At 39.1% G+C, this 144,179-nt stretch overlaps 4 protein-coding genes across 7 annotated transcripts; 1 reads left to right on the forward strand and 3 right to left on the reverse strand.

Moving 5' to 3' along the window:
• The first annotated feature begins 14,249 nt into the window (after positions 1 to 14,249).
• Positions 14,250 to 47,441, forward strand: HMGA1 (high mobility group AT-hook 1). Its single transcript, XM_088154180.1, has 5 exons — positions 14,250 to 14,639; positions 32,187 to 32,295; positions 34,791 to 34,874; positions 41,781 to 41,834; positions 46,094 to 47,441. Exons 2-5 carry the CDS (start codon positions 32,194 to 32,196, stop codon positions 46,148 to 46,150), a joined length of 297 nt encoding a protein of 98 aa, XP_088010306.1. The 5' UTR covers positions 14,250 to 14,639; positions 32,187 to 32,193; the 3' UTR covers positions 46,151 to 47,441.
• SMIM29 (small integral membrane protein 29) lies at positions 40,944 to 72,572 on the reverse strand. 3 transcript variants are annotated; one of them, XM_025174415.2, is made up of 6 exons: positions 66,442 to 72,572; positions 66,166 to 66,254; positions 58,183 to 58,355; positions 56,529 to 56,554; positions 53,777 to 53,882; positions 40,944 to 41,859 (listed from the first exon to the last, which is right to left on the reverse strand). In XM_025174415.2, the coding sequence occupies exons 3-6, from the start codon at positions 58,291 to 58,293 to the stop codon at positions 41,794 to 41,796; spliced, it is 309 nt and encodes a 102-aa protein (XP_025030183.1). In that variant the 5' UTR covers positions 58,294 to 58,355; positions 66,166 to 66,254; positions 66,442 to 72,572; the 3' UTR covers positions 40,944 to 41,793. The 3 variants fall into 3 exon arrangements, with proteins under 3 accessions (XP_025030183.1, XP_088010305.1, XP_007440317.1); XM_007440255.4 differs by lacking the exon at positions 40,944 to 41,859 and adding an exon at positions 49,852 to 51,927 and having other exon boundaries at positions 66,442 to 72,559; XM_088154179.1 differs by lacking the exon at positions 66,442 to 72,572 and having other exon boundaries at positions 66,166 to 66,376.
• Positions 72,573 to 85,070: 12,498 nt separating this feature from the next.
• NUDT3 (nudix hydrolase 3) lies at positions 85,071 to 121,409 on the reverse strand. Its single transcript, XM_007440258.4, has 5 exons — positions 120,801 to 121,409; positions 99,175 to 99,285; positions 95,349 to 95,393; positions 94,902 to 94,986; positions 85,071 to 87,906 (listed from the first exon to the last, which is right to left on the reverse strand). Exons 1-5 carry the CDS (start codon positions 120,897 to 120,899, stop codon positions 87,734 to 87,736), a joined length of 513 nt encoding a protein of 170 aa, XP_007440320.1. The 5' UTR covers positions 120,900 to 121,409; the 3' UTR covers positions 85,071 to 87,733.
• Positions 121,410 to 136,531: 15,122 nt separating this feature from the next.
• Positions 136,532 to 143,008, reverse strand: RPS10 (ribosomal protein S10). 2 transcript variants are annotated; one of them, XM_088154285.1, is made up of 7 exons: positions 142,943 to 143,008; positions 141,818 to 141,967; positions 141,198 to 141,290; positions 140,283 to 140,454; positions 138,008 to 138,085; positions 137,399 to 137,454; positions 136,532 to 136,628 (listed from the first exon to the last, which is right to left on the reverse strand). In XM_088154285.1, exons 2-7 carry the CDS (start codon positions 141,965 to 141,967, stop codon positions 136,587 to 136,589), a joined length of 591 nt encoding a protein of 196 aa, XP_088010411.1. In that variant the 5' UTR covers positions 142,943 to 143,008; the 3' UTR covers positions 136,532 to 136,586. The 2 variants fall into 2 exon arrangements, with proteins under 2 accessions (XP_088010411.1, XP_007426689.1); XM_007426627.3 differs by lacking the exon at positions 141,198 to 141,290.
• Between the last annotated feature and the right edge of the window lie 1,171 nt (positions 143,009 to 144,179).

Below are 144,179 nucleotides of genomic sequence, written 5' to 3' on the forward strand. Positions count from 1 at the left end.
AGAGTTTAAATAATAGAAAAGTAATTAAAATGGCTTTATAGCAGTAACTTTAAACTACAAAAAATTTAAGAAGCATAAAAATATTGTTTTGGTTGGGTTTAATTTCTAGTAACTAACCATAACTCTTAACTATATTTGCTGACTGCTGTTATTTATTTTTACTATTCCTATACTATATATTCAAGGGCTATATCAAACTTATAAGATAAAACAAACACTAGACTGTTCTGAGGATGCTTAAAACTTAGAGCAGATGGGCAATGGGCTGCAAGTAGCCTCAGGAAGGCCTTGGGGCAATCCATCTCCCATGAAGCCTTCTGGCATTTGGGTATACAGTTTGGGAAAAGCTATTATCTTATCATATTTACAAGAGCTTAAGGGAGTTACATTTTGGACTTTTCCCAATTATTGGGGCAGAGAGGCTGTTCCAGTTCCTTCACTTTAAGATCTTGACTCTGTTGATTTTGGAGCCTTCATATATGTGTGAAATGGAAACAACTCTACAATTACTGAAGCAAGCTTTCTCCAGTTTATTGGCCTTCAGATACATTTGACTACAATTTCCATTATGTCCAGCCATCCACCAATTGAAACTCCAAGCCAGTATATTTCAAGTTTGGAGGATTCTAACTTAAGGACAGTGATATGACAAATTATACTTCATAACTCATCACTTCCCAACAATTATTATAGATGGAAGAACACACATACTGAATTCATGACTTTTCTTGTCCCACCTAAAAAATTCTGTTATAGAATAAAAGGTTCCATTCCTAGCTCTCCATTTCAAGAGTGGGAAATTTACTAGTATAGAACTACATGGCCTTATGTCTTTTTCCATTCCAAAGAAAATGTCATCACATTTCATATCCATGACTTTTTTTTTCTTACAGTTTGGTTTTAGCCAATCTTCCAGTAGGATAAGCTAGCTTTTCCACAGCTCCCAAATTTTGTGTAGGCACACTGTATCATTTCAAGCTATTCTTTACAAATGAAATATTTGATATAACGATGAAATGGTGCCAACAAGACGATGAAGCAAGGAGGTGGGAGCAAAAGTGAGATTGTATAAAGCATTTTATCCTAATCCAGCAGATATTCATAAGGAGCTGTTACATCCTTAAAATTTACTGAATTGCTACAATGGAGATGAGGCAGTTGCGAGCAGGTATTATTTTGGTGCACCATATTAAGACAGGTGGCAAGTAAATAAAAATCAGAGGAGAATTGGATGAGTTGCATGATATTTTAGAACCAAACAATGATCTCAATTTAAACACATTCATGGTTCTGATACAATTAACCTACTGTTTAATAAATATCTAAAACGCCTGATTGAAGGTTTTTTGGTTGGTTTTTTTTGGGGTAAAGATTGAGTGAGAAGGTGCTTTATCAATTGTCAAAGACTTGCCACGCTAAAAGAAGGGCATAATGATCAGATTGATCCAAAAAACATGCCAAAACATGAAAGCAGAGAATGACAACACCTGATAATCAATGAGTGTTAAACAGTGCCTATCCCAATAACACCTTCAGAAACATGATGTTCTTCTTTCCCAGGAGAAATTCCTACCAGGGAGCACACAGGTGTTAAATGGCAAAGCAGAGCTCCTGAGTAAACAAGCATCTGTGCCAGCGGCACTTGATCTCCACAGGATCCGCATGAGACTGGGGATTTATCCAGCATGTTTGTGCATGAGAGAGTGGCAAGGAAACAAAAGAGATAAACATGTTTTAAGGCGTGGCTTGCTCTTTTTTCAAAAAAGATTTTCTGTACAAATTACCATTGCCCTAATAATGGAAAACAGGCCCAGCCAGTCAATGCCTTTTTATTTTTATCCCTTCTCACAATCTCCATGCCTCACTGAAATCAATTGATTGCCTTCTAACCTACAGGGATATGACAGAATTATTGGTACTCAGCTGTGCTTGACAGAAGATCTACTAAAGCTGCTGAACAGCAATTTTATGTGGTTATAGGGCAAGTCTGCAAACCAGTAAACTCAACAGGACAATCTTATTCTAAGTCCAGCATGAACTACATTTGCAATGAATGCAGCATAATGATGAAAGCCAAATATTATATAAAGATACAACTATTGACTCTTTCATGCCCATCTCACTGTATAATACAGTGGACATGATTGATAGGAGTTTTATGCTCCATGGCCATAAGGCTATCCGCTTACTTGCTATTCAAGCATCAAGACTGAGTAAAGTCCATAGGGAAGTAGTTGTGTGAATGGTTTTTGATGAATATGATAATGTCAGGCCAACCAGAAAAACCAGAAAGGCTCTTTTATTAAAAAAAAAAAAAATAAAGAACTATCCTTATATATGGCTATTTTTGCCTATTGCAACTTTTGAGCAACTATTATAACTTTTGAGCTATATGAATTCATAAGGAAAAAATACCATTCCACATGAGTCATACCAAATTCTTGCACCAAATAATTAAAGATTATTCTGTCTTCTCCTGAGAGAGAACTCCTAAGAGCAACTCAGTACCATTGCTACCCTGCTATATAGTTGTTAGGACTTGTTCTAATCAGTGAAGAAAACTGGCTGATTATCTCAGTTTGAAACAAAGTGAAAATCACAATGAAAATGTAATAAATTATTTGATGTGGGTCCTTTCTCTTGTACAGTAAGACTATGTTTATACCGTACTGGCATGCTTCATAGATGACAAAAATGTGCTCTGCAGTGAGATGGGTGGTGACAAATTTGAAATATACAATAAAATAAAATAAATTCATGTTTTGGTACACATATTTTCAAAGTTTGCTGAGATAACCAACATAACTTACTTCACAGTCTTAATAACGTACAAAACTCCTGAAATAAAACTTTAATCATAACTAAAATAGCTGACAAAGAGGTGCTATTATCATCATGAGCAATAGTTTGAGATTCTCCAATTCTGCATTTTACAGGCTTCAATTCTCAGATGTCATAGAGGAAGACTAAAAGGATCTACACCACCTAATGAAAGAATGTCCTGTGGATATACAGGATTAAATTTACATACATACCTGTTTGACCAGGCATTTTTTATCTGTTACCCAAAATACACAAACCAAACAATTTTGGAGATTGTATTGTTTCTGAAACAGTAACACTACAATTGAGTTATCTGGTTCTATGGATTTTATTACTGGACAAATGCCCCAACGCTCCTAGTTATATATTGAATATCACTGTTCTCCAAGAAAATAGCAATAAAACAGTAGTCACTCAAAAAACTCCTTATTAGCTGTTATGGATATGAAAACCTATATACAAGTAACTGCCACAAGGCACATTGCATTATATTAGGAATACATGCTGCTGCTCCACCACAGACTATCTAGTCAGCAGGTTCTACTACTTTGTAATCATTGTGTTGTTCCAGGTTTCACACAACAGCACAAGAGTAGTCAAACAATCCAAGATAAAAATCATCACAGGCAATATCATAGTTAAGTTCCAGTCTAGTTTTCAAGTCAGAAAGACCCAATATCAGCAGCAAAGCACCTTCAGATCCTATCAAACTGTGGAATTTCTTTTTAAAAACTGTACTAAGTTTGGAATTCTGGAATAAAATCAATCTATCATAAACATTGTTTTAGTGTTTACTCTCAGCCAGAGACTTAATACTGGAAGCTTCTGTTAGCCATACAAATACAACTGATGCTGATCATAATTAACTGCAGAAATGGGCTACTAGGTGTCTGGAGTAGCCTTAATCCGCAAGTAGACCTACACTCCCAAAGTGCTCTTCCAAGCTGTCTGGCACAGCGCTTTTTTGCTTCTCAAATGTTTTGCTCTTGATGCAGAGCTTGGAGGCCCTGTCTCTCTATCAGAATCAGAATCCAGATTTGAATTGTCAGAAGAGGTAGAGGACGGCTCCACTAAAAACTCAGTATTAGGCTCTAACATTTTGGAACAAACTTGCCAGGTCCTTTATCTAGCTCCTATTTTTTCCCTTGCCCTTCTCAACCCAAGTTTAAAACAGCCCACTTAACAGGTTTACTGTCTGGAAACTATCGTGGGTTTCTCCTCCCTATTAAACCAGATGCTTTCCTGAGTTCAAGAACTGGTTTTCCCAACAATCTCACTGGTCTTCTAACTACTGGTGCCAACAAAACTTGGTACCGTGTATCTCCACCCTGTTCTGAAGCCCTATGAAAATTGATTTAAGGGAAATTCAATAAAAATACGAGAATGGCCACCTCTTAGTTATGAACAGAAAACAGATTTATTATTAATATTATTCAAACTGCTTTACAGAAATCCAATTCTTAGAACAGAAAAAAATTGTTTCAGTTCCCTTCAAGTTCTATTACACTGGAGTAGGAGTATCATTAAACCCTTTTGGGAAAACATCTCTTCTTTACACCAGGGTTTTGGGCTGAGGTTCTGGCAATCATGCATGTGCAGCTACAAAGTGAGCATCTAAGTACAATCAACTGTTCTGGGCAACTGTTCTGGGCAGAAGCTGAACGGATGTATGTGTTGCAGTCACTTGACTATACTTAGGCGTCCCTTATGTAGTTGCATGTGCAACATCCTGGTTAGGAGGTTAAAAGGTTAATTTGTTGAAGGAATAAGGGGAAATAAGACCTTGGAGAGTGAACAGTGTAATTAGGAGGAAGTAGATCAGAGGAAGAGATGGGCTGTTATGGCTATAAGGGGCAGAACAGAAAGGGGACAAAAAAGAGTGGGGGAATCCAGAGCAGGGAGCCTGAAGAAGAGAAAAGGTATAAAGTGAAGAGATGGCATGGTATGGGCACAAGACAAGAAGGAGACCACAAGCAAGCAGCAAAGGAACAGCCAGACAAGCAAACAGGAGCCCTGGCAAAGAAGTGAGAAAAAACAGGGGGAAATGGATCACATCCATTGTCTGCAACCAAGTCCTTCAGTGTATCCATATCTGTTCAGACTTATCAGAGGCTCATGACCAAAGAGTGTAAATCAAGCATTTCTCAAACTGCTACACCTATATAAGAAAATTTTAAAAATATATCAATATGTTCCAATCAGCGCCCAGAAATAGTTTTTGCAGGCTATAAACAGAATAACTACTTGTTGTCACCTAAAAATCCACCTAAAGCTACTCAAATGTGATCTTACCAGAAATCCACTTATCAAGTATCTACAGTCTGCCTTGAACATACCATTTCTCATTCACAAGGCATGCATATTACTCATATATTAGCTTGCAGACACCACCAAAACTAAAACAGATATTTACCAGCAACAAAGATTATACCACAGTGATACAAAGAAACCAACCCTTGTAGCTGATCCAGACCCCAAATCATTCCCCTTATTTATGCTAATAAAAATATAAAATAACTACTCAAATATTAAGAACTTGCAGATCTGTTTATATTCCAACATGATACATATAGTGTCTACATGGGACAAACAAGCCACAGTCTATAGAAAAGAACACAAATGTGACATTTCAGAAGTGACAATATCCAAAAATCAGTGAGGTTCCCTTCCTGTCCTCTCCATGGGTTTATATATTCCTCAATCATGATAACCCTGCATATTTCTGATGAAGAGGATTCTAGTCCACAAATGCTTGTCAGAATACTCTTTGTTTATAGCACAGAGAGTGGGTTTCCAGAACAATGAGTAAAACATTAACTTTGGTCAAAATGTTTTTCACTCTCATTGATCTCCTTTACACAATTTGCACAGCATGGATTAAAATAGCAGTTGCTATGTAAGGCTTAACTTCTTTTCATTTTGACTTCCCAATGTATCCACACTGAGGTTTTGTTGAAAGACAAGCTTCTGTTTATTTATATCTCCAAGGCCAATATCCATCTCTGATGCCAACAGAAGCACTTGGCAAAAGTCTGCATGCCTTCTGGCCAGTATCTTTTTTCTTCTTACCCTCTCACCTCTCACACTACTTTTGCCTTCTATCTTATATACAGCTACATTGCAAGCCCTCTGGCATAACAGCTGTTGATTTGAATCACGATTTTATTTTACCTTGCACAGAAGGACTCTAAGAGATAACAGGGTGCTACTGTATTGTTAGCAATGAACAGAATAAGTTACTAATTGCCACACCTATGAACATCTGGACAGTACATTGGGATAAGCCCAACAGCTTTGCATTGTTTCCAAGAACTAGTTATCAGTAACACTCCAGGGAACCTTATGAGTCTTTTCTAGTCAGCACTACATGCAGAAAGAAACTCAAAGCTGATTAGTGGGTTTTTCCTTTGTTACCTAATAGGGTGTCTAATGAGTTTCCCAACAGAGAAAAAATTTAAAAATGAATAAACCTTGTCTGTGAAGAAAACATAAAGACCTACCTGTACCTATTCTATAACATCTTTTTTTAATGTAAGCTTTCTCTCAAATATATTAAGTCTGAAGGAAATCCTCGGCCCTCTATAATAATGATAACCCTGTTGTTTAAGGCTCTTAAGGGGGAAAAAAGATCTGAATAGTGAATTCAATTGCTTTTCTTATACAAGAATCATCTAAACCACCCAGAGTCATTTTTTAACAAGATGGGCGGTGACAAATTTCATATATAAATAAATAAATATAAATATAAAATAAATAAACAGGACAAAGGGAGAGCCCTACCTATGCATGCAGAAGGTTCCACCTTCAATCTGTGTTATCTGGCTCTACCCAAGTAAATGGATCAGGTAGTAGATGACACAAAATATCTCTGTTAGTGGGTTTGCAGATAAATACAGCAGCCTTTGCTGGGTAAGATGGATAAATAGTCTGACCTGGTATGAGGTCATGAAAAAACACTTATGAAAACAGTATTTGGACAAGCAGTTCTGAACTTGTGTATCAGGTAATGATAGAAGACTTTGGTCTTCATATTAGCACTGTGATGTCTTAGGTGATGACTGAAAAGATCCAAGTTCAGTCATGCTCAACTAAGAAGCTCACCGGCTTACTTAGAGTTACTCACTATCTCTTTAACCATTTCATAGGATTGTTGTGAGGATACAGTTAGAAGGGGAAATAACTGTTTACATCAATCCTAGTTGTTTATAGGAAAAATAGAATTATAATTCTGATGAAAAATTTTCCATATTTCTTTTTCCATAGGATGACTATATGTAATAATGTTTCCAAAGTTAGCCAGTAAATTGTATTTGACTACCAATGTTCCCCAGTCTTTGTTTCTTCAAAGTGCAATTCCCCATTCTGAACTAGAAGAGGAGCTAAAGCAAGTCTCCAACTATCTGGAGCTAGTGGGCACATTTGAGATTGTGATGTAGTCTCATAAGTCAATGATGGTGAACCTATGAACCTGTGACATGCCACAACGTTTTGGGCGACATGCCAGTATTCCCCAACCCCTGACAACAACTATTCTCCCTGTTTGAATTACCAAAGAAACTGAATTTCATACTCATATTTCATTTTTGTAATTATTTGGCATTTCTTTATATAATACATAGCACCACAATGATTGGACAGTGTATTTTTTAAATAAATGAATACAGTATATAAAGAATTGTTTCTCTTTTGTTTGGGGGGGGGGTGACACACCAAAAGAGTCAAGTTAGGCATTTTCCAAATTTTTGACACACCGAGCCCAAAAGGTTCGCCATCACTGCTCATAAGTCCTATCACATAATAGCTACCAAGGAATAGAGAGGGGAATACCCATTTACAAAATAGTTTTGGTAGCAGACCAGTCATAAAACATCCATTTCACAGAAAAGCAATCTTCTAAAACTAAAAAACAGTTGTCTTGCCCAAGACAAACGTGAAGTCAGAACTCCCAAATATAAATCAATATATCTAAACCAACTGTTTGTCTCCAGTATGAATCTATTTCACAGAAAGGCAAAAAATAAATCATTTGAATTTAAGAATACATAACAGCTGAAGTCAGTGTTCCAAATACTAACAATTTCTATCAATTAAACCAATTCTGTCACACTTAGAATTCATCTTCACTCCCTCCTTGCCCCAGTACCAAAATGGCCTGCTTACTATTTGTGGAGGATGTGTCCCCACAATGGATCCTCCATCTTAGTGCCACTGAAGCAGGCTGAAGATCAAAGTGCTCTGAAAGGAAATCAGTATTTTTTGTGGGAAAATGCAACTAGCTCTCCAATGCAAACATTCTGATTCACATGGAGGAGGAACCTGAGGGAAGCTGATGACTTGTGATATACGCTATCATCTACCAGCAATCCTCCTCAGGACTCTACATAACAGAAATGGGACAAACTTTGTGCAGAAGAATTAATGAAGGCAAGTCTGACATCAGGACTCAAAACAAGGACAAAATATTAGAGTATTTCAACCTCCCAGAACACTGTACGGCAGACCTCAAAGTGACTGTTTTGGAAAAACAGCACCATTAAGTGCAAAATTGTTGAACTCATCTCAGAAGTGGGTTTTTAACACATTACAGGTAGTCCTTGTTTAATGTCCACTTGTTCAGCGACCATTCAAAGTTATGACAGCATGGAACGAGGGGTACTTATGACGAGTCCTCATAGTTGCAGCTGTTGCAGCATCCCCGCGGTCATGTGATCACAATTTGGGCACTTGGCAACTGGCTCACAATCATGACGTCACAGTGTCCCAAAGTCATGTGATCACTATTTGCAACCTTCACCACTGGCTTCCAACAAGCAAAGTAAATGGGGAAGCTGGAAGGAGGTCTCAAATGGCAATCACATGACTGCGCGACACTGCAACTGCGCAGGATTCACCTAACAATGGCAACTGGGATTGCTGGAACTACCGTTGTAAGTCAGCACAGTCACCTTACACAGCGCCTTACAATTGTGTTGCTTAGCAACAGAATTTCCAGTCCCAAATAGCGTTGGTGAGGACTATCTATACAATTGTTAACTAGCAAGGTACTTGTAATTTGCCTCCCTACGTAGCCTGCATCTGCATAACTAACAAATCTTTCCCTTCTTCCCCCACCTCACTCCAATTTAAATCCTCTATCAGTCTAGCCACGCTATGCATCTGATGAAATGAGTTGCAGCTCACAAAAGCTTATGCCTTTTAATAAAATGGGTTAGACAGAAAAGATGCTACCAGAGTCGTCCTGATTTTTTTTCCTATCTTTCCTTTTCCTTTTGAACTCGGTACTTGTATCAGGAGTGCTAAGTTGACAGAGAGAACCCTGGGTTACTACTTCTCAGCCCACAAGAACCAGTCACTGGGCAGAAGTAACCTTAGATAGCAGATAGCAACTTTATTGGGTTTCCTGCAGAGGCCTGGGAAAAGAACAGCTGTTGGGGATTAGAAAGCAACACACTTTGCACCCGTCTCAGGAACAGAGAAAAGGACATCATAGCCTTTCATTATATGCCGGGTGCCACCCTCCATAAAGGGACACAGTTAGGACTAAAACTAAATTTGATTTGATTATCACCATATACTTGATAAATACTCTTTTCTGTCAGATTAAAATTTGGTGACAATTTGTATTGTAATTTATATGCTAAATCAACATTTGTATGTTAAACTACAAATACATACAACATCATTAAGGTCAGCAAAACTTCAACATTGCTAATACCGGCAGGACAAACTACTGTATATAAACAGAGAGCAAACCCCGCTCCCCACTCCTTTACCCTAGCACTGAAGATGTTACCTAGCTGGGTATGAAATGTTTGCAAGAAAACAACCAAGCTCAGAGAACCCCAAGGACTCCACAGTTCAACCTGAGCTACATATATTCTCTTCTATTAGTACATTGCTAAGTGCTGCCATTATAAAAAGGGACATAAGAAAAATATGTTGTAAACAGAAATTATAAACAAAACTCCCCAAACTTTAACCATATTATTTGAAAGTCTCCCTTGGTCCTCTGTTGAAAAAAGACTATATATATTAAAACACATTGCTGCACATCAGGCATACATTTCTCATTGCAGTGTTATATAATAATTATTTCCATCAACTCCAAGGCCTGAAAATTCTACAATTTGTAATATTTTGATAGTGTCCAAATACTGGGGATGTAACTGAGCTTGTGACTTTAATATCCAACAACTGATGGAGTTGTACTAAGCCTGTTGATTTCAACCCCAAATGCAACATGATAGGATAAGGCAATATTCAACCCTTACTGAAATTTCTCTGAGGCACCCAGGATGCACAAAAATATATCTTTTTGTATTAATCTGATTTTGTTCTAGTAATCAAATTAATTTACATATAGAAATTATTTTTATATTGTTTATTGTAACCCTCTTTGGCTTTACCAGTACAGGACATTAAAGCTCATTATTCCAAAAGTCATGTAATCAAAGGCAAATTCATCCTTGGTGGCAACTTTCAGGACATTTTACCCATCAATTCTTCCATTTTTTTTTTAAATGCTGAAGCAGGAAACACAGAATAATCATATAATAGTTGATAAATAGAGTCCTGAGCCCTCTGAATGGAAGCACCCTGTAAAGTAGGCAAAAACAGGGTCAGGAAAACACACAGACCTTTTTCCACCCAACCCCTTTTTACCTGAAGTGGGCATAAGAGGCCTCTGTGTTGCTTCTGTAATAAATAGCACCTATCTGTGTCGGTTTCTGCTCTCCCTTCATATTCCATGTCTGTGTATCTGTACTTGTACACTGGGACACACGGGGGCTGGTTGGAGCTGCATATTCTGCCTTAGGACATGTGATCAGCAGGGAGAGAAGTTTAGAATATATCAGTCAGCAGCATGCCGAGCCGCTGTCCAACTCCTTTTCCCATGGGAACGCATTAGGGGATTTTTCTTCATTATTTTTTTTTTCAGCAGTACCCAGAAAGATCCAGCCCATTTTGAAACTCAGTCTTTCTTTCACCACCTTCTCTGACCATACCACATGTGATTCCAATGTGTTTAGGGTTCAGAAAGTAACCTTGCTCAATGATAGACGAAGATGGACAGGGCCCCAAGCCTCTTCACATAATCTTTTCTTAAAAGTCCATTGGGTTAACAGTATAAAAATATAATTTGCTTACAAAAGCCCTTCTGCACAACATAGGGTAGAGCTCTGTGTATAAATTACTGGTCATATAGAACTGACTTTTCTCCAGCTGCTAACACTTTAAAAGAATCAAAATAATGCCTTAAATACTTTCGCAGTGTTACTTTTCCATGGAAACAAGTGCCTCTATAACTACCAGGATGCTAAAAAAATAAAAGATAAAGAAGGAGAGGTGGGATCATAAAATCACTCAAACGTATAGGTGGATTCCATTAAAATACTCCAGTTCTAGAATGGGTTACAGACTTCTTGTGGAGACAATTGGTTTGTGAGAATTCCACTATTTTTTTCAGATGCCTGCTTTTTGTATTGTTTGTATACTATTGTTTTAGTTCAGTACTTTATACCACCCAGAGATGTGATGGAATACCTATAAATGTAAAGATGTGATGGGGGCCTATAAATTTAATAAAGAAACAAATAATCAAATAAATGAATATTTGATGTGTTCAAACCATGAAAGATACATGCTTAAATATACTTACTTACATGTTAGACATATTAAACTAGATGAAGATTGTTCAGGACTACACATCTATAGACTTGTGACTTAAAAACAGTAACTTAGTCCACATTTACTCAAAAGCAATCCTATTAATATCAGTCATTTTAATAAAGAAGGTAGACTTTGCAGATATACTCTTATATCTGCAAAGTCTACCTTCTTTATTAAATAGAATAACTACTATTTTAATACTGGAGGATTTGTTTTCAATTACACATTTATACCATCAGGCTGCATGCATTAAATCACAAGCCAGTTCGTCATGTTTACTCAAAATTAATTCCACTGGGTTAAATGGAATTCACTTCCTACTATGCTTGAGATTAGAATTGGAAGGGGAAAATGCCAGTCCTTCTTTAAGGCACATACAGACACACATACACACCCTATATATTTCATATATATATATCTCCTCCAAAATGAATCTCTAAAGGTTTTTTTTTCCTCCAAAAATAGGAAAGATTAGCTTCAATCACCACTTTCTTATTTTGCATTTATAGGGGTGTTTGACTCTATTTGATTCAAATCTTCCATCCTGTATACTTTATTCTGCCAATAAATTCAGTTTAGACATTTATCCTAAAGAAAATTCTATCATAATAGAAAAAGAGGAAAAAGTAAAGAAGTACAGTTGTTCCTCAATGAAGCTTACTTTTATTGGTATGTATGGAGTCCCTGAAAGCCTTTGATGGGGCTTCAGGTTAGTCCAAAGGGTTCAGTTGACCTGTACATCTGAATATTACAGAATACGAAAGTAATGAAATATATATGGAGTGATAATCCTGTTAACTATCATTTAAAACCTAAGTACTCAGGCCCATGCACATTTCTGGAGTATTTAGCATTCAAAAGCTAAGTGTAGCCTCTAGCATGAAAACAAAACATGTATGTACTCCTAATAAAATGGTTGCCTTTTATTTGTAAGAAAACCAAGGGAAAAAATCTGATTTAAATTCCCAGTTCTTGTCCTCTCTTTAGCGGATCAAGAAAGTTCTTGCTTTCCTTTTTTCCCCGATATCTTCATAAAACCTGAAGGGTTAGGGTGGCCCCTATACTTGTGAATTACCTTCACTGTATTTAATGCAGTTTCCAGTATATAACGTTTGTCTGCAGGTATAAATTATGAAAACACATATGTCATCAAGGGTTTCATTTATGATCATGTAAAGGAGCAATAAGAATATAATTCTTTCTCCCGTGTGTCGGTATTCTTAAATTGACCTACACTCTCTTCAAGTCCTGTATGTATGAAGAAGGCAGGCTTGATAAAACATAAGCTTTATTTTTATTGGAAAAATGGAATATAAAACCTTGATAAAGGAACCCCCAAGGAAAGCATGATCCAGGCAAAATTAAGGGTTCTTATTGCCCATTTCATAATGACAAAGAAGCATGCACTTTATACAATACTACAGAGCAGGGGCTGGTGGGCGCACTTGGAATTTTCCAAGCCTGTGGTAGTGCTCTCTCAAAATGGCTGACATCAGGGCCAGTCCATTACAAAACATTCATTCAACAAACAGTAGCCTTATTGCTCCCCACTACACTCCCTACCAACACCCTGGGGTGCAGTTAGCCATCCATCATTTTATCTTCTAAGAAAGCTTATAAAGGTCTAAAGTTATTCCTGGAAATAAAACGTCAGAATAGTGTTTTGCTCTACAGTGGGCCAGCTTCTCATTAAAAAAAAAAATATTAAAACCAAAACCAAAAAAAAAAATTATTAACAGCACAGCAGGCACCAAAGGAGGTGTTCGTAGGCATCAGAGTTTAATCATGCTATTTCCTTGCAGATGTATCACACAAGGGGTGATCTCTTCACAAGGATAGGTTTTAGGTACTTTACAAGTCAAAATAGGTTCAGACATGTGTGGTAAGCAGGATAGAGATCTTTATTAAACTGAGTAACTGCTTACAGCACCTCTTATGCCTGAGAATGATGGCACCAGGTGGAGACTTAGGACCCAGAAATGTGAAAATCAAATGCAGGAAGTATTTTTAAAGCCAGTAAACTGAAAGGTAAGACTCTTGGAAGTCTGTAATTTTCTTCTCTGGGAGCCTGCAGTGAACACACTCTTCGGATCTACAGAGAGTACTGTAGTTACTGCCTCTCAATTTCTTATTTAAAAGAAAAGATGCATCAGAAGCCCGGGGGGGGGGGAGATTATAGTTATCTCAACATCCCCAAATAAACGTGGAGTTACCCCATGTTATATATTTCCATGGTCAATAATCCCAGGCCAGATTTACAAAGAAGGGACCCAGGACTTTTGATCCCTAAATAAACCTTTACACACCAATAGCCAATAATATACATACATCGTGTGGCAGTCTCAGCTAGATTTGGGCCGACCCCAAATTATACTCCAAAAACTAACACTAATCAGCTTCAGCCCTATTAGGGTCATGAGCTTCTCAAATCAGGAAACTTAGGTCCCCCCCCCCACCTTCCTTAAACGAAGAAACAAAGCAAGCCGGGAGTGATCCTGTTTTTTAAAGTTTTGCAAAGAGCTCCCTCCCATTTCTTCCCCATCTTTTGGCGCGAGGAGAGACAGCAGCGGCGGTAGCGCTCCTGCCGTTGTTTTCCTTTTGTTCTTCGCAGTTCGGCGCAGCCGCCGCTTTTTTTTTCCGCGAGCCCTCAAGCAGCCTTTTAAAATCACCCTTGCTGCTTTCTTTTATATTTCCTCCACCCACAGGTGATGATGCAGACGCTGAATGGCTCCGCCTCCTTCCCCTTTACCCTCCCTCCCCCTCTTTCTCTCTTCCACTGGAAGGGCTAAGCTCCCCTTAGCCAGTCAGCCTGCCCTTATTTAATTTGGAGTGTGATTTTGCTATTTTTAGCTTCTGGATTCTCTCCAGTAAGATTTAGAGGAGGCTTTTTTTCTCCTACTTTTTTAATTCTGCAAATGATTTTGACCCAGCTTCCTTCCTCTTGGAACATTTTTTTAAATTTATATAAATAAGAGGGGGCCTGTGTGCTTGTACGCTCTTTCTCTCTCTTTTTTTCCACTGCAAGTCTCTCTGCCTTCTGCTTCAGATCTGCAATTGCAACCATCAGCAACCAGAAGGGGGGATTATTTTCATTTCACCACAACACACAAGGAAAAACGTATACAGATTCGCGAATAAGAGTAATTGTAAGTTTGTGATTTCTAAAAAAAAAAGTTTGCGTTAATTTTATTTAACGTTTGCAGAATTTAGAAACAGATTTTGCAAAGTCATTTTCAGTTTGCAAAAAAATATATCTGTGCTCGGAATTTACAATAGGAAGCAAGTAAGGCATGCGGAATAAAATACTCTCCTGCCTTTTATTCTCAGCGTGCACGCAAGTAGAGAAGGGTTGTGTGTGCTGGGGGGGGTGTCTTGGCAAAGCTCACTGGACTGGGAAAGGCAGAGTGGCCTTGTAATTTGTAGCTAGGGTAGGTAGGATTTTTCTCAAGCACTTCGCCTTTAATGTTAAATTCTAATGCACTTGATCCGGGTTTTCTTCAGGGTGGGAAAATTGATGGACATATTTTTACAGCAGGTCACGGGTCCAGTGGTTAGAATTCCTCTTCATGCCTCCCTTTTTTCTTTTTCTTTTTTTTTAACGCCGGAAGAGAGGAGGTAGAGGTTAGAATTGCTCTGCTTATTGCAACTTGCTCCTATCTGCGATACTCCAATAACGTTGGGGCTCCGGCGGCTGGTGTTTCGGGTTTCCCTGCCCCCCTTCTCTTTCTCTTACAAATACATGCACGCCGGGGCTGTGTTCATTTTCAAATCGCGCGACATTACTTTCGTCCGCTTATTAATTTTTTTCAGTATGTTTCTTCCAATAGACATGCAGATCTGGAAAAAAATTTTTGTGTGTGTGCAAATAGCAGGTGCATTGGGCTTTCTAGAAACACCCCCTTCCGCTCTTTTAAAGGGGAAGATGCCAGAGCTTTCGTTTTCTTTTAAAGAAAATTGGTATAATCTGAGCTATAGCTTTTCAGGTGTTGAAAGATTGGTAGGTTTGACTAGTATTTCAGTTGGACGGATTTACTTTATTCATGTATTTATTTGCAAGCATTGTAAAACCTATGAATAGTTTTTGGCTTACATTTCTTGAGCAATGGCTTTGGCTCTTTTGGGGGGTCCCACACTCGTGCCCAAAATACGTGTGTCTGATTTCAGTAAGCTGCTGCTACTGATTTTGAACGTTTTTGTTTCTTCATTGAAAGCTCTGATTAGGCAGCTCCAGCACCAAGTCTTGATTTAGTGAGTTGCTCGATTTGCAAATACTAGAAAACTTAAATCAAAAATACATTCAGACATGAAAGTAGTGCGCCTAGCCAGCTCATTACTGGTGCTTGGCTAACTGATGTTGATAAAATTGGACTTAACAGTTGGGGAAATGTCTTGGAGAAGATACCTCAATGTTGTTATTAACTGATGGTTGGAAGAGAAGGTTTGGGTATTTCCTCTTTCCATTGATCAAGGGGGTTGACTTAAGTGGAAAAAGAGGAGATGGGAGACTATGTAACTTTCCCCATCAATATTCTGTTACATAAAGCTTCTTGCTAACTTCAAAAAAAGTCATTTACCACTTCTTCCTCTTGACAAAGAGGATCATACTTCCTCCCTGAAATCAAGGCCTTATGGGACTGAACATTTGTGCCCTGCAGGACAGAGCTCTTCAAAAGTCTCCCATTCTGTTAACCTTCCTGTGTGGCCTTCCGGCCTTCCTTATCGCTTCCTTTTATTATGTACCCTTCAAGTGGGGCTGGCTGCCTTTAATAGCCCATCTTCTAGGGCTTCAAAAGAATCCCCCTGGAATGCTCCATTAAGGGATCTCCAAAGCCAGCCCTATTTTCAAAGAGGCCCTTCAAGTTCTTGATTTGGTGTTTGTGTGTTTTCCCCAGCATATTATAAGGAAACCCGCCCCTTTGCCCAGAAGGTACCCCAGCTCCTGGGAGGACACTGTAATGCTTGGATTTAGGCCAGCCATCTTGGATTAAGCAACCTGTTGTCTTTCAAAATTTAATTTGTTATTAATCAGATAAAAGCAAACAGTTGTGGCGCAAACAGACTATTAGCACATCCAGGGGTGTGGGAACCTGGAAGAAGAGTTGGCAGATTTCTGTATTTGGGGGGAAAAAACCCAGAGGAGTGCTGTTTCTAAGGGTGACAGGTTGTGACTGCTGGCATTCAACTTCATTTTGAGGAATGGATGATCTCTTTGGCCCTCATAGCTGCCTAGAATAAATGGGTGGTGATGAGGGGAGGGGTGCTGCGTAATCATTTCTTCAGCCAGTACTCTTAAAAACATTTTCCTTTTTCCCACACAGAGAAATGTATCCACAGATTCTCATTCATTCCTGCACTCACTATTTTAGGATGTGGAAACAGGATGGTTTACTTTCCTGCATTCAGTACTGACTTTAAAACTGGAGATTGATTTTCACTGTTGTAGCATAGTGTTGGTTTTCTTGGTTTCTCCATGTTGGGGTAATACTTATTATTTCCAAAATCTGAATCAATTGTTTGTCTATATTGGTGAGGAAGGCAGGTGGGGATGATTCTTGCTCTTCGCTGCCTTCTCCATCAGTGGTAGCTAGTACCTGCAAAGGATGTAAGTTGCCCTTAAGTGTTTATAGCCTTGGCAAAACTCATCATCTCCAGGAATCCTGAGATTTGAGGAGGGAGAAGGGGAGAGAATAATACATTAGTTCATACATTATGACCATAATGTTTGTTTTAGCATGTCACAAATCATAAACCATTATTTATGGCTTAACATGTGTAAATCAAATAAATCAGATGACTTGATGAACAGATCTAGCTTGTTCAACAAATCCTGTTTAAAACAAGTCATGGCTTGGTGTACTGTATGAACATAGTCATTGAATAAGACAAATGACCTAACAGTTCATGGAAAATGGCAAATTCCTAAGAGAAATAGAAGACAACCTTGTAATAATGGTCTGTGTAAAATACAAAGGTTTGATTGATTGTTTTCCATGTGATTCTAATGATAACTCTTAGAAGATACCCTTCCCAAATTGGGAACTGTTATTGTAAATCTAAGAATTATTCTCTATTAGATATGCAACAGCTCTTGTTCATCCAACTGGCCTTCTGTGGATCCTTGCATTGGTCAAAGTGCTATAATAACAAAGTTACATAGTCTCTTTGTAGTCTAGAAGTTTTAGTCCAATTTTAGATGCATCACTGCTTAAATTGAATTAATGCCTAAAAAGAGCCTAGATTTATATACTGCTAGAGGAAGATCATATGCTAGCAGTAGATTGACTAAGACATGCTAAGCAGCATATACAGCTTTGCTGGGGAACTAAAGCTTGCTTGAAGACTACTGTAGTAGAACTTTAAACTACATTCCTCGCTGTCAGTATTTTGTATCAGCTTGTTTATAATTGATAATATTACTGGATAAGATTTGTATTTCTTCCTCAAGTACACATGCAATACACAAATCTATATACAAATACATAGCTTATAAAAATAGTAGCTGTTTTGTTATCTACTCTCTGTGAATATAATTTCAGAAGACAAGAAGGAGCAGAATGTGTGTCACTTCAGGACCTATAGAACCTTCTCCCTTTTTTCAGCCAGAAACTTTGATTTTAACAGACAGTTGAAGGGGATAGAGTATCTGTGATATCCAGATGTGTTAAATCCAAATTTATATCATCTACTGGAAATGATGTAAATTTATATTAATCATGCAGACTACTTTGAATGTTAAAGACTTGTCTGTTATTTGGAGGGATGCAATCTGGTATGTTGCGCTGAAAGTCCAGTAAAATGGGATCCATTAAATCATGGTTTCACTGTAATCTAACAGACTTTCAGATATAATACCAAGGGTTCAAATTAATATTATTTTTGCTGCAAATAGGTTTTTATTCAATTTATTTGTCTTGAGATTTGCTTATATATGTCCCCTTGTTATTGTTTAGAACCTGGTATAGTTGCACTTCTGATATTATTATAAAGCATAATCCTTAAAAGTAGAAGAGCTACAGGCCAAAATATTTCTGAATTTATATGATATAAGTAGGGTTATAATGCATACACTGTATCCACTTGACCATAAATGTACTATGATTTTCTCATTCAGAACAAGCAGAATCTTCAATCCATATGTCAATCTTCGTATTAGACTGCAATTTCTGTCATTCCTGGGCAAGCTGTCTGAAATTAAAATTGTACTCCAACACATCTGGACAGCACCAGATTGGGGAAACCTTGTTTATACTCATAACTCCAAAAAGAGATTCACAACATAATAAAGTTATCATCTGTTATCTTCTCAGGTAGCTTCACCATTGAATTGCTTTTGTGTCCTGTTTCTGAGATTCCATCATTTCTGTTATTTTAAGTTCTTTTCCTGTTCCCCTCTCCAAATCTGTTTTTCAGAACACATATAGCATATATAGGAGATACTATTTCTACACGTTCCAGTTTTAAGCAATCACTCCTTCTAGACATCAAGAGGATCCAAAAGTAGAAATATATTCCTACCAGTAGATGATGAATTACAAGTTTGTTTATTTACTAGATTTATAAGGCTGCCTGACTCAATGTGATTGTGATGACACCAATAGTTTTTCCTTTTACCATCTGTATTTTTGTTCTGATGGAAATTTGAATTAAAAGCTTGGAGTGATAAAAATATTGCCTCAATATGGATTTCAGTTTTTCTTAATACCTTGGTGAAGATGGTTGCTTTTACACCTTCAGTCAGTTTTCATGTTCACGAGGGTTTTTCAGTGTTCAGGAAACCAGTACCAGCTCTATGAAGTTAACGGCCTTCTGCACTTTTCTCAGTCTATCCTGGCAGGTTTTTAGAAGGGAAAAGTATATTTCTTGAACATGTGTTGATCCTGTATTGATTCTGTTGATATATCCTGACATTCTCCTGACATATCCTGTGTGTCGGTACACTAATATACTTTCTAGTTCGTGGGATGAAGGCAAGAGTATGTTAATTTGCAAGGTAGTTTCTAAAATTGAGATCTCTGCTTGCATGAAATAGCATTTTTCCCTCTTTCTTACTCTTGAGGAGTAAGACTGGCTTTGCCCAAAGCCCTGTTCTCAGCAGGGAATGCTACATATGATTAGTGAGAATGGAAAAAATAGGTAAAGTTGGGGTAAAGTTATGTAACATTCTGAACGAAATGCAATCTAGTGGAATAAATTATTCTGCTAGATGGTATGAATGAATGGGTAGGAGTGAGATGAGAGAGTTCAGAAAAAATGATTAGGCCATTCAGAGACTCAAGGATAATTGATAACAGTGATTGTATAGTCAGTATCTGCTTAGAAAAAGGTCTGTTTTGAATTTGTGATTTAAGTTTATTCATACATATGGCAAAGGAATATAAATCTAAAAGTATGACTGGTTTGATTGTTTATAATGAAAGATTGAGTAAAGTATACAAACGGCTGACCTTCTGAATGATGGGCAGACTATTTCTTGATAGTGTCAAAGAATCATGGGGGGAAATGGATATGGAAGAAAAAGGAAAAAAGTGAAAGAAACAACTGAACATAGAATGACTGCTGGGATGAAACTGAAGTGAGGGTATGTTGGAAAGAGTATTAGAGAGGTATATATGGGAATGAAAGTGATATATCAAAGATTGGAGTTGAAATTATATATCTTAGCATCCAAGAAAACACTAATGAAATGGAAATAATACATGCTGTGAGAATCTTAGACTAATAAGACTGCAAGAATAGCTGGTGTCACTAAAGAAACATTAAAATATGGATGTGGTTAGGCAGCGTTTAACGTGTGTGAAGCCTGCACCTGTGCCTAATATCTGGAAGAATGCCATTATTGTTCCCCACAGAAAAGGAAAGGTAGCAAAAGTGAATGCCAAAATTACAGGAGGATTAGGGTGTTCAGTGGGCCTGGGAACAGGTTTGACAGAATTCTGATTCAAAGAAGTGGGAAGTGTAGTATAGTTTTAGGCTGGGCAAGGGATATGCAGCCCAGCTTTTTATTCTTCAGTATGTTATTGAAAAAGAAAAAAAATGTATATGTCTGTTTGCTTGGAGAAAGCTTATGATAAAGTAAATTGGCTTGAATTATGGGATATTTTGCAAGAGTGTATTGAAAGTTGGTTGTTGAATGCAGTGAGCATTTATACAGTTGAAGTAAAGTCTGTGTGAGAATAAATAAAATGCTTAATCAGAGTTTCAGCATTATGCAGGGGGTATAAGACGTGTGATGTCTCTTAGTTGTTTAATATGTATATGCATACACATAGAAGGAATGTTTGTGGTGATGTTAAAAGATATGTTGGTTGAGCATGTGAATTTTGTATACTTTTGTACATAGAAAATGCTTTGTTGGCTGAGAAACTGAATGATTTGTAACAAGTGCTAAATTGTACAATGCAATGAGTTTTGATTTGAAAATTAATATTTCAAAAATAAAAGTAGTTTTTTTACAGAGAAAATGGGATAAATGATTGTAAGTTACATGACAAAAAAAAAAGCAAATGGATGTGTACCTTATTGAAGATGGGGAAATGGAGAAATTTTAAAACATGCAAATAGAAAGGTAATGGGTTGCATATGATCTATGGTGAGGAATGAATGTTTGCCAAAAGAAGCAAAAATAGCTGTGTATAAGAGCATGCTTCTGCCCATTTAGTAATATGGAAGTGAGAGCTGGATATATCAAGAGGAACATAAAAATCATTTGAATGCAGTGGGAACAGGATACGTAAGTATGTGGCTAAACCAAAAAGAGATAGGGTCAAGAATGAATGAGTGATGAATGACTGTGGATTGAATGCAAAAGTGAGTGACCAGTATGAAAAAAATACATTGAAGTGGTTTGGACATGCAGAGAGTGAATGAGGATCGAATTACAAAACAAATATATGAAGAACGAACAAATGGCTTGAGAGGAAGGGGAAGACCAAGAAAGTCATGGTTGGAGGGAGCTGATGAAATCTGAAGAACAAAAGGCAATATATGAATCAGTGTATGGGACATGCAAGGGTGGTTTTCAAGGATAGGAAAAAATGTTGAGTATAGTGAATAATGTTAGTGTAACATAGTTTTAGCTGTGCTTTTTTTCCATTTCATTTTAGTTTAATTTCTTCAGCTTACTCTTTCTTGCTTTTTTTGCACAATTTTACCCACCCCAAAAGGGAATAGTGTGATATGTACTTATGTGAAGGTGTATCTTATGTGATGGCTTCAGAGTGTGGTTTGTGATGCTGGCTTTTTAACCTTAGGTGAGTAGATCTATTTATCTGTATCGTATACATGGAACTTATAGGCTGCATGTACCTATCTAAGCACCCCTTTGCAATCCCAAATTGAACGGGACCATTTTTTCCCCCTTTTTCCTCCCCCCCCCCCCATTTTGAGAGATTTAAGGAATGAAACACTTATTTTTATTTTATCTTATTTATTTTTATTAATCAAAAGTACACACCACCCATCTCAGTGTATAAATGACTCTAGGGGGCTCACAAATAAAAAACAATAAAAATTGTACAAAAATATACAAAGTTAAAAGATGGAGAGAGTGTCCTCAAGCCACCAACTACCCGCAGTGCTGTGAACCCCTGTTGGATCCCCATGCTAGTCGGCAGAGCCAGGTCAACACTATTCCTGAAGGTCAGAAGAGTGGAGGCCAATCTTATCCCAGGGGGCGCAGGCAGAAAAGGCTCTACTCCTAGATTTCACCAATCTAAATTGTTTAGCTGATGGGGTCCATAACATGCCCTTCCTACCAGATGGGTGGGGTGGGCCAAACTGGGACAAGATGGTTCCTCAGGTAACGTGGGCCCATGCTATGAAGAGCTTTAAATGTGATAGCCAACACCATGAATTGGACCCAAAAACAAACTGGCACCCAATGCAGCTCATGCAGCAGAGGTGTTACATGCGCAACCTAGAGGTGCCCATAACTGCTCGTGCAGCAGCATTTTACACCAGCTGCAGCTTCCGGATACTTTTCAAGGGTAGCCCCATGTATATCACATTGCAATATTCCATATGGGAGATGACCAGGGCATGAGTAAAATAAAGAGAAGGGCTTCCCAATCCAGGAAAGGGCGCAACTGGTGCACGACATGGAGTTGAACAAAGGCCCTCCTAGCCACGACTGCCACCTGCTCCTTGAGTCCAGGAGGAACTCCAGATTATGCACCAGGTCCGTCTTATCCCATCCAGAACCAAAGATGGTAAGACCTAGATACAGAAGAACCCCGAACCCACATCCACTCATTCTTACCAGGGGTCAGTTGAAGCCTGTTGTTCCCCATCCAGACCCCCACAGCCTCCAGGCACCACAAAAGAACATCCACAGCATCACTAAAGTCACCTGGGACAGACATGTATAATTGAGTATCATCCTCATACTGATGATACCTCATCCTGTGGTGATGGGTGATCTCACCCAGCAGCTTCACGTAGATGTTAAAAAGGCGCCGGGAGAGCACTGAGCCCTGCAGCACCCCACAAAGCAGGGGCCATGGGCTGGACCTCTTGCTCCCTATCAACACTGATTGGGACCGGCCTTGGAGGAAGGAGATGAACCAGCACAAAACTCTGCCACCCACCCCCAACTTCTGCAGCCAACCCAAAAGGATACCATGGTCGATGGTATTGAAAGCCACTGAGAGGTCAAGAAGAGACAGGATGGATGCACTATCCCCATCCCACTCCCGCCAGAGATCATCTAACAGCACGACCAATAACATTTCTGTCCCATATCCAGACCTGAAACCCAACTGGAAGGGGTCCAGATAATCCGTTTCATCCAGGATCCTCTGGAGCTGTAGCGCCGCCACCTTTTCTACCACCTTCTCCAAAAATGGGAGGTGAGAGACCGGATGAAAATTGTCCAGAATGGTGGAGTCCAGCGACAGCTTCTTGAGAGGGCAAACCAGTGCCTCTTTAAAAGGAGCTGGAAACACCCCCTCCCTCAAGGGTGAATTAACCATTGCTCAAATCCACCCACATGTCACCTCCTGGGTGGCCTTGACCAACCAGACCTGAGAACTCTGTCCACTTCCTCGTACCCAACAGGATCAGACCATTCTGATATCTGGGCAAGTCTGCTCCACAGGCATCTCCAAAGGACCTGCACCACACTTGGCCTTCAACTTGGAATGAATCCACTAGACGTTCAACAAATTCTGCTACACGGCCCTGAAGGCAAACCTCCAAGCCCCCCTTGCCCAGGAGGGTCCAGGTAACCTTAAACAGGGCTGCCAGGTGGCACTCTGCAGAAACAATAAGAGCAGAGAAATAATGGCATTTCACTGCTCTTATCATCACAAGGTAGGCCTTAATAGCGCTCTAACTTGTGTCCAATCAGATTTGTCCCTCATCTTTCTCCAGCAGTGCTCTAAATGTCTCGTGATCCTTTCAATTCCCTCAACTCCTCTGTAAACCATGGAGAGTGACAGGAATGATGGGCCAAGAGGGATCGCACAGGCACGATCCTATTTAAGGCCTCAGCTGCCTTCCTATTCCAGGCAGCGGCCAGTGCCTCAGCAGGACTGTGCAGTAGAACCTCAGGGACAACCCCTAGTTCCCTTTGGAACCCCACCGGGTCTATCAGTCGCTGTGGCAGACCAATCTAATAGCTCCTGCCTCCCTGCAGAGGGGGCAGCATAAGAGAATCTCAAAGTCATCAGGGTGTGATCTGACCATGACAAAGGGGACAAGGATAGCTCCCCCATCAGATCACATTACCACTGCTCCGACAAGAATAAGAAAACCATATGTGACCACTGTTTCAAGTCGGGCCATAAATGACCTGGGATAGGCCCATGGCCACCATGGCGGCCATGAACTCCGGAGCTGCTTTCGAGGCCGGCCCAAGGAACGGCAAGTCAAAGTTCCCCAAGACCATAAGCCTGGAGAACTCCAAAGCCAACCCCAAGATGGCCTCCAGAAGCTCAGGCAGGGAGGTTGCTATGCAGCAGGGAGGCTGGTACAGTAGCAACAATCCCAACTGGATCCCGCAAGCCTGTCTTCAAAAACAGGGTCTCACAAACAGCAACTTGGAGAGCAGTGCCCCTGAAGACAAACAGATTTTTGGGTGACAACTGCTACACCCCCTCCCCGGCCCTGGAGCCTCAGCTGGTGCCATACCCAAAACTCAGTTGGGCACAATTCAGAAAGGGGGACCCCCCCCCCTTCCGGCCCCAGCCAGGTCTTGATAATACATGCCAGGTCAGCCTGCTCATCCCTGATAAGGTCACAAATAAGGGGAGCTTTATTATTAACCGACCTGGCATTAATCAGCAGCAGCCAAAGGTCCAGGCCTCTAGATCCGCTGCCCAGGACCTGGGCCTGAGTACGGAGGGCCAGAACATGACAACAGCACAAGACACCAGGAACATCTTCCCCGGAACAGCTTGCCCTCTGTCTCCCATCAAAACATCCTATGCCCGTCACCACCTGAATGACAGGTCATGACAGAGAGTTCTGACAAAATGTGGTCCACTGGAGAAGGAAATGGCAACCCACTCCAGTATCCTTGCCAAGAAAACCCCATGGACAATGTTAAAAGGCTAAAAGATATGACGCCGGAAGATGAGCCCCTCAGGTCGGAAGGTGTCCAATATGCTACTGGGGAAGAGCGGAGGGCAATTCCAAGTAGCTCCAGAAAGAGTGAAGCGGCTGAGCCAAAGCCAAAAGGACGTTCAGCTGTGGATGTGTCTGGAAGCGAAAAGAAGGTCCGATGCTGTAAAGAACAATATTGTATAGGTACCTAGAATGTAAGATCTATGAACCAAGGCAAGCTGGATGTGGTCAAACATGAGATGACAAGATTGAACATCGACATCTTGGGAATCAGCGAACGGAAATGGACGGGAATGGGTGAATTTAATTCGGGTGACCATTATATCTACTACTGTGGGCAAGAAACCCTTAGAAGAAATGGAGTTGCACTCATAGTCAATAAGAGAGTGGGAAAGGCAGTAATGGGGTACAACCTCAAAAACGACAGAATGATCTCAGTGCGTATCCAAGGCAAACCATTCAAGATCACAGTCATCCAAGTCTATGCCCCAACCACTGATGCTGAAGAAGCTGAAGTTGACCGCTTCTATGAAGACCTACAACACCTTCTAGAACTAGCACCAAAAAAAGATGTCCTTTTCATCATAGGGGATTGGAATGCTAAAGTAGGAAGTCAAGGAGTAATCGGAATAACAGGCAAGTTTGGCCTTGGAGTACAAAATGAAGCAGGGCAAAGGCTAATAGAGTTCTGTCAAGAGAACAAGCTAGTCATAGCAAACATGCTTTTCCAACAACACAAGAGACGACTCTACACATGGACATCACCAGATGGTCAATACCGAAACCAGATTGATTATATACTTTGCAGCCAAAGATGGAGAAGCTCTATACAGACATCAAAAACAAGACCAGGAGCTGACTGTGGCTCAGATCATGAGCTTCTTACTGCAAAATTTAGGCTTAAATTGAAGAATGTAGGGAAAACCACTAGACCACTCAGGTATGACTTAGATCATATTCCTTGTGAGTACACAGTGAAGGTGATGAATAGATTTAGAGGATTAGGTTTGGTAGACAGAGTGCCTGAAGAACTATGGACAGAGGTCCGTAACATTGTACAGGAGGCAGCAACTAAAACCATCCCAAAGAAAAAGAAATGCAAGAAAGCAAAATGGCTGTCTGATGAGGCTTTACAAATAGCTGTGGAAAGAAGGAATGCGAAAAGCAAGGGTGAAAGGGAAAGATATAAGCAACCGAATGCAGATTTCCAGAGAATAGCAAGGAGAGATAAGAAGGCCGTCTTAAATGAACAATGCCAAGAAATGGAGGAAAACAATAGAATGGGGAAGACTAGAGATCTGTACAAGAAAATTGGAGATATGAAAGGAATGTTTAGTGCAAAGATGGGCATGATAAAGGACAAAAAAGGCAGGGACCTAACAGAAGCAGAAGAGATTAAGAAGAGGTGGCAAGAATACACAGAAGAACTATACAAGAAAGATCTTAATGTCCCTGATGTCCACGCTGGTGTGATCACTGACCTTGAGCCAGACATCCTAGAGAGTGAAGTCAAGTGGGCCTTAGGAAGCATTGCTAACAACAAAGCTAGTGGAGATGACAGTATTCCAGCTGAGTTATTTAAAATACTAAAAGACGATGCTGTTAAAGTGCTGCACTCAATATGCCAGCAAGTTTGGAAAACGCAACAGTGGCCACGGGATTGGAAAAGGTCAGTTTATGTTCCAATTCCAAAGAAGGGCAATGCCAAAGAATGCTCAAACTGTCGCACAATTGCACTCATTTCACATGCTAGCAAGGTTATGCTCAAAATCCTACAAGCTAGGCTTCAGCAGTACATGAACCGAGAACTACCAGATATACAAGCTGGGTTTCAAAGAGGCAGAGGAACTAGAGATCAAATCGCCAACATTCGCTGGATCATGGAGAAAGTACGAGAGTTCCAGAAAAATATCTACTGCTTCATTGACTATGCAAAAGCCTTTGATTGTGTGGATCACAACAAACTCTGGCAAATTCTTAAAGAGATGGGGGTACCAGACCACCTTACCTGTCTCCTGAGAAATCTGTATGCGGGCCAAGAAGCAACAGTTAGAACCGTTCATGGAACAACCGATTGGTTCAAAATAGGGAAAGGTGTACAACAAGGCTGTATACTGTCACCCTGTTTATTTAACCTATATGCAGAGTACATCATGAGAAATGCCAGGCTGGAAGAATCACAAGCCGGAATTAAGATTACAGGGAGAATCATCAACAGCCTCAGATATGCAGACGATACCACCCTAATGGCAGAAAGTGAAGAAGAACTCAAGAGCCTCTTGATGAGGGTGAAAGAGGAGAGTGCAAAAGCTGGCTTGAAACTCAACATTAAAAAAACTAAGATCATGGCATCTGGACCCATCAATTCCTGGCAAATAGAAGGGGTAGAAATGGAAGCAGTAACAGACTTCATTTATTTGGGCTCCGAGATCACCGCAGACGGAGACTGCAGCCATGAAATTAAAAGACGCTTGCTCCTTGGGAGGAAAGCTATAGCAAGCCTAGATAGCATATTAAAAAGCAGAGACATCACCTTGCCGATAAAGATCTGCATAATGAAAGCTGTGGTTTTCCCCATAGTAATGTATGGCTGTGAGAGCTGGACCATAAAGAAGGCTGAGCGCCGAAGAATTGATGCCTTTGAACTGTGGTGCTGGAGAAGACTCTTGAGAGTCCCCTAGACTGCTAGGGGGTCAAACCAGTCAATCTTAAAGGAAATCAACCCCGATTGCTCATTGGAAGGATCGATAATGAAGCTCAAGCTCAGATACTTTGGTCACCTAATGCGAAGAGAGATCTCTTTGGAGAAGACCCTGATGCTGGGAAAGATTGAAGGCAAAAGGAGAAGAGGACGGCAGAGGATGAGATGGTTAGATAGCATCACTGAAGCAATGAGCATGAAACTGAGCAAACTCAGGGAGGCAGTGAAGGACAGGAAGGCCTGGTGCAATATGGTTCATGGGGTCATGAAGAGTCGGACACGACTTAACGACTAAACAACAACAACAGCAAAGCTCCCTCAGAGTATTCATTGCTACCCAGCTCCAGTCTCTCCACTCCTCTAACTAGGGATTGCTCCATCTGCTCCTGCCCATCAAACATCCCCCTACCAACCCAGGGGTGTTTCTTTTTTAACCCTACTAAACCCCCAAAATATGGGTTTGAAAATTCTGGCTGTGCACTTTCCAGTGATACAACAGCATTACTGACCATGCCTCATGTAGCACCAAGCCTGTGCAGAAAGAGCAAGGTTGATACCAGGACTGAAAAAGATTGGCCACCTTCAATCCTCACTGAAACCTGTGACATAGGGACCGTATTTTCATAGCAGTTCCTGAAAGGCTACTTATAGTGCAATCTTTAATGAGTTTATTCCAAAGTAAATCACACTAAATTCAGTAGGTTTTACTCTGTAGTAAGCACGATCATATTTAAATATTTAGATTTCTCAAGACTATTTATAGGTGTCCGTCTGTTTTAAAAATGCAGATTTTTTTAAACTTATGAGTCACTTCCATAATTGAGCATGAGTCAATATATATATTTGTAAAAAAAAAAAAAAACTAGTAGGTCTCTGTGTTCAAAGTTCATAAATCTGTCTGGGGTATATCTTTATTTTTAAACATTGTTCCTAGAAATATCTACATCCTGCTGGCAGCTGATTCCAAGTCCAAAAATCTCATTTGGTCATCTTATAAAAGCTTTCATAATTTTGTTTTCTTGGTTTATTTTGTTTGGTTAGAAAAATGGACTTTTGTCAGCTTAAGCTGTGAAGAAAAATTATTTAGATAATATTGTAGTCTAAAGGAACTTGGAGCCTTTTAACTGCATGCTTTGCAATTAGGAATAAATATATAAATTAGCTTTTGCTACTGGCAATATTTGTGAATAATACAGTAAAGCTTTACCAAGTGTTCTGAATATCTTAAAAATGCCTCATCCTGTGAACTGTATTGTTAAGATCTTTCCTTATGGGAAGTTTCAAGATGTCCATCTCATGCTGTCAGTGCTACAGACTAAGCTTCTAATGCTGTACTTAAGAGCAAGGGAAGGCACATTTTTGGATCTCTGGCCACATTTGGTAATTAAGAGCATATTGTGGGAATGCTCAGAAAATGTCTGTCATGGGATAGGGAGGGCAGCTCGTACACAAAACAATGGCATGGTGGAACTAGCTGGTCACAAAACACCCAATGCCAGAAGGACAACTGGTGAAGTTGCTCCCCACTAACCCCCATAATACACTCTCTACCACCCCAGCTTATTGTTTCATGGCAGGTAAGATACACAGCCACTCACCTTTTTATTTTTAAGAATAAATATATAAACTATATGGGGCCCCCAAAACATTATTGGAGTTAAAGAGGAGGAGGTGCTTTATAGCATCCCTATTTCTCATTTATTTATTTATTTATTTTTATTTAAAGCGGTCTAAGCAAACAAAGGCAGGAGGACAGCCTGGCAGACACCAAGGAACATGTTTGCAAGCACAAGGATGCAAACAAGACTCTAGTTTAATGTGAGGAGGAAAAGCTCTGGTATCCAAAGGCATTAGGACATTGACTTGGTTTTTTATATTGCTCCATTAGACATTCAAGTAGAGAGAGAGAGATTGATTGATTGATTTTCATTCTTTGGGATAGTTCAGTATTGCTTTTGGGGCTGACCTCTGCCTCCTCTGGAGCCTCAATAAATCTCTAGATTATCGTATATAAACAGCCCTGGCTCTTTTTAGTCAAAATCCTTTGTGGGTTTTCTGATAAGATGCTGTCAGTTCCTGCCAACAGCTAGGAGAGAGAATCTGCATGCCAGCATCTTGGCGAACCTCTCTGTATTTGGAATGAACATAAAAGCTGAGGACTTCTCTTTTCTGTTCAGGGGCCAACAGAGAATCTATGTTTGGATGATATGCTGTAGTTACCCAAAGGCTCCTACGTTTAGTGAAATGGTTTGGTCAAACCTGTGGTCAATGTGAGTCTTTTAGAACTGGGGACAAGGTAGTGCCCTGCATTTCAAACTGATGCATTGGTATTTATTGTGGGGGAGTTGCTGCCTAGTGACTCCCCCTGGTCCTAGGGGTCACCATGGAAACAGCTCAGCAGGTAGCCTATCCTTTTGTGGCCCTGTTTCTGATGGATTCTGACAGTTGTCAAGATGCAGACATACAGATGCAGGAAGAAGTAGCTTATTGCTGTGTGAGGTTGGGAGAGTAGCTAAGGGCAGAACAACACAAAAATACACGAGGCATGTTGACACTCTCATTTTCATTTTAAAGCAGAGATTTTGTTCAAAGTAGCGCTATGTGAGTAAGTAAGGTTTAACGGCCCTCCCATTCCCATGTGGCATTTCAAATATTCCTCTTGTAGGACAGAGCTTGTATCATTCTTGTCCCACCCAGAAAAAGGTGCTGTTGTCATAGTGATAGCAGCACAATTGATATGAGTTTGGCCTTCAAGAGAAGAAGATATCTAGGCCCTTTTTTCTCAGCTTGATGGGCCATTCTAGATGGGGAATTGGGATGTAAAGACCTAAGCCCATTTGATGGCTTTAAATTGGGAATGATTGGCTTAGACCTAATTTAAATAGGATGTCTTAGTCACTGTAATACCCTGTTGATTGTCCTTAGTAACTTTTGTAGATTTCTATTTAATTTTTGTCTTACAGAAGACCTTACACTTTCTAAAATATATTTACTACATTCAGTTTGGCTTTAAATGAACTTGCCCTATGTTCCCTATTTTTCAAATTCTTTGTGGGATAACTAGCTTCCTAAATTCTTATTCTTGCACAATCTGGATCTTTGGATTGGACATGTAAGGGAGACTGGGCTGGCTGCCCCTCTTTTTTACCCCCCCCCCCATGCCTTCTATCAGAAATCATTTTACAATTTATCTGCACTAGTTTGTGTGGGAGAAAAAAATCTTCCTTATTGCTTAGCATGAATATACAGGTGATTGGTCATCTATGCAGCTACATGTGGGGATCTGAATTCATCCCTATAAAGCTGTAGTGTTATAGGATAGGATACTGTGCTTGTAATGACTGGGTAAAGGTCATTAAACATGAGTGCTTCTAGTAGGATTAAATAAAGTTTCCTTTGTATATTTCTACAATTGAAGCATAGATGAAGTATGCAAGAAACAAAATGTTAGGATATTAATTTCTCTTTATTGTAATTTTATCACTGGCAGTGCTATGACAATTGTAAGGCTTAGTTGAATAATTTCTTAGAAAATTATTCAAAAGGATCTTCAGTGAAAGAAAATCCTTTTGAATAATTACACCTTAAACTACAAGGGCTTACTAAAAAAACAAAAGATGCCTGAAAATACAGTCCTCTTTTCCACAGCAGGGAATGCCTTTTGCTATGAAGAATGCACAGGTTGCTGCAGGCTTCATTTAAAACAAACCATGTTCTTTTTCATTCAGAACTTTGGTTATTCTTCTATAGTTCAATGATAAAATAATCAATTCATGGAATAAAGCTAATGACTAATCACATATTTAATCAGGTGGCAATTGTAAAAAAAATATTCTAAGAGCTGGATCATAATCTGTTGGCACCACATTAAATGTGAAATGAGTCTGATTAACTTTTATGAAGTGCTGATATTCTTAGCCCAGTAAAACATGTAGCCTTTAATAAAAATCGGAAGTGTCTAGTCTCATGCTTGGCAGGATGACAGAGTAGTGCAGCCAACTCTTCTAATAATGGTCATTCATGATATTCGTGTTAGCCTGTATGTTGTACTTTGTGAAGCAGACAGACACACACACACAAATTTAGAACAGGGGGCCCTTTGGATGCTTTTGGAGTGTGCTGATCTGAATAGATCCATTTTTCAAAGCACTCAGCTTTTCCTACTCAGGCAAATAGAGGGCCATTTCCTCTTTGCTTGGGTAAGAGCACCTCTTGAAAGCATAGACTCTGTGGGCCTTTCTTTCCCTGTCTAGGCAGGGAGAGGACAGAGCCAGTTAGAGGTGCTTTACATTGTTCACGCCCTTTCATAAGATTTGATAATCTAGTGGCCAGAATAAAAACTACTTTCAGTCTTCTGAAATCTGCATATATTGGCATTATGAGAGAAAAAAAATCAACAGAATCATTTTTATTTCTGTCCTTTTAAAAGAAGGAAGATGAGTGAATCCAGTGCAAAATCAAGCCAACCTCTGTCTGCTAAACAAGACAAAGATGTCTCAGAGAAGAGAGGACGAGGTCGGCCCAGGAAGCAACCTCAGGTTTGTACAATATTCAACTTCCCTTGTGTTACTAGGGGAAGCTTTTGCAAGCTATGCTATGAATCTTGCCTCTGACTGGTTATTGCTTAAAGCAACTGAGTCATAGTAAAAGAGAAATACAAAGGAATATTACTGTGGTGCAACCAAAGTTATTGATGATACACAATTTAAAGATCAGTAGGACTAACTTTATATACTTAATGAAGGCAACTCCTCTGGGAATCAGGGCATCTTGCTTTATGACACTAGCAGTAATTGGGATGGTCTAACTCCTTTTGAAGCAAATTCTGAATCTCTGGCCATTTTCATACTTCTCAAGTATCAGAATATTTTCCTTTCTGAAGTATCTAGAAAGTACCTTAGCCACAAAAAAAAGTGTAGGTTTTCTTCAATTAATGCACTATCCTGGTACACTAGGAGAGCAGTTCACTTCAATACTGCCTTAGAGTCGCTTATTTTGATCCCAGAAAGAATGGAATTTCCTCCTAGAGATTATTTCAGCTTAAAGTGATGAATGTTTGAGAACCCTTTAGAACTGTCTGCAACTCTGCAGTATTATCACCTATAATGTGATCAGAGCTTCATTTAAGTCCTATTAATACGTAGAGATTCTAAAGCACCTAATACATTGTACTATGTCATGTTTCCACTGAACACACTGAGCAAACATTGACTGTCTTTCTAAAGGGTTCACATATTTTCTCTAACTACTATAGATCTTCAAAAAGCTTTGAATCACATTGTCACTTGTAATATGATCCAAGAAAAAATTTTGATAGCTGAACTTCACAATTCTTGGATCTTCCCTCTCTGCTTTGTCCCTCTTCATTTTTCCTTTACAGTGAAACCTCATTTCAGTGAAGTAATTGTAGGAAGGGCATACCTGTTTTTGAAGCGAGTATGTTGAATTGGAAAGTAGGGCATCATGGAAATATATGTGATTTGTGTGATATCATCACACAGATGACATCATTTGCATCACTTGCCATTTGTAATGACATCATTTAAAAAATCGTGCAAGAGTCCATTGCACTGTGCTTTATTAAAACGAGGCTTCTCTGTCCTACAATATTTTTATTATTGACATGTTTAAATGCCTGTAAGCAACTAAGAAACAGTATTCCACACAGCCTGTCCTGCAAGCATATTGGCCATGATCCTTTCTGCTACTTCAAAGTGTATTTCATTTTTTTTAATAAGATGAGTGGTGACAGATTTGATAGATAAATAAATAAAATAAATACAAATTTCTCTTTAGTGATACAGGGCTCACTAAATAAGGGAGGAAATGTAGCTGCGTATTTGCAGTAACATTCTCACTACAGCATATTTGAAAAACTGGTTTTCAGTAGATTCTCCAAATGCACACACTATTAAGAGTTGGTTCAGTTAATGCTTCTTCTGTCTGCATGTGTAACTTAAAAGCATATAACCTGAGTAAATATAGGGCTGGATTCTAGAAATATATTTTTCCAAGATACTTAAATATAGCTTTGACTTTGGATGACAGCTCCATGTTATCTTTTTTATGTTATCAGAAGGAAACATATATGCCATTTTTTCAGATTTTTTCCATCTAAACTGGAATGAGCATTGTTTGAGAAGTCAGGGAACCACAAGTCAGTCTCCCAATCTTCTGGAGAGTCACATGAAGCTCTCTAGTGACAGTAGTGTCATTGAGCACACCCTAGTTAATTTGAGGGAGCTGTTTCTAGCTTTTGAGGGAGTTAAGAGTAAAACTAAGACTGGGAAACCTCTTGTGCAAATTGCTTTCATTCCCATCCTTAAAGCCACCAACCCCAATGAAAAATGGATTAAACTTGCACAAGAAAAATGTCATTTTGCTGCTTGATTTTTGTTGTATTGGACCAAAGTGTTAAGGGGCTGCAAATGGAAGGCTGGGCTGTGGGTTTCTGGTCACTGATCAAAGTCTTGGGAGCCCTGATTCTATCTGTATTTATATTGCTACTCTTGGTTCTACATGAAAAAGATCAAAATCAGGCTAGTCTGTCTTTCTGCCGATCTGAAGCATCAACTGCCACCTCCTCCTCTTCCATCTGCCTGAAGTAGTACAGTGAGATAATCTTTCTGGAGAAAGAAAGACTGCTGGTATTTGATCATTGGCTATTCTACAGCTATAAGTGGAATGTTACAGGAAATTACAAACAGTAGCTATATAATACTTGAAGAGTGTCCACTGTATGATAAAATGAGTATAGGAAGAATTGTGTACGCTGTATCACATAAAACACGCCATGGTGGTACATGTTTGACACTATACTTTAATCACTATAGACTGTACTATGAACCTCCACCACAAATTAATGTGTCTGGATATCAGGTTTCTAAATTGGCTGTATTGGTTGCAGTTTGGTGGGATTCTTTTATTTCTTTTATTGTGTCTTCTGGATACATAGCAAAATGCCCTGAGAGGATGTGTAAGCATTAGCTACATTTATTTCTCTGTCAGTCATTATAATATTCTTTGTTTGTAGCAAGAACCCAGTGAAGCACCAATACCCAAGAGACCACGTGGTAGACCAAAGGGGAGCAAAAACAAGGCCACTTCAAAGGGAAGGGTAGGTATTCTGAATGCTGGATAATGAATTGGAAATCATCTTCAATCATGTGTACTCTTTCCTGTTATTTTTATGCACATATACCTACACTTCAACTGACAGTGACTGTTAAAGACTGATCTGGAGAATTGCTTGAACAGAAATAGTTATCCCACAGAAGAATGAACCAGCCATAGGGAAGATCAGTGGCATTCTCCATACATTAAATGTATTGTAACAATCTCTTAATGCCCTTACTAGAACCAACTAGCAATAGTGAAGAGATCAGTATGGGGGAATGACCTTGGGAAACAGGGGGAAGAGCTGCAGCCAGGGCAATGGTTGGATAAGAGGCAACTTAGCTTGCAGAATGAATGTGGCAGTGGCAAATGTCTCAGAAGGGACCCTCCCTAGTTTCTTGGGCTGTAAAGGTGATGAGGGAGAAATGTACTTTCAGACTTCCAAGACTGATGTCAGCCTTGCAAGGTAGTCCAGACAAGAAGCACACTCAGAAGTATTAGCTCTACTTTATTGTAAGGTTACATTAACAGAATCTTGCAAATCTGAAAGTACATTTCTCCCCCGTCACCTTTATAGCCCAAAAAACTAGAGAGTGTTCCTTCTGAGCTGTTTGCCACTCTCACATTCATTCTGCCTATTAAGCTGCTTTTTATCCGACTGTTGTCTTGGCTGTGGTTCTTTCCCTTGTCTCCCAAGATCATTCCCATATACCATTACAAGAGGTGAGCTATGGTTTTAGAAAGGTTAGGCATTTTCTCTTATTTTTTCTTAAACGTACTATTGTGGCTTCCAAATTTTTCTGTTTTTATTTTTCTTTTAAATATAACATTTTCCAATTCCATATCTGTTTGTGCATATGAATCTGGTGTTTTTGAAGTTTCTGGGATGAAACTAGATAGTACAAGAAGAATATAAGAATTCTAGGTCTGTTTTTTCCATATGGTAATAATATGGGAGCTAAAGTACCATGGTCTTTCCCCCTAACTTTTGGAAAGCATTTGAAAGGTAGAATTTGTAGATATGGGAGGGAAGGAGCACCCTTCTATTGATCACCAAGTTCTCCCTTATATATGTTCCCTGCCTCAGTGCTATGTCAGTAGAAGTATACTAACAAAATCAACAAACAAAATCATTGTTTATTCGCTATGCTGTGTTGGGCAATTTATACCTTAAATGTTGTGTCCAGTTCTGGGCACTGCAGTTTAGGAAAGGTATTGACAAACAGGATATCCAGAAAAGACTGACCAAGATGATAAGAGGCCTTATGAAAAAAAATACATGAGGAAGAATTGGATGTATTGGGTATGTTTAGCTTGGATAAGAGAAGACTGTGGGGGACATTATAGGTCTCTTCAGGTATCTTCTAGAGACAGTGTGGTAATCCTTGTTTAACAGTGCTAATTGGGAACAGAAACTCCATCATTAAGCAATGCAGTCATAAGTTGAAAAATCGTATTACTGCGCTGATTAGCAATGGCAGTCCCAGTTGCCATCATTAAGCGAGGACTGTGCGGGTCATCAAGTGAGGACCTCGTGACCGGGACTTCCAACTTCCTGCTGGCTTCCCCATTGACATTGCTTGACAGAAGCCAGCAGGAAAGGTCGCAATTTGTGATCACATGACCATGGGATGTTATGACAGCCATAAGTACAAGGTCCAGTCATAACTACCACTTGTTCAGTGCTGTTGTAAAGTTTGAACGGTCGCTGAATGAGTGGTTGTTAAATGAAGACCACCTGAATAACTCTCAACAATGCAGGACTAGAACTGGGAGACTAGTCCACCCTCATCCATAGAAGTTTACTGGGTGACTTTAGGCCATTCACATTCCCCACTCCCTCAGCCCATCCTATCTCACAGGATTGTTGCTGTGAAGAAAAATATGAAGAAGCATTATGTATGCCACTTTAAGCTCCTGAACAAAAGGCAAGATATACAGTGCATTCAGAAAGTATTCAGACCCCCTTCACTTTTTTTCAATTTTGTTATGTTGCAGCCTGATACTACAATTGTTCAAATTCTTTTTTTCTTTCTCATTAATCTACACTCAGTACCCCATAATGACAAAGTGAAAACAGAATTTTAGAAATGTTTGTAAATTTATTAAAAAGAAAAAACTGAAATATCACATGTACTTAAGTATTCAGACCCTTTACTCAGTACTTTGTTGAAGCACCTTTGGCAGCAATTACAGTCTCAAGTCTATTTTGGTATGACGCGACAAGCTTTGCACACCTGGATTGGGGGATTTTCTGCCATTCTTCTTTGCAAATCCTCTCAAGCTCAATCAGGTTGGATGGGGACTGTCGGTGGACAGGCATTTCCAGGTCTCTCCAGAGATGTTCAGTAGGGTTCAAGTCAGGGCTCTGGCTGGGCCACTCTAGGACATTCACAGAGTTGTCCCTAAGCCATTCCTGTGTTGTCTTGGCTGTGTGCTTAGGATCGTTGTCATGTTGGAAGGTGAACCTTCAGCCCAGTCTGAGGTCCTGAGCGCTGTGAGGTTTTCATTGAGGATATCTCTGTACTTTGCTCCATTCAGCTTTCCTTCAACCCTGACCAGTCTCCCAGTCCCTGCTGCTGAAAAACACCCCCACAGCATGATGTTGCCACCACCATGCTTCACTGTTGGGATGGTATTGAGCAGGTGATGAGCGGTGCCTGGTTTCCTCCAGACATAACATTTAGAATTGAGGCCAAACAGTTCAATCTTGGTTTCATCAGACCAGAGAATCTTGTTCCTCACAGTCTGAGAGTCCTTCAGGTGCTTTTTTGCAAACTGCAAGCGGGCTTTCATGTGTTTTGCACTGAGGAGAGGCTTCCATCTAGCCACTCTGCCATAAAGCCCAGATCGGTGGAGGGCTGCAGTGATGGTTGTCCTTCTGGAACTTTGTCCCATCTCCACACAGGATCTCTGGAGCTCAGTCAGAGTGACCGTCGGGTTCTTGGTCACCTCTCTTACTAAGGCTCTTCTCCCCCAGTTGCTCAGTTTGGCCGAGCGACCAGCTCTTAGAAGAGTCCTAGTTGTGCCAAACTTCTTCCATTTGAGAATTATGGAGGCCACTGTGCTCTTGGGAACCTTCAGTGCAGCAGAAATTTTTTTGTAGCCTTCCCCAGATATTTGCCTTGCAATAATCCTGTCTCTGAGCTCTGCAGGCAGTTCCTTTGACCTCACGGCTTTTGCTCTGGTAAGGTATGCATTATCAGCTGTGAGACCTTCTATAGAGGTGTGTGCCTTTCCAAATCATGTCCAATCAATTTAATTTACCACACGTGGACTCCAATCAAGGTATAGAAACAGCTCAGCAACGATCAAGAGAAATGGAAGGCACCTGAGCTAAATTTCAAGTGTTGTTGCAAAGGGTCTGAATACTTATGCCAATGTGATATTTCAGTTTTTCCTTTTTAATAAATTTACAGACATTTCTAAAATTCTGTTTTCACTTTGTCATTATGGGGTACTGAGTGTAGATTAATGAGGGAAAAAATTGAATTTGAACGATTGTAGTATCAGGCTGCAACATAACAAAATTGAAAAAAGTGAAGGGGGTCTGAATACTTTCTGAATGCACTGTAAATCTAAAAAATAACTGAAGGGCTGTCATGTAGAAAATTGGGTAGGCTTGTTAAGTCTTGACCCAGGAGGCAAGAGAAAAAGTGGTTTTAGATTACAAGGAAGCAGATTTAGTTTAGATATCAGAAAGAATTTCCTAATGGTAAGAGCTTAAGCAGAGGGATGCCATAGTAGTGGATTCCTGCATTGAGCAGGGGCCACACTAGGTGATCTTTACAGCCCGTACAACATTTACATTATATGTTTGTATGAATATTGAAAAACTATTTCAAAAGAGAAGCTATGCATATGTTTATTTTGTAGCTTATAGGGAAAGGAGAACAAATAACGGAGTCCTACAGACATCCATATCTAAGCTTTTGAGTAAAAGATACTTGAATTAGTTGGACAGCTGGTGACATTTGTGTGTGTGTGTGTGTACGCATGTATGTCTCCGAGCAGCTGGAGTTTGTAAATTTGTAAAGAATAGAAAGGGATATGTCCCACACACTCAAGCAGAAGAAAAATTGTAAATTATTACAGGAATGCACTGTGATGGGTAGCTTCTCTCTCTCCCATCCCTCTGGATTTTGAGGCCTTGACCTCCTGGCTCCCTCTGTTTTGTAGCTGCTAATCCTTAATAGCACATTGAATGTACCATTCACATGCTAGTCAAGAATGAAGCTTGATGCATCAGGTGCTGTGTGGCTGAAACTGAGTGAAGGTTGGGAATAAAACAAAGAAATGAATAAATGATCCCACAGTTGATGACTTGGCAGCTGTTTACACATGCAGTATGTAATCAGAAATACTGGGCCTGAGCCATAAAGGGCATAGTCTTTCTTCCCCCTCTCTCTCCCCAAGTCTTCCAACTAGATACCAAGAAGAATCTTTTCATTGTTCCAGATGCTTTGGAGCAACAGATGCTTGATCCTGATTTGGCAGCCAAGCTGACAAGGTTATTTCAGTGGACACCTCAGCTTAGCCCAAGCCTCTTGCCATCTGTTCAAATTATAAAATGTAGCAAGAAGAGAACATGCAGCAAGTTCTGGAGACATTTGCTTCTGCCTGTTATGCATGTGGCTCCTTGCAGCTGTTGTGTTTTCCTCTTACTCTTGGATATTACAAAGAAGATACTTCTAGTTCCTACTGGTGTAAGAATTGTGGATCTCTCTTCTGTTCCTGGTCCTGGAGTGACTTGATACCAAGCCTATTCTGTGATTTGGAGAAAACATTAGATATACCCACATACAACAGTATTCAGCATCACTTGGGAATATTTTTTTGCCTTGGATAATGGGCATCCTCCTTCTAGCGGTCCACTCTTAACACTGTTCCTGTTACTCCTCATGAATACTCTATCAGGTCTATATAGGGCAAGTGTGTTCCTGAGGCTTTTTGAATCCAAAATAGCTATTACAGAGCAAATTTACATTAGGCATATTCTGCAGTAGGTACAGCTTATTGTGACGACCAAGCTTTGTACTTGGCCTGACAGCTTCTCCTACAACTGTCTCTGTATAGTTGAATGGGATTGCAAAGAGGTGCCATGGATATTATGTATCTGCTTTCCAAAGCACTCTTCTATTCCAGTATCTAAACTGATTCTGCTAGTTCCTCATCTGCTGTTTGGAGCTATTTCAGACAAGATGTTTGGCATGTGGAATAACCTGACACTCAAATAACCCTCTACTTTGAACTGCACAGCCAGAGTTTGCCTTACTGCAGTTAAAGCAGAAAAATGGGACTGGACTGTGTACAGAGTAGGAATGTTTTGGGATGCTGTAACTGGAAGCAGAAACCTGGCACAGTACTAACTATCCAAAAGGCCAGTCAGATGATGACAGAGGACAGGTCTTGGTCCTCTTCCTGACTCCTGCCTAAAGGAACAACATACAAATGCTGGGGAAGAGTTTTAATGGGAAGAAGATTTGTAGAAAGTTCCAGGAACAGAGTGTGTATGTTTGTATTTGGTTTCAAACCTGTCTTGAAAATACACGACTCATATCCTGCATGCTCTGAGTCATGGTGCTGGAACCCAGATGGCTCCTGTTGAGAGTGGCAGTGATGGTAAAGAATAACAAGGGAGGGACTAGTGGCACTGATGCCAAAAGACAAGACAGAAGCCAACTGAAAGAGAGACTTTTGCCAAACCAAGCATTCAATGTGTATGAATCACATCCTCAGATTACAAGGTTAATTTAGAATTTTTGAGATCTTATGTGTTTGTGATATCCTCTACATTTTAAGTTTTGTTTATTTAGCTTAGCAGCTGTGGAAATTAAATGATTGTGTGTGTTCAGATGAAGAAGTATTTCACATCATAGGTTGGAGCTATCTTGATCAACATTGTTCTGTTTCACTTTCATTATTCACTCCTCTGAGTCTTGTGTTAATGGCCGGTTGTTTGTAACATAGTTAAGAGCAGGAATATTTAAGATTATTTTACAGTTTAATAGCATTAGGATGCCTTTTCACAAGTAATTTTGATTTCATACATCAAATATGTTTCTTGTAATATCCATCCAGATAATCAAGAATAATGTACAGGAATGCTAGTATCTTTTCTCTGGTTTTTGAATGATCCTAAACAGACGTTGAGATTTAAAGGTTTTGATTTTAAACACACTTTCAGATTCCAAGACTTCCTTCATATGCATAAATTCAGTCATTCTGTGTTCATTATAAGTCATAGCTTACTAGCTAATACATTACACTAAAATATGATTGATGCTGAATTAGGCAGTAGTTCCTAAGGTTTGTAGTATAATGCCCAAAGTTGAGCATCTCACTTTTCAGGAAGAAAACCTAAAAATGGAGTGCTTGCACTCCAACAGAATCAGATTACAGCAGTCTCTTGTTTTGGTCTAGTATAAGCAGTCTCTTGTTTTGGTCTACTATACTATATTTGGCCTTCCCCAACCCGGTACTTCAAGATATTTATTATCTATTTTATTAAAGTCTTTCATTGCCTAATAGCTGAAGCTCTAGTATTCATATTGTATAGTACCATATATAAGATAGTATCAAATGGTCACCAGTTCCATAACTTTATCCCATCACTCCACACACCCAGATTGGTTCATCCTACACATCTAGAGGATGCTAAGTTGAGACAGTCTGTTCTAAAATGAATAGTTTTTTTAAAAAATTATTGCTTTAAATGAAACTTTGCCTGCTACTGGTACTGATTTTCAGTTACTTTCTCTGAACAAAAGTGCTCCAGTATCACAACAACTTTTTAATTAAAAAAGGAATACAAACCAATCTAAAACTGAACTGGGTTTGTTGTAGATGGCAACAGCTTGTAATTTTGTCTTCATTTAAAGTTCATCTTTATGCCTTGTTTCTCCAGAAAGCTGCTGTAACTACACCCGGAAGGAAGCCTCGAGGTCGACCGAAAAAATCAGTGAGTTGTTTTTTAAAAGAGGTCTCTATAGAAAGAAAGAAAGAAAAAAGGGGGGGTTATGTAAGTCTCTGAATAGCCCTCTTGAATCTCAGTCTGTTTGCAACCAGTGGGTACACTGGATGGAGAAAACAATTGTTGGATTAAGAGAGATGAATATGTTGAATGTAATGATTTTTTGTCATATTCAGGTTTGTGTGCTTGTTCATAGCTGTTGCTCACAAATCTGGAATTTTGCAAACAAACTTCTGACCCAAGCCTTTCATAAGATGACTCTTAGCCTTTGCACTGAGTTAAACTTAATATAATCATAGATTCTTTTCACCACTACTAGGCAGAAAAGATGTAACAGTCTTTGGCCTACTCTGTAGGGCTTGCACCTGATGGAAATAATGCATGCAGGAATAGGGGCCGACCCTGAAGAACAAATCAGTGGTGTTATTCCCTAACACCAGCCTTTGGTGCCATCATCTCAGAATATGAGTTGACAGTGCTTTTCATTCCTCTCTGATAGCCAGTTTTCCAACATATTCAGCAGGAGGCAGGTTTACCATGTCAAGTGAAATATGCTGTGGTGTAAAGATAGATACTGAGACATCTTGTTCGGTATATTCTCTTTTTGAATCCTTCTGTAACAATATGCATTGAGATGAAACTCTCTTATGGATCTGATGGGTTTTAGAAACTCTCTTCTGTAAGCTGTTGGTGCAGCATAAGGGAACCTAATGCTTCTGAACTGGAAATTTCAAGGGTATGTTGTCTGTCACAGCTATGTCTGATTGCTTGGGAGATTTTGTAAAGTATATTGTGTGTTTAATCCTATCTTTTCAACATTTTCTACATGTTGCGTTTCAGTGTATAATTATTCTTTCTTGCCGGGGAGTGAGTAACAGGAAGTGGCTTGTTCTGTTAACTAGCACAGATTTGGTGTTACCAGTATGGCATTCTTGCAGAGTGAGTTTCAGTCAGTTTCATCTGGCCTTGATTGCTTAAAGCAATTGTTCCTTTTAATAACCCCTGAAGAGATGCTGGTCTACATTCAAGAATTCACCAACAAAATAGGGTTTTCCAGTTGGTCCTAGTAAAATTATGTGCTCTATCTTTACTTTTATAGTAAGTATAGAGTATACTTACTCTATACTTTTATTCACCACAAGGCAAGATTGTCTGACTTTGCTATAACTGCAGATTATTTCTTCTTTCTGATAGTAATAGTAACTACATTTCATTATACCCTCTTCATGCAGACAGAAGTATATCCTACCTCTTCACATTTATCCCTATATATCTCATAATAAAAATAGCAACAACACACAAGGCTAGATGTTCGTTGGAGGAATATTTGGCAAGTCCCTTTAGATCTGTGGCTTACCCAGCTGTGGGTTTACCTTAGAGTCAGCTGCAGGTGTCCATTTTAAATTCTCATGGGGGCCCAGATAAAATTCTACATTGAAATTGTGCTAAATTAAAGTGGTGAACCTAAATATACTTTGTACCAGAAACTACCAAATTAATTTGTCAAATATCACAAATTTGTGCCCAGGAGCAATCTTAACTCAGGGATCCAACGATTTCTAAACCAATGGATATTTTTGGTATTCTGAGAGTATGTTGTGGGGGAACTCACAAAATGGCTGCCAGAGGAGAGGTTTGTTAGTCACAAATAGCTGTTCATTGCATATGGCCTTTCACAAAACAATCACTTATCACAAAACAAGCTGAGACAAATGCTTTTATCACACCTTTAAACCCACATGACTTGCTCCATCCTCTCAGTTTACCATTGCATTTTTTTTCTAGGCAGGGTTCATGCTTCCAGACACAGTTCTGAGTTGCAGCTTCCCATTATTCTGGTTTCTCTTCAGATCAGATATATTTTCCTATTTTATTTTTGAGAATGCCTGGGTAAGCTATTCATGGAAATAAATGTGATACTGGAAGCTGATATCTGCTTTACAGCATGCCAGCTTGCTATATATTTTGTTGGAGATTCCCCCACCCACCCACCCATTTTAAGGCCACAAAGGACAGAGAAAAATCCACAGGTGGATTCAGAATGACATTGCCAATACCAGCCTTACATTCTTGAGGTCACTGTAGGAAATGTATATGGGACTTCATGGATGAGGTGAGTTGTGGAGGAAAGGCAGGCAGATATCAGTGCTATTGGATCTTGCCCCAGGATGCCACATGTTGGCATTAGATTTGCAGCCCAACTATGGAGACAATAAGATGAACTAAACTATAACTCTAGAAGATTCCAGGCTGGGTAGAGCCCTTGAAAGAAGCATTCATTGAAGGAGTTGGGGATATAACAAATGTTTTACTGCAATCCCATTTATTCTTACAGACAAACTGAAAATGTTCAAAACAGGTGTGCCATTAATGTAGAACGTAGAGCATGCTGCTGTGCTCCATCTTGCTCTGAATATCGGAAGTGGCTGATGGCACTGCAGTTCACATCTGTCACCCAAAGTATAAGGAGCTGAATGTAGGGCAATCCTTGCCAGAAACAGCTAATTGGAAGTTTTCTTAATAAGCAAAGAGGCAGCCTTCCAAAATGGAGAATCAGATTTGCAGTGAACACTTAAAAAAACCCATTTGGTTTCTTTTCAGTCCTGACACAGAAAATTACAAACTAGACTACATATTTGGTCCTTAATTTCTTAAAATTTGGGTGTTTGGCAATAGGAATCCTTCTGTTATTGCTAAAATGTCATGCTTGCAACATTATGCTGCCTTTCTGCCTAAAGTTGATACTCAGCCAGAGTATACATAAGTTCAAATATTCAGATTATGCTATTATTTTTGAAACCCCTTCCTGAGAAGTACGGTATGTGAGGAAGGACAGTAATAAAGTATTCTTTGCAGATCACTCCAGCAGGGCAATTCATGAAAATTAAAATAGTAAACCAAGGAATAGATTCATTTCCTCTAATGCTCACATTGGGTTACTTCCAAGAACTGTAACAATTGAGGATCTGCTGTGTCTCTATCTGTAATATCACCTGGATATATTAACTTACTCTGAATTATACTTCCATTTAAATTGCAAACTTCCAGTTGTTTCATGACCCATTCCACTTGTCTTCTCTTGAGCCTGTTAACCTTTTTCAGACTTGGTTGGGAGAGGAGCCTCACTGTGTCTCTTTTAGCAAAGAGAGGTTAAGTAGAGTTGGTTATTTCCTTCCTTTGCTAAATTATCTCTCTTGCCCTAGAACTTGCTGAACAGACTTGGCAGGCACATTCCACAGTGGTTTAAATGTGTATTTTTATGAATGAAACACAAGGAAGTCAAGGTTGCTGACTCACACATGCACTCGAGTGTGACTCATCTCATTCCAATAGCATTTGTTTTAGTTTTAAAAGAGCAGGCAGGAGAAACCTCCAGGAAGAAGTATTTCCCCTCATACACAAGCAATTGCTTATTTAGGCTTAGAAGAGTGTGGATGTTAGGAGTTTAGTTGCTGGATAGGATAAGCTTTAAGGAGACTGCAGAGGGAGCTTAGATATTAGATCTGATTTTTTGTTTTGTTTTTAATGCTACTGTACTCGTCCCTCTTGTGGCAGCTTGGATCTATGACAGCTTAAAACTCCAAGATGAATTCTGTGTGTGAAGCAGCACACTTTGTAGGTGTTTGTAGTGAACATTGTTTTCTGCTAACAATGAAGAATATTCAGTGGAACAGTTTGTCTAGAACAGTGATGGACTTCCCCTTGCTGGAGGTTTTCAAATGGAGGCTGGATGGCTACCTGTTGAGGATAGTTTGGGGAAATTCTGCACTGAGCGAGGGATTGAACTTAATGACCTTTAAGATAACTTCAGGCTCCTACATTTTGTGAAATTATGATTTCAATGTATGATCCCAATCAGTTGTACAATAAATTGCCTCCTTTCTGGAGTAACAGGAATAGAGACTGTCAAAAGCAAACACTCTAGAATTTGGATTTCTCATTTTGTAGGTGCTTTGTTGATGACATTATACAACAAAAATGGAAAATGAATCCTAACAAAGGAACAGGTTTTTGCTTGCGCATACCAGTCTGCATGACAATGGGAAGAGAAAAGCCATCCCTTGAAGTCTTTTTGATTGCCACCTTCCTCCCTGTGCAAGGAAGGAGGAGCAGCTGTCTCTGTGCAGCAATGTGGAATGATGTCTGCAGGCCAGATGTTCCTCACTCCTGCTACAGTATGAGGATTAGTCTTAACTCAAGAGCAATATAACAGCAGATCTTCCCAATACTATTTTTTTCCTGTGCAGGAGAAAGATGAAGAAGAGGTCAACATCTCCCAGGAGTCTTCAGAAGAGGAGCAATGAGAATAGCCAACTGATTCTACCTCACAGCTCAGTTTTCCTATTTCTTGTCAAGTTCTGGGACTGAGGAAGGAACGAAGAATCCTCACCCCTTTCCTGACCTGATCTCTCCAACGTTCTCACAGTCAAAACAGCAACACTAGAGTACAGTGTAAAAACAGATCAACCATCATATTTGATGTGTAATGTTTAATGGGAGAACTTTGTATTTTGTTTTCCCCTCTCATTTGACAGGGTTAAGAGTTTAGCCTACCAATCCATGTAGTTCTGTATTATATCTGTTTTTTGATCTATTTCTCCAGAACACTCCTTATCGAGAAAGGGGTTTATAAATCTTTATAGTAACCACTTATTCATGTTGAAAAGAGTGGACAGCCTAGTTCTTCCTTATCAATCCTAATTTCCGCTTCAGAGAGACCATAATACTCTCCAAAAGGGTAACTTGGCACTTGACAGAAAGCTTGCCGTGAAGGAGGATTGAGAGCATTGTGCGGATTTTATTTTTTCTGGGAAATGAGTATAGTGGGATAAAGGCCACAACATTAAAAGGATGAAGACATTATTTTTTCCTATTGTAAGGCATTTGCAAGAATAATTGAGAGGAAGTTATCCTATCTTTTTCACCCACTTTCCAGTAGTTCAAGAATAATCTAGTCCTTTGCAATGGGCCTGTGTATTCTTGTTGACAACATGCTGCCCTGCCCCAATCAGCTGCCTTAAGGCCAAAGCATTTAGGATTGCAACAGGCTGAGGTGTTTGGGGTGAATCTGACCTAAATTCTCATCTTTTCCCCAGGAACCAGAGATCTTTTTTTTTTCCTTTTTTTTTTTTCCCTTCTCCATTCTGTCCCCAGCTGCCAGTGCACAAACGGGAGCGTACAACTGAAATGTTTTTCACTTGGTGCTCAGTCATTCTGCACAAAAAGGATATTGAACAAGACATTGCCATGACCAAGGAAAGCAGGATGGCAAAATTCTCCCCCTTCGTGGTCTCTCTGGGTTTTTGTGATTTTTCTCCATTGGGAATAGCACAGTTAGCAGTTGACAGTTGTCTTTCCAATATACATTGTCTGTCAAGGTTTTCATTTTTCATTCACAACTACCTCTGGATACGTTTGAGTTTCATTCTCTTAAAACATAGATTGCTGCTGTTTGTTGCTGCTGTACTGATTACAAAGTTTTATTTCAACAGGTTCTGTCTGGTTTTTCTCTGGAACTGACATTTTACACTATAGATAATTTCGTTTCAGTTGACTTTTAAAACTATTGTGCTATTAAAAAGGGATAAAAGCTTGTATTTGTCAGATTGATGAGTGATTGGGGAGAGGGAGGTTCTGTGAAAGTGGACACTGTTTTAAGAGTCAGGGTAAATACTAGATTCTACCATGGAATCCCAGATCACAGTTTCTGAAAGTGTAGATATGATTTTCTTCATGCTGCTTTTTCAAAACATACCCATTTCTTTCTATCAGGGGTGCTTTGTGGATATGGGATCCACAAGCATTTCTAGAAATATTTTTGAATTTTTTAAACATTAAGTGCCCTGGTAAAGCATCAAAGGCGACATCTACAGGCACACTGTGTTCATGGAAACTACACAGCCTACCCCTCTGCCCACTCATGTTCTTCTTGTGCATTTGTATTTCATAAAACACACGTTTAAAAGGGAATAAAACTGAAGTGGTTGCATTGAATCTCCAGGCAAATGATGTGGAAAGTATTCTTCATTCAGTAAAAGTCACGAACCTTGTAAGGATTGCAGCAATCCTTGCACTAAACACTAAATTAAAATTATCAACTGGTCTTCAGCATCTACCCAACAGATTGACAGTTGTTCATCTTCTGAGACCAGTACATGATTATGCCTCTTTATAAATATACAGCATGATCCTTCTGCTTTGAAACTCTCATCTTTCTAGCCTGGATAGCATAATTTGCACAATGCCTGAACAAATTAGTTTCCAGTTTTAAAGGTTATTTTTGGTAGTGATTAAATAATAGCGTAGGAATCTCTATTAATATTGTTCCATCTAGCCCAGTATTGGCAAAGGATGACTGGCAGTAACCCTCCACGATTTCAGGCCATTTTTCTTGCCTCACTTGGACATGCCAGACACTGAAGCCAGGATCTTCTGCATGCAACGCATGTCATGTACCTGAGGTGAAAGGATTTAACTTTGCTTGCTATTAGCCGGGCACCAGTCTTTTTAGTCTTTATCAGGGCAATAGCAAAGAAGAGGTTGACCTTTTCCCTCTCAAAGGGTTAGGAGAAATGTCCTTTCCACACCACACTTGATAGTTTCAATTAACAAAAGTATAGCTCTTTAACATGATCTGTGGGTTTTTTTAAGCTGAATGGAAAAGGATGGGATGATCAGTACTTTACAGGCCATTGTATAAATTTGTCTGTTACTAAAGATTGTAGTTTACTTGAATAAAACGAATGATGTTTAAACCTCTTTTCATGGACAGGCCAAAAAAATTAAGCATGAACTCAGAGGGTCCTCAAAAGGCACCAAGAGGATTCTTGTCAAACTTGCCACAGCTTCCCTTGCTCCATTCTTAATGCAGCAGGCAGTATTTTGCCTTACGACATACTGTATTCTTAAGCCTGAACTACATTTGACATATATTTTAAGCAGTTATAATAATTTGGTGGCATAACAGGAAAAAAAAGTTCTAAAACACTGCAGCCAAGGCTAGTCAATCTTGCTCACTCTTTTTTAAAACTTTTTTCCCCCTGGCCATCTTTTTGCTTGAAACATGGGTTTTCTGGGAAAAATCCAGTTAGTTTATTCATCCTAATACCCACTGTCAGCACAAGTATTTGGGCTACATTACTTGATTAAAGGGAGAGCCATGAAATCCCTGCTTTTTCTATCACCAGAAAAACAAACACCATAAAAATTTGAAATTGCCAAACTGTCTGAACACCCTCAAACTAGAATTCCTGCTATGTGAGGAAAGTACATGAGTAGTAGTCTTAGACAGAGAAATGTAGACACCAAGAAGGCTGCAACTGTATAGAAGTTTCAATAGTTGCATAGAGAAGTACAGCTGGTGCAGTTTATCATGTCATGATAGACTTTTCTATGTTAATATATTAGCTCCAGTATCATGGTTTTTATCTCCTAATCTGAACAGAAACTAAAAATTGTCTACATTTTAAAGAATCTAGTGGATTCCTAATCCTTAGTAAGAATAATCAGATTTAAGGTACTTTTTTTAAAAAAAGATGTAGCCTGTACTCAACAGAGACACGTACCCAAGAAATAGTACCTGAACCCCCAGATGCTCTTCACTATCTGATATGAAATTAATATTTTGGTATGCCTCTGGGCTAAAACAGACATGGCAATACACTCTGAAGCTAATTAGACAGAACTCCTGTAAAGTGAAGGTAGACTACAGCCAGAATCCCAAATTCATGTTTCACAACCACTTCCCATCATGGTACGTTGGAGAATACTTTGGTCAGAATGTCACTTTGAATATGCTATAAATAGGAAGAGATTATTTTTGCTTCTGCATTCCTGTTTTCAAATAATGGACACCAGTACAGCCAATTTTAGGATTTTAATTTTTGCATCCAATGGATGTTTACCAAAAAAGCACACAAGTTTTCAAAAATAGAACAATCCTGCCTCATACTGCTCTGGAAGGACCTCAACTCTCTAGAACGTTTGCCTGGACAAAGAAAGAATGACAAAAAAATCCTGACCTGATGCCCCTGGTGCTAGCGGATATCAGCCAATTATATATCTAAATCCAACTAGTGCACTGGACTTGAATTTTTTAGAAAGATCAAAACAGGAACTTTCATTTTGCCCAACAGAAAATGGACTCCAGCCATAGGACAATGAGAGTAGTAATTTAACACTTAGAATGGCTCAAGCTGAAGGAGGTTACTCTTAAATCTATTCTTCAGCTACTGTAGGAAGGGAGACGCAGAATTAATCTCTATTTGGGAAATCTATTTCTATTTTGAGACAGACATCTAGTAAGACATCTGGAAGTAAATGCAGTACATATGAGAGAACAAGCATTTAGTACATTTAGGAACTAAGAACTTCACTATGTAAATCACGACATTGCAGTCCTTTGCCTGCAGATCCGTAGCAAAGCAAGACGTTAACAGACAATATGAGATATAGATTAGAGGCATACAGATTGGGGACAACATAAAAAATAACTGCAGAGAACAAATTGATTTAACTGGAAGATGATGCAGGGAGTGGCAACTATTTCTGTTCACAGTGGCTTCAAACCAGATTAATTCAGCCCACGTAGCTGCCCCACCAGTTTATTAATCTTGTGTGTTTAGGAATGGAAGCAATGGCTGCAATGTGTATTGTCATATGCATGCAGTCTTGTCACGGAGAAATTAACTTTATTTCCAGAACCACAGTCTTCACATTTCTTTTTTCCTTCGCATTTAGGAATACATTATTTCAACCTCAAAAGGCGTCAGGTACAGGCAATGTAAGTCACATCCCAGTGTTCTTAAAATCTGTGGAAGACCCGCAAACCTGCTAAAAATCAAAACATCAGGGGAAAAAGACATGAAGGCAAGCAAAATACTCTTTAAGACATTTTCTCAAAGTTACCAGTGCAGCTTTCTCATTAGGTGCATAATCTGTGTCCATTAGTTGGGCTCAGCAAGCAATGGGTAGCACAGATTTTTCAGCTTCAGCAAGGCAGCAATGATATTACTGCACCAACACGTCCTCAGTCCACCACAGGTACATCAATGGTAACAAGCTGTACTCACAAAGACAGGCATAACAGGTTACAGCACTGGAAAAGCTTGACGTTTTGCCACAGATGCTCCTGGTCAGGATCGGTTTTATTTACAAAACAGAGATGATTTCCCAAATACGAAATACAAAGTGAGCATAGAAAGAGCCATCCTGTTGAGCTCAAACATGTCACCAATGGAAACAACTCTCAGAAATAACCAAGGTCCCTTCTGATAGACATGCTAACCATCTGTATGACCTTCCTAGCTAAACTGCATCCTCCCAGCATGTAGCATGCAAACAATTCCAAAGAGATCATGTACTCATTATACCTATTTTAAAAAATACACCACCACCCCTCAACCACCGAGCTATGCAATTGGTGATTTTATTCACTTTGCTCGCATCTATTCAGCAACACCTCACAGGAATCCAACAACTTTAAATAATACACCCTTTTACATACTTAGGCATGTAAGGAGAGAAGGCAGCTAGCAAATGTGCTGGAATATCATAGCAGCTGCAGCTCTGATGCCCTTTATTCACAAAAGGAAGTGGAGGTCAACAGCTTTGTTTTTGCTTTTTTAATGAAGCTGAGCTTTTGAGGATTGATGCCCATAATGCAAGAGCTATTCAGTAATATTTTACTTGAAATTTCAGAAACTCCTGTATCTCATCATTCAAATAAAATGCAAATCAGGAGACGGTTGATACAAAGAACAATGCCGCACAGCAAGCTGTTCTAGTTCCAAAGACAACTTTCCAACTCCCTAAGCTGCTCTTTGTACCAGATGCTCAGTGCCAACCTCCTTGATAGGGCTGGCACCCATTCACCTTCTGTTACTGGAAGTCATGGCAAGAGGCTATAGTACTGAAGTGTAAAGAAAGGCAGCAATGTTAATGGCATTCAGGTTGGCACACATGCCAGGTAGAAGAGGTCATCCATCTATACTCTGTGGTCAGTCTGAGCTGAGCAGCATCAAGCTTTCACATCCATAAATGAATTGCGATAGGGCTGGTATCCTCCCCAACCTCGCATCACCTGTAATACACAGCACACACACTTAATACCACCACCACACTTTCAGCAATAGCATCTTTTCAAAGAATCAACAGCTTCCACAACCTATTATTATGACTGAGAATAATAAAATGGCAGTTTTTGTTAGAACTACGATATTACTTCCCTAACCTCAAATGCTTAAATGGAAATCCTCTGGTAAAGTTTTAATGGGAAGGAGATGGGTGCTCCCCTTGCAGGGCCAACACTAGCGAAATGGAAACAGCATTCTTTGTGAAAATCATCTATGAAGCGGGAAGGAGGAGGGAGAAAAACCAGCTCCCATGCACTGGCTGTATAAAACAGCCCGTAGAAAGCATGTTTATGCTTCTGTGAGCAAATCACTTCCTCTTTTATACAGCCATGAAAACAGACAGTTGGGGACCATTTCTTTCAACATTTATCATTTCAACACTGTTAACAGATACAGCAGAAATACTGGTTACCCATAATATAAAAAGAATGCTTTAATCATCACTTATTTTCCAGTATTGTTCATGTAGACATTCTATTCATGATACTGATGTAGTGTTCAGTCAAATGTCCTATTTATCAGTCTTGTTAAAAAAAAAAATACTTGGCTTGTTTAGCTATGCTCACACCTTTCTGTAATCTCAGTCAGCAAGCAAGTTCTGTGATTGCACCTTTTTAACATGCTGTTTGTCAGACTTAAGAAAACTGACCCTTCCTCCTCCCCTTGTTCTGGTTTGCATCTCTCACATTCCTGAAAGTGCCAGAGAACAAAAGGTTTGAATTTTTCTTACTAGTAACCTCCCTATTTAGTTTGTAAAAGGCTACAACTAAAATGACACAAGGCACTTTCAGGTAGAAAGCTTTGTGATATATACTAACATTTCGGTATTACATATTAGGGTAGGCAATTTATCCCAGAGATGCACATGGTTCTTAGCTTAGCTCTTTACTTTTTTTAAGGGGAAAAACAATAGTGATGATGTTATAAGAAAAACAGAATGAGAGTATATAAAGGGGTTGAAACTAGCTCAAACGAACATCCCATGTTTGAACAATGCAGCTCAAGAAAAAAAGCATAGCCCTAAACTATAAGATGGGATAAAACTAACAACTATTCTATTTCCACTCTTTCCTAAATAGCCAAAAAAGTATTCAGAACTCACTGCTCACACAATAACTATAGGACAATTCATGTTGTCTTGATATAACATAACTCAGGGGTTATGTTTTGTGAACATGGTGTGAGTGCACTTGCAAAATGACTAAGGACGGGCCTGCCTATTCATAAAATGGATGCCACAGGAAATATAATCACTGGCAAATCACCAGAATGTTGTTTGTCATTCCTCCTAGCCCCTAATACCCAAAAGAGGGCCCTGTTATACCCACTTACTTTTATTACTTTTTGGAAGAGAAGAGTGCCCTTCAAAACAAAATATTAGAACTACAATCATCACCATTTTTATTTTCTAAGGAAGCTAATGGGGCTACGTGGGCCATTCTTGAAAAGAATGATGGTACATTGTTTTGCTGTAGGACATCTTCCCTTCCTTTAATGATTTTTAAGTACAACAGGTCAAGCAGTGCATGATGAGTTCAAAAAGGACATGCTCCTGATTATACTGCACCTCTAGGTACCATGTTAAGGGATCCAGTCAGAGCAAACTGAATCACAGATAACTTGAAAATATACTGCTTAACTGCTTCCTTCCCTCCCCTAGCCTCTATTTTCAAGCAACCAATCATACTTGACAGTTTCATAAGCAAATCACATCTGTACACACAACTGTACATATCCTGAAACATGGCTCTGCAACTGGTGTGTGTAATGTGTAAAATACACCCCATGTAAGCTTACTTTAGCATCCTCTGGCTCCACCAGGAGTTCTTGCTCAGCCTCATGCAGCTCCTCCGCAGGATCATAGCTGTACATTGGCAACAGATGATGGCGTAGTCGATCATATCTAGGAGACGGATGTGTCAAAGTATAACCTAAGTTTGTTCTCAAGCAATTAAAAGCTGCTACACCTTTTTTCTCATGACCCTGTCACTGGCTCAGGCAAGGTAGATCTAAATCAGTGTTTCTAACCTTGGCCACTTGAAGCTGTGTGGACTTCAACTCCCAGAATTCCCCAGCCAGCCAGAATTCTGGGAGTTGAGGTCCACACAGCTTCAAGTGAGCAAGGTTGAGAAACACTGATCTAGATTATAAAGCAATGTCAGGGATAAGTGAGACAGTTGGCCATGTGGGCCATTCTCATTGGCCATGTGGGCTGGGAATTCAGGGAACTGTAGTCCTAATATATTAAGCAGGAGGTTAAGTGAGCTACTAAATAAGCTTTGTATTGCATATGTGACTATGCAATGTCACAATTTCGATACAATAAACAATTTGAAGTCTCTTGTATTTTAGGGCTCAAATATACTAGACCACTGTTTCATCTAGTCTCTTGCACTTAATAATTATTCCCAAATACTGTAAATACAAGGATCCAAGTTTCAGTCACAGAGTTGGTCTATATTTGATAATTTATCTGAAGTTTCAGTCATCAGTTGCCAGTCTTCAGCAACCTGATATTCTTCAGATGTACTGAACAACAGACTCCAGAATTCCTAGTCATAATTCTCACTGGCCATGTGGGTTGGGAATTCAGGGAATTGTAGTCCTAATATATTAAGCAGCACAAGGTTAGGTGAGCTACTAAATAAGCTTTGCATTGCATATGTGACCATACTTGTCAGTAGGAAAACTTTGGAGGTTCTACCCATACCTCAAAGTAACTGAGACAATAATAACAAAGCACAGATGATTTAGCATCTAGAACAGTGATGGCAAACCTATGTCACACATGTCAAAGGTGACACACCACAATGTTTTGGGTGACATGCCAGCATTCACCAACACCTGACAACAACTATTCTCCCTGTTTGAGTTACCAAAGAAACTGAATTTGTTTTACTTGTATTTCATTTTTTGTAATTATTTGATGTTTCTTTATATAATACATAGCACCACACATGATTGGACTGTATTTTTTTTAAAAAATAAATAAATATGTAAAGAACTGTTTCTCTTTTGTTGTGGGGGGGGGGGGGTGACAAGCCACCAGAGTCATGTTAGGCATTTTTCAAATTTTTGACACGCCAAGCCCAAAAGGTTCGCCATCACTATCTAGAAGAACAGTCCATACCATTATTGACAAACCACTCTGCACATTAAATGTTTATTTTGTACCTACCTATAATTATATCATACTTAGAAACATTCTGTTGATGCTTATTCAGAATATATAAACTAGTGAAATGTTAATATAAGGATTACAATGAACTAACCATAGAGCATCACATGGTTCCTCTAATTCACCATGACAACCCAGATCTACCTTAAAACCATGACAAATAGAGCATCTATACAAACTGCAACATCCATGCAGCAACATGTGGTTTTAAATAAGGATGAACTATCACATCAAGTACACTATTTTTATTTCCAGACCTGGGAAACTAGGAAAATCTATATTTCCAAGAATATTTCTGGATTTCACATGGGAAAATAAAAGTAGTAGTAAATTCATTCCAGTACTTAATGTAAAAGGGGCCACCTGTTTAAAATAACAAAAGTTAAGTTGGGTGATAGTACCATGTGGAATTGGAAGGAATGGCAGTAAGCAATCTCATTCACCTTCTAATAAATTAGTGTTTGTGACCAGCCCATGGCTGCCATTTAAAGTAATATAGGTAGACCTTACTTAACGACTGCCCTATTTAGCGACCATTCAAAGTTACAATGGTGCTGAAAAAATAATTTTATGACCAGTCCTCGCATTTACAACTATCACAGCATCCCCGTGGTCACATGATCAAAATTTGGTGTTTCACAGCTGCTGAGCATTTGCAACTGTTGCAGCATCCCACAGTCATGTGATTGCCATTTGTGTGCTTCACAGCTGGCTTCCAACAATCAATGGAGAAGCTGGCAGTAAACACAAATCATGGTCATGTGATGTCTCGCTTAACAACCACAGGTGATTCACTTAACAACCACAGTGGAAGTGAGGCAGTAAGTCAGTCGTGGTCATGTGATGTTTCACTTAATATGTCACTTAGCAATGAAGTTGCCAGTCCCAATTGTGGTCATTAAGCAAGGACTACCTGTATTCTCCAAAATTCCAAATGTTCCCCATCACACTGAAAGCTGAATTCCCCTTTCTTACCATTATTCAACACATAAGACTAGATGCTAGTATGCTTAAAACAGGTATCACTACTCACTATATCAGAAAACAATTCTCTCCAATGTGATAATTCATAAGTATCTACAGTGGATCCAGATATTAAAGGAAATTATTTTTACAACTTAGAACAATTACCACAATTTCCAGAAGCTATTTTCCAGAGCCATTTAATGAAAGAAAGAAAAGGAACATGTAATGGTTGAACCAACATTCACAGAGCAATGTGCATTATTCCACTCTACATTATTTAATGAACTGATCTATCTTTGTCCACAATAACGTGAGTATGTAACTGATAGCAGTGTAAAAAGGGTTCTGGCAAGAAGATAGGTCTGAAAAGAGAAAGTACCCCAGTTTCCCACTGAAATCTCTTACCTCCTTTTTTTCTGGATGTACATCATCTGCAATAAGAAAGGGGAAGGAGAAAATAACTATAAGGGAAGTGTGGATATGTTCTACACATTATTTCTTCTAACTGGGAATAAAGCATAAAACAAGAAAGAAAAAGAGCAACAACACAAGGAATGTGAACATCAGGAACAACTTTTGCTTCATCAGTCTACCTTCAAGGTACAATTCTAACAAGAGGCATGCCACACATAATACTAACATATGTGAAGCACTCAACTCATTAGAGATGTGACCTTCAATGTCAAATGACAGGAATATTGAAAAAAGTAGCTTTATGTAGGTAAAATCTCACCGATGTCTCCTGAGACCAACCTGGTGTCCTCCAGGAATGTTGGATTACAACTGCTTCACTTCCCTCAGCTAGCATAGCTTTTGATCATACTGGCCAGGATGATGAGAGCTATAGGATACCAGGTTGGGGATGACTGTATCTTTTCAGTGGAACAGACTAAAGCGAAGTCTATTTTGGTATCTCTTTTATGAAAGTTGACAGGCCCACTGAGAAGCTGCTATCAATTTCTGAGCACTCTGAGGCAGTTAAGAGTTGCAAGAGTCTGATTTAATGCAATAAAATGTTTCTTTGTGCTGTGGCTTTCAGATGCATTGAACACAAAAGTCAAAAGCAGAACAGTCTTCATATAATCTATTTACACATATTTGACCAAGCTGTAAAATTCTTCAATTAATTGACATTTTAGGCATACAACTAAGCAAAACATTCACTTTTTCCAAACTTGATAATATAAGGTCCTCTTAGAATGTCCAGGAACTCTGGGCTAAGCATTACTGAAAGCTATTGGAATTGCAAGGAAGAAACATTTTGCTTGCCCTAAAGGGGAAAACACAGTGCTTATAGAAGTAAGGGAAGCCAGTTTATTTTTATTTATGTAATATATCACTGAGCAATGTTTCCAGACTTCAGTCTTCCCAAAACAAGTTTATCACCCCTCTGCACGCCTCCATCCAGCCAGGTGTTCCTCCTTTGACAAAAACAAAGCACAAGCAGCAACAAATCAACCAGCCGTAATCCCCTCCCAGGTGTCCTGTGATCTGGGATGTAGTCCCAACATATCTGGAGAGAACAAGATTAGGGAATATTTTGTTAACCTCTATAGGGCTCAGTCTGTGGGTGATCTGAAAACGCTATGGGTGAAAAGCAAAAACACTTGTGGATTTAAGTAAAGGGCAACAGCTTTTTTCCCCCAAAAATGCAGAGGTTGGCAACATAACAAGTAACACAGAACCCCCATCTTACTTTTAAAAAATAAGTTTAATTACGTATTTTTGTGGCTGAGATCACAGGGATCTCCTGAGATTCAGTGTTCACAAAATGGGCATTTTTAATTTAAAATGATGGCACTCACTATCTGAAAAGACTGCTGACTTTAAAATTAAGCCAGTGATTGTTACAACAGAAGACTGTTGACTAAGAATTGATATTGAGACTTTTATTTTTTCAAGGAAAATATTCTTGCATATCCCATTATTGACATAAAATCTAGAGCAGTGTTTCTGAACCTCACCAACTTTAAGATGTATAATCTTCAACTCCCAGAATTCCCCAGCCAACATGCTGGTCTAGAGACTTAGTTCTTCTGGTTTAATTGAGTCCACTCACCACTGCCATGACGACTCCAGCAATGGTGATCAGGAAAAACGGCACTAGAACATAACCCACCAGGGAGTCATTGGTTGGCCCAGCAGAGGTGGGCATGGTGGTATTACTCATGGCATAGAAAACTTGCTTGAGCAGATCGAAGAAGCAGCTCCTGTCATCATTGGGAAGTCCACCTCACAATGATAAAAACAGTTTAAGATTAAAACACATTCTTAAAGTTGCCATAAGCCACTTTTTTCCTCCTCCCCAACCCACTACCATGCAAACGATTCACATAAGACAGTCACAAGCATATCACATGCTATTCCTCATACTAGAGTCAATACTACACTGAATGAAATCCTTTAAAATATTTAGCCTTGAGACATGAACCACAGCTAAATGAAGCTGAGAAAAAGGGTTAATGGATAAGAAAAATAAACCATTCCAAGACAAAAGAGAGTGACAAGACAGAAGAGTAGAGCAATGGAAATAATGCTGGTATTTTGGTCTAGCTAGTACAGCTGACCCCTAAAATACTCCTGAAGAAGCCCTTTCATCCATTTCTCCTTCTAGATATTTCCCATAATGGGGAAAAGCAGAACTGTGCAACCCCCATCCCCCAGAACATTCTACCAGCAACAGCAAGTTCATGTCTCCATGCTATTAATACATTCACCTACCAATCCAAATAGGAAAGCTTGTTTTGGTCTAAAGGTAATAAGCCTGTAGCCCTCCAGATGTTGATGAATTATCTCTCAACAAACCTACCCTGAATGGCCAATGGAACAATGCTGGAGAACTGTAAGTCAGCAACATCTGGAAGACCACAGGCTTTCCACCACTTTAGACAAGCACAAAGTTAGAACCAAGCAAAGCAATCTGAGTTATTCAAATAGATACAATATGTTTTTCTGTATGGAGCTAGAGACTCCCAAACAACAAGAGCCACACCCCCACCACTTCCCTGGAGTCACAGTTGGTGCCACACTCGAAACCTGGTAGGGCACATTTCTGAGAGAGTAATATCCCCCTCCACACCCAACCTGGTTCCAGTAATGCACACCAGGTCAGCCCTCTCATCCATGGTCGAATCTTAAGGAATTTAAAACTGGATAAGGAAAGAAAGGATAGACTGGAAAGGCTGATTTCAAAAAGTGTGTTTTTACTGCATGCATGCTCATGAGTATATTATTATTGTTGTTGGTTGCACAGACAGATGTTTAGACTGGGTTTGGCATTTTTATCCACCTATCGAGTCCTTTCCAAGGATCTGGGATAGGCAGATGTTGTTTGATGGTGTTAGAGGTATAGCCACAGGATATAAGCTGTTCCACGTAAAGCTGCCTTTTGCAATTAACTAATGATGATTTTGTTGTTATTTTATCCCACCTGTTTATATATAACTCAAGGCAACAAACATAACTAATACTCCTGCCTCCTATTTTCTCCACAACATCCTTTTGCCCCATCCATGTCTTAGGCAAATCATTTACCAAGCATTTTCATCCATCCTAAATAGCTAGGATGTGTGAAATTTGTGATGTATTCTTCAAATATATTCATCAATAAATCTGAACTAACAATACTACTATAGCAAATTTTTCTTTCTCATCACATCCGGCTATTTTTACATTGGAAAAATTAATTAGAGAGGGGAAGTGATATCACTCATATACAATCTTTATATGATTTAATCAGGCTTATACAGTATACATGGACTTGCAGTAGGTGGCTTAAATGCTGTGTGTTCCATAAGTTAGTGACTATTTAGACGTAATGAAACATGTCACTCTAAGCATCTAAATAACTGGACAGCTTTTTATGCATCTTCCTTCAACAGCACATGTGCCATGCACTGCAATAATACAGAGCATAATGCAATTTACTGGGGCTATATTAAAACTTGCAGCATCAACCAGCTCTTTATTCACACCTTTCATGTGACAAAGGCCATGTTACCCAGGGTTTGGGGGTAGCTGAAGCCAAGCACATTCAGAGGGCACAAAATATGGGGCAGTTGCCCTAGGTGAAGCTACATTTTTTACCACTCTGAGCCATTTGAGGGTAAAAGTAAGGAGAAAAATACATCAGGTACTATGCAGCACTGAAAAACTCCACTGCAGCTATTGCAAAGAAATCTGCTTATAAAATGCCAGAGCAAAGCATACTTTTCTTATATCTACAGGTCAAAAATAAGACAGAATGCAGTATTTGGCTTGAACTAACAGAAAGTGAAGAAAGGACTACAGAAACTAATGAACTCAATGCCTATGAGAATACAACTATAATTCAGTTGTTGTTGTTGTTGTTCAGTCATTAAGTCGTGTCTGGTTCTTCGTGACCCCATGAACCATATCATGCCAGGCTTTCCTATCCTTCACTGCCTCCCTGGGTTTGCTCAGTTTCATGCTCATTGCTTCAGTGTTGCTATCTAACCATCTCATCCTCTGCTGTCCCCTTCTCCTTTTGCCTTCAATCTTTCCCAGCATCAGGGTCTTTTCCAAAGAGTCCTCTCTTCGCATTAGGTGACCAAAGTATCTGAGCTTGAGCTTCATCATCAATCCTTCCAATAAGCAGTCAAGGTTGATTTCCTTTAAGATTGACTGGTTTGACCCCCTAGCAGGCCAGGGAACTCTTAAGAGTCTTCTCCAGCACCACAGTTCAAAGGCATCAATTCTTCGGCGCTCAGCCTTCTTTATGGACCAGCTCTCACAGCCATACATTACTACGGGGAAAACCACAGCTTTCATTATGCAGATCTTTATCGGCAAGGTGATGTCTCTGCTTTTTAATATGCTGTCTAGGTTTGCCATAGCTTTCCTCCCAAGGAGCAAGTGTCTTTTAATTTCATGGCTGCAGTCTCCGTCTGCAGTGATCTTGGAGCCCAAATAAATGAAGTCTGTTACTGCTTCCATTTCTACCCCTTCTATTTGCCAGGAATTAATGGGTCCAGATGCCATGATCTTAGTTTTTTTAATGTTGAGTTTCAAGCCAGCTTTCGCACTCTCCTCTTTCACCCTCATCAAGAGGCTCTTGAGTTCTTCTTCACTTTCTGCCATTAGGGTGGTATCGTCTGCATATCTGAGGTTGTTGATGTTTCTCCCTGCAATCTTAATTCCAGCTTGTGATTCTTCCAGCTGGCATTTCTCATGATGTACTCTGCATAAAAGTTAAATAAGCAGGGTGACAGTATACAGCCTTGTGGTACTCCTTTCCCCATTTTGAACCAATCAGTTGTTCCATGACCAGTTCTAACTGTTGCTTCTTGGCAGGCATACAGATTTCTCAGGAGACAGGTAAGGTGGTCTGATACCCCCATCTCTTTAAGAATTTGCCAGAGTGTGTTGTGATCCACACAATCGAAGGCTTTTGCATAGTCAATGAAGCAGAAGTAGATGTTTTTCTGGAGCTCTCGTGCTTTCTCCATGATCCAGCGAATGTTGGCAATTTGATCTCTAGTTCCTCTGCCTCTTCAAAACCCAGCTTGTACATCTGGTAGTTCTCGGTTCATATACTGCTGAAGCCTAGCTTGTAGGATTTTGAGCATAACCTTGCTAGCATGTGAAATGAGTGCAATTGTGCGATAGTTTGAGCATTCTTTGGCATTGCCCTTCTTTAGAATTGGAACGTAAACAGACCTTTTCCAATCCCGTGGCCACTGTTGCATTTTCCAAACTTGCTGGCATACTGAGTGCAGCACTTTAACAGCATCGTCTTTTAGTATTTTAAATAACTCAGCTGGAATACTGTCATCTCCGCTAGCTTTGTTGTTAGTAATGCTTCCTAAGGCTCACTTGACTTCACTCTCTAGGATGTCCAGCTCAAGGTCAGTGACCACACCAGCATGGACATTAGGGACATTAAGATCTTTCTTGTATAGTTCATCTGTGTATTCTTGCCACCTCTTCTTAATCTCTTCTGCTTCTGTTAGGTCCCTGCCTTTTTTGTTCTTTATCATGCCCATCTTTGCACTAAACGCTCCCTTGATATCTCCAATTTTCTTGAAGAGATCTCTAGTCTTCCCCATTCTATTGTTTTCCTCCATTTCTTGGCATTGTTCATTTAAGAAGGCCTTCTTATCTCTCCTTGCTATTCTCTGGAAATCTGCATTCGGTTGGTTATATCTTTCCCTTTCACCCTTGCTTTTCACATTCCTTCTTTCCACAGCTATTTGTAAAGCCTCATCAGACAGCCATTTTGCTTTCTTGCATTTCTTTTTCTTTGGGATGGTTTCAGTTGCTGCCTCCTGTACAATGTTACGGACCTCCGTCCATAGTTCTTCAGGCACTCTGTCTACCAAATCTAATCCCCTAAATCTATTCATCACCTTCACTGTGTACTCACAAGGAATATGATCTAAGTCATACCTGAGTGGTCTAGTGGTTTTCCCTACATTCTTCAATTTAAGCCTAAATTTTGCAGTAAGAAGCTCATGATCTGAGCCACAGTCAGCTCCTGGTCTTGTTTTTGCTATCCGTATAGAGCTTCTCCATCTTTGACTGCAAAGTATATAATCAATCTGGTTTCGGTATTGACCATCTGGTGATGTCCATGTGTAGAGTTGTCTCTTGTGTTGTTGGAAAAGAGTGTTTGCTATGACCAGCTTGTTCTCTTGACAGAACTCTATTAGCCTTTGCCCTGCTTCATTTTGTACTCCAAGGCCAAACTTGCCTGTTATTCCAATTATTCCTTGACTTCCTACTTTAGCATTCCAATCCCCTATGATGAAAAGGACATCTTTTTTTGGTGCTAGTTCTAGGTGTTGCAGGTCTTCGTAGAACCAGTCAACTTAGGCTTCTTCGGCATCAGTAGTTGGGGCATAGACTTGGATTACTGTGATCTTGAATGGTTTGTCTTGGATTCGCACTGAGATCATTCTGTCGTTTTTGAGGCTGTACCCCATTACTGCCTTTCCCACTCTCTTATTGACTATGAGTGCTACTCCATTTCTTCTAAGGGTTTCTTGCCCACAGTAGTAGATATAACAGTCACCTCAATTAAGTTCACCCATTCCCGTCCATTTTAATTCACTGATTCCCAAGATGTTGACGTTCAACCTTGTCATCTCATGTTTGACCACATCCAGCTTGCCTTGGTTCATAGAACTTACATTCCAGGTTCCTATACAATGTTGTTCTTTACAGCATCGGACCTTCTTTTCGCTTCCAGATACTTCCACAGCTGAACGTCCTTTCGGCTTTGGCCCAGCCGCTTCACTCTTTCTGGAGCTATTTGGAATTGTCCTCCGCTCTTCCCCAGTAGCATATTGGACACCTTCTAATCTGAGGGGCTCATCTTCCAGCATCCTATCTTTTAGCCTTTTGACATCGTCCATGGTGTTTTCTTGGCAAGAATAGTAGAGGGGGTTGCCATTTCCTTCTCCAGTGGACCACATTTTGTCAGAACTCTCTGTCATGACCTGTCCGTCTTGGGTGGCCCTGCACTGCATAGCTCATGGCTTCATTGAGTTACACAAGCCCCTTCGCCACGACAAGGCAGTGATCCATGAAGGGGTGTAATTCAGTACTGGAGAATAATTCACATCTTATTTAAAAAAAAAAAAAAGAAGCTGGGAACTAAGTGGAGGAATATATCTATGATATACATTTGTAGAAGAGAATTAACCTATTAAACAGAAAACATTTCTTTAGATACTTTCTGTGTCATCCCTTAAGGCCCAAACACATAGCAAAACATCACATTCTGAGCACATATGGATGACACATTCCCATTTATTCTGAAAGCCACAACAATTCAGAATTGCTGGCAAAGTGGAGATCTGAATGGGGCCTTTCATCCATTTCATCTGTCTGCAACCATGTTCACTGATAAAAGTATGGCTACCAGATCTAGGCTGCAAACATCCAGATGACAGCAAAGAGGCACAGAAAACCCTGACTCTTTACTGCCATCTAGTGGCTGCCTCAACCTTTGCAGTCCTGATCTAGCAGTCCTATTAAATAATAGTTTTAGTATACATTTGGCAAGCTATCCATATCATGAAGTAACTGTTAGCAGACTAACCACATAATTTCCTAGGTAAAGCTGCAAATTGGCTAAGCTGACCAGAAATTCTGGCAGCTAAAATCTCAAAATATTTGGAGGGTTCCACACTGAGGAAGTCTGCTCCATTAGACTGGTGGTCAGTACCCATCCATTACAATATACCTTTCATATAATGTACATAAATATAACTTCACTGAAAAATGTATGAGTGTGACAAAAGAAGTTTATTGTACATTTGAAAGCATATGATAGTCAGTAGACTTGGGTTTTGGAACATTTTGCACAAATACATAGTTGCAGGTTGGTTACTGAATACAATAATACTTTATGATGAAAATAAAGCATACATGCAAATAGATGAAATTCTTAGTACTGATGAGAGAGTAAACAAGGATGTGTGATATTGCCTTGGTTGTTTAACACAGTTATAAGCAATACTTGTGGTCACACAAATGTACATGTTTTTTCTATGGAGATCATGTGTATGGTTGGCTCCAGTGAACAATACTGTATGATGCAATGAGGGGTACAGAAGATTTTAAGACATACAGATGCTGACTGATAGGTATTTAGTGGTATGTGCTACAGTGTAAACAACGTCTCTGAAAGAAGTAAAACTAGATGGATATAAAAAGATGCTTCATTAAGTGGACATGAGAGTTGGGCATTTCAGGAGAAACATATAAGAAGCTGAATAGAGCAGGAATGGGGCACATAAGTGTGTAGGTAAAACAAAAAAGAGATTAGGTCAAGAAAGTATGGGTGGAGTGAGTGGCCAGCATGAAAGTGAGTGGCCAGTATGAAAGAGGTGGTTTGTACATACAAAAAGAATGAAGCAGGTAAACGAAGGAGAAGATTGAGAAAGTTATGATTGGGTGTAGTTGATATCTTGAAAACGAAGGTGAATGAAAAGGTGAGAAGTTTAAATAACAAAGACAAATGTATGAAGCAGCATATAGACATGGTGGAAGCAAAAATAGGACAGAAAGATTCCAAAAGGTGCAGTACATGGCACTGGTGTAATATACTTTTAACTATGTTTCTTTTTCTTACATCATGTCTTTAACTTCTTTTGCTTTTTATCTCACCCTCCTTTTCCTCACTTCAAATACAAAAGTTTACCCGCAAAGAAAAGAGCACCTCAGTATTTATATAAATATAACTACTAGATTTTGTTTTAACATAGTCATTGAAAAAAAAATCCTTTGACAATATTGATTTACTTATTCACCCCTAACTACTCTATTTTTACATTTTGCAACCCCACTGACCCTTCAGATGAGATTATTTCTCAAGAAATTGACCAAACGTTATATCCCATGATTCAACACCCTCCCATGGTTTCTATTAAGTAAAATAAGAAAGCCTAAAACCCTAAGAAAGGAAATCATGGAATCACCCCAGCGCAAGGTTATTTTAAAGAAAAACCTATGCATGACCACAACCATGAAAACCTGAAAGAAAAGAAAGAGGCTACCTTATTTGCAATTATATACCCAAAAGGCCTTGCCTCCAAAGAACTTGTTTTTTTAAATCAGAGTTAAACTACTCAGCTTGGTTCAGAAAAGCCCTACAGCAGTATGTCACAATCTTGGCAACTTTAAGGTGTATGGACTTCAACTCCCAGAATTCCCCATACTGGCTGGGGAATTCTGGGAGTTGAAGTCCACACATCTTCAAATTGCCAAGGTTGAGAAACACTGCCCTAGAGCCAGTAGCCAGCCTTCTACCCGGCCCCACTCAAACCGATCTCGACAAAGAGAAGAAGCCTCCTCTGAACCGAACAGAGACGGCAGGGAATTTGGAAGAAGGCCTACGTAGTTCAGCGGAGTCTACCTCCGAGTAAACAGAGCCTGCATCCATGCAAATCACAGAACAGCGTCCTCTGGCCAACTTAAGTAAGAATTCAAGGCCGGCCCGTCTTATCCACCTGGTCCCCGAGCCCAGACTTAACTCCTCTCCCCCTTCTCCTGTCCCAGTAACGGCAGAGCTCACCTTTTCGGCACTCTCAGGTTATAACAGCAGCTCCGTGTAAAAAGGCACCTCCGCCAGATTCATCTTCTTCCCGGAAGTCTCGCCTCGAACTGGGGGTGGAGAGAACACACGAGAAAATCAGTGCGTTTCCACCTCCCAGCCATTTCCCCGGAGACTCGCTCACTTCTCCATTTGCTTTCATTGGGGCGGTCCCAATTCTTACCCCCCGCTTCCTCTTCTCACCCCCTCCTCTCCCCGCTTGGTAGCTGCAAACAAACACACGCGCCCTCTCCATACCTGCACCTCCAGCAGTTCACGCCCCTTCAAACACCGGCAGGAAAAGCCAAGAGGCGCGTGATAGAGACCGCACATTAGAGGGGAAGAGCAGCGACCAATCCCCAACCAAGGCTCGGCCAGGTAACGCACGATTGGCTGTCGGGGGCAGCAGAGGGCAGTCTCTCCCTATATAAGCCCAGAGAAAGCCAGTGACGAGAGTGTGTCCGTGTCATCGGACGTTGGCGTAACAGAGGATTGCCTCTGCGTCGTACCCGGTTCTCATTTGCTACTCAGTCTGGGGGCGATCTTATCTGAATTGGAATGCGAAAAGCTCCGAAAGTGTACTTTGAAACTGATTTCTAAAAACGGGCTACAGAAAAGCAAATACAAAGTTCCAGTACAAAGTCTGGCCTGGCTGTGACTCATCAGTATAAATATTTTGCAGTTTTGACAGTTGTGTAAGACTGCCCACCGTCGAATGTAATGGTCAGAGGTAATTTAGGGAAAACAAATCCTAAGAATTAGCTGAACAGAGACTGGAAATAAGGGGATCTGTCATATGATGCCTTTACATAACAATGACTCAATCTCACATGAACATTGCTTTTGGTTCTAGCCATTCCAATTTCTAAGGGGAAAAATTATCACAGAACTGGAAAAAATGGAGAACTCATTCAGAACTCTTCGGGGGTCAGAAGGGAGGAAGGAAAGAAGGTTTTGCCTCAATGAAAAAAGGCACAGAATGAAGTTTTTATAAAACTATATATGGCTTGGAAAAGGGGGAATATAATTTTTCCTCCCTCTTTCATAGGCAATTCAGACACCTGCCATGAAATTGATTAAGGCTAAGTTATGAACATATTCTTTCTACACCAAGAGGCAACTTGCTGTGGGACGTGCTGTTGGTCCAAAATTTGCAAGGCTTTTAGAAAGGTGTCGAACTCTGATGGGCACATTTATGAAGTTTAATTTCATAGCAAAAATGCATGGTTGAATGTCTATTAATTTGTAAGATGAATAAGGCCAATCACAAACAGGAGTCTTTTACTTCCTTGGAGAGTATTCAAGTACGTGGAAGTTGCTGTTTCTTTCTTTTTTATGAAAAAAGTTATACGGGTATTTTCAGAACAACCTGATTAGAAGCTGCCAGCTTTCAAGGTTTACAGAATGTTTATAGGTTGTAAATTTTTTCTCTTAAAGAAATAAGACATGGAGATTAAATATAAAGGTAATTTCATTAGTCCAAGACCAAATCAGATTAAGTTTTTCTACTGAAAACTGAGCATTTTAACCATGAATATGAAATACAAGCATTTTCTCCACGATTTGTCATGGCAGTCTTCATTTTTATCCCATTGGAGTTAAGGAAAGTCACAAGACCTCAAAGTTTGGCAAACTTTGAACTATATTGTTATAAAATAACATATATTATTCTAAATAATAGCTACAGTTTGGCAGACCACTAATTTCATGACTACTGATATAATCAGTGTCCATGTGTATTAGATTCAGATGAATCTTAAATATTTCAGATAGATTTTCAATGACTTCTTGAAAAGCAAAACTAGTTCAGAACATCTTTGCTCCTAATTTGGAGCTTCAAGGTGCTGCAGATCTTTGGAGAAGTGCTAGTGAGGGGGAGCAGCGAAGAGAATATTGGATTTCAGTGTGTCCATTCAGATGAGTGTTCTTTATGTCATATAAGCAAGAGTGGAATGTGCTATCTGGAATGGTGGTATCTTTCCCTAGCACAGATATTGAGAAGTGGCCTTAGCAACATATATAAGTGAAAAAGGCAGTATTTGCTACAGAGATAGATACTAGAATATTAACTACATATAATCCATCACTTAACCATGTATCATTATATTAATGCCAGTATATGCTTACTAATATATAATGCCAATCATTATACATGCATGTGTGAAAGATGGAGTATATAAGACCACTCAAAACAGATTTAAAAAAAGACTTGTTCAGGAAGATCTCAGCTTATGTTGCATGTGATGAATGATGATTTTGATGAAGACACAACAATATATGGGAGATGTGGTTCCCACTCTCATAACAAAAGATGATTCCTGAAACATCAAGTGATGAGTCAATGGCAGTCTGGTGGAAAAGTACCAGGAGATATGAGAAAATTGCCAAGATGGGACTGGCCAAATTTTGATGAACTTGTTGGAAGATGTATAAATGCATGTGAACTATAGTTCTTTGGAGACATTACATCAAACAAGCTACCTTATACGTACCTGCTTTGGTTCTTCTGGAACTCCAAGATAGCCTGGCCAGCTAGACTTTGAGTTGGGTAGGTATGCACATGCTTTTAGTTTAGGAAGTGAACAACAACAACAAAGTAAGACTGCATTTGTTTCTATGTATTTGAGTTTCTGGAGTAAAAGAACAAGTCGCACAGGAAGTGCTGGCTGGCTCCCAGTGAGACATACATACAATTTAGGATGTTATAAGAACATGTCAGCTTTTTTAGAGTTACATCACTTCAGAAATGTATGAATTATTAAGATCATCAGTAAATTCCACATACATTTGCTCAGTCCATATAATAGTCAAGGAAAAACTGTTTTGCCCCCAGCTAAGCATTCCAAGGAAAAATGATTGCTTGAAAATGCATCAGAATTTGTTTTTAAAAAGTTTACAAGTACTATTGATTCATACATTTTTTTACAAGGGAAAGTGATTCCAGACAGGACAAAATATCACTCTAGAATGGGCCCTCCTATAGTCCTCAGAATGGAGGCAATTTATTGTTAAATAAGGTGAAACTATGATACTTTAAGGACCACTTTGTATGAATCAAACCCATTATATTCAGTCAAATGGAAGAGGCCCTGGATGGAGAATCTCTGCAATGGTATAGTCAGCTCATTCATAGGTAAAGTTCTGGTGACCAGGCTGATGATGATATATTTAATTCCAGCACTCCTTGTTTACATTATAAACTCCCATACTTACAATGAAATGGTGAAGGACTGAAAAATCTATCTAATAGTTTTAACGTGGTTCTAATAACCACACAATATGAAACAATTACTTTCAGAAAGTTCTGGAAGGCAATGGTTTTCTTTTTGCAAAGTCTGATTGTTTTTTATTTATGTATTTTTATTTATATATTATCAGCACAAATCAGTCCACTGCAAGGCCTCTTCTTCATTCACCACACTAGTCCAACATGGGTTAGCAGATAGACATGTTTCAACTTTCCAGGTCAGAGCTGCAAAACAGTGGTCCCAAGTCACCCAGCTGGCTTCTGTGCCTGAGGGAGGACTAGAACCTGCGTCTCCCCATTCCTAGTCTAGCACCTTAATCACTATATCACCCTGGCTCACGTGCACATGTATAAGAAGCAAAGAAAGGACAGGAAAGTCCCCAATGTTTTATTTTTCAATCCAGATGAAACAACACCTAATGCTGAATCTCTCAGGCAAAAAAACTTCAAAAGTTAATGCAAATTGAGTGCTTTTTAAACAGAAAAGCAGGGATTAAAGTATTTAAATAAATATACATTGACTGCATTCATGATATACTGAACACAACTAGCCAACCACATTCTAGCAGGTCCTTGTAGTTAGTCATTGTGTCTGGAAAGCCAGAAAATTGAATAAACGTGTCCTGTAAACATAGCTGTAGTATTCTATACAAGGTATAAGGGGGAACAAGAAAAGAACTAGGGCATCTACGCTGTCTGCACTAGCTACATGAATTTTGCTTCATTCCAGCCTTCCACATAGCTTAGCAGGTAATTTCATAACAACCACCAGCCTTGTTTTGCTTTCCCAAGGTTCGTAAGAATCCTATGCTAAATAAATAGAAAAACCCATATAAAAAGAATCTTGGGGCAAGGCCAGGTTAACTAATAATTTGAAAAAGCCAGCCTATTACTAGGCCGATAGGCTTATGAGAACCACCATGATCACGCCTCTTGCTCAGCTAAGCAGAAAGAGCTGCAAAACAGTGGTCCCAAGTCACCCAGCTGGCTTCTGTGCCTGAGGGAGGACTAGAACCTGCGTCTCCCCATTCCTAGTCTAGCACTTTAATCACTATATCACCCTGGCTCACGTGCACATGTATAAGAAGCAAAGAAAGGACAGGAAAGTCCCCAATGTTTTATTTTTCAATCCAGATGAAACAACACCTAATGCTGAATCTCTCAGGCAAAAAAACCTCAAAAGTTAATGCAAATTGAGTGCTTTTTAAACAGAAAAGCAGGGATTAAAGTATTTAAATAAATATACATTGACTGCATTCATGATATACTGAACACAACTAGCCAACCACATTCTAGCAGGTCCTTGTAGTTAGTCATTGTGTCTGGAAAGCCAGAAAATTGAATAAACGTGTCCTGTAAACATAGCTGTAGTATTCTATACAAGGTATAAGGGGGAACAAGAAAAGAACTAGGGCATCTACGCTGTCTGCACTAGCTACATGAATTTTGCTTCATTCCAGCCTTCCACATAGCTTAGCAGGTAATTTCATAACAACCACCAGCCTTGTTTTGCTTTCCCAAGGTTCGTAAGAATCCTATGCTAAATAAATAGAAAAACCCATATAAAAAGAATCTTGGGGCAAGGCCAGGTTAACTAATAATTTGAAAAAGCCAGCCTATTACTAGGCCGATAGGCTTATGAGAACCACCATGATCACGCCTCTTGCTCAGCTAAGCAGAAAGAGCACACCATCGCATTGCTAAGACAACTGGCCAGGCCAGTCCTTCTGAACACTGCCACAAATATCATCACACTCTATTAAGGACAATTCCTCAGTGTCATGGAAGATGCACAAACACTGAGCAGCTCACTTCCTCAATAACCACGCTTGCAGGTTTTTCTGTATTCTTCCCCAGCAGGACTAGCATGAATGTAGAGCTGAAAAAGTGCTCTTCTCACAGCAGCACTAACATGCCACTGTGGGAGCCAGCATAAAAGCATTCCAGCTCAAAGAAGAGCCAGCTGCTTATTGACCCTTTATTTGGCTTCAGGAACAAGGCAGAACTGGGGTTCTGTTTGCACTGAGAGCCCTCGGGAGGAGAGAGGCAAAGTGGGGATCTCTCTTCTGCTGCCAGTTAATGGTCTTCTGCTGCCACCTCTTCAATCCCACAGAGAACTCCTCTATCTCCCTACCAGTGCCAATGGCAAGAAAAGAAGGGAGAAGAGACCCATTTCCCCTTTCACCTTGGGTGGCAGATAAAGCAGGGGAGAAATAATGGAGGGGGGGGAGAGGAGAGGATTGCAGAGCTACATCACCCAACCTCCTTTTCCAGAGAGGAAAAGGAAGCATCAGACATAGCTCAGTAGCCTGCACTTCCCCTTGCCCCCATAGAATAGGTTGCAGAGCCACGACTGCTGGCTTCCCTTCTCATGGGGAATAGGGGAGGGGGTGGTACAACTACCTGCCTCCCCCCAGCTCCAATGCAGCACCTAAGACTGCTGGAGATACGTTTAAAAGATTGCCTCTGCATCCTCCTCGCTAAGGTGCAAAGGACTAGGCAGCTGAACCTCAGGGCTCCATAGCCAGCACTCCTGTGGTAAAGCTGTGAGAAGTGTAGTAGCGGAAAGTGGCTCTTCGTGTTTTGTGTAGTGGGGGGAGAGGATAACTGGCAGTAAAAAGACCTGCTTCCTCTTCTCTTTCAGCTTGGGGTTGGCAAGAGAAGTGGGAGTTTTGCTCTTTGGCACAGTGTGAGAGCCCTGATTTTTCCACTGCTAAAAGGTGAATGGACTTAAAAATCAGACTGAGGAGGGGGCATGCTCTGCATTAGCCTCAGATGGCCAGCAGCAGTAGGCTCCCAGCTTGGAATAATTTGCAAAAGGTTGTTTAGCGCAGCTTGCGCCAGCAGAAGCTGAAACCACCACTTTTGAAATGGAGCAAGAAAAAAGAGGTAGAGGTTGCCTTCGGAGGGAGCTGAGGCTGGTTGAAAAAGACATTGAGTATTCATGTCACGTCTTCGGTTAGTGGGATGTCCTCATGCTGGAAACAAGATGTAGGGATGACATGCTGGCTAGTTCAACAGTAGTGATTCATAGTACTTTACAGTATACTCTCTGCTAGCCATCGCTGTACCAATCAGTGATAAACACAGGCTTTCCATTGTGATATAAATTTTTTTTTTTTTTTTAAAAAGGTGAGCACTGCACCTCATTTAAAGTCCACCCCCCCCCCAGTCCCCACATGTCACATCTTGGCTGGAAAATCAGTCTTCAATCCCATGTGCAGCTTGGAAAGTAACTCATTCAGGTGTCAGTCCAGACAGAAGCATTCAATAGGTCAATGGTCTTAATGTGAAAACTGCACTATAAAGCTCCAACTGGATCATTGTTTACTTCTCATGCATGCGATGTGTTGAATTTACCTTCTTGTTCCATCTTGAAGTAATGGGGATAGTAATTTCCCTGCACTATTCCTAGCCCCAAATTGCTTCCTTCAGCAATCGAGCCAAAAGGTGGAGTTGGAAACGGGTGCTAAAGCACAACATTGTATTTTAAAGAGGACAGGGAGATGAGGTGGTGTGGTGTGGCTGCCCAAACCTGGTTTTAACCCTCACACTCTGTTCTTTTGAGATCCTAAGGATTGCTTGTCCTCCTTGCAAGCCACAAACTTAGCTCTGATGGTCTGGAATGGACTGTCTGGAGAACTGGCTTCCAGAGCATGGGGTAGCAGAGCAGGAATTCGTCACCTGTAAACCTGGCATACCTCAGCCCCAAGTGGGGAATAAATTGCCCCAACTGATATTACCTATGAGCCATGCTGGGCATAAAGGAAAAGAGGAGCCAATTCAATTGGATCAAAAGGAGACTGAGCAGTCATGCAGGGAAGATGTTATGAGATATCCCAGTGAGGACAGCATAGCCATTTGTAGTTATGGACTGGAAGCAAAAACAAACAGAAGAGGCAGCACAGCATCTGCACAAGGAGGATTTGAGGTCTGAATGCAGTGGCGTTAACTGTATTCTCAGGGGCAGCGAGAATTTTCCTACAGAAATGAAGGATAAATGCTGGATATTTAAAAATACTGTACATAAGGTCCAGCATGAAGGGGAAGCACGCTGAAACTGGTCTGAGTTCCACCACTTGGGAGAGGGAGAATTTGAACATAAAACCATTTTGGTCCTGTCTATTTTAGCTTAGTTTTAATACAGTATCCTTTTGGATTTCCTAACTGCTTCATGAGACTTAATCTTCCATACTCTACATTGTTTCCTGTTTGAAGTAGGAACTTAAATCGGTGAAGAGAAATGATCCTCTGTTCATATATAGTGTATTTATTACAATCTATTCAAATCTAGGATCCTGAATCAAGAGTTGTGGGGCAGATAAAAGAACTGCCTCTCCCACCACACTATTACAAATAAGTGGCTGTCTTCACACAGCATGCGAACTATGACTATCTGAACCATCTAAAATCTGCACAAGCAGGATGTGAGGCAATAGCCCTCTACTGCTGTTCCCTTTCAGTAGTATTAAATTGTCTTCAGTTCCAAAGCTGGTATACAAGTGTCCAGACTAGTACCCACTGAAAGCCCCATTTTCCATGAATTGATATAGCCCCCCTGTAAAACCTTATAAATTAGTAGCCATTGCCACATCTGCAGACAATCAAGTTCCAGAGTTTTACCTGTATGTAAAGAAGTATTTCTTTTCCACTCTTTTGCTCACAAACCATCCATCTAGTCAAAAACAATTCAGGCTTTTCACTCCACTGCCAGCCAAGTTACAAGGTCCAGTCCTGTCATTCAACCTCCCCAGACCTATTGTTCTACAATTCAGGCATCATTGTTCTTCTCTGTACTCTCATTCTACTCCAGAGAAAGGTGTGTCATTCTAGACTTGTTGAATATTGAAAACCAGAGCTTCGCAGTTGGACTTTGTACCTCTCAGGAAGAGTGTCAAGCCCAGAAAGCATCACCAGGATGGAGGCAACATTATGATGTAAAAGGATTTCTGTAAAAGGCAAATATTCCCCCTCTGCTTGAACTTAACTAAAATATAATAACATAAATTGGACAAGACTCAGCTTATATTTCTACTAACAAAGCAGCGGCTTTAGCCTAGCCCACAGAGACCCTACATTCCATGTGGGAAGAGCAGGCCTGAGTTTCTGAATTCCGCAAGGCTGCCATTCTGTTCCTAGATAATGTCATTGATTCCAATGCTGTGAAAGGAATATAGTAGAAATCATAGAAGGCAAGTATTAAAAGTTCATTTAAATCATTGCTCAGTGTTGATATGTTTAAACAAAAATCGAGAATTTAAAAGGGCAATAAGAACACTTATGACCCCCTCTACTTGCTATTCATTCTTTGCTTTCTCTCTTGCCTAGCTGTAGATCTACCTTATCAGCATTGTTTCTTGGAGACAGCTCCAGGTCTCTCTTCAGTTCAACAGATCAGGACAAATGTAAATGGGGAAATGAAATGAAGAGGAAAAACAATGGTAACTACTAATAGCCAGTACTGCTCTCAATCTTAGTTCTTCATACCCAGGCAACCTTACTGGTAAATGGGAAGTATAAATACCAGTATAATCATCCTAGCGATCTGCACTTTTGGAGAAAGGAGCTAACAGTTGTTTCCAAGGACATCGACCTATAGAGTAAAATATGATATTTTGCAATGTATTAATGTCCTTTTCTTGAACTTACACTTTCAGTTCTAAGTTCTCCCAGTTTCTTTTAGTTTAAGTTACAAATATTAGAGGAGATACAAAACTGATCACATGCTGAGATAGTCTCACTAGAGGACCAGACATTGCAAAATATGCCTATTGCATTTTCTAAAGAAACCTCTGAATTATTCTTTTTGCTAAACTCACATTAATTTTAAACTCCCAGCAATATTATTGTTCATTTTTGCATAATGTAGAGGATAATTTTGTTGGAGGGTAATAACACACTCATATTCATTTCTTTTTTATTGGAAGCCCTTTAATCACCATTTTAAATTCACCGACAATCTACCTCTATTCTTTTAATTACATTCTCCTTTAAAGGAGTATTTAAAATCAATTAATATCCTTTCATAATTTATTAATTGCAATTAAATTTGTACCATTTGCTTATGAATCCAAACAGAAAAAGATGTACAACTTTTTGACTAAATCTAAGCATATTGCTTTTGACAAATTAATTTTAGTACTTTATATTGGACATGCTTCTCTCTCTTTTTACTGTGAAGTCTAGGCTAGTGGCTCACAGCCATAGCTGCTCTCTGAAAACAACAACTGAATGGATATAGAAAGGCTAGTAAGATGTACCTTCCTTGTCATCCTCCTTCCACCTCCCCCAAAGCAACAATAGCCTGCATTATAAAATGTGAGTCACCTAAGTAGCAGCTACTTTGTAAAAAGCCTACATTGTGATAATTGGTGTTCACTTGTTAAGAGACTGATAGTTCTGAGTAATATGATAGAGAACTTTCTTCTACTATAAATGTTTTAATTTTTTGCTACCTACCTGTGAGTATAGACAAGATGTTTTAAAATTTACATTAAAAAAATGACATCTTGCGGTGGCTGAAATAAACTTGGTTACCAAATCTGATACTGCTGACACAAGTTTTCCAATCAACTGCTAAAAATATTCTCACTATGACCGCAGCCACACCTCAGGCATCTCTTTGTACATGTTTGCAAACAAAGAAATCACTGTTGTTTTTTTAATATTGATGGCTCGCTTCTATTTTTAATAGTAAGCATCTTTGGGAATCTGAGGATTTACAACACCAGGGCTGCAACATTATGCATTTACCTGACAGTACATTTTATTCAATAGGCTCTATTTCTGATATGCATGAATTGTACTATAAAGTGTTAAAGTACTAGTATATATTTCTTGTATTCAGCTAGACAGCAATAGTGGGATTTGAATAGTCCTGAGTTTCCTTCCAAGCACAGTTTGCGCATTAGGGAGTGGATGCCAAGCAAGAGGCCCAATGTCCATATTTTGTCCTTCAGTTCTCTGTGAAGAGATCTGATTTGAAATGAGTTGGAAGGGGCGTTGGAAATTATTTTTTCATCATATGACAGAAAACTACACAAAAGCCTTTAGAAAACCTCTTTCAAAAGGTTTCTGCTCTCTGGTGGCACTAACAATTCTTGTATCTGCTAAAGAAAACAAAGTTTTTGAAGTATTTCCACTGTATCAAACAAGGAATTTTCTTTACTTGCTAGGAAATTCTTTCCTCTTCCTCCTCCCTTCATATATACACACAAATCATAGTAAAACAGTGGGTGTGCCAATTTGCAATCCTATCTTAAAATAGAGCAGTGAGAAATAATACAAGAAATATATCAATTATTCTTAGCCATGATGGAGCTGTTGTGGATTCCATGTAGCCCAAGCTAACCCAGATTGATCAGTCTCAGAGGTATAATTTACAATGTTCTGAGACACACTGTTACCAACTAACATCTCTACTAAAAAGCAATCATCTGAAGCAGACACATCCTGAGTAAAGGTACTATGCTTCCAACACTGAGATGGTATATTAATTAATTTTCACATGCAAAATTATAGCTTTTCCAGATAGGGACCACACAAACACAATTACTTGTATTTAGTCTCACACTACTGGAATGAATTGTAGAAGGGAATGTTCTTACTCTGTGTAAATAGCTGAACTCTATGCCCCTAATAGTGAAGACTCCTCCTTCATCTCTCTCGATTTTCAGTGCATTTATTTGAATAGGAAGATTGTGCTGCTCGAAAATTGCTAGAACAGTGTTTGAAAAATTGCAGTATTTTGTCATATCTATATTCATCAGAGCAATGTGTTCAAACAATAATACAGATGTGTAGAACTCAGATTCAAGTGTTATGGTGTGCATACACATGTGTAATACCTAATCCTATGGACATTTGATTGGAAATTACATCCTATTATCCCATCAAATAGGTACAAAATTTGCAGCTCTTGGTACATGTAGGGTGCCTTTATGACAGTTCAAACTTAAATACAATCAACTAGAACACAAAAGAGTTTAGATGTTTTATCAGTATATTTTGTAAAGTATTAGAAAGCAGTGCAATTAAAACAAAACCATAATTTTCTTATAGGTCTACATAATGTATCAGTAGCCTTGTTCCTTTAGTGCAGTGATTAGGGTGCTGGACTAGGGCTGGTGAGATAGGCCAGCATGGTTCAATACAGGTACAATAAAGTTAAGTTTAGAACTGAATGGGGAATTTTAAAAACAGTTTATTGCAAAAATAAATAAAATTTTTAAAAACCATATTGCTCATTATAACAGTGACAATTGCTAACTATAGATTATGGACAGAGTGTGGACTAAGTGGCCTTATGACTGCCAATCACGAGTAACTGGATGTACTGTACATGTAATTAAGCATGACTGCCATTCAGTGAATGGAGTCAGAATGCAGCATCTCACACAAACACCATGAAATGTTAATATTAACACCAAGTAGGACAATCTGTTATCCCAATCAGAATACAAGTAAGAGATTGTCAATACACAGATGGCACCCTGGACACTACTGGAAAGACTATAATAATTCACAGGAAAGGGCCCTGTGTTCCACACAACTGAAGAAGTATGTCCATAACCCTCATGAAAAAAACTTTCATTTTTACTATTAATGTTATGTTCTTATTTATGTTACAGAATGTAAGATGTGTAATTATTATTGATCCATTGGTTCACTAAGAACTAAAATATTTGTCTAAGTATCACTGACATTTAATGTTCCAAAGAGTTTACCTCTAATGATCTGAAGCTAAAAAAAAAAACCTGGATGGGGTTATCCTGTATTTCAGATGGAATTCTGCATTCTGTGCTGGGATCCAAGATAAGCGTATTGTTTAAAAAATAAATATTCTACTACAGAGACACCCAAGAAAGTAAATGTGTCAGCATCTAGTTGAACCTGGCTGACCTCAAAAAAGCTAAGCAAGGTCAGACTTAGTTACTACTTAGACAGGAGATCAACAAGCTTTAGGCTAGACTGGGAAGTTAAAAAAAAATCCTGGAAAAAGACAATGGCAAACCACTTCCATCTTATTTGCCAAGTAAATGATACAGATGCCCATATAGCAGGCCCACATAACTCACGGACGGGAAAGGGCCACATTGATCAACTAAAAATAATCATGGGCTACAAAAGAATAGCTGGCCTGTCAATCAACTGTTTGGTGGGAGCGGCCCAGCCACAGCAATGAAGATGGCAATGTCAGCAGTGAGGTCTGGAAGTGCTTCTGGCGGCAGCAGTGGTGGACCCTTCCTGGAGGCAGTGGATTTACTGAGTTTTCAAAAAACGCTGGTAGTCCACCCTGGGTTCCTTGGCGGGCTGCATGTTCCCGAGCTGTATGTTGTGCAGGGCTGCTATGTAGCCTCAAAAGTCTGCTTCAGCTCCAACGAGTCTATCTTTTATGATACAGTGGGGCAAAAAAGTATTTAGTCAGCCACCAATTGTGCAAGTTCTCCCACTTAAAAAGATGAGAGAGGCCTGTAATTTTCATCATAGGTATACCTCAACTATGAGAGACAAAATGGGGGGGGGGGGGAATCCAGAAAATCACATTGTCTGATTTTTAAAGAATTTATTTGCAAATCATGGTGGAAAATAAGTATTTGGTCAATATCAAAAGTTCATCTCAATACTTTATTATATATCCTTTGTTGGCAATGACAGAGGTCAAACGTTTTCTGTAAGTCTTCACAAGGTTTTCACACACTGTTGCTGGTATTTTGGCCCATTCCTCCATGCAGATCTCCTCTAGAGCAGTGATGTTTTGGGGCTGTCGCCGGGCAACACGGACTTTCAACTCCCTCCAAGGGTTTTCCATAGGGTTGAGATCTGGAGACTGGCTAGGCCACTCCAGGACCTTGAAATGCTTCTTACGAAGCCACTCCTTCGTTGCCCGGGCGGTGTGTTTGGGATCATTGTCATGCTGAAAGACCCAGCCACGTTTCATCTTCAATGCCCTTGCTGATGGAAGGAGGTGTTCACTCAAAATCTCACAATACATGGCCCCATTCTTTCCTTTACACGGATCAGTCGTCCTGGTCCCTTTGCAGAAAAACAGCCCCAAAGCATGATGTTTCCACCCCCATGCTTCACAGTAGGTATGGTGTTCTTTGGATGCAACTCAGCATTCTCTCTCCTCCAAACACGAGTTGAGTTTAGACCAAAACGTTCTACTTTGGTTTCATCTGACCATATGACATTCTCCCAATCCTCTTCTGGATCATCCAAATGCTCTCTAGCAAACTTCAGACAGGCCCGGACATGTACTGGCTTAAGCAGGGGGACACATCTGGCACTGCAGGATTTGAGTCCCTGGCAGCATAGTGTGTTATTAATGGTAGCCTTTGTTACTTTGATCCCAGCTCTCTGCAGGTCATTCACTAGGTCCCCCCGTGTGGTTCTGGGATTTTTGCTCACCATTCTTGTGATCATTTTGACCCCACAGGGTGAGATCTTACGTGGAGCCACAGATCGAGGGAGATTATCAGTGGTCTTATATGTCATCCATTTTCTAATTATTGCTCCCACAGTTGATTTCTTCACACCACGCTGCTTGCCTATTGCAGATTCAGTCTTCCCAGCCTGGTGCAGGTCTACAACTTTGTTCCTGGTGTCCTTCAACAGCTCTTTGGTCTTGGCCATAGTGGAGTTTGGAGTGTGACTGTTTGAGGTTGTGGACAGGTGTCTTTTATACTGATAATAAGGTCAAACAGGTGCCATTACTACAGGTAACGAGTGGAGGACAGAAGAGCCTCTTAAAGAAGTAGTTACAGGTCTGTGAGAGCCAGACATCTTGCTTGTTTGTAGGTGACCAAATACTTATTTTCCACCATGATTTGCAAATAAATTCTTTAAAAATCAGACAGTGTAATTTTCTGGATTTTTTTTCTCATTTTGTCTCTCATAGTTGAGGTATACCTATGATGAAAATTACAGGCCTCTCTCCTCTTTTTAAGTGGGAGAACTTGCACAATTGGTGGCTGACTAAATGCTTTTTTGCCCCACTGTAGATAATGTGTGTGTGCGCGCGCATGTGTGTGTGTAAAATAGCTTCTTTAGAGTTAGTTCCTGTAGTCAGTATAGGGGATGGCGTTGGAGGACAGAGGGAAGATCTGTTGCCAAGGCAACAATCAGAGAAATGAGACTTAAAGCCAAGAAAGCCGTTTATGAAAATGCCTCAAACAACCTACCACCACCACCTTTAATTCACATGAAGATAAAAGAGGGAGGAAGGGAAGCACAGACTTGCAAGATACTGCTACTATAGCTGTTCTAATAAAGGTAGCTTTAGGTCTGCAGTGTCTGATTCTTAGTCTGGTATACCTTATACGGCTAACAGGTCCAATATTGTCACATCAAATACAGGGTACAGTGACACACACAACTAAGCCTACTGAAAAAGACATCCCTCTCTGGAGGTAACCACAACACTGAGTCTCATCTCGGTGTTGTGCCTGCCAGCCATCCCTGCCAGCCAAACAGGCTCCAACATTCACAACACAGATTCCCATAAGGACAGCAGGCCCTCAGGCCAGACTGTTAATACACATACCATGTATCTGCTTCATTGGAAGAGATAATCATGCTCCTCCCTTTGCTGAAGACAGAAAATGCTTTGGTAATTTTAAAAACTGGGGGAAGAACTCAGGAAGTCACTGGACCAAGGCTAGGACACAGTGGGGTTTATCATCTCCCCATACCTTCTAAGTCAAATGTGGAATCCCAGGAAAAGGGGAAGCCCAGATAAAAGGAAACAGATAAGCTTTGCTTCAAGAGGTTTCTATTTTTATAGAAATTGATATGCTTTAGCCAGGAATTTGTGCTAGGTCTTTTATTTATGTTTCTGTATTGTGCCAAAGTCTAAATAGTCTTTATTTTTCTGTACAAGAAATTGTGTATAACTCCAGAATTTATGCATACCGAAGCATTTATGCCCCAAAAGTTAAGTCTTATTTTCCTCTAGACTATTCTTAGAATGTCTATTCTGTACTTTCACCTTGTTATCTGTAACATTCTGGTCAAAGAGTACTTGCTTCATTTATAGCAGACCAGCACCTTCTACCCAGAGCAGCTGCATTTTCTTTAGGGATTTTTCATTTAGCTGTACAAGCTGTTTTTTCACCCAAATTAACAACTATGTAATATATATTTTATAAAATTGTATGTGTGGATTTTTATCTTTAAAGCAAAATGGAATTTTACATTTTCTCTCTTCTTTTATAGTTGGTATTTGTTTATTTCTTGTAAGATTCATCTACTTCCCAAGGAGGGGAGGATGGGTGGAATCCTCTAGCCATATACCTCTGTATCATATGGCCAGGAAGTAGCATTATAGAACTTATTTCAACCTTTGAATTTTAATCACCAGCAACGCAACACAAGTTTGAGTGCCTTGCCCCTTTTACATAAGAGACTTAGGGGAAAGATGCCAGGCAAAGCACACCCCAGATAAGGAAACAGGGAAGAACCAGACTGCTTCCAGGAGACAATGTCGGAGATCTCTAGTTTTCTACCCTATGAGTTCAGATGTTTGCTACACTCAGTTTTGAATATTTTTCCATCAGGGTACTGATAGTAGTAATAAAATCCATGGTCTATCATTTAGGAATACAAGAAACACATTGCAAGCAATGCTGTTCTTTGCAGCAGTGCAAACCTTGGAAATTCAATTTAGTATTGCACTCAGGTCTAACAGTAGCCAATAAAATGTGCCAAGGTTCTAGGATAAAATGTCCAAGTAAGATCAGTCTAGTATCCATTGTAAATCCTGCACTGGTTGCATTATCTGAAATAATTTCAATTGAATATATTTATAAAGATGCCTCCATTCATATTTCCTTTTCATGAAATTGAGGAAGGAGAGAAGAAAGGAGATGAATACATAGATAACAGCAATTTAAAAGGAAGCATATGCATTCAAGCATACAGGTGAAATACCTGATATTTTCAGCATGAGCAGACATCAGAGACAACTATGCTGATAACAGTAACTATATTTTTGAAATTCTGAGGTAAACATATAAGATTGTATTATACTGAGCCACACCACTGGAATATGCAATCCAGTATTTTTAAACAATTTTAAATAATTGTCCTTCAAACACATCTGCTTGATATTGTATCATTAGGAATGTCTACATTGAAATGGGGGGGGGTCATCTTGGGGCAAATTTCCATAGTTGCCATTGTATATCTTATTGAAAACAGGAGACAATTCAAGAGAGTAAATGAAATTTAAGAGATTGTGAAATCAATCTTTTTTCATCAACTCCAGGCATTTTCAGAAATACAGAACTAACTCAAAGTGACTGCTTACAGATTTGAAAAGCAACCCTTGTATTATCTACATTCAGACATGGATAAACAATAAGTAAAATCACATGTCTCCAGAATTTTGATATGGAGGAACTGTTTTGATAATAATGTTTATAAGTCATCTCTAATACTTCAAAACAAACCATACCCACCACCAAAGAGGCTAACTGCTTTCCTAAGAGACTGTGAAGTTAGAGAAGATTTCAAATAACCATCAGCATACTTTCCAAATGTTCATATGAAATACTAAATGTCATCATTTTACAAGAACTCAGCATTCATGCTAAGCAATCACATTGAAAATATATAGTTTCTAATAAAATCTGTTGTCACAAGAGGTGGCAAAATGTACTCAAAAGCAGCTTCTTTATTACAGGGATTGAAGTATACATACATACCCCTCCAGTGCAAAATAGCCGCACAGCACTACTGACTCTCACTTCCCCACCCCTTCCAAAACAATACCCACTACCTGGAGATAGCTATAATGACAAACAAAACCAAGCAAGCATTAAGAAATACGCACAATGTTTGATATTATCTCTATTCAGGAGCAATTATATTTTTAACATTTGAAAACAAGCAAATCAAGAATCACCACCACATAAACACTCCCAGAATTTTCACTAACACATGCTCTAATTTGAATTTCACTGCTTACGAGCAATTGCATGTAGTTGCTGGGCTTGTATTTCTAGCCTTAGAAGTATGAACTTCAACAGGTTCAAAATGTTAATTTCAGTTGTAAGAATGATACTCCCCAAATTCTTCTCTGGCTTGGATTTTAAGTCCAATTTTCTCTCTAAACACTTCCTCAACATTCTTCTAATTTATTACCTCAGACATACCTCAGAATACTTTTCTTCAATACTTATGGTGAATACTTGGAGGTAGCAAGCTACAGAAAGAAGGAAGACATGGAAGGTCTCCTTCCTCATCCTCTGAACTACGTGTCTAAGAATCTACTACAAACCTGAACAGGGAAGAAGAGAGATCCATCCATTTATCTATTTCACAGCATACTGTTGCTGCCTATCACATCAGAAAAATATAGAGGGGTGGAGAAAAAGAAAATTTCTCCATAAATTGGTATTTATGGGAATCGTGTAAACTAAATTCAATTGCCTCCAAAATAAATTGAACAATTTTACATATGCAGACTAGATAGCTAACATATCTATTTGCACATTAAGATAATATGGCACTTTATTTTTTATTGGCAGATTTAAAAGAAATAAACAAAATAAGCTTGTTGAAAAAAAGGAGGCGGCTGGAGAGTGAGGAACAAGATAATAAAACTATGGTTAACAAATATATTTTGAGTGGAAGAAAAGTTAAACTGCTATTAAAATCATTGCAACACTTTTAGGCTAAACTCTTCAAAGTTGATCCACCACTCCATTTTCAGACACTCTAATGGGAACTGATTCAAGGTTAAACCAAAAATAGTAGTATACATATCAAAATACTCTTGCATATTCTAATTGCTGTATCCCACACACTTTCTAATCTACAACATCGAAACAGGGAAGGGATGTTATTAGAAAATTACGACTGTATTTTATGCATGGGATGTTAGATATGACTGCAGAGAGCCTGAACCTGGTTTGTTTTCCTAATAAAGAAAATCCATACTGGAAAATGTAACAGAAGTTGTGCATTTTCATTCACCGTGCTGTTTCAGATTAACAAAGTTTAGCTGGAGGTTATGTGCAAATTCACTGCCCAAAACAATTTTAAGTAGCACTGTCAACCCTGAATTAGCAAGTAGGGCTGCACAATGCTTTGGATTTGATTCTTTAAAAAATGCTTCAGAGCACACAAGGGCAGGAACATAGCAGCTGTCTGCAACTCTTTAAAGTTGCCATGTCTTTTCCCAGGATCCTGTGGCAGCTGTAGAGGACAGCCATGTGATCCCAGGAAAAGATGCAGCTGCTTTAAAAAATTGCAAGCAGATGCTGCAAAGCTCCTTTTCCAAATGATGTCTGGACCACTGCACCACCCTATTAAGAAGGGCTGGTGTGTAGTATGCATAATACAAAAGCCCATCTAGAGTTCATCTAAATGAGAGTACTGGTACCACATTTGAACTTGTAACAAGTTATTGGTCAGTATATAACTACAGATCCAGAATACTGTTATACTGTTCTAGCATTTGTCTAAATCAAGAAGTGTGCAAGTTCAATAAAGTATTGCAAATATTGAACCTCTTCTGAAACTGTGAAGGACCATGAATTTACAAATAAAAATAAAATATGCAGCTAAGTCCACCTTTTTGGGGGGAAGTATCTAATCTCCAGAATGTCTGATGGCCAGACATAATTACTAAACCTTTTTATAGGGAAAGAATGGCTTATCACATGATTTTTACTGTCACTGCCAGCATTTTTGATTTCAGTATGTAAAGTTAAGAGTTTTATAAGTAAAGACCAAAACAATCTACATTTTAATGGGCAAGTCCAGCATAAAGCCCAAAATTATCTGAAAGTTTAAGATGTTTAAAATCCAATATGGTGACCAGCTTGCCTACTTAGAATGAAAATTCTCTTCTCTTATAGCACATTTGATGCATATTCTGGCAATGCAGGAAGTTCCAGTGTAATCAGAAATGTTGTGAAAAAGTGAGTTGATATGATGCATTTTCATTGTATTACTAGTTTCTTGGCTCATTTATTACAAAGTACCCTGAGATACTAGGAAAGCCATGGATATAGTGCATTAAAAGGAGGTGAAATAGTGACCTTTAGTAAACAGGAGGAAGTTTACCAATAATCCAGACAGTTTATACCCCAGGAGACGCATCTTCCATTTCCAGTTCACAAGGCAAACGTCAGCAACTCAGTGCAGTTGTATAAACAGCATCAATTCATCCCACATTAAACTACTTTCTTGGCACAATTTATTTTTCCTGACCCAAACAAACAAGAAATCACTATTAGAATATCATTAACAATATTCTATCCTAAAGTGTCAGTTTAACAGCCCTATAAAAACATTTTAGAGTTTTAAAAAAGTGTGCATGCTATAGATATTAAAACTGCAGTCACTCCGTCAGGAGTCTCAGTTCTCTTTCAAACAGTTGTTTGTGTCCTAATCAGTTCAATGGGACACAAAACCTTTAGATAAAGGCAACAGTTTGCTATCCTGGAAAGTGTCACACATATCCTTAGTAAAATAAATTATTATTGTATGCTTCAAAACATTAGTCAAGCTCATTCAGCTAAATTTTATTATTTGTTAAGATGGAGTGAAGTGGCATCACATAATTTTTCATTTGTTCTAGATCAAGTTTAAGCCACTTTTTTTCAACAGCGCCTTTCAGCACTTTCTGTGTATTGCTTTTGGCTTCAGTGATCCCATATTAAGGAATGCTATCCTATTAACAGAAAGTAGGGAATTAAGAAATAAGAAATATTATTGGTACTCAGCAACTGTCCATTGAAGAAAGTATACTAATTTACTTTTCATCAGGCTGTATGACTATTTCAGGGTATTTTTTACATTTTTAAGCATTTAAGGGGAAAAGGGAATTATCTACTAAATTGGAGTACTGCAGGTTTAATTTCACATCTTGGCTATACTGTGACAAAGAAGTAGTCACCAAATATAGCAACTAGGTCCTGTCTCAAGCCAGGGATGAACTAATGCCCCTCCCCAAATCTACCCAAATGCCCCCCCACCCCCTCCCACAGCCTTTTCCAAAAACTAGACAACACTGTTGGCAAATCAAGACAGTATGAAACATCAACAGAAACAAAAATGTGATGTGTGCCAATGCATCAGGTTAACTATCCTATTAAATGACACAGATCTCCATACAAACAATTCTACTTGGGAACTAGCTGTACCTTTGCTGCTTAAGAAATTAATTCTACAATTTTGAGTGTGCTCCGTGATACAATATTACAGACAAAGGAGACTGGACACTTGAAATTTTTCCCTGGGAATTCTTTTCAGGGACATAAAGTGACTGTCCCACCATGAGGTGACACTCAAAGTACAATCCAATGCTTTAGCACAAATTACAATATCCAGTTCAGTAAGATGTAAGGCATATGGACAAAAAAAAAGACACCAGCAGTATGCAACAGGAAGAGAAATCATTTCACACTATTAAAAAGCATTAGTGCTTGATGTTCCAGTTCACATTTTAAAACTCATTTTGAATCCCTGATTCCTATTTACTGAAGTTGGAATTCATTAAACTTCTGAGGCTATATGCTTTTGAATGGTGACCAATTCTTTGTGCTTCGTTGTTACATGACATACTGGTTGAAACTGTAGAAAGAATTGAGCACCAGGGATGCTTTGCAAGTCTCCTTCAAGTCTCATTGTATTAAATTTGGGTCAGGGAATAGGATGCAGGGAATGAAACTGGCCCAGCCACTAGCACTGTCATAAAGAAATTTCTTTAAAGAACAAGGCAAACAAGATTATGAAGCCCTCTTTTATAGAAGCAGCTTGTGTTTTTTTTTTTAAAAAAAAAATCTTGCAAAATCAGTGTTAAATTTCTCCCTCTAAAAAATGTTACATGCAGATGTGGAGCAAGTGGCCACCACACAGACCTCCACAGTACCTTACTGTACAAAATCTAAGACATAAAGAATTGATCTCACATTTGTAGCTTTCTTTACTGAAAAGATAAGAGATTTGGCTATGGCTGGAACAATATATACAAGAACATTTTAGAAGGCAAGGCATAGATGTAACTAATAGCCTTGCTGTTCACATTGTCAAAATTTTGTTAATAGGGAAGGGGCACTTCATGCACAAAATGTGTATTACAAAATACATATCCAAGAAAAAGCAAAAAACAAAAAACCCCAAACCACCCACTTTGCACTAAAATGCAACACTCAAACATCTGCTCTGCCAAAGGCTGCTGCACATGTCTTGTTTACCAAAGGACACATGTGAAAGCGGCAAGAAGAGGGGAAGAAAGGAAATCCAAGTTTCAGTCTATTTTTCAAACTTCTCTTATAGATTTATCTTCAGTCATCTGATGTCAGATAGTGTGCTCTCCTTTGAGAATGATGTGGTCACAACAGGAGTGCCGTTATTAGCCAAATAGCCTTGCCTTAAGGTTTCAAAGTATGAAGCCTGTACAGGTTTGTGATACTGCAGAACTTTTATGGCATCATCTATCTTAAACCATTCCCTTTTCCTTCCTGCAGATAAACAGAGAGGGGAAAATGTTAGCACCATGACAACTGAACTATTTACGGTCTTCTCTATGTGCAATTGTTTCACAACTGCAAACTGTATGTCAATGACTGTTACTACTAAATAACTGATTAAGTAGGTTTATCTTTTCAAAATGCAACAAAACTATTCAATTTTTCACAATAAAGGTACACTATATAGTAAAAAGTGTAATAAGTACTCCTAAGTTCTTAAACATTTATGAACTTCATTCTAAATGAGACTAAGGATATAGGACATAACATACCTTCAAAGAAGCCTTTGGCACAAGCAACCTAACCAATTACCCTCCTTATAAAATCAGTTATAGGAAAAACGATGTGTTATTGTATCACCTGTGAAGTTTATTGTACATGCATTGCTTTCTGTTAAGTAATTTAGTTAGTAGCTGGGAAGGAAACATTTTGGTTAACAAGCCTTCGGTCAAGTAACACAGTGTTTATTTTCTAATGAATTTGTTTCAAGTGTAAAAACTTCCATTAGAATGTGATTATGAAAAAGTGGGGAATGAAATGAAAAATAAAAACCTGAATTATACTGGGAACTTTTTATTGCTATATAAATTGTAATTGGTGTGGTTCTTTTTCAAAAGTACATAAATATGGAAAATCTAAGATTAGGAAATAATCATCCCTCAAAAATCATGGACATTATAGAGAAGCTCCCGTTGAGGAATGGTGAACTGACATTCTGTGGATTAGCAGGAGGCATTACGGTCAAAAAGACAGTTGGATGCTGGATCCAGACTGCCCAAAATTCTCTCTGGACTAAGGAGAGATCTTGAAATCACCATATGTACTCCAGACAGCTGTTTTTTTTCGTGAGCACTCAGCAGAAACTGATGTTTTTGCAGTCTCTTGGAATCACCTGGGAGTTGCGGGATTCCATCGAGCTCAGAGCTGTTAACATAGCCTTTTATGGACACAAAGTTCAACCAAACCTCATCTTTTTAATCACTTTGGAGGGTTCCCCCCTCCCCATTTGTTAGAGATTGAAAACCTTCAGAACTACAGGTCTGGTTGTATTCGTTGGGTGAGTTCTTCAATTCGTTTAGAAATAAAATTACATGTTTAAAATTTTATAAGCATTTTCCTTTTGTATTATACAGCAAAAGGCAGGTTACAGTGTTGATCTTAAACAGTTTTAAATGGATTAAGGGTTCAGATGGATTTGAATTAAAGAATTAAAAGGATCCTTTCTCAGAGAAAATTCCTTTTATTTATATTTTGAGCTGATAAGATGTCTTTGAAGGTTGGACACTAGAGGGCACCAGATGGCTACCTTAAAAGAAATGTTTGACATCTGGGTCCAAGAAGTTTTCCAGCTACAAGTAGTCCCCAGGTTAAGAACCAGTAGTCCCCTGGTTTAAGGATGACCCATAGTTAAGAACGGAGCCTATTGTAGCAAAAGTTGAGTTAAATACACAATGGTTCAAATTAATTACACAAACTACTTATACAGTATTATAAAATAATACTGTTCCGGCTTACACACAAATTCGATTTAAGGACAGACCTTTGGGAACAGAACTCATTCTTAAACTGGGGACTACCTGTATTTAACTCTATAGTGGAATCAGAAGGTGTTATTGAAGAGAAACAAATCCCACTGAATAAAAATGAAATGGACTTAGAAGTGGATTTAAAAAGTATAGCCTACAAGAAAGAGATGAAAATAATAGATTTACAAATGGAGTTGGAGGATGGTTTCAAAATTTAAAAAGATATACAAACAATAAATCAAAAGAGCAATGTGGATTATTCCCCTATATTGGTTTTACAAAAGGGATTTACTGAAGTTGCTACACTGGAATTAAAAAGGGATCTTGACAAAGATGACAAGAACTTTGAGAGAAGAAATAAAGAAAGTATGAGAAAGCAGATGTTAGAACTTTATGGATTTTAAAGACTGTTGGGAGAAAGAAGAAAAAATACAAAATTGGCTTATTTGATCATGGTTAAAATATATCAAAGGAACATTTAGTGCAAAGATGAACATGATAAAGGACAAAAAAGGCAGGGACCTAACAGAAGCAGAAGAGATTAAGAAGAGGTGGCAAGAATACATAGAAGAACTATACAAGAAAGATCTTGAGGTCCATGCTTGATCACTGACCTTGAGCCGGACATCCTAGAGAGCGAAGTCAAGTGGGCCCTAGGAAGCATTACTAACAACAAAGCTAGCGGAGATGACAGTATTCCAGCTGAGTTATTTAAAATACTAAAAGATTTTCCAAAATTGTGCATAAAGAAGTCTAGCTGCAGTAATCATGTATTGAGTAATTCTAATAAGATGTTTTCCTATTTGAAAATCCATTATCCCCAACAGGAATAGTTCTGGTTTAAATGGAATCTGTATTTGTAGTATGCTCTGCATCAAGGTTTGTATTTGAATCCAGAATTTCTTTGCAATTTTACATGTCCACCACATATGGTAAAATGACCCTTCTTGTTGGTTACATTTCCAACAAACGTTGGAAATTGTCCCATATATCTTTGATAGTCTTTGGGGTGTCATATACCATCGATATAACATTTTATAAAATCTATCACTATCAACAATACAAGTTAAAACTGATGGAAATGGCAGAAAATGATAAACTGACTTGCTTATTAAAAGAAAACTCAAATAACTATTACCTTAAAGAATGGAAACCATTGATGGACTATTTGCAAAATGCAGGTGGGGTGAAGCTTACACGGGGATTTGAAGATTAGATTATAAATGTAATGGGATATGTTTTGACAAAGAATTACTCCTACTTAATGTATTAAAAACTAGCACTTATGATACTCTTACTATTCCTAAGACCAGAGATAGATTGGAAGTTATCTATTTTTCATATCTTTTTTCTTTTTCTTTATCTCACTTTTTCTTTTTCTTTTCTTTATAATTTGTATTTTCAATTTTCTTTTACATTTCTAACTTTTAATTTTGTAACTTTAAAATTTCAAAAAAATATTATTAAATACTAAAAGATGATGCTGTTAAAGTGCTGCACTTAATATTTGGAGTTTGGAAAACGCAACAGTGGCCACAGGATTGGAAAAGGTCGGTTTACGTTCCAATTCTAAAGAAGGGCAATGCCAAAGAATGCTCAAACTATCGCACAATTGCACTCATTTCACATGCTAGCAAGGTTATGCTCAAAATCCTACAAGCTAGGCTTCAGCAGTATATGAACCAAGAACTACCAGATGTACAAGCTGGGTTTCGAAGAGGCAGAGGAACTAGAGATCAAATTGCCAACATTCGCTGGATCATGGAGAAAGCACGAGAGCTCCAGAAAAACATCTACTTCTGCTTCATTGGCTATGCAAAAGCCTTCGATTGTGTGGATCACAACACACTCTGGCAAATTCTTAAAGAGATGGGGGTACCAGACCACCTTACCTGTTTCCTGAGAAATCTGTATGCCGGCCAAGAAGCAACAGTTAGAACTGGTCATGGAACAACTGATTCAGAACAAATGGGGAAAGGAGTACCACAAGGCTGTATACTGTCACCCTGCTTATTTAACTTTTATGCAGAGTACATTATGAGAAATGCCAGCTGGAAGAATCACAAGCTGGAATTAAGATTGCAGGGAGAAACATCAACAACCTCAGATATGCAGACAATACCACCCTAATGGCAGAAAGTGAAGAAGAACTCAAGAGCCTCTTGATGAGGGTGAAAGAGGAGAGTGCGAAAGCTGGCTTGAAACTCAACATTAAAAAAACTAAGATCATGGCATCTGGACCCATTAATTCCTGGCAAATAGAAGGGGTAGAAATGGAAGCAGTAACAGACTTCAATTATTTGGGCTCCAAGATCACTGCAGACGGAGACTGCAGCCATGAAATTAAAAGACGCTTGCTCCTTGGGAGGAAAGCTATGGCAAACCTAGACAGCATATTAAAAAGCAGAGACATCACCTTGCCGATAAAGATCTGCATAATCAAAGCTGTGGTTTTCCCCGTAGTAATGTATGGCTGTGAGAGCTGGACCATAAAGAAGCTGAGTGCCGAAGAATTGATGCCTTTGGACTGTGGTGCTGGAGAAGACTCTTAAGAGTTCCCTGGACTGCTAGGGGGTCAAACCAGTTAATCTTAAAGGAAATCAACCTTGACTGCTCATTGGAAGGATTGATAATGAAGCTCAAGCTGATACTTTGGTCACCTAATGCGAAGAGAGGACTCTTTGGAAAAGACCCTAATGCTGGGAAAGATTGAAGGCAAAAGGAGAAGGGGACGGCAGAGGGTGAGATGGTTAGATAGCAACACTGAAGCAATGAGCATGAAACTGAGCAAACTCAGGGAGGCAGTGAAGGACAGGAAGGCCTGGCATGATATGGTTCATGAGGTCACGAAGAGTCGGACACAACTTAATGACTGAACAACAACAACTGAATTACAGTTGTATTCTCATAGGCATTGAGTTCATTGTTCAGCGACTGAACAACAACAACTATTTTTGGTGAGGTTAATGGTTTCTTTTTCTATATATGGAGATTGGACTTGGACTGTTTGAAGAGAAAGAGGGAATTTGTTTAAATAGAAATGGGTATACAATATCAAAGGAATTAATCAAATTGGGTGTAATGGATATAATTTGTAATAATGTTATTTTTGATATACAAATAATGAGTCACTATTTCTGGTGATGTTTAATGGTTTCTTTTGATTGGGACTGGATGAGGATGGTTATTTTTGGTAATTTTTTTGTTAAACTGGAATTGAACTTCGACTATCTGAAGAGAGGAAATAAAGGGGATTTGTTTAAGTGGAAATTGAAATATACATATAAAAGGAAGGATTCAAATTGGTGTAACAGATATAGTTTGTAATACTTATGTAGTTACTTCTGATCATCTTTACTGGACTTTTGCTGATTAATATGGAGAGATAAAGATCTAGAGATGGGCTTATAGAGAATGGGGTGAGGTATGGAATTGAAGAAATGTTCATTGTATTTTGAGAGACAGTGATGGGTTGTTGATGTTGTTTATACTTGCTGGGGATGAAGGGGAAAGTATCTTCTATCTTTTTCTTTCCTTTTTTCCTTTTCTTTTGTTTCCTTTTTTTTCCTCTGCACTTTTTCAAATTTTTAATTTTTTAATGTATTTCTGTATTATGTAGTTAGATTAGTTTTATTTGTTTTATATAACTTCAATAAAGTTATTATAAAGAAAAATCATGGACATTATAAAATAAGGCTGTTCCTTAAAATGCACAACATATATCAGTAAATATGTTGTTCAGTCTCGTATAGTGTTGTCATCTACCATTCAAATGACACACACCCCATTTTTTTCCTTAGCCTTTCAGCCCCAAGCCTCTTCAAATTATTAGCATATGATAGCTACAGGCACTAAGATTTCTGTTTCACCTACTGCTTTCCTTGCACACTTTAATTCTGGTGTTTTGGGGGAATGACAAATAAGACTGTGAGACTAGGATATAAAGAGAGATAACTAAAATAGATAGGGCAAAAGTCTGTGTCATTATCAATCAATTAAATATTTGAGAAAAGAATCCCAATATGAATTCATAATCAATTCAGCTTACTAAGACATCAATTTGTTCTCTTCCTCCCAAATCAGATTTATTTATTCAATGTTGTTGCCACTCAACTCCAACTGACTTTGAATGGCTCACAAAACTACAAAGCAACATATAATAATCAAATTACAATAAAACAGACTAGAACAAATTACAAAAAGTAATTACAAAATAATTAGAATGTGTAAAAAGATAACGCTACCTATGTTCTCCTATTTCTCCTCCCAGTTATTTACTGTACTACAAACAAGAACTATTCTTTCTCCCTTGTGTTAAATAATCATACAAATATTTCACTCAGTTCCTTGGAATCGTTAGGAATGGGTAAAAATGCCAAAAGACTCCTGGTGAATGAGTGAAGTGCCAAAAGACTTGAAAGCAGGAAAAAATCCTCCCTTCAAAAAAAGAAGAAAGGAGAATCAGAGAAGCACAGACCAGTTAATCTAACATTCTACAATGTATTATTTATCATTATAATTATATTATTCATTAATTTTTGTAATTTTGTAATTTTAATTGATTTTAATAGTTTTGTAAACAGCCCAGAGTCATTCAACGAGATGGGTGGTGACAAATTCAATCAATCAATCAATCAATCAATCAATCAATCATGCCCCCTCATCCAGGTTCTAATATGTATTTCCTTTGTGTTTTTTCCATAGAAATTTAAGGGGGATTATTTCCAAATTAGTGTGGATCTATTTCTTCCAAACAGCAATCTGTTCTTTTGTATGAGCATATAACAAAACTCATATTCTGAACTTTTATATATGTGATAATATCACTTACTGGCCTTTTAGCTAAGATCAAGTATAGTACATAATAGTACTTTTTCTATTGCTCTCAACATGTAGAGGAATAACTGATGCTAAGAGGCCAAGGGTGCACAGAACCAAATTTGTATGTGAACAGAATAAGCAAGGACTTACATGATGGACAAGGTAGGAAGCTCTACTTTATCATTTCTGTGCGTTTTGGAAACATGAGGGAATTTGTAAGAGTCTTAACTCATCTCTTCAATTGACAGCCTTTTGTCTTATCCTATTTTTATCCTAATATTCAGAAGCCTAAACTCAAATAAAAAAATAAGAACTGGAAGGCAACATGAATAGCTATTTCATGCATATTGCTCAGCACACTGAAAAAAAGTTTGGTTAACTGTAAGCTAGAAGTGTACAACTGATTCTGAAAAAAGGATCTGATCATAAACTATCAAGCTATGAGAAACTGACATATTTTATGAAAATATAAAAAGATGTTAAGCAACCAAAAATAATAAACTCTGCAACAACTTGAAAAAATCTTCCAAATCTGATTTTTTAAAAACTCATATTTTATAAACCTTAATCTAAATAAGGGGATTCAACTATTATCTTCCTAAAGAGAATCAGGAACACAAATGAATGTGCCTATCTTACCGATATTCACAGAATCCTCCCAATCTTCCAATACTTCTGTGACAATAAGTACGTAAACATATGTTCTGTGTTTCCTGTCTTGGTTCTGAAAGGATGATCAACATTAAAGTTAAGTTGAAGGAATATAAAACCACAAAAAATGCTAAGAATTATTTTTGAGTTGAAAAGATACTTACAATAAATCTCATCAACACCAATGCTCAATTAAGATTTGATATGTTAATTAAAAAGATTCAAATACAACTAGAATGTTAAACTATAAATAAAACTTTTTCAAGCATTTTTGTCCTACATTTGCAAATATTACTTTTTTCTAGTTCCTCCAAACCTTGCATAGGGTTCAAATCAGAGAAAATTTATCTTCTAACCTAGTAGAACTTCTACATGTCTCCAGACTTTAATCACATATAAAAATGTTTTATCAACTCTGGTGATATTTGTACTTACCTCAAAAATTCCTACTAGTCTTCCTAATGTCCCTTTTACTCCAGCCTATGATATATTCAAAGAGAAGAAAAGACATTTAATATAAGTTATAGTTCAAATTATTTAAAAAGTCAGTTATAAATTAAATTATACACTTTACAAACTCTTTAGAACTATATATAATCCCATGATACTATGACTTACACTGTGCAGTGGTGAAAATTTGTGAGCCCTTTAGAAATATGCATAATTTGTCAATATTGTGTCCTACAATGTGATCTCCTCTGAGACAAAAACCAGACCTAATGTGCAAATGCTTGTGTGGATATGGCCTGCAATCACTTTGAACAAGTTAGTAATTATCATGGTGGCCATGAACTCAAAAGCTGTTTCTCCCTTCCCCAGGGATTTAAGCTGAAATCCCCCTGAACTGAAAATGTAAAGAAATCTAATGCCAACCTGTGAAAAAATGCTGTATAGTGAATTGCTGGCAGAAGCAGTTTTCAAACAACCTCACCAAACAGTCTGAACTGCCTCTCCATCAACAATATCAGCAGTCATCTTTCTCTTTTTCTAACACAACCATCCAGTGATGCAGAGCATTGCTGCTTTTCACTTATTTCTTTATCCCACTCATCCAATTTATGCTGTCTCCATCACCTCTACTAACCTCTGCCTTCAGTGTCATAGAAAACATTGTTATACAGCTGAAGAAGATTCAAATCAATCTCTCAGCCACTTTCCCATTTCTCTGCTGCATGCCACTACTCTGTCTTTCTTGTTTTTGGTCTTGTTGGATTGGAGCAGCATATATTCCCAAATATATTCTTCATTCCTCCTTCCTTCTTCACTACTTCCACACTCTTCTTTACCCACATACCCTTTTGCTCTTCTTCACTGTCTCCACCTTCTTCACACTCACAATTGTCCATTCAACTTCCTTCCATAAAGGATTACAGGCCTTTGTCTCAAACCAAATCTTCCTCAGTCTAATCCCTACCCCAGGCCCTGAGAAATGGTAGTAGTCCAGAGTCATCACAAAATGGGGGCTGGGGGTCACTGTTTGTGCCACTCTTTTTACTCAAAACAAGCAGCTAATCTTAATGTTGGCAAAAATTCAATGGGTTCCTGGGCAGTGACATCCTCAGGCTGCCATGATGGCCTGGATGTGAAGTATCATGGTTTGGGGCTATTTTGCAGCCTCGACATCGATACAGCTTGCAATCATTGAGGAAACACTGGATTCTGGAATGTACCAGTAAATTCTACACAAATATGTCCAGGTATCCCTCTGTGAACTGAAACAGAAGAAACTTTGGGTTTTAGAATGGGTAAGGGTCCTGGCCTTACTCCAATTAAGATGTGGCATGATCCAAAGTGAACAAGTCCTTCAAGACAACCCAAAAATATCAACTAGTTGAAGCAATTCTGTAAGGAGGGACGGGCCAAAATACCTCCAAACAAATATTCAGGACTGATTAACAAATACAGGAAACACAATTGAAGTCAGCGCTGCTAAAGGAGGTGCCATTAAATGGTCTTTTGTAAGCTGCTCAGAGCCCATGGGAATTGAGAGGCATAGAAGCCTCATCAAATAAATAAATATATCTGAAGCTTCACATAATTTTTCCAACAACAACAGGGCAAGTGTCAAAAACACGACACAGTATGTTGTTCTGGGATGCTGTCCGTTTAATCAGAATTTCTTTATCTATTAAGAGAACTCAGAGGAAGCTGAAATCACATTGTAAGTGACAGTACTAGCAAACTATCACAAATGTTCACTACTGCACATGAAATTTCAGGAAGGAGATGTCTGTAAAGAAAATTATATAGGACAAAGAATTAAAAAGCTGCTTCTATGTTATTATTCTGAACAGCCCTTTTAAACTTCAAATAAATGCACTGGTCAACTCAGTAACAGATCAGAGAGATTTATAACACTGGGGGAAAATGCTGTCTATTTGCGAGAAAACACAAATAATCTAACTGAAAAAATGTATTCTAAACCCATTAATGAATATATTAGAATTTTTACATAAATATCCTGAAATTCATGTTTTATTAATGGGTGACCCATCTGTTCTACCACAAATGATGACATTTTAAAAGCCTTTTGAAATAAATTTGGCCAAATACTGTAGAGATGCAATAAGAAATATTGTATAGGGCTTCCTTAGATTTGTTAACATGCACCTAGCTTAGAAAGTAGATAAGGCAATATTTTGATTTAAAACTTGATTTAGCAATTCAGAAAATTTATTTATTTATTTATCAGATTTATATAGCCACCCATCTCACAAATGTGACTCTAGGCAGCGTACAATAAACAACCAGTTGAAAACGATTAAAACAACAGTTAAACACAAATAAATAAAACCGCAAGAAAACAGACCGGTATCCTACACATAGTATAACCATCTCATGGGATCCCCATTTCCCTGGGATCCCCAAGCTTGCTGAAAAAAACATGTTTCAGGGACTTCCTAAATGCCAGTAGGGTCAGGGTTAATCTCACCTTGGGGGGGAATAATGGTCCAAAGGGCGGGTGCCACAGCAGAAAAGGCCCACCTCCTGGGTCCTGTTAGATGGAACTCTTTACCAGATGGGACCCATAACATGCCCCTCCTGCTGGACCTGATAGGATGAGTAGATGTAACGGGAGGGAGGTGGTCCCTCAAATAACCTGGTCCCATGCAATGTAATCTGCTTCTCCTCAGATACAACACAGTTTGATTCAAGGGACAAATCCAACTCTCAAGTTGGAAATCAAAAACTACTGACTATCATTCAAAGCACAAAAATGACCATTATTTTTCTCGTTTGACCAATTTAAAATTGTTTTTCAGGAATTAACCTCTTATGAGTTAACAATGAGCATCATACACATAAACAATTGACCTACATGTTTTTAAGGTTCTGTTAATGAAATTGCTGGTAATTTTTATTTCTTGAGAGAACTAGATGAAAATTCGAGATAAATATGAAGGGGATAACATCTGTAAAGCATCATGAATATGTTAGGGAGGGAGGCTTACATAAAAGCAAACTATTTTGTGAGTCTGCAAGATAAATGGACTTCCCCCTATAGGACTTTCCAGCTTTGGGCGGGGGCATTTTGCAAAGGAGCATTTTGGAGCAAAAAGATGGTGAGGGTAAGCTGGGGCAGCAGAATGCAGGGCGGCAGGGGTTTCAGAGAGCAGGATGGCAAGTGCAACTGTGGTTGGGACTGGGCTAGGGCAGCTGCAGCTTCCTCTAATGTGGCAAGCAGCTCCAGAGCTACGTGGTTACAAGGCAGGGTGCAGAGGAGCCAGAAGGCCAGAGACAGGGGAAGAGATAGGTGGGTGGGGGGAGTTGGAGGCAGTCCCTTACCTTACTGAGGCTCGGAGCTGGGAGGGACCGAGCCTGGCATGGTTTGGATTTGGGTGGGTACTCACTTAATAACCCGTGATTCTCAGTTAATGACAGCAACCAGGACTGCCAGGATTGTGGTTGCTAAGTGATGTGGCCACATGACATCTTGCTTTACAACCGCATCGCTTAGCGATGGAAATTCCGGTCCCAACTGTGGTCATAAGTCAAGGACTACCTGTACCATATTTCTATAGGCAACTGTTATGAAAACAATATACACAATAGAGATAATTTCTCAATGGGAAAGTTTTAAATTCTATGCCACAATTTGTAACAACTATTACAAACACAAACACTAGGCAAATTCTGCTGCTCATTAACAGGTATATAAAGAGTACTATACAATTAATACATGGACAGTTTTGAAAAGTGAAAGGAAAAAGTGGAAAGAATGGACAACCACTTTCAATCCAAGCAGGATTTGAAGACATACCTCTTCACAAACTTCCCGCACAGCAGCCACGCTAGGCTCCTCTTCAGGCTCCATTCCACCTCCGGGGACAATCCATCTGTCAGGATGACGACTACTGCTAACTAACAGCACCTATAAATAACAACAGAGCTTGTGTACATGTTTATACCTTAATTATGCAATTCTACAATTTCAGGATGTGATCCTGCTATGTAAAATTATTATTATGAATAGTTTAGGGATAATTTTTCAATTCCTGAGAGCATTCTGACATTTTTTTCTAAAGTCCAGCTGTACTTTACTCCACTCTCCGTCTTTATGAAATGAAATTCAAGTGGATTGATTGAAATACACATCAGAAACAGGCAGGAAGAGAAGCAGGCAATCTACTCTATTAAGCACATTAAACACCAAACTTATCTGAAAATGGAAATACGCAAAAATTAAATTCCCTTTAAGAACCAGCTTTGAGGCATGAGGCAGAACAGTTTTTAACAGAATGTTAAAATATAACAGAATATAAATGTTCACATGAAATAGTCAGATGTCTGCCAACTATGACAAACCTCTTCCCTCTACCTCTGCATACACGCACTCCCTGTATGACTCAATGTAAGATGGAGCAAAGAGCAATCACCAAAAGGTACATATACTATGGGCAACTACAACAGTAGCAAAGGATGGAGTTTTGAAACAAATAGTATTTACAAATACTTGTCACCAACCTTGGTAGCATTCATCCAAGAGTATTCTTAAATTTTGTTTAAAACAAAGGCCAAGCTGAATTCCAAGAAATCATACATATACCACTGTTCTAAAGAATATGGCAGAAAAAAATTAAAACTACTAAAATTGCCACTTCAATATATGAAACTTACTGTGGAGTGATCAGTGTGTGACTTCTACAAAGCTGTTTTATTCTACCATCTACTTACAATTTTCCAAAAGTGTTAACAGCCATGCTGGATACCTTCTCCCAGGGGTTTCTGCCTATCCAATAAGACCTAGTAGGGAGGGCCCATTCAGGTTCCATCCTTGAAGGGCTGTTTCTGTCAATGGCCATGAGGTATTTTTTCCACTAATCAGAAAATAAATAGATTATATTATTGTGAAAAAGAGATGGAGGAGCTCAATTATAGCATCAAAGAGATGGCCAGGTGCTGACTGTGGAACAGATCACAAACTGCTCATGTGCAAATTCCAAGTTAAGCTAAAGAAGCAGCAGCCAATCAGTTTCCACAATATGATCTTGAACCTATACCCACAATTTTCAAGGAAACATCAGGAATCATTTTGAAGTCCTGAACGTCACTGATAGAGAACCAGAAGAATTGTTGAATGAACTTAAAGAAGTCATTAAGGATGAATGTGAAATGAGACTGTCAAAAATGAAGAACAAAAGAAAGCAAACTGGATGTCAGAACAAACTGTGAAAATTGCCAAGAGAAGAGAAGTCAAAGCCAAGAAAGACAATCTCAGAAAAGAACTTAACAAAGAGTTTCAGAGAGCTGTTAAAAGATTTTTTTTTTCATCCTAGCATTTTTCCTGCAGGTGCAGAGTCTGCTTTTTCAGATCAACTGAATGTTGATCCATTGGTTGCAACAGGAATTGACCAACCGGCTTGTCACCTGAGCCTAGTGTTGTGGGCTGAGAGAGAGTGACTGGCCCAAAGTCACCCAGCTGGCTTTCATGCCTAAGGCAAGACTAGAACTCACAGTCTCCTGGTTTCTAGCCTGGTGCCTTAACCACTAGACTAAACTGGCTCTCTAGCTGTTAAAAGAGACAAGAAGCAGTATTACAACATCCATAAATCACAGAAGATGGAAAACAGATATGGAAAAACAAGGAAAGTCTTTCAAAAGGTCTCTTAACTTAGAAGGAGGTTCCAGCCTCAAATTGGTATGCTAAAGAACACCAATGGGCAAACAGTAACCAATTCAAAGATGATCAAACAAAGATGGAAAGAGCATACTGAAATACTGTACAATAGAGATGCCAACATCCAAGATACCTTAGAAGATATTCCCTACTTACAAGAACCTCTAGCACTTGAAGTTAGATCAGCACTCTGGTCATTACCAAGTTGGAAGTCTATAAGAACTGATGGAATACTCACAGAAATATGGCAAGTGACAGAAGAAGAATCAGTCAAGGTTCTAACCAAGCTACATTAGCAATTATTGGAGAACGACACAGTGGCCAACAAATTGGAAGAGGTCAATCTACATTCCAATACCAAAAAAGGAGACTTAACAGAGTGTGCAAACTATTATACAAAATCTTTAATTTCACATGTTAGCAAAATAATGCTTAGGATCATCCAATGCAGATTAGAGCTCTATATGGAAAAAGAAATGCCAGATGTTCAAGCTGGCTTTAGAAAACAGAAGATATTATTGCTGATGCACATTAAATAATTAAGAAAGCCAAAGAACATCAAAAATAAGTCACTGGGCTTCCTTGATTATAGAAAGGCCTTTGATTGTGTTGATCACATCAAGCTGATGTGCTTAGAAAAAAGGGGAATCCCAGAACATTTCATTGTCCTCATGAGAAACTTACATGCAGGTCAGGAAGCCACAGAATGGACAGAACATGGTGAAACATACTGGCTCCAGATTGGCAAAGGAGTGCAACAGAGATGTATACTCTTCCCTTATTTATTCAACCTATACGCTCAATATATATTAAGAGAAACTGGATTAGAAAAAGATGAGCATGGTTTTAAAACTGGAGGAAGAAATATCAATAACCTGTACTATGCTAATAACACTATCCTGATAACTGAAAATGCAATGGATCTGCAAGTTCTAATAATACAAGTCAAGGAGCACAGTGAAAAAAATGGGACCAAAATTAAAGAAGATCAAAGTAATGACAACAGGTAGATCAACCAGCCTTAGAACTGACAACGAATGAAGATATTGAAGTGATGGATAGCTTCTGCCTTTTAGGATCAATCATCAACAGTAAAGGAACAAACAGTCAAAAATATGCCACAGACTAACATTTGGTAGAGCAGCCATGAAGGCCTTGGAAAAGATATTCAAATGCCATGATACCTACACAGATCAGAACTGTCCAAGTAATAGTATTCCTTGTGACACTCTATGGAAGTGAAAGTTGGACTCTGAAGAACAAGAATCGGAAGAATGTTGATGCTTTTGAATTTTGGTGTTGTAGAAGACTCCTGAGAATACCATGGATAGCCAAGAAAACAAATTAATGGATCATCAAACAAATTAACCCAGAGTTCTCACTCAAGGCAAATGACCAGGCTCAAATTATTCTCCTTTGGACACATTATGCGGAGACCTAGTTTCTAGAAAAGGCTCTAATGCTGAGAAAAATGGAAGGAAAGAGAAGAAGAGGATGACCAGCAGCAAGGTGGATGGAATCAGTTGCAGCGGCAATAGGTATGCTGTTGAAAAACCTGAAAGTTCAGGTTTGGGACAGATCATAATCTATCTATATGGTCATGAAGAGTTGACAATTAGATGGCATATAATCAATCAATTAGAAAATAAAGCAATACATTTTTCTTTGGTACAGATTTTGTGAAATTTTACAACAGAATATTATTAAAATAGAAATAATATTTTTCTATTTAATAATAATAGAGTCTTATAAGGTAATTTCTGTAAACCAGTGATTTCTATACATCGAATATATGATGCATAAGTGATATGTTTATATGCTTAGTATTGTTTTCTAATTTGTTTTTTCCCCTTGTTTTGGTTAGTTTTTTGTTGTTTATTAGTTCTTTGTATTTCATTATTTCTCTACCTTTTGTATGTTTAGTTTTTGTAACCTTGTTATAAAATATAATAAAATGGGGGGGGGGGAAACAATGGCAAACCTCTTTTGTACTGTTGCCAAGAAAATTACATAGATATATCCATAAAAATACCAGGAGTCAAGTTGAATCTGAAGGAGAATTACATACACATATATACATGTCCATTACCCTATTCCCTTTTGAAGTAAGTAATGCTATGCAGAGTGCAAAAAGAGTAAAAATAGTGGATTAATTGAAAACATGAATTAGAAAAAGCAAAGGTAGCATAAGTAAATATAGTTTACAGGATTGTCATTTACTATATATCTCCATAAATTCTTATCCTTTCATGTCATCTTTGTTTCCACCATACTCATACACCACTTTTGATATTTCTCTTTTCAGGATCTCATTAACTCAATCTAATCATGACATTCACACAGGTTACCTCTTGTTCTCAACTGATTCACTTTTCCTTCATGTACTTGCTCTGTAATTCAATCTTAATCCCTTCTCTCTATGTAACCAAACTACCTCAACCTACTTTTTCACATTGGTTACCCACTTTTGTATTCAGTCCATAGTAATTCAGCATCCATTCACTCTCAACTCTTATTTTTCTTGTTTTACCTAAACACTTAAATATCCTATTCTTACTGGATTCAGTTTATTTTTACATTTCTCCTGAATACCCAGCTCTCACTTCCATATTAAGAAAGGGAGCAGAAGCATGCTCTTATGTACAGCCATTTTTTGCTTTTTTTAACAAACATTCCTTTTTTGCAACAAACCACATGGTATCTACCAACTTTCTACCTCCCTTTTTGTCTTAAAATTTCTCCATCCATTTTCCTATCTCCAGTAAGGTACACAAATTCATCTACATATTCTAGTTTTTCACCATTTGTAAACAACTTGCCATTGATCACTTCATTCACTTGACATACACAATTACCTTGATCACTGAGACATTAATTTTCAGATTAATATTTGCTGTAAATATTCAGGTTCTCAAACAACACAGCACCATCTACCAACAAAACTGCATGTACATTCACATCCCCAAACAGCATACCACTAACATCATTCCAAACATTTCTTATGCATGTATCATTAATACAAAACAACCAAAAGACCATTACACATCTATGTCTTACTCTCTGCTCAGTGCTGAACGATTTGCTAAGTATTCCACTTATTCACATGTGCTCCTATCATCTTCAGCAACCAATCTTTAATTTCATATTCACACAAAATATTCCATAATTCAAGCCTATTCACTTTATCATAAGCTTTCTCTAAGTAAACAGACATACAAGAAACTTTCTCAGTAAAACGCTGAAGAGCAAAAAGATGGCCTGCCACATCTTCCATCAGCATTAAGGACACACTAATGCTCTTTTCAGTTAGAATAGTTTCAAATTTCTTCCCCTTGTAACTTTTGCATTTACTTTTGCTGTCTTTCCCTTTGTGAAGGGAAACAGTAATAGCATTTCTCCAGGCATCAGACATACACACCTTAAATGCCATATAGCCACTCCATGAGCAAACTGCATCTGTACTTTAACATTTCTCCAGATGCAACATTACAATTTTTCAACATTCTGCAGCATTTACAACTTCCTTTTCCATCATTTTTCCCCTTGGTATTAACATTTATAGCATTCATTTTAATTACACTTTTCAGTATCTCAGTATCAATCCCATACAACTTCTAAAATACTGTCTTCTACATTCGTTCAGTTCAGTTTCATCACAAATCATTTCATCACTTTTATTTTTAATTCAATTCACTTTGTGGCATGTTTTTTTACCCCAGAGTCAATACATGTGAAACAAGGATAAACCCGTCTGTTTCATACTTAACACTATCATACTTTACAAACCACAATGGCTGATTTCACAGAACATGTTAAGCCAAAACCAAATTACCTACCTAAAAGCTTGGAATACTATATGAAAGCAGAAAGGTAATTCCCCTTCCTTCCTGTCTCCCTCCCATATCTACTGTCACCCTCTAAGTGAACACAGACCCACATATTTATCCTTAAATCTTACTTAAGATGCTCTTTTCCAATACATATGGGCCTATGCTCTTGGTTCGCCACAAAGGGATGCCTCCAGAAGACTTTTAAACAGCTTTCTACTTTATATATCTGCCCAGAAGATGATGCAATTTTGCAAGATTTGGTGCAATCAAATCAGTTCTCAATCTAGGAAGGAAGCAGAACCCTCTAATCAGTAGAACCTGAAGGTGGCTTGTTTATACTACCCTTATACAGGTAGTCCTTGGTTAACAACCACCGTTCAGCAACCATTCAAAGTTATGAGAGTGCTGAATGAGTGGTACTTATGACTAGTCCTTGAAGTTCCAGCCGTCCCAGCACCACCGCGGTTACATGATCGTGATATGGGCGCTTGGCAACAGGCTCGCACTTATGACAGTTATGGCATCCTGCAGTCACGTGATTGTCATTTCCTGCTGGCTTCCCACAAGCAAAGTCAATGAGGAAGCCAGCAGGGAAGGTTGCAAGTTGCTCCTGCCACTTTTTCTCCCAAAGAGCTCCCAGGGATCTTGTATTCCATAGCATGCACTCAGGCCACAGCACCCCCTCCCCCACCCAGCCATATGTGCCTTCACCAGCACCCTCTCTCCAGCTGCCATGCACTCATGTCCCACTGCAGCATCCCCTCCCCAGCCTGCACACTTGCACCCTGCCACAGGACCCCCTCCCCAGCCCCCCCTCCCTAGCATGTATGCACTTGTGCCCCGCTGTAGCAACCCTCCCTAGCATGCACACACTCATGCTGTGCCTGCCTCACTCCATAGTACTCACCTGCCCACTTGCCTGCCTGCAAGCCGCCTGGGATTGCGACTTCCTGCCGGCTTCCCCATTAACTTTGTAGGAATGGGGAAGCCAGCAGGAAGTAGCAAGTTTGCAAGTCTCAGTCATGTGAGGTCCTCACTTAATGACCCACTATCCTCACTTAACAATGGTAATGGAGACTGCAAGGATTGCTGCCGCTAAGCGATGCAGTCACATGACATCACACTTTACAACTGCATTGCTCAGTGACAGGAATTCCAGTCCCAGTTAATGGGACCCTGTGGAAAAACAATATCCACCTGTCAGGTAAGAACAACAGCGAGACAGTCCAGAACAGTTTAGCTCCTGTATTAACTTACACCTAATAGACTAAATCTACACCACAACAACAGTAACTATAAACATGAGGCTCTAGGGAGGGGCCAGTCTCATTCTCTTGGCTTTCCCACACTCTGTCTGGGGACTGAGGAGGTGCTTCCCCTGGAATGTCTCTCCCCCCTCCTGGCAACCTTGAAGCTCCATTCCAGAACCTTCCCTGCTCATGCCTTCCATCACAACACCCCATCTCCCACTTCTGGGGGGGGGTGCAGGTGGAAAAATGGCTGCTGAGTGATAGTTGAGCTTAAGGTAAATTTTAACAAAACTGCCTTGGAAAATTGACAATGGCTCTGTTTTTCTTCTCCTGTACTTATATCCTGATGGAATGGCTGCTGAATAATCGTTAAAGAGGCAAAAAATAATTTCTCAGCAGTACCAAATTATTATTATCATAAACAACATGGAATGTATATGTTCAAAAATACACCGAATATCAGATATGGAGAAAATCTATCACATTTGTGCTCTATATTTATCAGCCCTCCACCCACAGACATCAGGATGATTACTACTGAAGATGTCATACTGAACGGTTTTTGACCTGACCAAACAAGATAACAGTTATGTTCACTATATTATCTACCAAATTTAGCTAAAGTGGTATCCATTTTATACAGACCTAAACAGGATTGGGATATCTAAGCAACTGTAGTTTACAATTTTCATTCATTCATTCATTCATTCATTCATTCATTCATTCATTCATTCATTCATTCATTCTGTACAGTAATTTGGTATATCACCAATTACTAAAGTCTCTCAGTGTTTCACTGTACAAAACTAATTTACAATCAAGACATTAAAAAGAATCAATAAAAACAAACGAAACAAGTAAAATTAACAATATCAATGATTGAACAGCTGGTCAAGAAATATGTTTTAAGGGTCATTTTGAAAGATAATAAAACTTAGATGCAACTCTGCAAGGAATAAATTCCAAGAACTATAACAGCAACACTCAAGGCATAGTCCTGAGTCACTATCAGATAAGCTCATGTCAATTGCAGACAAACTTGTTCAGAAGATCTTAACAAGTGTGGAGTACAAAGAAAAAGAGGTGCTCTAATACTCCAGGGCCTGTACTTGTACCTGCCAAATTCCTTGCCTCTTCTGATTTATGTTTAAATTAAAGTAAAAAGAAAAAAGGAAGATAGGAAGATAGGCCTTAAAAGGGCCCTACAGGATTTCTCAGGAAAGGAAGAATGAAAGAAAAAGAAATCAGTTACGAAGAAATTAATTAAAAGATTTGCTTAATAAAAGCTGAAGTTAGATGACATAAATCTTTAAAATATAAAAACAGACATTCAAATGAGCAATGCAATGTTCAGTTATCCAGGGTTCTCCTCCCCATCTGATCAGCTATTAAGTGACATCAAAATTAAACTTTCTGAAACTGTTTCCTTTTCCCCCAATAATTTAACTGTAACTTTTTCAACTTTTGAAGAACAGAAAAAGAATCTTAAGAATTTTTGAGAACAATCCAATTTCCATTGTTTTTCCAATATTTAGAAATGCACTGGATTATGCTCTGGACACATGCAATCAATGGAACATTTTGCATGTTCATTATCAAGCTATTCAACAATTAAATCCTGAAATCACTATTCTAATTAAGTAGTTATTCAGAAAAGGTCAGGTAAAAAATTCAGAATTATGTCCCACTGATTTGGACTGGAAAGACTTAAATGGGTGTATCAAGTGTACTTTTAAATTAAAGCTAAATGTTTAAACTAAAATATTTAACATAATTTCACAGAGATCATGTTCTGGGTGATTGGACTATACTAAAAAGATTCAGACAGAACTTTTTCAAACTTTTCAGATAAAAGAGAGAGTTTTCTCCTATTATTTATATAACCTGATTAAACTGCTCAAATGACTTTATGAGAGCACAACCAAGATTTATATCTTAAGACTAAGTGCACTGTCATGATCTGTCAACAAAAGGATCAAATGGCAGGGAGAAAATATGGTTTAAAACCTCTATAAAAGCCCAGCAGCATATGGCATAGTATAACAGAAATAAGGTTCATAGCTCTAAGGTTCTACTTACTAAAATAACACAGAAGTCTCTTTCTTGGCTAAGAGGTGAAAATACAGGTAGTTCTCAACTTACGACCATTTGGTTCAGTGACTGTTCGAAGTTACGGTGGCACTGAAGGAAGGGACTTACAACTGATCCTCAAAGTTACAGCTGCTGCAGTCCCCCTGCAGTCACGTGATCAAAATTCAGGTGCTTGGCAGCCCACACACACAACTGCAGAGGCACTTCAACTCCCCCCACCTGCCTATCTCCCCCACCCATGTCATGGCCTCAGAGCCAGGCTCCAAGATATGGGCCGATCAGGTCCCACCAAGTGCTGTGCCTACTGATTCAACAGCCACTGAATCCAACACTGATATTCTCTCAGGTCCCTCCTCAGCCAGCACCGATCCTTCTTTAGCCAACACGGGTGCCAAGAAGGATAAACCCCCCTGGCTAGAAAATCCTGCACCCCATCAAAGTAAGCGCCTCACAAGTAAGCAGCAAGATGCTGGCTCTGAAAGCAGGCCCAGTGCCTCATTACTGGCAACTGCTGAGCAGGGAAAGCTGTGCACGCTTGGCGGGGGTAGAATTTAAACCGTGCAGAGACTGCCTTCTGTTGCTAGAAGCAACTTTGGCATCTGGCTTTGTGCTCTGTAAATTCCTGCTCTTGACTCCTGTTTTGTTTAGACCTTGGTGTGTTCCTGACCAAGCTCATTCCTCAATACTTTTCAAGCTATTGTGTGGTATGTGACTACAGACTGACTTGGATTACGCCTTCTCCTCAAGCCTCTAGTAAGCTGGCATGCACATACGCACTCTCCCTCCTGCTTCCCCAACTCTTCTGTTGCCTCCCCCTGCCCATCTGCTGCCATCTCTCCAGACAAGCCTTCCTGACATTTTTACAAGCCTTGCTGCAAACACATTGCTCCTAAACACCCGACTCCTTCTGCAGTGTTTGTGTCTTCCTGCCCAGCACCTCAGTAAGCCTTGCCTCCAAGCACCTGCTTCACACCTGCACTTTGCCTGCCAATTTGCATGGGTGTTCTCTCCCTTCGTTGAAGCCAGAACACGAAACCCCATCTATGCCCTTCTGGCCCCCTGCCACCCTGCACTCCTCCACTCCAAATGACCTTCCCCATCTTCTTGCTCCTGCTGCTGAAGAGGTATGCCTGGCCTATCCCTTCGCAAAGCAGTTCCTGGCCACATGAGATTTTCTTCCCCGGGTCACACACTCGCGAGACCTGGGGAAGATGGCCACACATGGCCAGCAGCTGCCTCGCAAAGAGCCAGGCCAGGCACGCCTTGTCAACAGTAGGAGCAAGAAGACGGCAAAGGTCAACTGGGACGGCAGAACGCAGGGCGGCAGAGGCCTCAGAGTGCAGAGTGGTGAGGGCAATTGTGACTGGGACTGGGGTAACTGTGGCTCTGCGCCACACTGCTGAGCTGGGGCTGGGCTTTGTACTACACTGCAACTGATTTTTGCAGCCCCAGAGCTGCAGCATGCCAAAAAGCCCCTTTGTACCACACTCCTGGGCTGGGGCTGGGCTTCGCGCAAAGGGGCTTTCTGGCACGCCACAGCTCTGGGGCTGCAAAAAGCACATGCAGCGCAGAACAAAGCCCAGCCAGCTGCGCGGCAAAAAGCCGCAGTCATCCCAGCCCAGTCCCAGCTGCAGTCACCCTCGCCACCCAGCAGCATGGTGCAGAGTCATCCCAGCCCGGCCAGGCACGCCTCAGCAGCAGAGGGAGCAAGAAGACAGCAAAGGTCAGCTGCGACGGCGGAGTGCAGGGTGGCAGAGGTTTCAGAGTGCAGGATGGCAAGGGCGACCACAGCTGGGACTGGGCTTGGGCGACTGCAACTCCCTGGGGCATGGCAAGCTGGGGCTGCTTGTCGCCCCACAAGGCAGGGTGCAGGGCAGCCAAAAGGGCAGAGATGGGAGGGAGATAGGTGGGTGGGGGGAGTTGGAGGTAGTCCCTTACCTTACTGAGGCTCAGGGCTAGGAGGGACCAAGCCCAGAATGGCTTGGACTGGGGTAGTCCTCAGCTAATGACTGGTGGAAATTCATTTAATGACTGCAACGGGGTGTGCCAGGATTGCCATCGCTAAGCAATGCGGTCACGTGATGTCTCGCTTTATGACCATGTTGCTTAGTGATGGAAACTCCAGCCCCAATTGTGGATGTAAGTCGAGGACTACCTATAATCTGTTGCATTCCTAATAGTTTTACCTATCATGAGAGAAGAAAATGAATTCAATTTATTCAGGAAGCTTTCCACTACACATTTTAATCTAATGAACAACTCTGTAACTACTCTTTTTGTTTCCTTTCTGTGAAATCTGCTGGCAAGTTCAAATTCAGATACTATGAAATACAACTGTCAGGAACAGAATTAAGAATGGAAATGAGAAAGTTTAACACTACTTTGCAAGTACAGGTAGTCCCTGACTTAGACCATTTGTTCAGCAACTGTTCGAAGTTATGATGGTGCTAAAAAAATGGACTTACAACTGGTTCCTGAAGTTACAGCTGTTGCAAATCCCCCACGGTCACATGATCAAAACTGGGGCTCTTGGCAGCATGCTCGGGGAACTTCAACTCCCCCCACCTGCCTATCTTCCCTTCCATCTCTGAGCTTTTAGCTGCCCAGCACTCTGCCGCCTACCCCTGCTGCCCTCCCGCTGCCCGCAGCTAACTTTCCTATCTACTTCCTCCTGCTGCTCCCTCAGGATCCAGGTGCTGGGCAAGGGTGCAGCCCTGGGATGCACGTAATGAACGCGGCAGAGGGGTGGAGCCTCATCTGCCAAAGGGAGGTTGCCATGCCCAGCCGGGGAGGAGGCAGCAGGATGGCGAAGCACGGCACTCTGTTGCCAGGTGAGGCAGGAGAGCAGGCAGCAGGTCCCTGAGTGAAGGTGGAGGCTGTGTGGGAGGCACTATTTGGGGTGGTGGCAGGGGAAGGCGGCAGAGTGCCGGGCAGCCAAAAGGGCAGAGATGGGGGGAGATAGGTGGGTTGGGGGAACTGAAGCAAAGGTGAGCATGGCAGGGCAGGAGAGGTGTGAAGTCCTGGCCTAACAACAGGACTGTCTTGGCCTAATGACCACAACTGGGACTACTGGAACTGCCACTGTTAAGCACTGTGGTCACATGATGTTTCACCTAATGACCGCATCACTTAGTGATGGAAATTCCAATCCCAATCGTGGTCGTAAGTCGAGGGCTACCTGTAGTTCTTTGTAGGCAAAGTAAGAAAGGGAGACCATTTTACCAAAGGGGAGGAAGCACTGGATTGTGGGTTGTCACAGTATTCACCCTCAAGCGATAGTTAAGCAGTGGAATTCATTGCAAAGCAAGATGTTCCAATTGTTATTTTCTTCTCAGAAATCCTGTAGTCTTTAATGGGAAGAAGGCATTCTATAGAAAAGTCCCTAGGCTCACAACTCCTAAAACTCTTAACATTTGATAATAAAATAAAATACAGGGAGTCCCCAGGTTAAGAATGCCCGGGTTACAGATGACCCATAGTTAAGAATGGGTCTTAACCTTCTGTAGCAAAATTCAAATTAAATACACAAAGATTCAAGTTAAATACACAATGGTTCAAGTTAATTATATAATACTACATTTATTTATTTATTTATTATTAAACTTGTACGCCGCCCATCTCCCCCAATGGGTGCCTCTGGGTGGCTCACAATAACAAAACATATAGTATTATACAATACTACTGCTCTGGATTACGTACAAATTCAACTTGAGGACAGACCTTGGGAACAGAACTCGTTCTTAAACTGGGGACTACCTGGATTTCCATAACTTTTTTACGTAATGTAATTATCTTCTAACTCTACCCAGGGCCAAAATCTAAGAATTAAGATATTATTTTTGTAAGTTACTTTAAAAATCAAGCACACAGATATCTGACACATACACAGTTGCATGCCAAAATTTAGGCATCCTTGGTCAAATGTTCCAATGAACTTTTAAGTGAACAGAAGCTCTTACCCAGTGGATTTTCAATAATATTCAATTCTGAGAAATGTGAAATCCATTCTAAAACTTTTTTCTTTCTTTCCAATAAATATTTCATGGTTGATTTGGAGATATGTTTTGGATCATAATGTTTTCACTCACTTCATTCATTAGCTTTTAAAATATATATTTTTAGCCAAATCCATTATGCACAGTACTTCTTGTGCCACCAGTTGCCACGCAAACCCCATAATAAAGCCACATAACAAGCTGTTGGCAAGTTGTTAAATGCTTCACTTTTTCCCTCCAAATCTACCCTTTGTGGTTGTTGCCAAACAACTGAACTTTAGTTTCATCAGTCCAAAGCACTTCATTCCAGGTTTATACAGGGTTTGTTTTGCATAGTTTAGACAATGACTTCTGTGATGAGATTGCAGAAAAGTTTTCCTTCTGACAAATCTCTCATGCACACCACTACTGTATAAGCAAATCTGTACTGTGACCTGGAGATAGTCCAGTATCAGCTAAACTTTTCAGCAGATCCTTTGCATTGATTTGTGGTTTATGTTTTGCAGATCTGATCAGTACGGGGCCAGTTCTAGCAGAAAATTTTCTTGATCTTCCAGATCTTGCCTTGACTTCAATAGTTCATGTAATTTTCATTTCTTAACAACTGAAATTTCTAGCTGGAAATATAATATTTTTTTATACTGTTCCTCTATTCTTTAACAGTGAATTATCTATACAGTGGGGCAAAAAAGTATTTAGTCAGCCACCAATTGTGCAAGTTCTCCCACTTAAAAAGATGAGAGGCCTGTAATTTTCATCATAGGTATACCTCAACTATGAGAGACAAAATGAGAAAAAAAATCCAGATAATCACATTGTCTGATTTTTAAAGAATTTATTTGCAAATCATGGTGGAAAATAAGTATTTGGTCACCTACAAACAAGCAAGATGTCTGGCTCTCACAGACCTGTAACTACTTCTTTAAGAGGCTCTTCTGTCCTCCACTCGTTACCTGTAGTAATGGCACCTGTTTGACCTTGTTATCAGTATAAAAGACACCTGTCCACAACCTCTAACAGTCACGCTCCAAACTCCACTATGGCCAAGACCAAAGAGCTGTTGAAGGACACCAGAAACAAAATTGTAGACCTGCACCAGGCTGAGAAGACTGAATCTGCAATAGGCAAGCAGCTTGGTGTGAAGAAATCAACTGTGGGAGCAATAATTAGAAAATGGAAGTCATACAAGACCACTGATAATCTCCCTTGATCTGGGGCTCCATGTAAGATCTCACCCTGTGGAGTCAAAATGATCACAAGAATGGTGAGCAAAAATCCCAGAACCACATGGGGGGACCTAGTGAATGACCTGCAGAGAGCTGGGATCAAAGTAACAAAGGCTACCATCAGTAACACACTATGCTGCCAGGGACTCAAATCCTGCAGTGCCAGATGTGTCCCCCTGCTTAAGCCAGTACATGTCTGGGCCTGTCTGAAGTTTGCTAGAGAGCATTTGGATGATCCAGAAGAGGATTGGGAGAATGTCATATGGTCAGATGAAACCAAAGTAGAACGTTTTGGTCTAAACTCAACTTGTGGTGTTTGGAGGAGAGAGAATGCTGAGTTGCATCCAAAGAACACCATACCTACTGTGAAGCATGGGGGTGGAAACATCATGCTTTGGGGCTGTTTTTCTGCAAAGGGACCAGGACGACTGATCTGTGTAAAGGAAAGAATGTATGGGGCCATGTATTGTGAGATTTTGAGTGAACACCTCCTTCCATCAGCAAGGGCATTGAAGATGAAACGTGGCTTTCAGAATGACAATGATCCCAAACACACTGCCCGGGCAACGAAGGAGTGGCTTTGTAAGAAGCATTTCAAGGTCCTGGAGTGGCCTAGCCAGTCTCCAGATCTCAACCCCATGGAAAACCTTTGGAGGGAGTTGAAAGTCCGTGTTGCCCAGCGACAGCCCCAAAACATCACTGCTCTAGAGGAGATCTGCATGGAGGAATGGGCCAAAATACCAGCAACAGTGTGTGAAAACCTTGTGAAGACTTACAGAAAACGTTTGACCTCTGTCATTGCCAACAAAGGATATATAACAAAGTATTGAGATGAACTTTTGATATTGACCAAATACTTATTTTCCACCATGATTTGCAAATAAATTCTTTAAAAATCAGACAATGTGATTTTCTGGATCCCCCCCCCCATTTTGTCTCTCATAGTTGAGGTATACCTATGATGAAAATTACAGGCCTCTCTCATCTTTTTAAGTGGGAGAACTTGCACAATTGGTGGCTGACTAAATACTTTTTTGCCCCACTGTATTTTCACCTGCTCAAACAGCCACTTAGAGAAGCCCACGGCTGCTGAAAGGAGACAGAACAACCATCTCCAACCTGAGAGCTTAAAACAGAATACTTTTCACTTGCAGAATTGTCTTCTCCTGGCTAACTAAGCCTAACAAGTCAATCATCGTTTAAGCATCATCATTTAGGTCTCCTTTCAGATTTTTTCATATGCTACAACTGTTACTCTATATATGTAGTTAGTAAGGATAGTAACATTTATTGAACAATGACTTTTGTAAATTCACTGGCAAGGACCAGTTCAAAAACAGTGCAAGGGATGAAAATCTTAGTTTTATGTTATGAGAATATTGTATGGTACAAAAATTACCAAAATTAACATTGTTTTTATTGTGGAAGACAAACAGAATCAAATTTGGTGCAGACAAACTAGCCAGCAAAAGATAGACTAAGTCTGAAAATGGGTTTGATCCAGCTGGGGGCTTGGGAAAAAAATGATTCTAGAAAAAAAAATTCTCCAATGCAACCTTATGGGACAGGTATTTGGGCAGTGGCTCAACTCCTCCATTCTGAGCCATCTCCATCTTTCTTCTCAGTTACGTGATCCAGAGAGGTATTATTAAGGAGTCTGAAAGAATCTCAGAACACATTATCTTCACTACCATATTTTTAAATAATGAAATAGATCCAGAAACTTCAATATTCCAAAAGCTCATCTGTAGTTTCATTATTTACTACTGAAAGGCATTATTTTGTACAAAATCAGATGATTGTACACCTACTGCAAAATATGTGCATGATTAAATATATTTTATACCATTTCCAACACTGTAATTATTTTATAATACAAATGCAAGCATGTGTTCAGAGAGAATAAAAATGAGGGGAAAAACAAAGGCAAAAACAAACCAAAACCATCCAAAATCATTCATACAAAGAAGGCCTGGATAAAGAGATAGGTCTTCAACAGGTACCTAACAGGTACAATAGTTGGCACATTACTTCACCAATTTCAAGGGACAGAGCATACCAAAACTAATGTGCCTCCTCAGAAAGCTTGCCTATTAGTAAGCACAAGATACTCTGCATTTAAAGCACATACAGTAGGTTTTTCCCCAACAAGTTCAGTGTTCAATCAGTTCTGTACAGCAAAGGCAGTCCATCAAGCCTCCAATTGTTCAGGGATCATACATTATGAGGAAACCCTGAACTTGCCTTGGTATAAGAATGATATTACATTGTGCATTCTCTGTTGCTCACCTCTAAAGCTGTTAATTGTAACAAGGTAGAGGACTCTTCTCCACAGTGGTTCTACCTTTGGAAAAAGTTTTCTTTAAGGGATCATCAGGTTACTTTACTATAAGCCCTGGAGACCACTCTGTTCTCTCTGGCCCTTCATTAAATGATTCTAATAGTGATTTTTTTTTAAAATAATGGTGGGATTTGTAAATTTATAACTGTTGGCTGCTTTTTTATTGTTGAGGAAGGTTATTTATTATGCTAAGCTATAAGCGATTTAGTGTCACATACTGATTCACTTAGCAGAATGTTAAATCTGCTCTGGGTTTCCAATGTTATTCAACATCTACATAAAACTACTAGGAGAGATCATCAAGGGACTTCACTTTAAAGAGAAAAAAACTCAAATTTATTATCATATTCATTTGCAAGAATTTTTTTAAAAAAAACTGATTTGTAGGCAAAAAGGAAAAGTCTATCAACTAAAATTAATTGATACATTAACTGACCCTTATTTTTAAAGTGCCAGATTTGTCCAGTTACATGTGTTTCTCTGCTCAGTTACCACACAACACTTTAGACCATTTATTTTTGTAAATGCTTGCCCATGCACAGCATTCAGTATGCACTATGTACTCATGCCAACTGAAATGCAACAGATGCCCAGTAGGAGTAGGGCTTTCTTGTAGAGATGGCAACATTACAAGTATCCTTCCCACAAACTATAGCATCAAAAGCTTTTGGAATTAACTGATTTTATGGATTTATTTTTCTGTTGGTGCAAAGTTATTTCTTTTCTATTTATTTATCTGATTGTATTAGAGCTATCTTTTCCTGTATTATTATATTTCTACTGGTGTTTGTCTATCATTATACCAGTTTGTAGTTTAATGTATACTATGGTGAAGAAACAGTATAATCCATTCCTAGTTAACAGTGGCATTTAAAAAGACACATTAAAACTTTTTTTAAAAATTAATGCTGTGATTTTTAGCTTCTATACATCTTAGAAGCTGTCCTAGATCATAACATGATTATTTGATTATAATAAATTATTTGTGTGTGACACAACAGTTCAAGAACTTTTAAAATAGAACATTATTAAGTGCAATAAATATCAAGCATAAGCATAATATGAAGCACTATTAAGTGCTTCTTCATGCCAAACACTATTTTCCACTTCATTCTCTACCTAATAATTTTGTTCCTCTTTCTTCCAGTTGTAAATATGATAATGAACTTAGACAACAGTAATCTAAAAAAAAAAAAAAATACACTTGCACCATGTAACCTATTAAGGGTCCAGGAACCTTATTCCATGTGCTATCAACTTGCAGGTACAGAAAACTGCTTTCTTTTCCACTGTTTTGCAGTGCCGGCCTACAGGTGTACAATCAACTTTAAGCTTCTGACTTTGGCCTATTGACCCAATCTGAGCTGCTACAGGTTGCCCAGAAACCTTCAAGAGACTACTGCATTTTCTACTCTAACGTTTCTCAACACAACATACCTTTACTTATACAAATGGTGCAATATATGAATGAGAAGCCATAGAGCTACACTCTTTACACAGAACTTCTAGGAAGATGTTAGTTTTATTCTCACCTCTACTATAAAACTATTACATGGCCAAAGCCAAGGTCCTCTCTCATTCTCATATCCCAAAGTGCAATGCAGGCACAACAATATTTGACCTACTTTAGAAAGTTATTCTATAGATTAATGAGATATAGTGCTTTACAAACTAACATACTAGTTAAAATATATTATAAATGCTACATATTACTTTATAATGAAATAGTATCACTTTTCCAATCACATTCTTATCAGGAACAGATTTTTTTGGTTAAATATTACACTCCAAAATACTGCAACATGTTGAATTCTATACAAGTACTAATTAAATGTATAGATGTATTCCTTTCCATGAGCATAAAGAAAATGGGTCAAGATAATCAAGTCATGTTCCTCTCAAATCCATTGATTGGCAATTTCTGACAAAGTCTTTTTTTGTCCTGGTTTCTTATTATAAATCCAGAACTAAGTTTCTTTCTTGCCATTTTATGTAATATGCTCAACTGACTGTGGAGGCAGCAGACCTGTGCTAAATTTCACATTGTACGATATCTTTTTATATCTTCCTTCTTTTATTCAGGCTTTTTTCCTTTGGGAAGACAGACTCTTTTCCATTAGTATGCATGAATATACACCGACTTTCTTAACTACAGTGGGGCAAAAAAGTATTTAGTCAGCCACCAATTGTGCAAGTTCTCCCACTTAAAAAGATGAGAGAGGCCTGTAATTTTCATCATAGGTATACCTCAACTATGAGAGACAAAATGGGGGGGAAAATCCAGAAAATCACATTGTCTGATTTTTAAAGAATTTATTTGCAAATCATGGTGGAAAATAAGTATTTGGTCAATATCAAAAGTTCATCTCAATACTTTGTTATATATCCTTTGTTGGCAATGACAGAGGTCAAACGTTTTCTGTAAGTCTTCACAAGGTTTTCACACACTGTTGCTGGTATTTTGGCCCATTCCTCCATGCAGATCTCCTCTAGAGCAGTGATGTTTTGGGGCTGTCGCTGGGCAACACGGACTTTCAACTCCCTCCAAAGGTTTTCCATGGGGTTGAGATCTGGAGACTGGCTAGGCCACTCCAGGACCTTGAAATGCTTCTTACAAAGCCACTCCTTCGTTGCCCGGGCAGTGTGTTTGGGATCATTGTCATTCTGAAAGCCACGTTTCATCTTCAATGCCCTTGCTGATGGAAGGAGGTGTTCACTCAAAATCTCACAATACATGGCCCCATACATTCTTTCCTTTACACAGATCAGTCGTCCTGGTCCCTTTGCAGAAAAACAGCCCCAAAGCATGATGTTTCCACCCCCATGCTTCACAGTAGGTATGGTGTTCTTTGGATGCAACTCAGCATTCTCTCTCCTCCAAACACCACAAGTTGAGTTTAGACCAAAACGTTCTACTTTGGTTTCATCTGACCATATGACATTCTCCCAATCCTCTTCTGGATCATCCAAATGCTCTCTAGCAAACTTCAGACAGGCCCAGACATGTACTGGCTTAAGCAGGGGGACACATCTGGCACTGCAGGATTTGAGTCCCTGGCAGCATAGTGTGTTACTGATGGTAGCCTTTGTTACTTTGATCCCAGCTCTCTGCAGGTCATTCACTAGGTCCCCCCATGTGGTTCTGGGATTTTTGCTCACCATTCTTGTGATCATTTTGACCCCACAGGGTGAGATCTTACATGGAGCCCCAGATCAAGGGAGATTATCAGTGGTCTTGTATGACTTCCATTTTCTAATTATTGCTCCCACAGTTGATTTCTTCACACCAAGCTGCTTGCCTATTGCAGATTCAGTCTTCTCAGCCTGGTGCAGGTCTACAATTTTGTTTCTTGTGTCCTTCAACAGCTCTTTGGTCTTGGCCATAGTGGAGTTTGGAGTGTGACTGTTTGAGGTTGTGGACAGGTGTCTTTTATACTGATAACAAGGTCAAACAGGTGCCATTACTACAGGTAACGAGTGGAGGACAGAGGAGCCTCTTAAAGAAGTAGTTACAAGTCTGTGAGAGCCAGACATCTTGCTTGTTTGTAGGTGACCAAATACTTATTTTCCACCATGATTTGCAAATAAATTCTTTAAAAATCAGACAATGTGATTTTCTGGATTTTTCCCCCATTTTGTCTCTCATAGTTGAGGTATACCTATGATGAAAATTACAGGCCTCTCTCATCTTTTTAAGTGGGAGAACTTGCACAATTGGTGGCTGACTAAATACTTTTTTGCCCCACTGTATACTTTCAAAAATATTCCTACACTGAAGAGAGTTTATTTAAAAGGTTCTAAAAACCAAGACATATTATTTGCTCTTTCCTGTTATTCTCATAATAAAAACCTTACTCTTACTCCATAAAATATTGTTTTGCTGGTTGCTATTTCTGATTTTTAACAGCTATAAGCAAGCACAATTTTACTATAAAATGTGTATATGATGGAATCAATTCATTTGATGTTTCACATAATTTTAAAAGAAAAATGTATTCCTGCTCCTCACTCAAGCAGTCTTTGCCATCCTGCAGTCTACTTGTGGCATATGTGTAACAACCACAGTTTTAACAAAATTTAACAATTACAGTAACAAATAACTCCCTCTCCTCTTTAGCAACTTCTAATGCCAGTATTTTCTATGCATCACCCCCTTTCATATGCAAACACATTTGGTAGAAAGCTGTACTGAAACATATATGGCTTACTGTATCAACATATAAAGAATCATACTGCGTAACTTATTGGTACTAAAGAAAAATGCAATTATAATTCCCCGATAAATGCAATTCCTCTCTTATTTCTCCTGGGCAGACATGTGACATTTCTGAGAAGTGATGTGTAAGACGTCATGACTCCTAAGAAAGCCTTTCAAAGCCATTACAGTATTTAGCATTAACACAGTATCTTACTGTACTGTAGGAGATCAGTACTGTCCACAGTGCGCACGTTCCCTCGGTGAGAAGGGAGGGGAGGAGTACGGTCTTTTACACAGAGTGCTGTTTCGCCCAAAAGTATCTGCACCTCTCACAAACGATTCACAAAGGGGAGAGCGCCAAGGACTGTTGTGAGTCACTTCTCACCTAGTAACAGCCGCGTGTTCTCGTAGTATTAGCCACTCAGGAACTCCGTCCGTCACGCTCTCTTACTAACTGCAGCATGCATCTGTAAGCGCCGGACGAGGAAGGGAACTGCTAGTAAGCTCGGGCGAAAGGGTACCGGGGGACCATTCTTACACTCGCTTCCTGCTCAGCCAACTAATTCTTCGGGAGCAGCCACCCTCACAAGCTCCGCCCCTCTCCCCATCCTCCGTCTTTCGGCGAGTACCACCCAGCGTCTCCGCCCCCCATTTCCCCCCCTTCAGAGCCCTCCAATTCGTCACACCTCCCCTCTCTCATGTCGGGTGTCCCGTTCCTGCCCGACACCGGCGTTCCCCGCCTCTTCTCCACCCCACCCCCCTTCGGCAGCCCCCTCGCCACTTCTCCCCTCCGGCTCTCCCTTTCCAACCTAGCCTAGCCTATACGCGGCTCACCGACCTCTTCCTCGCTCTCGTTGCGGAAGCAGAGGCAAGCCGCCCGTTTCTTGTATCCGTCCCCGTCGTAGGTTCGAGTCTGGTTGGACTTGAGCTTCATCATCTCCGCTCGGGGAAAGGGGTGGGAAGGCCCACCAGGGAGGCAGCAGCGAGATGAGCCGAGAAAAGGGTGTCGGCTCCGCACGCGGGTAGGTTAGGGTCTCCCTGCCTGAAGGGGGCGGGGGACCCGCTATCCCAGAAAGTCTCTGCCTCCTCACACAACGGCCGAGAGGGAGGGGAAGCCCCCTCTGCACCGCTACTCGCTACAAATGCTGCCGCCGTCCACCCGCCGCCTTGTTCCCTCTCTCTGCTCTTCCAGTACTGGCACCGCAGCTTCTGCCAGCGTTTCGGCCACCGCCGCCAACGACGACGACCGCGGCGCCATCTTGGGGCATACTACGTCAACGGCGCAGAGGCAGCGGGTGGAGAAAAGCGCTGCCCAGGATTTCTTCTTCAGAGCCTACTACGCAAGCAGCGTAACCGAGGATTGGGAATCACTCGCCCCTTTCCGCTCCGGACACCCGTTGCAGAGCGTTTCCCAACGCGAGGCTTGAGCCCCGCCGCACTAAGTCAGAGTGTCGGGAACACGGGGGAGGGCTACCATATGTGCTCCGCTGCCGTCGCACTCTTACGCTATCGCCGTACGCGAAAACCATAGTAAGCAAGACATCTGGCGTAGCGTTTTGCCCAGGTCCGCAGACTTAATCGCGGGGCTGCGCAAATCGCGTACCGCGGAAGAAACAATGCCCATCTTGTGAGGAGCAGCGGAACGCCAAAAGCGTAAAGAGAAAGAAGTCTTGTTGCAATCTTCGATAAAGAGGAGGGAGGGGTAAAGGCGGCTTCAGATAGGCTGAATAAAGGGTGTCTCCTCTGGGGTGGCAAGAAAAAATGAGAATGGCGCATTTGCAGTTACTATCAAAGGAATGGACACTTCGTATCCCGGCAAGTGCCTAAATCTACTGTTAGTTTTCGTGGGGAAATCACATTTTCCGAGCATTCAAGCTGTAAGATTTTGTCACTCACGATGTAGAATGTCCCCGCCCTGCCCTGCTCTCGTACCTTTTACCGTAAGGGTATCCTGAAGCAGGTGGGTCCATCCTGATGAATGTCATTGATGGGGCGGGGTGGGTGTCTGCATAAGGGGGATTACTATAGTTCCTTTATTTAAAAAGTTGCCCTGTCTGGCCCCAAACCCCCATAGAAAGATATTCTCTTTCTCCTTCCTTGACATAACCTGGCTTTTCATTCTCAGGTGAATGTAAGGAATAAGGATGGGCTGCTATGGGGGCAGAGAAGGCAAACTTCCTTCGGAGTCGACAGGAATGGATTCTGAATACAAGATGTCTGCCAAAAGAAAAAGAAAAAAAGCCTATTTACTCAGCAGAAAAGTTAACCTCTGCCCTGTAAAGGAGCAGGTGACAGCAATGCAACCTGGCTCCTGACTAGCCCTTTGAATCATATGTATAGCTGTTGTTTTCTTAACTCATGATCTGTTATAGTTAATTATCTCAAAATTTAATGAGAGTATTTTACTTAGGTGAGAAAGGAGCCTTATTTGAGCCAGATGTAGTTTCCAATGCAGGACTCAGCTCAGAAAAATGCAAACTAAAGTGTAAATGCAGAGTATGCCTGCTAGCTGCCCCTGTTAATGAGTAACTTGAGACTCAGTATATGAAATTAGGGTGTTTATCTCTTTTACACCCTTAAAATTGTATCCCTATATACACTTTTGGAGGAAAAGCTGCCATTAGAGCTTACATCTGACTTTATCAACATAGGAGTGTGCTGTAATCAGACAGAAGAATCACAGCAATAACTTATAGTGTGAATTTGCACAGATTTATTTGAAAATAAAACTCATTGAACTCAGTGAGATATTCATTGGGCTTGCCCGATATGCTAGCCTGAAATAAGACTGGTTAGTTATTCCAGGCAATGTGGATAGTTTATATGTACAATGTGCAGTATGGCACTAAACTAATGCCATTTCATTCCTGCATTAGAAGTAATGGTACTTATTTGAATTAAGCCAATTTCACAAGGCAGAGTGTTGTTTTAAATTCTAGCAGCCTTGGGTATGATATAATTTGTCTACAAGAAGTACACATTAAAAAACAACATGAATATTTGTTGCAGCAAAAAAAATTGGGTGAATTATTTACTTCCTTGGCACAATGTAAAAAAAGAGGAGTGGTCCTATATATTAGAGATACAATGCCAGCAGAACAAATCTATGCGGATGATGATGGAAGGATTTTGATGGTTGAAATAATAGATAATAATGTTAAAACTCTTTTAATTGCAATTTATGCTCCCAATGACAATCAAGAAGAATTTTATAGGAAATTACATATGAAAATAGCTGAATTGGACTATGTTAACATCTGTATGATGGGAGATTTTAATGGAATAATGAATGATCAATTGGACTATAAAACACAGAAATTGACAAAGAGAACTAGGAAGACATTGCCAAAATCCTTCCTTCGAATGATAGAAGAAATAGACTTGAAAGATGCATGGAGAGAAAGAAATCCGGCAAATAAACAATATACTTTTTATTCAGACAGACATACATCTTGGTCTAGAATTGACATGATATGGATGTCAGCGGATTTATTTGCTAACATGCGAGAAATTGAAATACAAACAAGTATTTGGGCCGACCATAACCCAATGGTAGTTATCTGGAAAGGACAGCGGAAGAGATTTAGATGGACTTTAAATAATAGGATACTAAAAGAAAAAGATTTCAAACAAAAAATAGAGAAAGAACTTACCTTCTTTTTTAATGAAAATAAAAAAGAGGATACATCATTACAGAATCTTTGGGATACAATGAAGGCTTATACAAGAGGTTTAATAATAGATTATACAAGGAAAAGAAACATAACGCAGAAAAAGACTTTTAAACTACTGGAGGATGACCATAAAAAATTGGAAGAAGAGTTACAGAAATCCAAAAAAAAATATATTAAAGCTAAAATGGATCTAATTAAACATAAAATGGGATTAATGGAAAAGGAGGAACTGGCACAAAAAATTAGAAGTGCTAAACAGAATTACTTTGAAGATGCAAATAAACCAGGTAGATGGCTAGCTTATAAACTGAGAAAAGAGAGAGAATCAAAAAGGATTAATCAATTAATAAATGAAGAAGGACAGATCTGCTTTGGTAATGAGGACAAGAAAAAAATTATACAAGATTACTATGGAAAATTGTATTATCAAGAGAATCTACAAGAAGAAGAAGTAAGACAATATTTACAGAAAGCGAAATTACCTCAGATACCTAAAGACACTGAAATAATGTTAGAGGGGAATATAACTATGATGGAATTAACAGAAGCTCTAAAAAAGCAGAATGTCGGGAAAGCCCCGGGTCCAGATGGACTGCCAGTGGAATTTTATAAAACCTTCCAGGACATATTGAGCCTTCAACTATTGGAAGTTATGAATGAGGTTATGACAAAGAAGAGGATACCCCAAACATGGACTGAAGCATACATTACACTTATACCAAAGGAGGACACTGACCCACAACAGGTTAAAAATTATAGACCTATATCTTTATTAAATTCAGATTATAAAATTTTTGCTTCAATATTGGCAGAAAGACTAAAAAGATACTTAAATAATTTTATCCAAGCTGATCAAAATGGATTTTTGCCAAAGAGACAAATTAAAGACAACATGAGAGTAATTCTGGACACACTGGAATACTATGAGGCACACCCTGAAAAGCAAATGGCCTTGATATTCTTAGACGCACAAAAAGCCTTTGACAACATGAATTGGCGATTTATGCTACTGCAATTGGAACAAATGGGCTTTGGTAGAAAATTTACCCAAGCCATTGAAACAATATATCATAAACAGACTGCAAAAATCATGATAAATGGAGATTTAACAGAACAGATAGACATAACAAAAGGGACGAGACAAGGCTGTCCACTATCGCCCTTGTTGTTTGTCTTAACATTAGAAGTGTTGAACAGGAATATAAGAGAAGAGAAAGAAATAAAAGGAATGAAGATCAAAAAGGAAGAGTACAAATTGCAAGCCTTCGCAGATGACCTAGTATTTATACTAGAGGACCCATTGGAAACAGCACCTAAAGATAGGTAAATATGAAAAGATAGAAGAATATGGAAAAGTAGCAGGATTAAAAATAAACAAAGATAAAACAAAGATATTAACAAAGAATATGTTAGCAAGGCAAAAGAAAGAATTGGAAGAAGTCTTGGAAATACAGGTTACAAACAGGGTTAAATACCTAGGGATATATATTACACCAAGATGTAGTACATTGAAGGAGGATAATTATGTTAAACTTAAACGACAGATTGCAATAGATCTGACAAAATGGGAGAATTTACAATTATCAATGATTGGGAGAATATCCACTATTAAGATGAATATATTGCCTAGGATGTTATATCTATTCCAGACAATTCCAATTCGTTTAGGGAAAGAGTTTTTTGATGATTTAAATAAAATTGTATTGAAATACATCTGGCAGGGTAAAAAGGCAAGAATAAAGCTTAAATTACTACAAGATGCAAGAGTAAGAGGTGGGTTTGCCTTGCCTAACTGGGAATTATATTACCAGGCGACAAATCTGATGTGGGTAAAGGACTGGATAACTTTAAGAAATAATAGACTATTGACCTTAGAGGGACATGACCTGTTGTTGGGCTGGCATGCTTTCTTATGGTATAAGGGAACGAAAACACAGGGCTACTTTAGAAGGCACTATATTCGAGAGGCATTGTTTTTAAACTGGGAGAAGACAAGAAGACAATATTATTTAAAAGTTCCACGATGGATATCCACTATTGAAGCCTTTTCTTATTCAATAACATATAAAAAGGAACAAACAGTTAGATATACTGAGATATTGAATGAAAAGGGTGAACTTAAAACTATGCAAGCGTTGGAAGAACAAGGTATAAAAATGAACTGGTTTTCATATTTGCAAATACAATCTAGATTCGATAAAGATTTTAAAGCAGAAGGTATTTATGATGAGCTGACTGTTTTAGATAAAACTTTGATGGGTACTGATGAAAAGGTGATTAAAAAACTTTATGGACATTTACTAGAATTTAAGATGGAGGAAGAACAGGTTAAAGATACAATGATTGCATGGGGGAAAAATTTTGGATACGGAATTGATTTAGAGAAGTGGCAAAAATTATGGTCTCAAAACTATAAAATGACAATGTCAACTGCATATAAAGAAAACTTGTATAAGATGTTTTACAGGTGGCATTTACCTCCAGCAAGGATTGCAAGAATGTACAAGAACAAGTCTGATAAATGTTGGAAGTGTCATCAGAAGCCCGGTACATACTACCATATGTGGTGGACATGCCCAGAAGCTAAAAGATATTGGATTAAAATCCACACGTGGTTGGAAAAAATGATAAAACAACATATAGACTTTAAACCAGAGACATTCTTATTAGGAATTATACCTGAAACATATAGCAAAGAACTGAAATATTTGATTGTAAATGTTCTGACAGCGGCTAGAATTGTATTTGCTAAAAATTGGAAAAATGAAAAAGTACCTATGCAGGAGGAAGTCATTAAGAAAATTATGGAATGTGCAGAGATGAGTAAATTAACATTTGAAATTAGAGAGCAAGAAGATAAACAATTCTATATGATATGGGATTTGTTTTATCAATGGTTGGATGAAAAGATATAGTAATGTAATAGATCAGCAAATTATATAATAGAAACTTGACAAACTGATATAAATTATTATATATATATATATATATAATCAATGGATAAAAATGATATAAATCTTATTATGAAAGTGGTGTTATATAGACTAGTAACAAATGAATAATAATTGATAACTGATAAATATATAAATATGTGTTGGATAGATGACATGAGATTTTATATAAATGATGAGTGAAGATTATGAAAGGATGGCACAAATGATCGGTAACTGGCTGACACACGGTTTGAAATGGAAGATGGTTTTTTTATGCTTTTTATGTTATTGTTTGTGTTTGTTGTAAAAAATAAAAAATTTATTAAAAAAAAAATATATATATATATAACCATCTTGTAGGCTCCCTGTTTCCATGGGATCCCCAAGGCTGCTGGAAAAGCCATGTTTTAAAAGATTCCTGGAAGGCTAATAGGGTCGGGGCTAACCTCAGGGGGAATGATGTTCCAGAGGGCGGTGCCATGGCAGGAAAGATAGAACTCTTTAGTGGATGGGACCCATAACATGCCCCTATTGCAAGACCTGATGGGATGGGTAGAGGTAACCGGAGAGAGGCGGGCCCTCAGATAACCTGGTCCCATGCCACGTAGGATTTTAAAGGTCAAATTTGAATTGAACCTGGGTTTTAAAGGTTGAATTCTTGAACTGAACCTGGAAGCAAACTGGCAACCAATGCAGTTCACAGAGCAGAGGTATAATGTGTACCATCCTAGAGGCACACGTAACTGCCCATGCCACCGCATTTTGCACCAATTGAAGCTTCCGGCTACTCTTCAAGGGCAGTCCCATGTAGAGTGCATTACAGAAGTCCATTCAGGAGGTGACCAGGGCATGAGTAACTGAGTAGAGCCTCATGATCCAGGAATGGGTGCAATTGGCGCCCAACACAAAGCTGCGCAAAGGCCCTCCTAGCCATGACTGCCACCTGCTCCTCAAGCAGGAGTGGTGAGTCCAGAAGAACCCCCAGACTGTATGCTGGATCTGTTTGGTGCAGTGAAACCTCATCTAGCACCAAAGATAGCAAGGCCCTAAAACCCAAAGCTACTCAGTCTTGCCAGGGTTGTTCCCCATCCAGACTCCCACAGCTTCCAACAGCATCACTTAGTTTGCTAGGGGTGAAGCCATATAATTGAGTATCATCAGCATGCTGATAATACCTCTCCCAATGGCTTCATGTAGATGTTCAACAGGAGTGGAGAGAGTACTGAATCCTGCAGAGCCCCACATATTAGGGGCCAAGAGGGGGACCTCTCACTCTCAATCAACACTGACTGGTATTGGTCCCACAGAAAGGAAGAGAACCAGAATAATACAGTGCTGCCCACTCCCAAATCACAGAGCTGATCCAGAATTGAAGGCCACTGAGAAATCAAGAAGAACCAGGATGGATGCACTACCCCAATCCTGCTCCTGCCAGAGATCATCCAAAAGTGCGAACAGTGCCATTTCCATCCCATGCCCAGGCCTGAATCCTGACTGAAAGCGGTCCAGATTACCCACTTCATCCAGGGTCCGCTGAAGCTGTTGCATGACTACCTTCTCCACAACCTTCCCTAAAAAAGGGAGATTGGATAGTGGATGAAAATTGTCCAGTATATTGGGGTCCAATGATGGTTTCTTGAGGAGGGGGCAAACCAACACTTTCTTAAGAGGTGGAGGAACAACCTCCTCTCTCAAGGAAGAATTCACCACTGCTAGAACCCAACCACGCATCACCCCCTGGGCAGCCTTAGCTAGCCAGGAGGGGCATGAATCTAATGAGCAGATGCAGCTCATAGTCATGAGGACACTATTCAAACCATTCCCAGATAACAGGAAAAGACTGTGCCCCAGGCATCTCTACTGGACCTGTATCAAGGCTGACATCTAACCAGGAATGAATTCAAGTGATTTTGTCCAACAGAGGCTCTGCAAATTCCTCTGCATGGCTTTGTATGTGAACTCCCAAGTCATCTTTATCCAAAAGGGCTTAGGTCATCCTAAACAAGGCTGCTGGGCAGCTATCTGTGGACACAATAAGGGTGGAGAAGTATTGCCACAGTTGTATGTTTTTTGAAAGTATATGATGGATATGCTCTCAAATTAGTTGCCTGAAGGCTTGTTAGGATTTAATTTTAAAAATTGTCAAATACAATACTTTTTTGTAAGCTGCCAATGCTAGAAGGACCTGACTTCAAGTATCAATGCCTGGCCTGGTGTTGGAGTTTTGATTTCACACATGAAACATGTTTGGTTCAAAGCATGTTGCACTTCTTCATGACAAACTATTGAACTGGCATTTAATTTTAGTCACCTGCATACCTCTACTTATTTGAAAATAAATCCTAGTGAACCAAAGAACGCTTTTGAGTAGTTGCATTATGTTTTATTAACAATAGAATCACATTAGAATTCTGCTGGGTTTATCCTGTTGCCATGTGCACATTGCTGACTACACCATGTTCAAAACACAGATGCTTAATGGAGGAGGATGTTTAATAGAAGATTGAAAAGGCATCTCTAAAACTTTGCAAAATGCACTGTTTACCTCATTATAGAGGGTTTTTTCCCCTCAAAATACACACCAACTTCCCCTATTCTTTGTTCTTGATAAGAAAATAAATCAGAAATACAGAGTACTTTACTGTCCAGTGTACACTAAAAGCCCATTCACAAAAGGATCTCCATTAACCAGACTGTTACAAAATAATGGCAGTGAATCACATCAAAGCTATTAAGGGCTCTAAGCTAACCATGCTGTTTTTGTTGGTTGGTGGTGACCAGACATTTTAAACAGACCCTGCCTCTGAAGAAAACCCTAAACTTGGCAAGTAGTACAGTTCAGGAAGAGTTGTGGGTCTTTTCCGCTCAATAATTTATTTCTGAAACTATACTGTTATAAGTAATTTCAGGATGCCAGTCTAGCCATGTGAGTTGGTTTTTGTTTCACTGAGTGCATGCTGTAATTTAAAAAGTATCTGAGAAAAATATAGTTTATTTTAAATTACATTAGTGAGATTATAAAGGCAGGTTTGCAAAAGCTGTCTTGATAAAATGATTTGTACCCGCTCAGACTTGGTTTCCACATTAACAACAGAGGCAACTATCAGTTCTACATTAATAACAGAAACTGTTAAAACACTACTGACACTCCCCAAAGGCCCTCATGAAAAATTCAGTTTTCACCAGTTTCTGGAAGGGCATTACTGAAAGGACCAATCTTACTTCTAGGGTGAGGCTGTTCCAGTGTTGATGCCGTAGCTTAAGAGCAGAATTTTCTGACCTCAGCCCTCTTCCCATCAGAAAAAAAGCAGGGCCCCTCAACCAGTTTCTTCTAGGAAACTTGTCTTGGATGGTTTGACTCTAATTAGAACAGTAAGCCCTGAAAGTACCTTGCTACCAAACTATGGAAATGTTAATAGTCAAAATCAGAACTTTGAATTGTACCGGGAATTCTGTTGGCAACCATGCAGGCCATGTGTTAAGAGTGGTCTGATTCTGTTTATCTGAGCTTCCATTAAAAAGATGCCAGGGTATGTGTTATAACTTAGCTTTTAGGGACACATAGAATCATAGGATTGGAAAGGACCTTCAAGATCTAGTCCAAACCCCTGTTCATGGCAGGAATCCTTATACTGTTCCTTACAAATGGTTGACCAACCTCTGTTTGAAAATCTCATTGATGGAGCACCCACAACTCCAGGAGGCAGACTGTTCTGCTACTGAATAGCTCTCTCAGACAAAAAATTCCTCGTTTCAAGTTTGCATCTCCCTCTGAAAAGTTTCCACCCAATGGCTTCTATCCTATCCTGGGGCACTACAGAGAATTAATCCACAGCCAGCCCAAGCCTGTTATGTCTTCCCTTAGTTTTCTCTTTTTAGCATAAATATACCCAATTCCTTAAACAATTCTTCATAGAATTTAGCTTCCAAGTTCCTCACCATCTTTATTGCTGTTCTTTGGACTACATTTTGTTTTCTAACAAAATGAAATTAGTGTTGTTAAGAACCATGGGACAAATTAGGAAAGTATGAAGAGGGAAAAAGCAGAGATGTGTGCTAGGAGATCATGAAAGAAAAATTAATAATTAAAAAGGTTGAAAGGATCCTGTTTGCTGAGGGTGAAAATGAAAGTGCAAAGAATTTAGGGAGACAATTTCAGCTAAGCCAAGTATGGATTCATATATCTGATATTTATTTTGAATCCAGGTATTTTTCTTTCACAAATAATTGGTCTTTAAAAAAAAAAAGGCCATTGTGCCCACCCCTAATATAGAAGAAATAAAAATGCTAAAATATGCCTTGTTGATAGGTAAAAATATGTTGTTGTTGTTGTTTAGGCGTTAAGTCGTGTCCGACTCTTCGTGACCCCATGAACCATATTGCGCCAGGCCTTCCTGTCCTTCACTGCCTCCCTGAGTTTGCTCAGTTTCATGCTCATTGCTTCAGTGATGCTATCTAACCACCTCATCCTCTGCCGTCCTCTTCTCCTTTTGCCTTCAATCTTTCCCAGCATCAGGGTCTTCTCCAAAGAGATCTCTCTTCGCATTAGGTGACCAAAGTATCTGAGCTTGAGCTTCATTATCGATCCTTCCAATGAGCAATCAGGGTTGATTTCCTTTAAGATTGACTGGTTTGACCTCCTAGCAGTCTAGGGGACTCTCAAGAGTCTTCTCCAGCACCACAGTTCAAAGGCATCAATTCTTCGGCGCTCAGCCTTCTTTATGGTCCAGCTCTCACAGCCATACATTACTACTGGAGGTAAAAATATACTCAGATTATATTTCACTAACATAGGAGTAGGTAATACTTCCCATTTTTCCTGACACAAGTAACATGGAAAGTGGTTTTTCAGAGTTTGAAAATGGGGTGGGAATAGGAAGCTTCTGGGAGTAAATCTACTCTCACTTCCATCCTTAAAAACACAATAATCCACCCAAAATGCCAAAATTCAACCTCAAACTGGCCAAATTTTGCCCATGCAAATTATCTAAAACGGGGCATGGAATGGTACAACTTCAATTTGCCTCCCAGTGGCTTCTAACTTCTATTCACATCTTCAATTGAGGAAAATGTGCTACTGGAAATCAGTTATTTTGGCAATTGCTAGCAGTATGATCAGGATATTGCATGCTACCCCTAAGTTGCCAGCCCTACATTGCATCTCTAGCTGGTTTCTGTCTAGAAGTCCAGCAGCCGACTGAAGGAACATAACTTCCTAAATGGATTGTACAGATTGAGATTCTCTTCCAAAATTATCAGGGCATTTCCAGTACAGGAAAGAAGTTTATTTAGGACAAACCAGAGATATTCAGATATGGGCAGAACTATGTAATAATGGAGCTTTACTTGAAGATACAGAATTCATAAGCCAATTCCTAGTGAACAAACGTATTCCATTTGAATAGGAAATAAAAACATGTTCTATTGGAATCACTAGATATATGAATAACAGCACTTACTAATACTGTTAAAAACATAGCTGCTGCTTTAACATTAGTAAGATTCAGTGGTTCAATATGTACCTAAATAGCCCAATGAAATCAATATACCATCAAAGGAAAAGTCCATCTGTTCCAAAACTGAGCTAATTATAGCAAACATAATTAGACAAATTTTGTGATAGTGTATCTGAGTATGTACATAGTCCTCATTAGCGACTGGCTTGCTTAGTGACCATTCAATTACGATAATGATGAAAAAGTAACTTTACAACCAATCCTTGCATTTATGACCTTTGCAGGTCTGTAAAGCAAAGCTGAAGCAAAATCATAAGCACAGTTGTGGTTTCACTAAGCAGCCACTTTGCTTAATGACCAAGTTACAGGTCCCAATTGTAGTTGCTAAACTAGAACTACCTGTAATTGGATAATTGTCTAAGCTTACTAAATTAAACTTGTTAGGAGAATGCTGCCAACTTTTGCAATACTGATAACTCCCATTCAAATAATATCCTATTTTGTCACCAGAATCATCCATTGTATCCTCCATCTGATTTCGTATTCTGATATGACATGCAAGGTTATTACAGTTAGCCATCCACAATCACAATGCTTAGAACAAGAACTGGTCAAGTTGCAGAAGACATTATAAGCATTCAGCAGTCATTTTTAGATTAAGATCAGTTCCAGAAGTTATTTCAGCCTCCAGCTTGCTGGTGTATATGCTCATGACATGCCATCCCTCCAGAAACCACAAAGTCCTACAGTAGAGCTGTCCAGGGACTTGAATCATTTTTACAAAATAACTTGTAGAGTTAGAGCCAGTGCAGTGTAGTGATGCTTAGAAGTATAGGTCTAGCAGTGAGGAGACTCAGGCTTAAGCTTGTCAACCACTGAAAATCATTGGATGACTTTGAATGAGTCACACTCTTAGCTCAGCCTTTTTTTTTCCCGTGCCATCAGTCAGTGTTGACTCCTGGTGACTGCCTGGACTAGTCCCTGCAGTTTTCATAGCAAGATTTCATTAATAGTTTGCCATTGCCTTCTTCTTAGGGCTGGGAGAGAGTGACTGGCCCAAGGTCAGCCAGCTGGCTTCATGCCTAAGGCAGGACTAGAACTTACAGTCTCCTAGTTTTTAGCCTGATGCCGTAACCACCACACCAAACTGGCTCTCTCAGCTCAGTCTACCTCACATAAAAACTAATTAATCTATTGGTACTGACTGTTAAAATTATGGAAGTGAAGCTAAAATTGGATTTGTTAATTGCTTGGAATAACTGGAAATCCCTTAAGTCAGAAATGGGAACTGATGTAAACCAAACGGAACATATTACTATTTTTGGTAGCAATCCCCAACTTAATGTTTTGACTGTTTTTGAAGAAATTGAGAAAAATACCCAGATATTTCACAATGAACCTGAGGTTGGTTCCCATCTATATTTCCCAGTAGTATATAGAAAGGTAAAAATTATTTGGCTGAAAAATTAACACCAAGTTCTGAAAAACTCTACAAGACAAATTCAGTCAAATTTGCTTCACTACTACACACAAGACACACACCATTTAAAATGTATTTCTGATTATGTCCTGTTTATTTTTCTTGTTCATTTTGTATCAAGCCTGGTACCTATATTTTCATTTTTCGAATTAAAAAATAAATGGCACTTATCTTATTCTAGTGCTGGCCAGTGAATTATGATAATATGAACAAATGCATTAATTAGCCAAAGGATGGTCACAATGTTCTTCGGTAAAAAAGTTATTTATAGGACCAGCTATATAGGATATTTCTGAAACTATTGAAGCTTTATCTTCATAAATAATCTTCATCTGAATGCTAATAATGTATTTAATATGCTGCATCTTCATCTAAAATAAAGCAAGAATGTTCCTCAAATATCAGCAAGTCTATTAGCTCTCTTATGGATCTGTAATTCTTAAATTCAAAATCGTGCAGTTGCTGGTTTGAAATAACGGATTTCTGGTGAGGGAGAGACTACTGAGTATCTCAGGCCCTTTTTAAGACTCTCAGGGCCTTTTTAAAAACACAAAATAAGCAGTATTTTGTTTTTAGGCTGCTTGGTTCTCCACAATAAGCCACTTGATAACTAGTACTGTAAACAAGTTTTAGTTTTCAGTCTCAGCATTCCATAAGCTAGGGCCAAAACACCATATGCAATCAATAATGTTGAATGAGATTTTTGTGAAAGGTCCATATCAAGTTACTAAAAATAAATTCAAGGCTGTAGTAACCATATGGTTTCATGCATAATCACAACTGTACATGTATTTTACACAGAAATAGCCATGCAGCAAAATGAAATAACTGTTTCAAATAGCACCACAGGCTTGAAGACCTACAGTTCTTGCTCAATATTCAGACATAGCTGCCATGATAAAAATAGCTGAAATATATATGTATATATACTTTGTATACATACAAAATGAACAGCGTCTATGCCCATACTGTATCATTAGCCACCTAAATCTCCAGGAAAATAACTTCCATGAGACTGTGTATCCAGCCGCATGCTTCATGCTATAAAGCACAACATATATCCAAGTCGTAATGTATCTAAAATAAGTATATTTTAACATCATTATTATTGAATGCTAGGCAGAAATTGCTTAACTTTAATCAAATCTGTCTGGTAAAATCTATATGGATAAGCTTAATATACCTAATTTTGGAATACTGTAATACAGGCAGTTCTCGATTCAGAACACCCAGTTTAAGGATGACTCATAGTTAAGAACGGCGCCTATTGTAGCAAAATTCGAGTTAAATACACAATTATTCAAGTTAAATACACAATGGTTTGAGTTCATTACACAGTACTACTTATACAGTATTATACAATAGTGTTCCGGCTTACATACAAATTTGACTTAAGGACAGACCTTTGGAATGGAACTGTTCTTAAACTGGGGATTACCTGTATAGCCATGTACATTAACAAGATTAATATACTACTTTTACATTAATGCAATATCTCATGGCAAACTATGTATTATATGGGAAATCATAGCAAGTCCTGAATCACTGTACATTTTAGTTTCCAAATGAAATGGCTCTGTTGAGCTGGCATAGTAAAAATGAAGAAACAAAAACTTGTATATCTTAAAAGATTAACAAATTCATTTCACAAAAGCTGTTGACCAAGTCCATTTTATTACATGGCTGAAACAAATCCTGTGTGAGAGTTCATAAATAGTAAAGACACATCTTTACTATTAAAAAGTATGCTTATTACTCATATTTTCTTCCAGTAGTGCTTCCAAACACCAAACTGGAGATCAGCTGACTTTCATTGGAATTCAGGTGCCAGAAAAGGCTTGTTTCATCAGGTATTTTTGTGCAGGTCACTTGAATTCTCCACGGGTAAAAGAGATAGTGAGCTATGACACACAGTTATCATAAAGCAGTTTTTCTCAACCCTGGGAACTTTAAGATGTGCGGACTTCAACTCCACACATTCTGAAATTCTGAAAGTTGAAGTCCATACATCTTAAAGTTCCCACGGTTGATAAACACTGCCTTAAAGATTAATGGCTAGAACTGCATGTCACAGATTGTTCCCCAACTAATGTTCCATTTCCAGCAGTGATAAGAGCTAGAACCAGGAAAAGTGTAGTCATTAAGTTTTGGGACTGGGACCAGGTTTAAATCCTCATTTGACCATAGCTCACTGGATGACTTCAGACCAGTCACACACTTTAAGCCCAATTCACTTCATATGGGTTGCTGTTCTGAGAATAAAACAAGGCGAGACCGACCTTAATGTGAGCCATCTTGGGCTCCTAGATGAAAGGTGCTGCAACATAATAACAAGAACATAAACCAAAACCCTAATGGTATGAGCCAAGGAAACCCATATGCAGGGTTAGAGTAAATTATACACAAAAATGCACAAATTACAATCTGAAGGATACTATTTCAGCAAAGAGAATGACAATATCAGGACATGAGATTGGTGCTATACAGCTAGTAAGTTCAGGAAAAAAGACTACTACAAAGTGTACTGTCGAAGGCTTTCACGGCCGGCATACGATGGCTGGTGTGGGTCTTCCGGGCTGTGTGGCCGTGGTCTTGAAGTTTTGTTTCCTAACGTTTCGCCAGCACCTGTGACCGGCATCTTCAGAGTGCAGGAGCACAGACAGGAGCACAGACAGGAGCAAGAGTGCAGGGGCACAGAGAGAACTGCTCCTGTCTGTGCTCCTGCACTCTGAAGATGCCGGTCACAGGTGCTGGCGAAACGTTAGGAAACAAAACTTCAAGAACATGGCCACACAGCCCGGAAGACCCACACCAGCCAACTACTACAAAGTCTTCATTTAACTGGGAACCTCCTCTGAACCCATGAAAATTTGGAAAATACCTTTTAAACAGCCAAGATTCCCCATAAGTCCATTTTTGGGGTATAACTCCCACATTTGAAAACAAGCACTAGAACCTAGCAGCTTACAAATGTTTCACCATTTCAGCATATTAATTAACAAAATAATTGAGTCAAGGATACAAACTGATTTTTTTCACCTATTTATTATACACAAGATGCAACCAAACAGCAACAGTTTTCTACTGAGGGGGCTGACCACGTCCACGTCCAAATCCACCTCTCTGTAAATTGAGAAGAAAACATTAACAAGTTTGTTCCACAATTACTGCACGAGTCAAAGAAAAACAGAGTTGACAGAACTTGAAAATAAGTAAACCAGGAGCATTAAGGTAGGGCAGTGATGCCATCATTCAAACTATTGTGTATTTGGACAAAAAGAGATTCTAATTCAATAATCCAGGTAGAAAAACTAAAGGACAGGAGCAAAGGATAAGCAGCAATAGCTCAAATACTTGAAAGTACATCTCGTAATCATGGTGCAACCTGGTCAATCAGTGGCTAAACTAAACTTATTAAAAACTCCTCCGGGTAGCCTTCATATTATGCTGGGGAAAAGAAGGCAATTAAAGAGAACCATGGCTCAAAATAAAAAAGAAGCAATTCTATATTAGTAAACCTATTTTCTCTATTTAGTTGCCATTATTTGTACAAAGGATAGAAGCTCCCTAGGTATACTACATCATCATTGCTGAAATAAACAAGAAAAATACTCTCATAAACAGTATTTTACACTTACTGCCAATTTATATTTGGATCCACATTTCTACCTGTATAGATAATGATAATCTAATTTCTATTAAACCAAACATACATTTTTGATGCAACCAAATGTTTCCTTTAGGAACATTAATACAATTAAATTCTCATGATTAGTGTTTGATTGGAGCTTCCACTACCTAGTCATCATGGCATGCTCTTCTTTAACTTTTATATTTAAACTAAACCATAACTTTTAGCATGAACTAAGCACAGTAAAATACATTATACTTACAAACTGAAATTCAGTAGCTGACCCAGCACCAGCTTCTGCCTTTTTGTCTGCACCAGCTGAGAACAAAAAATTATTATTTAAGATAAGAACACCATATATGGTGATTTCTGTTGTATTTAAATGTGCTTAAAATTTATTAGGATACTAGAAGTCCAGGTACAACTTATAGTCAGTTATGCAATTTTATTGCTAAAGTCTGTACATGATCTTACCCTACTAAGCATTCCTTTCCCTGCTTGTTAAGAATGACAAGGCCCAGTCCCTTCCAAAGCTTGGATGAAAACTGTTTTCCATAATAATACTGTCCTTCTAAGCTCAAAGTACTTCCAAAGCATAACATAACTGAAGGGATGATTCTTCCCTTGCAAAAGTTCATCGCTAGGGCTACAATTCATTTGTGTTGTGCTTAAATTCACAACAAAGAATACCCAACTTGCCTATTGAGAGATGGGCAAGATCCTACCAAGAGTAACTGACAGGCATCAGAGGCAGATCAACCTTCCTGTGTTTCTTCTGTTTTCTAATTTATAATCAATGTTAAAAAGAGGGTCAAGTGAACATGAGAACAATAGCAAAGTCTAGTTAGTTCTTTAGTTCAGCAATACTTACGAGGAGCTGCACTTCGTCTGTAGGTATCCCTATCAGCTTCTCCTCGTGTAAGACGAGCAGGACGTTCACCCTCCAATCCTAAAAAAATCAAAACAGCACAATTTAGTCTGAACTGATTCCAGCTAAAAAGTCCAAAGGTGCAAAATTATGATTCAGCTAGCATTTACAATGAAATTAGTATTGTTACTTCTGAAGATAAATAGATAAAAAATTAATATCAATTGTTTGATAAAAGCCCAATCAACCAGAGCTAGATGCAAATCTTCCATAGGAGAGATTCACTGGAACCAAGTATAAATATGACGATTCTAGGCAGTTATTTGTCCTCGCATCAGTCTCATGGATGATTATTTTAAGTTGCCCAAAATCTGTTTATTTAAGCTCTTTCTCCTATACTGCCCATTTGCTGTGGTTCAGCATTCTAAAAGCCCATCCTGTCAATCCAACTGGATAAACTATGCACCATAATGCCAGCTATAGTTGTACATTCAAACTGTACCTATAGCTCACTCTGAATTAAATGAGAAATACATCCAAACCTAATTAGCAGAATCATATGCCAGTATCTCAATGTTGTAAAGAAGTTTAACTGAACTAGTCACAATGTCCCATCAGGATCCAAATTCTGTCTTCATTAGGGAAGTGCTATGCTTTAAACACAAAGCCAAAAGGTGCTTCAGAGTGGGCACAGGCATGCACGCCACCCCTGTCAATACTTCCTTAAAGAAGTAATGTCTTTTCTTGGGTTAACATGGTAGCCACATAATCCTAGGAAAATACAGATTTAGTTAAGGCATATTCATGTGGGCCCTGAAACACCTTCTTGTGCACCATCAGTGCCTTCTTAATTCAACGGTGCATCTTCCTTGGATACTGCAACTAATGCATAAACCTAGAAAGACACAGCTTCTTTAAAGAGGTGCCAATAGATGCAGAGGGAATATGTCATTCCGAAGCACCTTTTTGACTTCCAATATGAAGTGCAGCACACTGCTAGTCTTTACCTGGTGAACCAGAATCTACTTTATTGAAAGGTCAGTGATTTCAAACATCCAAATTTGTCACTCCTTTTAAAATTACTACTAACTTTTTAAGAGGTCAACAAAAACTATTGCATATTTCAAAATCACATATTTTTACTGTTACAAACATAATAAAAAAAATCCTTTTTTAATTTAAATAAATTATTTGCTTTACAAGAGATATAACTTCTTGAGTATCACATCTGGCAATCTAACCCATTTTTAGAGCTATAATTCAGGTGAAAGTGAGATTACTTAGAACCAGTGGCTATAGAACAAAAATTGGAAAAAAAAGTATAGTCACTGTTCTCTGTTCACAAATTATGCTAACAACTCATGAGTCTTTTGAAACTGAAGCAGTTCACAACTTAGATAGAATGGTAGACAGACACTTCACTGCCTGCCCTAAAAATTTAACAGCAGACTAAATATTACTCATATAGGAATAATGCTCGTGTACATGTCTTTGAGAAAAATAGAAGAATGAATTGTAGCAGTCAATTTTTCCTAATGCACTAATTTCAAAAAATTAAGAACTACCTAATACAAAGCATGTTTGCCAGTATGGGTGAATATAATCAAAACCAAAATCAGTTTAGACAAGAGAGCATGATATTAGTACCATAAGCATATACTATTTTCTTTCTAAAGCAAAGATTAGCACTATGATCAGCACTACATTGTTTGTGACTAGTCCTTGTTTAGAAACAACTGGTTCCTGCAAAATGGTCACTAAGTGAACTGCATGACTGAGAGAGAGACAGACACTGTGAAAATTGCTGGTTGCTGCCGTCTCATTTAGATGAAGTTCTCTTGTGCAGCCACACCAGCGTTGCATGAAGTTGTTCAGAAATTGATTGCAGGTTGAATCCAATACACTTACAGCCTCCCTGTTTCCTTATGGTATCACAGTCACTTTACTGAACATGCATGCCAGTGCAAGTGCTTACTTAGTATTCTTGTTTTAGAAATGGATCTCAAAGAGCATTTAAATTTTAGTCAACTATTTCACAACTTAATATTATTAAACAATGCATTAAGGAATGCTTTAAATTGTTAATTAATGATCTGTTATTATATACTTTAAACTCTTGAGAAGAGGTGCAATATAAATATTAAGTAAAATTAAAGCACCCTTCCAAAACATATTTCTTTCCTGGGCAATTAACACCAAATCCAGAAAAGCAATGAAAATGTCACTAACAAATCAAAACTATCAAAGTGAAATTCTTATTCTCCAAAGTGAAACTCACCTTTGGGCCGGGGTCTGCCAGTTTCAGGACGGCTGCGGCGCAAAGTGGCAGGCACAATTTCAGGTGGTAGGTGGAGATAGTCCCGAAGGTACTGGATGCCCTCATTGGTCAAATACCAGTAGAAATGCCTCCAGGCAAACTGTTCTTTCACATAGCCGCGAGATTTCAGGGACTAGGAAGACACACTAGTTACTTGTTACAGAAAACAAGGTTTTAAAGACATAATTAAGGCTAACTAAGCTAGGTTTCTATCCTGAACTCTTCTATGTTTCTAGCCATCCTGTAAAATTGCAAACAAATAATACTGTTCTTCTTTCTACTTCTATGTTTAAGAATTAGAAAAATACTGCTACTTCACAAAGTGCAACTTTTTCAAACCTAAGGTCTGCTCTTAATCCCAATCAGAGGTAACAAAAAATACAGTACAGTATCTGCATTTCTAAAATGCCACTTCAACAGTTTTCTCGGGATCAGCCTGCCATGGAAGTGGCAAGAAAGCAAAGTATTGTACCTCTTGAAATTATTTCTAGAGCACTACTAAAACATAAAAGCCATATCCTATTATTAACCTTCCTTTCTTAAAATGAAACATGTACAATAAATGCTTATGGTGATGCTAGAGATAGGATGGTTGAAGACATGAATGTATGTGCACTTTTATATGCAGACAATGCTGTGCTGCCTGGCGCAATATGGTTCATGGGGTCACGAAGAGTCGGACACGACTTAACGACTAAACAACAACAACAATGCTGTGCTGGTGGCTGAGAACCCAGCAAGGGTTAGACTGTTCAATGCATGGAGGACTACACTTAACATATCGAAGAACAGAGTAGATATGTGACTGGGAAAATGGAACAAGTGGAAGTTATACATAAATGGCAATATACAGAGCAAGGAGATAAATCTGTATACCTTGGTAGAATGTTTTCTGTAGGCAGGAAAATAGAAGGAGAAATTCAAGACAGACAGGTATTGGCAGAAAAGTGGTGGGTAATATGTAGTCTGCTGCAAAGAATGTCAAAAAAAGTGAAAATGGCTATATGTAAAAGAGTGATTGTGCCCACTTTGTTATATAGAAGGAAGAGCTAGGTATGTCAGAAAAAACATAAAAGTAAGTTGAACCCAGTGGGAAGAAATGTGTGTGGTAAAACAAGAAAAGATAGGATCAAAAATGAATGGGTGTTGAATGAATGTGGACTCAATACGAAAGAGAATTACCAGGGCAAAACAAATATATTACAATGGTTTGGTCATAAAGAGAATGAAAACAACAAAAGATAGAATGATTGTATCAAAAGCAATGGAAAGACCAATAAAGCTGGGTTCATGAAACTGATGAGATTTTCAAAAAGAGAAATGAAAAGCTTAAAGAACAAAAGAGAATATACGTAGCAGTCTATGGCCATGGTGGAAGCAAGAAGGGTTTGCACAGACAGAGGTATATTGAAACGTGTTAGTGTAAACTAACCAATTGAACCACCAATGCAATTCAAAGATCAGTTTAACTTGCCAGGTTAAAGATAAGCATTTACCTGCATTGCTTTCATAACATGGAGGTTGGGCACATTTTTGTCTGCCAATTCTGGATGCTTAGGCATGTGGACATCCTTCTTGGCTACCATCACACCCTCCTTAAAAAGGAGTTCATAGATTGCAATACGATTTTTTTTAGGCATCAACATCTGTGGGAAATACAGATTTTGTTGTCAACTGCAGCCTCTTCTCCAGTTCAAAGTAACACTAGTTGTCAAGAAACACTGCACAGGTTAATCTAATACATTAGCTTATTGCTCTGCCAAGAAACTGAAAGGTAAAGCAATATACACTGTTCAGAAACACAGTGTGGTATAACTCAACCATTACAAAGTTAAACAAGCCCATCGGAGAAAAATGACCTATATTAGCTCAAGATTATATTTGTCCATTAGCCAGCATAATCTGCTGTGACTGGAGGGGTCTCAGGAAGACCCCTCTGCTAGCATGTCCCATGTTTTAACTGGAACTAGTAGTAATTAAATCTCAAATCACCTACACTGAGACATAGTATCTCCTTTTCAAAAGTAACAGCAACTAATAACTAGAGGAAGAGACATGAAAGTTCCATTGAAACTAGAAATGCTTGGCAGCTTCAATTTACTACAAAACATCAAGCATGATAATAACATGCATCTCTTACAAATTCTAACATACATTTCTATAGGAACCAACTATTTTTAAAGTCACTTGATATGAAATGACACTTGGCCTCTAGCGAAGTCGTCATCTTTATAAATAACGTGGCTTTTCATTTTACTTAACGTTCTGAAAAAAAAGAACACTTAATGCAAGCAGGGCCACACAAGCTGCAGATAGGCCTACACCACTGAACAGTGTGTCCCAAAGAAAGTTGCGATGCACGGAACGAACTGTATCTGCTACCCCCTTCCTGGAACCCCACGTTATCTCTACAAGAAGCCACGGCCTGGATTACTAAATTGCCGCCTTCCGACGGCATCCCATTTCCATCTATTTCTCGAACCTCTGTTCTCCCCGGCCAAATCGAGCTCAACGAAAGAAAAGAACAGACTGCCTAGGGACGCCAAGGAGGGGTATCAGACTATAGAAACGTAGGATGCGGACGATGCGCGGAGGATAGACTAGTAAGAGCCAGGCCTTACCGTGGCGGCACTCTCAGGTCCACGGCTGGAAAAGAAAGAGCATGCGCAATGAAATCTCTTCCTGCCTCGGAAGGACCCTTACGCTTAAGGAGGTGGCTAGCATAGTGCCTTTCAGCAAAGCGTGTAATTGTCTAGCAAAAGCGTCGAAATTAGCTGTTGTTCAGAGCCTTATTTTTAGTTTGGTCTTGCTTAATTTTTTTGAAGTCTCATTTCTTTTTTTTACCTAAAGACCTGAAGGTTATACATTGAGGGATGAACTTGCTACAGATGCTGTGCATTGTCAATTTTACACAAGTTGTGCACTTTGCTACATCGCACCTTTTTAGTTTCTTTGTGCATTGTTGTTTAGCGTCATACAAGCTGTCCCCAGACAAACCAAATCGGTGTCTAGTCCAGCTTTCTGTTCTCGTAGTGGCAATGACTATGGGGTGGTACAAGCAGAACATGAGTACCCATGTTTCCCATCCAATAGTAGTGAGAGACATACTGCTTCTGATAATTGAAGGGAATATATAGACATCGTTGATAAACTGAGTTAGCACAATATGCTTTCCTGGGCTTAACTCAAAACATGACAGGCTTGAGAAACCCATAAACAAATATGATAGCATTGGCTTTGTGCCCTCCCCAATGGGTGAGCTCTCTGTCATGGCCCTCTTCAACTGATCCATTTAGGATAAAATCATGCTATCCGGTCTGCATAATATTCAGGCTAAAATGAGGTTGGCTGGTTTGTGGCTCAGCATGTCATAATGAATAACCAAGAAAAACAAATGGGTCATAGAATAAATCAATTCAGAGTTCTCACTTGAGGCACAAATGACCAGGCTCAAATTATCAAATTTTGAACATATTATGCAAAGACCCAGTTCCCTTAAGAAGTCCATAATGCTAGGAAAGATGAAAGGAAAGAGAAGAAGAGGACAACTAGCAGCAAGCTGCATGGACTTGATTATAGAGGTGATGAGTGTACCACTGGAAGACCTGAAGGACCAGGTTGGGGCAGATCATTTCAGAGAAAGTCTATCTATGTGATCACTAAGAGTTGACACCAACTTGATGGCACATAATCAGTTAATGTCATACATATACAAGCATACTCTTATCCAACATGAAATTGTATCTAATACTATAAAGGTACAGTACATAGAAACCATGAATGTCAGCTGAGAGCAGCAATGGACTAAATACAAGCTGAGTTTTGACAGTAGAGGGTAGAAATAGCTACACTTGCTCG

This window comes from Python bivittatus, unplaced genomic scaffold, assembly GCF_059951505.1.
Source record: "Python bivittatus isolate LINGU-HERP-01145 unplaced genomic scaffold, Pbiv_v1 ctg000700_np1212, whole genome shotgun sequence".
Lineage (NCBI taxonomy): Eukaryota > Metazoa > Chordata > Lepidosauria > Squamata > Pythonidae > Python > Python bivittatus.

What these genes read in the sequence shown, in the direction of transcription:
- HMGA1 (XM_088154180.1), top strand. Translation starts at nt 32,194, where the DNA reads ATGAGTGAATCCAGTGCAAAATCAAGCCAACCTCTGTCTGCTAAACAA. An exon ending in GGCCCAGGAAGCAACCTCAG is followed by an intron (nt 32,296 to 34,790) that starts GTTTGTACAATA and finishes CTTTGTTTGTAG; the next exon opens with CAAGAACCCAGTGAAGCACC. An exon ending in AGGCCACTTCAAAGGGAAGG is followed by an intron (nt 34,875 to 41,780) that starts GTAGGTATTCTG and finishes TTGTTTCTCCAG; the next exon opens with AAAGCTGCTGTAACTACACC.
- RPS10 (XM_088154285.1), bottom strand. Translation starts at nt 141,967, where the DNA reads ATGTTGATGCCTAAAAAAAATCGTATTGCAATCTATGAACTCCTTTTT. An exon ending in ATGTTATGAAAGCAATGCAG is followed by an intron (nt 141,291 to 141,817) that starts GTAAATGCTTAT and finishes CATTCTTTGCAG; the next exon opens with CAGACTACATATTACCCACC. An exon ending in TGGCAGACCCCGGCCCAAAG is followed by an intron (nt 138,086 to 140,282) that starts GTGAGTTTCACT and finishes TGATTTTTTTAG; the next exon opens with GATTGGAGGGTGAACGTCCT.
- SMIM29 (XM_025174415.2), bottom strand. Translation starts at nt 58,293, where the DNA reads ATGAGTAATACCACCATGCCCACCTCTGCTGGGCCAACCAATGACTCC. An exon ending in TACATCCAGAAAAAAAGGAG is followed by an intron (nt 53,883 to 56,528) that starts GTAAGAGATTTC and finishes TCCGTCTCCTAG; the next exon opens with ATATGATCGACTACGCCATC. An exon ending in TGGAGCCAGAGGATGCTAAA is followed by an intron (nt 41,860 to 53,776) that starts GTAAGCTTACAT and finishes TTCTTTCTATAG; the next exon opens with AGACCTCTTTTAAAAAACAA.
- NUDT3 (XM_007440258.4), bottom strand. Translation starts at nt 120,899, where the DNA reads ATGATGAAGCTCAAGTCCAACCAGACTCGAACCTACGACGGGGACGGA. An exon ending in GCAACGAGAGCGAGGAAGAG is followed by an intron (nt 99,286 to 120,800) that starts GTCGGTGAGCCG and finishes TGTTATTTATAG; the next exon opens with GTGCTGTTAGTTAGCAGTAG. An exon ending in GACTAGTAGGAATTTTTGAG is followed by an intron (nt 94,987 to 95,348) that starts GTAAGTACAAAT and finishes TCATCCTTTCAG; the next exon opens with AACCAAGACAGGAAACACAG.